The sequence below is a fragment of the Lissotriton vulgaris genome, unplaced genomic scaffold, assembly GCF_964263255.1.
Source record: "Lissotriton vulgaris unplaced genomic scaffold, aLisVul1.2 SCAFFOLD_1606, whole genome shotgun sequence".
Taxonomy (NCBI): Eukaryota; Metazoa; Chordata; class Amphibia; order Caudata; family Salamandridae; genus Lissotriton; species Lissotriton vulgaris.
Window position 1 is genome coordinate 22,560 of NW_028248567.1, and position 144,179 is coordinate 166,738.

The 144,179-nt window shown below is 42.8% G+C and overlaps 1 protein-coding gene across 1 annotated transcript; it reads left to right on the forward strand.

Moving 5' to 3' along the window:
• Positions 1–8,273: 8,273 nt before the first annotated feature.
• SCG2 (secretogranin II) lies at positions 8,274–71,508 on the forward strand. The gene is made up of 2 exons (XM_086950017.1): positions 8,274–8,396; positions 69,162–71,508. The coding sequence occupies exon 2, from the start codon at positions 69,176–69,178 to the stop codon at positions 71,018–71,020; it is 1,845 nt and encodes a 614-aa protein (XP_086806143.1). The 5' UTR covers positions 8,274–8,396; positions 69,162–69,175; the 3' UTR covers positions 71,021–71,508.
• Positions 71,509–144,179: the final 72,671 nt, after the last annotated feature.

The following is a 144,179-nucleotide window of genomic DNA, read 5'->3' on the forward strand; positions in this document are numbered from 1 at the left end:
TTTCTTGAGGCTTTTATAGTACATAAAATGGGAGTTTACTTACTTGTATTGTATTATAATGTGTTGTAGTAGTTTTTCTAGGTGAGTATTCTTTTCTCTTCAGCAAAGTAACCGTTTTTCTCCCAGTTTGGTCCTAAAATGGTAATTTTAGTTAAGTATGTAATTGTTTTTATGGTAGTCAGTTAAGTATTTCTGCATTTTGATTGGTTTGATGACATTTATTTTAAATCCATTGGTTGAGAAGTTTATTTTGAATTTGATATCCGTTATTGTTTAATGAGGCTGTTTTATTTGTTATTTAGTACTAGTATATAATTAAAGATGTTTTTTATGTGTTTTATATTTATTGTTTATAATTCTAAAAATGTTTATATATGTAAAGTGTTTATAAAAATATTAATAATTGAGTATATTTGAATTATTAAGTATGTGTATATTTATTAGTGTATTGATAAATAATTTATATATATTTCAAGCATATAGTATATTTATATATGTTAATTAAGCATTATTTAAAATGTAATAATAATTAAATAGTAATTTTGTTAAGAGCATTGTGTATTTAATGTTAAAGAAAAAAGTCGATATTTTTTGTATTTGTAAATAGGCAGTAAGTAAGTCGATAATTGTGGTATCGATATTTGTGGTGTGTTTAATATTATTTAAAGAATTTTTGATAATTTTGTAGTCGATATTTATGAAGTCGATATAATTTAAAACGATATTATTTTAGTCGATAATAAAATATCGATATTTGTGTAAATCCTTGTTTAAGTATATGGTGACGATATTTTTGTAGACAATGTTTTTGCAACGATATTTTTGTAGGTCGGTGTTTTTGTAATCGATATTTGATCAGGGATCCAATGCCACAGCCAAGGTATTGGGGAGGGCCATTTTAGCGCATCTTGAGACTTGGGCAGAAGCCTCTGGTTCATGTCCCAAACACAATAAGGCTTCAGAAGGGGTATGGGGAGGAAAGAACAGTGCCTCAGTTTATCATTGATCATGGGCAAGTACATGAGGGCGAGGAAGGGGTCAAGCCACCTCGCCTTCATGGACTTGTCCAGGTCCTTTGACACGGTTAATAGAGAGAAATTTTGGGATCAGATGGGGAAAATGGTATTTGAGGAACCCCTAATTACCCTTCTGTGTAGGCTGCACATGTCCACCACTGTTGCCATACGTTTTGGGCCTGGGGAGAGAAGACTGGGTCTATTGCCTCCACGGAGGGAGTTCGACAGGGGTGTATTTTGGCCCCTTTTCTTTTCCTTTTGTATACAAATGGCCTAGAGTCAGCCCTAATAGAACAAGCATTAGATTTCCTCAGAAACTGAGGCAACCCGGTTCTGCTGTTGGCCTACGCGGATGACACAATTTTAATGGCTCTAAATGCTAATAGTTTACAGAAATCTTCAAATATTTTTACTGATTTTATGTTATCATTAGATCTAAAAGTACATTTTAGTAAATCTTATATCATGGTGTGTCGTTCAAAACAAATTAAAACAAGAACATTTACCGTTAAGGTCAAGACCATCGATAAGGTGTCCAATTTTACTTACTTGGGGATTGTTTTTAATAACAAATTGAACTGGGACCACCTTGTAACAGCTAGGGTACAGCATATTAGTCATGCAGTAGAGGGTTTGTTCCGCTTTGATTGCACATTGGGCCACAAGCCGGTAGCGCAATTAATTACATTATACAAATCAAAATGTTTGTCTGTTGCAACCTATGGGGCAGGAGTGTGGGGTCATCATAAAAGTAGCCAACTGCAAGTCTTAGAAAATAAGTTCATGAAAAGACTGCTGATTACCCCCAAAAGTGCCCTGACAACATTCTGTCATTCTCAGGTAGGGTTGGATTTTATTGAGGACCGTATTAATATTGCCCCATTAGTCCTTTGGGCCAAAATCTGACTGTAAGAGGACCTAAAGTTTTCAAGGAAAATCATCAAGGCTTGTATGTTCCTCGATAATCCCATGACTATTCCATGGCTTCGATATGTTAAAGAAAAATGTCATGAAATAGGTCTGGAGCATTACTATGATAGTCCAGCCAGTATTAAAAAAAATATTAAATCAATCATCAAGGAGGCATATTTTGCAGTCCCAACCAATCATCACCGGCAGCGAGGATTGCAATACTATCCTGATTGGTCCCCTTTACGACAAGAATTTTACCTGTCTTTTACCATGAATGTACAGTTTTGATTTTATATGACCACGTTCCGACTTTGCACGTTGCACTTTCTTGTGGCCTTCCCTAAGCAGGCAGGGTAGTGTGAGAATCTTATTCCATGTCCCTGCAACAATTTAGCCCAACAAAGCACCATGCACTTTATGCTGTTTTGCGCACTTTATAAAGAGCTGAGGGCAAGATTCCTCATTCCAATTCTAAAAGAAATTCACCCTTGCACCTATCAAGAGGGTTTTAATTTCTTACGTTCTCTATCCACTGCTGCTATTTGTACTGCTTTTTAAATGTTATCAAAACTCCTTTTTTTAATAAGAAAACGGTATGAATTGAAAATGAAAATTGTGCCTTTTAAATTCAAGTACTCTTAAATTCAAGTACCTTTTAAAGTAATAATGTTTTATTTTTAAGTGTTGAGCTTGAGGGATAAGAGTTATATTATTGTATAAACTGGGCGCATGAATTTTAAGATTTATCTTGGTATATTATACTTTTATAGTCTAATCTGAACTGAATAAAGTTATTTTGACTTGACTGTTCTAATATGAAGGGGGGAGCACATGTCCTTGCCCAAGGGGCCACTCCCCCAAAATCCCTGGTGCCTAGTGTGTGTATCCCTGCTTGGGGATAGCTCTCCTATGGCGATCTCCAAGCAGGGATCCAGTGGGCGGATATATCATTGGAAAGGGGGGAGTCTATCCTTTTTAATGATACCTGTCCCACCCCAATCCATGCTAAGGCAGCTGAGATATGCCTCAAGCACTGTTGCAGTACAAGTAAAACAAGCCCATCTGCTCATTTTACTTTCAATTTAGTGTAACTACATCAATGCACCCTGCATGCTGATTGTCATTACACTAACCAAAAAAAGCTCGTCCAGAGCAGCCTGAGTTTAAAAAATGATAAAGGAATCCTTCTGCTGCCCTGCACCAGAGGGACCTTTATTTACTTCCCCAGTGTCAGCCAATGGCTGACGGCTGCACTGAGATGGTAGTGTAAGTTCCATGCATTCGCCAACACCCGCACAAAAAGTGTCAACACTTTTATTGATCACACACTGCGGAGCAATAACAGCTGTAATTAGCTCCCCCCATCATTGTGCACCCTCACTTTCATCTTAGGCCCATAATATCAGGTGGGCAAAAAAAAGCAGCTAGAATTCTCTTCAGAGTTCCACTGCCTTTTGGCTAGGTTTTCGCCAAGCAAAAACCCTATTGTAAGTCAGTAGTGCTCCCACCAACCCTGTGGTTTCCTTGATCTATTTAGGGCCTTGGAAAGTGATGTGTTTGCATATGCGGAGCTTTCCTTGGCTCCACTAGTGTGAACCTGTGAGCTTGTGGCCCATCCTCCAAGGGTCTACAATGTCCTCGTGTCGGACTTCATTCAGGTTGTATTGAATGTAGTACTACTATCACTCTTTTTCTCTGCCTGTGTTTGACATTCAATTGCTGAAAGACACAGGCAGGGATAATGTAGAATTGCCCCATGCACAGGGAGAAATCTCCCTAGATGCTGGAGACATTTCTTTATTGAGAAAACAAATTCCCACGTTAGTCATTTATTTTCACAATACAAAAAAGTTTGAAGATCCAGCACTTTCAACATGGCGTCCACCTGGAAACCCTTTATTGCTGTCAAGAAATTTGCTATTGCTGCAGCTCTCTTGACAGCCCAGAAATTCCCAAAAGAAAGATCGGAATTACTAAAAAGGGGGAATGATCCTATACCAGGGGGAGGCCCATAGCCTGCTCTCCCCTGGTGACTGGCTGACCATCTATCTAAGTGTACATCACACCTTACATTCTGTTATTGTTGTAGCTAGTACACAAGACCTACATTTGCTTTGTGCTAGTCTTCTAACATGCCTGCTCTCCCAGTTATTCTTTGGAATTGATTGAGTGCTACCTTTCTGGGTCCTCCTCTTTCCTTCCTCACTTGGTCATATGGCCCACCCCGATGTTTCTGTCACTTGTTCACAGTATAGGAAGTAGTATTCCAAACTACACTGCATTTGATTTTGAAGAGTACATAAAATACCTGTTTTGCTCAGTGCAGGACAATAAACGTCTTAAGATCCACAGATCTTACTGTGCCCCGCGGTTTTGCTCAAGACTGTAACAGCCATGTAAATTACCCAGCCATCATCAATTAGCACCATACAAAATAGATGATGAAATATATATATATTCCAGAAACTCTGGAAACTCAGCAGATGGGATTTCTCACATAACTCATTAGGGAGTGAGTTTCACAATTTAAAGGCAACACCTGAGAATGCTCTATTGCCTGTGGTGGAGAAAGTGCTGAGGGGTGACCAGAAGTGATAACTGGCAGACTCACAGGCCTTCACAAGTTTAAGGCCCTTTAATTTGATGACAGGAAAGGTTACTGGAAGCTCCTCTACCATACTATCCACATAGTGGAGAAAGTTCTGTCTGTGGATTCTATTATGAAATTACCCCCTTCCTCCAGATATCAAATTAGTTCTTTTTAACAGCCTGTTAAAATCAGGAACCTGCATGTTCAAGGAAATTGACAACAAATGTTTACTTTTTCATTGTGTTTCAGTGAGACAGAAATGTTTGCTGATCCTATTGAAAGTTGTGAAAGAGCATCAATAATATACCTCTTCCCGTTCACACTATTGTATTGGAAACAACATTTCTTGTTAGGTGTTTAACAGTTGTAGATGTGTAGCCAGCAAACCATATATAATGCTTAGTGTCACATAAAAGGATTAGCCTAACCAGACATTTAAAGAAGATGTAATAACCAAGCCTACTGCGTACCGTATGACTAATGCTTTCAAGAGACAATCAATGGTAATTTCATTTAAAGCGAAACAGTTCTGTTAATCACAAGGTAAACACAGTTCTAATGGCGGATGCAGGGAGATGCTCAACACTGTGACACAGAGGGCCGTTAACATCAGTTCTCATTCACTTGTAATGTTGAGTAAGGGACCCTCAGTAATATCCATTATTCCATTGTTTGTTATTGAGTGGTTCAGTGCCTTAATATTAACAAACATGCAGAGTGGTTGAAACAGGCACAGCACTTTTTAGTATTGTCCCAAAGTCTGTGATTTTATGTGAAGTTTATTTGATCTGGGTCAATGAGGTCAGGCAGAAAAGGCCCCAGATGTGTGGCTGGGTCAGCTGTGATCATTTCTGCAACTATGGCAAATAAAGAGGTAGGTCTGCATGAGCTACAGAGCTCTCATCTTTACCTAGGTTAGGGATGACAGCTATTTGTGCTTCTTTTATTGTCTCTGAAATGGTTTCGAATTTAGCAAAAGTGTTGAAGAGTGTTATTAACAATAAATCCAAGAGCCCTCAGAAGGTTCAATAAAATAAGGATGTAACTGTTGGCCTGCAGCCCTCCACTTTCTGAGCCATGCAATTGCACTCATCACTTCCCCTGTCTGTATAGAAATTATGCCTGCTCAGATGTCAAAGACCGTGTGAGTTTTCTAGGAAATCTCTCATGAAATCTAGCGGTGGATCTTCAGCCCAATAGAGCGCTGTATTAAATGAGCCAATGGCTCCCACTACATTTGGTCAACATGTCTCAGAAAGCCTTTATTTTCTCTAATGTCTGCTACTCAGCCCTCCATCACATTGCACAAGTTGATAGGAAAGCACAATGAAGCAGTAGTGGCTAGGCTAACAGTCTGCGCAAACATGTGCATTCCTACTCAATCCAATCAAAACGCATTTGCACGGTGCTCAAAGGAATTGAAATGGCCACCACATGCCAATACAAGGAAGCAGAGCCACTCACACAGAAGAAAAAGCTCCTTAATGATAGCATCAAGTCCAAATTATTTGAAGAGTGTCCTTACACAAATGTCAATTAGTTATATATAAAGGCAATGCGATCCACATTCAAGATGGATCGCATTCCAGTGTGTGCACAAGCCAGAATGCGATGCGTCGGAGTACTCTTCGTGACCTGGTATTTTGGTTCCTACTTGGATGCCATTAACATTGAAAATATTTCTGGTACAAGGATATAGTAGAGAATAGATGGTATTATCCATCTTGAATGTGGGTTGCATTGCCTTCATATATAGCGCTTTGAAATTTGTGTTAGCCCTGAGGAAGTCATTGGTTGATGAACCTGTATGACGAAACACGTGTTGGCTACAGAACCGATAAAGACTGCAGGATGTATATGAAGATGGCATAAAGAAACCTGAAAATAAGGACATGCTTGAAATAATTTTGACTTAATACTATCATTACGGAACTCAGAGTATTATTTTCTTTTATAGGAAAGCAGACACTCCACTTTATTTTCTCTGTCATAGTAACACCGTTTAATACTAGAATGAGTGTGTTCTGCCTTATTCATGTCCAGTGCCCTAGTTTGCGCCCTAATCTCCAATACTCTGAGCCATACTTCCACAACTCCCAATCCTTTGCCCTTTCAAACCATTCAGCTGCTTTTTCAACCACTGTAACTGCAGCTCCAGCCTTCTTTGATCTTCCAGAGTTAGATATCATAGTGCCCCTCTTGACCAACTTAACAGCATCCCACAATCAGTGGCGTCTCGCAGAGGTCACGCTGTGGGGCGGTGAGGCGCGGGCGGGGCGGGCTGGGTTGGGGCAGTGGAGTCCGACATACAACGGCAAAGGTGAATGTAAATAAATAAATAAATACATATCTGCCATCGTATGTCGAACTCCACTAACCCCCCTATCCAGCCCCGCCTCACCGCCCTACAGCGTTACCTCTGAGAGCCACCACTGCACACAATGACCCTTGATTAATATTGTCTTTGTAATTTTCAGCAATATAGTGTTTTAGGGCTGTCTTTACTTCTTCTCTCATGGTACTATCTCAACGTACTTTGTCATTTAATAGGGAAAGATCTAAGCAGTGACCTCTAAGATGTTTAAGATGCACTTAACCCTGGCACATTATTCAAGATTATACCCAAAATTCCGTTGGTATTCTTCTTTTGAAGCACAAAATAACAACACAACTCAGTAATTTTAAGATAACTGGTGAGTTGTGATGTTACAAATAGAGGATTGTAAAATGATGATCTACGAGAAATGACAATGTTTGCATGATTAATATAGTCATCTCACTGACCTTGGATCTACAGGTCTCTGGCCTGGCACCTAGCCCACTTATTTAGCTTAGAGTTCAAAAGCATAAAGCAGGTAAATGTATTTATGCCCTCCCTGATATTGTGATCATAAATGAAGTACATAATCCATATTGTTCTTTCAACAACCCAAATTGGACATCTGGGGAAAAACTAGAATTTTCCTGCCAAGTATATACTATTAGCTGAAAATCTTTAAAGTGATAACATATGCAAGTGCTAAGCTTGATGTAGTCTCTCCATGAGAGTGAGTTCATGAAAAAAGTCTGGGTACTACTGTACCTAGAAATAAAGCTATTATTCCTTTTTTAATTGGTATTTATGCCAATAAAATACATAAATTCTACATTCAGTAAGAAAACAGCACAAACAACGACTACAAATAGGACAACTTAATCTGTCAACACACCCTTTGCATTTAAATTGCAGCAAGCAGAGTTTACTCCATTTTTACATGTTATATAAAAAAAGTAATGCCCTCACTGTTTTTATGTTTCCCCTTCTATTGTCCCATTAAATCATGTGTTTTCGGGTGAATTCGAAAAGCGCAATGAAATAACTGGCTGTTGATGCCTTGCTCTTTCCCGGGCCAGAGAAATAAATCACCGCCTGTATACCGGGTTTCATCACGTAAACATTTAATAACACATCCAACAGGTACACGCTGCCAAACGTGTGCAAAGAGCTCCCTTGACTCCTTGGGCAACAAAACAACGTGCTTTCGAAAAACAGCCACTGCGTTCGGCAAAATTGTTCCCGGTTTTCAGCCAGGGATCTCGCAAGCCCAGATGAACGCATTAAACTGGCATGCGAAGTGAATCTGTACTTCGTCCGACAGGTGGCGCTCACGGGCAGTAGACGAGGATGAGACGCAAGGCCACTTCCGCCTCTCTTGCGATGTTGTGATTTTGAACGGCTTAGCCGGGGGTGAGCTGACGTCAGCGCGGTTGAGCTCGGTCACCTGACGCGCAGCGTATAAGCACAGGGAGCTGTCCCGGTGCTGAAAACACTGGATGAACTGTCAGCGGGCGAGCAAGGAAGACCATGCTTTGAATCCACCCTCGTGCTTAAACTATAGGTAAGCTTGCTTTCTTTTTTTGTTTCTGACATTTTTTTTAATTCTGGCATTTGCACCAGTATGCTGATACGTCGATAATACTACCTTGAAGTAGATAATGCATAAAACGTCTATTAAATACCAAGAGCTGTTAAACACAAATGGGGTTTGAAACGCTATATCAATTCTAACATATAGTACAGAATGTATAATTGGCAATTATTAATTCTTGTTTTTTGTGCTGCTTTGTAGAATAGTAAAGGTTTTTACATGTATTGTAGCCCATAAGAAGCGAGCCATGTTGATAATTACCACCTGATGCATGCGGTATTTTTATTTCGAAATTGCATCTACGGTAAAAATGCAACCACCGCTCGTGTGATTTTTTTTTCTGAAGTAATTCAGTTATAGAATGTGCAATGCTCCACGATCTCGTTTTGCTTACCGTGGCATGTGTTTTAATATAATTTGGCTGAATTGTTGCTTTCGTTAAGCTGTATTTTTACCTTCTTTACAGAGTGTATTGTGACACATAATTTTTTTAGCGTAGAGACTTAAACAAATGTAGGCTCGCGCCACTGGAATGGGCTGTTTTCACCTGTTGTATACCCGTTTGTGGCCAGCACAGACACTCGTGATCTCTGCAGCAACGCCATCCCAGTTTCACGCGCTCATTTACCATCGATGGAACCGAAAAGATACTGAATGTTCAGGAGAAGAGGTTAACAGGTTGCCTAGGATACCGGTACAGCCCAGTGAGCAATTAATCATTCGCCAGGCTATGTTGTCCCCTCGTTCATTATTCGGCTTCATGAAACTATAATTCAGTCAGTCGCCGAATCACCCTTTTATTGTGAGTAATTGTGTGTCTAAATCCCAATATGCCAGTGGTTTATATGAGCGAGGAAGTAAACGTCTTTATGAAGCAGAAGACTGCCTAAACATTCCATATGTAACTCAGAAACAAGTTTCCAGTGTAAGTATTCCAGGAGCTGTGGAGAAGGAATTAAAAACATCACCACAAATCTTGTCATTTGTGAAGACAGAGGAAGTGCTGGAACGCCTGCCACGAGGCTTCTGTGAAAAGGGCATGTCGATGATCAGAAATGGTTATGTTTGATGACTGACTGCAGACACCCGTCTGAGGAGACATGAACAGTCGTGACGCAGGGTGATTTGTGGATGGTCCATGCAATATAGGACTAATCGCTGAATCCACCTCTATATGGTGTATTTAAGTCCTGGAACCCATTTGATGGGCTTCCATCAAGAATTTATGTCATTCATTTAAAGACACATACCATTTTGTTTGCTCATCTAATCTGTTTTGACCAATTTCCTGTCGCAAACGATAACCTTCAAATAACATATCCCCTCTTTATTACTAATGACAATATCTTCTGTGGATAATTCCCAAAAGCAGTCTTGTTTTTCTTTTTTTGCGAAGAGAATTCTGGGTAACTCATTGCACTTGCCAACTGGTGTCTTTGCAAGTGAATCTGAAACTAGTACCATTTGTACATCATGCCCACCCTCATCACATATACGCCTGTCGCTCACAACTCACACGGATGCGCCAATCTTCAATGGGAAATAAATGTACATTTCCAGCTTCTGTTGAGCTTTAGGAGAAAGATGACAATCATGCTCTAATCATTTTAGACAACCTGGACCTTTGAAGGTGCCTTTATGTGACATGTTTCCACAACTGCCTAGCTTAGGGGTGACCAGTATTGCTCATGTGGTCTGGATCCATACCAGAGTTTCAAGTTATTTACAGGAGATGATTTTACATGCAGTGGATCTAAATACCAGCCATTAACATAGTGGTTAAAAGTCTGGCATCTCTCTGGCTTTTGAGACCCCAATTAGCCATACCTGCCCTAACACAATGACCCGCTAAAAGCTTACTACGTTTGTGTTATCTGTCTCAGAAAAGTTTATGATTTTAGGTGGAACCTTAACATATGCTTTCAAATGCCTTTAAATAAACTGTGCCTGGTGGTTGGCTGTCCTAAAACATCCACTCGAGGGATCTGTGTTTGACTCTAAGGTTGCAGGTTCGAGTCTTGGTAGGTGCACTCAGCCTTTATCCTGCTGCAGTTGCTAAAATGAGCACTATTGAGTTAGGTATCAATAAATATCTAATATCTGTCAACAGCACCATGAGACCTCTGTAGGGGGTGAATGCGCACTCTACAAATATGCCTGTTCTTCTTGCACCCATTCCTTAATCTTTTTTGGGGTTTCTTCATAGCCTTAAAACTGCACAGTGGTAAGCAAACCCTTGGGGTGCATGCCTATTTACGCATTCCTGCGGTGAACTCAGGATAGAGGGGACCTTCAGTCTTTTGTGGTATTTCCAGAATATTCTTTCATTGTCTGTTTAAGGATGTATATTGGGATATGATCCAGGTTGCTGTTGCTGGGCACAGGTAGAAGCGTCCCGTCCCCTCTTTAGGATTAGGAGAAGCAAGAGATTTGGAGAGCAAGTAGCAGGAGCACAGTTTGCTTTTAGATTCACCGAAAGATATCCTGTGTTTGAAGAATAGAAGTTCTGAGCCAAATAAGTTTTGACATTGCTTCGGATAGTAAATCCGTGCTCTGCTCAGCCTTTACGGCAACAAACCCCTTCCTATGTACATGCAGCTGTGATCACTTGACATTTGGAGATTATGATTTCTAACTGTAGATTCTGTGACCACACCCAGTGAATGTAAAGTACTGAAAGCTATTTTTTCTTACCTTAAGGTTCAAGATGAGATAAAGCCTTCATACAGCACTTAATTGGGGCCGGTATTTGTCGGTGGTGGGCACCGGCATTCATTTTTGGGGGGCCGGGACTTGTTTTTTTCATCAGAGTTAGATCCAAAGCTGGAAAGAAAGGCAGAAAAATAGAAAAGAAGAGGAGAACGATTGGAAAACAGTGCCAGAGGGAATAGGGCTGAAAGGGTCCCCACAAGAATTTGATAAATAGAAAGTGTAAGGTGGTGCAAGAGAGAGGCATGTGGTGGAATCAAGACTAGACTTTCGTCAATTTGGTATGAGATCCTAAGAAAAAACATTGGGCCAAGGTGCTTTGTTTATTACAAATTAATCACTGTCTTCATGTTTTACCATTCAGTAAGCTTAATGCGGACAGACATAGTCTTGTTTTAATGCCTTGGTTCTCTGCTGTGATGTGTTGTGTGGCTGTGCCGTACGCACATTTATGGTAAATGTTGAACGTCTAAGATTGATTGGGACACAGTGAAGGCTTCCAAGCTCTGGAGTGATGTGAGGTTGCTTCTTCCTTCGGGTGATGACTGGGGATGTGCAGTTTTGAATTCTTGAATTGTGTTATTTTATGGTCTCCAGAGAGCTGAGTACACATTTGCAGACATGGTTAGATCCAAATTCAAACCATGTTATGAACACTCAAGCGTTGATACCAAGCAAAGTATGAGTTTCATAGTTGTTCTTGTGGTCTTGATGTCACAAAAACAGCAACTGGTGACCCAGTACCTTGGAAGTCAGAGCTGTCCTCTTCATCACCCACTTCTGTGTATAACCCCCTTTTTCTTTCCACATCATTTGGGAACAGTATAGATTCTGACACCTATCCTTTGAGACTGCTGTGGGAATTGCAAAGGGTAAGGATCTGAAACAAAAACCTCCAGCGAGGATGTCATGTTTATTTGGCTAATGAAAAAGGCATGGTTTATTTTTCAGGATGGAGTAGGGGACAGGCCTTTTGTTGATTATATTCTGCTTCAGCCAGCTATAGAACTTGAATCTGGACACTAATGTACCGTAGACCAGAGGTTTTTAATGTAGGTCCTGTAGGGCTGAATCCATGCCAGGTCTTCATGATGCCTATTGTTTATGTAAATGGATTATATTTAGATCAAGAGGGTGTAAATTTACCTTCTGTGTAAATATGAAATAGATATAGCACTGCTGGCCCTAAAATGGACACCTGTGCTGTCATCATTCTGGCTAGCTTTTTGCCTTATCATTCTCACAGAGAGATTTGAGTACTTTGATTTCTTTCTGTTCCACTTTACCTTATGAATTGGTTAAAAAGGACATAAAGGCCAAGAGTTACGAAAAATTCACACAGTGCAGCGCATGGATCGTAAATCCTAGCACAATACTTTTTTGGGGTTTTGCATTTGGAAAGTAATGCAAACAAGCGCAAAGTGTTAGTAAATTCAAAGCCAAGGAAATGGGAAACTTGGTGCATGTGTTTGGGAAACAAAGTCAGATGATAAAAATGATATACCTAGGAAAAGCACACGTTATACTTCAAATCCACCAGATGCACATCAGGAATGCTAATCTCTCTTTGATCCATATGGAAGTCTACTCATGAATGGATTACTCTTTTCCAATAGATCTTGATGCATTATCATTGGTATCAGAAAACCCTTTGGGTCCTGACACCAGAGTGTAATGCCATCCCCTTGTTTATCTTCACCAGGTGTACTCTAACGGATGGCCTGATAATACATTTGTTAAGGGCCCTGAAACCCATTAGTGCTCCTGACAGCCTTCTCTTAAGGCAAAAATCTAATTTAAATTAAATGCAAAACTGCAGTTTTTCCAAAAATGATCTCACAGGTGTCGTAAAATCCTTGCAAGAAACACAAAATGTGTCTAATTATTTTAGGACTGTAGCGGCGCTTTGTTTTGCAGTACGAATAACAAAGTGGTAACAATTGTGTCCTAGGGAACTGGGAAAGGTACTGAGTGAGTGTCTTTTTAGAAACACATGAGAGATTAAATTTAATTTCATATGTACCCAGATTTTGGCTTATCTCTGCCCTCAGTTTTGGGCCTTAAAACATGTTTGGCACATGCATTTTGTCTTATCCGTTTTATGCTTTTGTTTCACCGAAATAACAATAATCCATCCTATAGCTATGCTTGTAAAATGGGTTTTGGCTAGCATAGAGCAAGAGTGTCCTGGACATACATTTGTATTGACTGTACACCATCAAATTGCCCTCAGGTGTATGTTGACCACATCCTCGGTCAGGCACTGGTTTGCTTTTAAGTAACTAAGGGCCAGATGTATCAAAAGATGTTGCCCATTCTGTGTTTATGGGAAAATGTATTAGTAATATGGACCTAAGAGACACATTTCAACATGTCCCTTCATTTAATCTAACCTGCCGTTGTGCTGGGACTGGCAGCACATAATATACCACGAAATAAAACCGACTCACCCCAATAGATGTTGGGTTACATTAGGTAAAAATCTAAAATAGCCTTATAGCCCGCCGTAGCGGGCTATACCGGCTATTAAAGGCCCGCTGAATCGTTAAAGGCCCGAGCCGAAGGCAAGGGACTTTAACGAGACAGCGGGACTTTAATTGCCGGTATAGCCCTGCTACAAAGGGCTATAAGGCTGTTAGAACATTCTGCAACTAGAGGGCAAAATGTTCTAACAAATTAAACAAAGGGTTCTCGAAGCTCGAGGGGATATAAATCCCCTCGAACTTCGAGAAGGCTTTGTAGAACATTGGAATGTTGCTCTGCGGGCCTTTACAGGCCCTAAGAAGCAGGGAGCACTCCATTGTCTGCAATGGAGCTCCCAACATTCCAATGTTCTAATACAATTTCATTTTAATGCCAGTTTGGTTGCAGCTTTGTTGTTTACAAGTTTTCTAAAGAAAGACATGTACATATAGGACATTTGATATCATTTTCCAACAGTTTACCCATGTTTAAACCACATTTCTTCAATATGAATTAACCATAATCAACATTTCTCTGACAAGGACAGCAGCGTGAACTACAACCTCTGCCCTTATGGCAAACTCAAGGAATAATCTGGACTCTGCTAATCAGAAAGAAATTCATGAATGTGTCCAGCGGGCATTTATCATTAGGGGACCCGCAAAAAAAAAACCTGGCATTAAGCACCATGAGAAACGTCACAGGAAATGAAGCTTGCAGCTATTTTAGAATTTTTAAGAAAAATATGTTACCCGCCCTAAACCAAATCCCTCGAGGCTTTGGGATGAGTACCATCTTGAACAGGGAATGGAAAATAATTTAGATAAAAATAACAGTGTCAAAAATCTTACAAAAATACAAAAATGTCCATAGCTCTCTAAACAAACCTTCTAGTAGATTTTGGAGAAGATTATTTCTTATTCTTTAACAAGCAGGGGAAAAACAGAGAATATATATTCTTACGTTTTCGATGTCCTCCCTAAACCAGAGAACCAGACTACCAGATATGAGCAGCACAACCTCCTGATTTACTCCAATTCAAGAGGAGGTTATCTCCTGGTCGGGTCTTGACTGCCTGCTTTTGAGACCCCAAAAATACAAAGAAGTCTCCAATGCTGGCTGATGATGAGTTCAAATGACTTAGAAGGACCATGGATGTACTGCCCGCATCATAGAGCTTTGCTGCGGAAAGCCTATGACTTGCGAAGCACAGAAGACTTGAACAACCGTGGCACAAACCCACTGGCCTTAGCCAACATCTTAAGCTAATATTTAGTCATAAAGTCACCAGTTTGAAGATTGTTTAAGTGGCGCCACACCCCTGAATTGCTAAATCTATTTTATTTATTGTGATCCATCATCTGTCAAAAAACAAAGTTTGTACTTCATCTTCATTTGACTTCACTGGGAACTCTGTCCCAATGCCATGGAAAATGAAAATGTATCATACGCTGAATTAATCTTATTCTGCTCAGAGATTTTTAACTCCTTCAAAATCTCTTCAATAATTGTTTTTTGTGAAAGACAACGGTAGAACATGTTAAAGTTATCACAGAAACAATGATTCCTACATATTGTGCACCAAAATCCAAGATATTTCCTGCCCCTTTATTTTACTGGGAACCCCAGTAACAGTGATTCCAGGCCAAACTTTGGCACCGGTAATGGAGGCCAAAGTAGAGTTATATATACCCTGGTTAATATTCCACAAGCTTAAAATTACCACAATAATGCTTTGCACTATAAAAGACTAGCAAAGTTGGACAACTTGGCCCAGAATCACAAGAAAATTCCTATGAGAATGTCCGTGTCATACTCTTGTAGACTACTACAAGAGTAAGACACCGACATTCTCATAGGAAAATTTGAGTCTTAGAATTAAGGCGTAAAATAGAAATATTAGAAGAGGCAGTCACAGCTAAACCTTTGCGAATCAGTCTCAATGGATGGGAGTTCATTTATGTACTCTATCAAATGTATTTTGACGTAACTAAAATATATTGGGTTCCGTGAGTCTAGCCATATGGTATTTGGTGCTGTATATTTTTATGAATTTAAAAGGGCACTCCGTCACAGAGGTGCTCCATCGAAGTGGTCTGTAGGATATGGATATAACTTGAGAGATCATGGTGTGCAGCTCCATTCTTGACTATCAGTGGAGGATCATTCCATGCTAAAGAATCCTCGGGCTTGTAGCGACATGGGGCATGCTAGAGTGTAAAATGTCCGATTTGACACCACACCATCAGAGGGAGGTTCAAGGTGAACAGTGTCATGTTTGCAATGCCAAGCATGGTCTGTGGTGTCTGGGCGGGTGGTGCCAGAGTGGGGCGTATTAGCAGGCAGTGTCACAGTGCGCAGGATCAGAGCCGGCAGTGTCAGCGAGTGGTGTTTCTTGTCTATAGTGTCAGCGACTGCATTGTCAGGATGGACAATGTTAAGGCAATCGATGTCAGTGGATAGTGATAGGGTCAGTGTGCAGCGTCAGTGTCCTCAGTTTTAGAGTGTTTGACTTCATGATGTAAATTATTAGGGTCTGCACTGTCAGAATATGGTGGCAGGATGTACAGTGATAGGCTGTGCGTTTCATAGTTTCTTCGATGGATACCTATAAGCCGTAACCTACAGAATGATGTTGCCAGCAGAACACACATTCAGTACTTGTAGGGTTAAAGTAATTGTTCAGTTAATTTTTCTTTTTTTCTCATGGAAAGTTCATTTACTTGTAAAGAAATGTCTTGTTACAGTCTCTACTCACTATCACTGCATATGTTGACATTTGATGTAGTTTTAGAAGGACAGCAAAATTCCTTTGCACATTTTTTAGAAATCCCACACAGTGCACTCTCCTGGAAACACTCATTTTCAAACTTTTACCTGACACCTGTGCAAAATGAACCAAATACTAACTGGTAATCTTCATTACTCTGAGTCCAAGGGATAGAAGGTGCTTGACAATGGTTTGCAGGTGGTTCAAACCCAAGGAACCACCACTAGGAAATCTGCCATCTTCTTTTGATCTGTCAGCCACTCCCTGCTTGATGCCTCATCCTTGAACAAGAGAAACTGGAAACAAGCCACTTATTTATCCTTTCGTGGCTGGGAAAAAACACCTGTTCCAGATCTGTTCACAAAGACACTCTTCTAAACTAGACATCCTACAATGTCTGGAGATGGGAATGTTTCATTTTGAGTAGCCATCTCAACAACTTTACCATCCAGGAAACCAATTGGACACCTTGGAGATCCTTTGTAAAAGAGGAAGAAGAGATTAGGCAGTCATCAAGATTAGCAACACAAAAAGATGATGGACGGAATGTTAAACATTGTCAAACATTCACCCCCAGTCACAGATCTGGGTTTAATCCATCGTTATTTTGCTCACCACACCACCCCAGTTCAAGATATGACATATGAAATTACACTGATACCTCTGGAATGCAATGCTTTACCACTGGGGATAAGATCTTGGTAAATACCCTTGGTGCCGAAGAAAGACCAAACATCAGGGCTGCAAAGTGGAAATAGATGCTCTTTACACAAAAAAGTGGAGCAATCTCTGGGAAACTGGATGCATTATAACATGCAAATAGGAGTCTTCTAAATCCAAGGATGCATGTTAAACCCCTGGATTGATCAATGGAAGAATATATTGTACAGCTGACATTCTGAAAGTCACATTGATGCCCTTTGTGTCCGGCACTGGCATCCATTCCCATGACTATTTCTGGGCTACAACAATGATCTAAAGCAACCCTTGCTAAGTTGCAACTTTGATACTGGAACAATAGATCCCTCCAGCAGTAACTCATTCACTCCTTTCAAAAAATCTCTGTGGCAGAGAGGGTAACAAGGAACCAGAGTTGTTCAGAAGCATTCTTCTGGCATCTGATTCTTGTAATCCTGGGAAATAGTGTATTGTTCCCACACATCAGAATTTGTTTATTCCAGGCAAAGACAATGTTCTTTAGATGGCCCTGTACTAGACCTTCTTCTGAAGGCTCCTGCTCTTGCTAGTCAGGTTTTTGTGGAGGGAGAGGGATTAGAGGTAGACTGTAATTCTGCAAGAGTGGAATCCTGGTCTTGACCCTTCCATTGAAAGGGATTTGGTTTGAGCTCTGGAAGATACAGGAAGACCAAATACCCTACTGGCTCCACTGTTGCTTCTGAAGAAATGCCTACTTGAGGTCTTGGGCTTCTGATCTTTCGCTAATCTCTTCCAACTGTGGGACAAATGGATTGTAACAGAAAAGGCTACATCCATAAGAAGTTATTTTTGTGAATTGTTTACCACCCATAAACAAATGTGTGGGAGCAGCCACATAATGTCCAAATGTAGTGGCTGCAGTGGACAGGGAATCAAATGTTATATCAGACAGAACATTCCCTTGTTGCTCCATTAAAAAAAGAGTAGACACACAGTCCATTCCTTGATGGATAGAGTTTGTAAAGACAGAAAATGTCAAGAAAGAATAAAAACAGGACATAGTTCTTAAAGAAGTTGTTTTTTTCCTGGCAGAGGAGGCAGTGTTAGGGGTTAAGGCTGTCAGGTAAATTATCATATTTTTGCCTGAGTGTAATATTTACAGGGAATTGTAAAATGCTATCTATTGCTGGGTGGGGTCTCATTGGGTAAGTACATGGATGAAGAAGATGGATGAGGACGCAATTATAAATACTTCAAATCCTAATCTTTTCTTTTCAAAGACTTTCATTGAATTGTCGGCAAAGCTTTTACTTCACATCCAGTAATGTTACAAAAATATATTGAAAATAAAGTCTAAGGTCCTGATTATGAGCATAGGTGCTATTTATCGCGCTTGATAAATAACAATAACACAGGGTACTTTCTTTATCGGGTGCGATATATAAGACCTATTACGAGTTGGTGGTGAATACCTAAACACCAAATACCACATGATATGGTAAATACTATATGATTTTCCATCCTTAAATTTCAGCAAGCTGGACTTGTGGAAATATAATGAAAGTTGAGGTACTTAACGCACCCCATAATTATCAGAAGAGTTAAATACCTACCAACTCATAATTCTGACCGGAACGAAATAACGACTTTGAGTACACATTGATTATTTGAAGCCATAGTTAAATCTGGGGGGCTGCTGCACTGTATTTGCATTTCTGGGAGCAGGCTTGTCTGTTTGCTGAGAGGATCACCGTGAGGGGCTTGCTAACCCCCTTCTTTCATTACTGTCATCCAGGGAAACATAGTGAGAGGAGCTGCTGTAGTCCGCAGACGCGGGCAGGGGGGTGGGGAAACCCCGCTTCACCAGCACCTGTAGTCAATCTAGCAATCTCTTGGTTCTTGCATCTGCAGACAGGTTTTTATCCTGTGGCTATTTTCTGACCTCTTTATTAGTATAACCAAACATCCCCCTGCCTTTGTGGTATGGTGAAAAGGAAATCCGCACCCGGACCTCAGGGTGCGACGTAACAACTACGATTGATTTTTTTTTTGGTTTGTTCAGCGAGTGTCCTTTTGAAGACAAGTACACTTACCGAAAGGAGTCTGTCTTTGGAGGAGGTAAGGTTAAAGAACTTGCTCAGAACAGTCCTAAGGACTTGACGACTCACGAGGGGCCAAATGAAGAAGTAGCGTAACTTTGGCTATTTCCTCATACAAGTAGCAGGGAGACTGCTTGCTTTATTGACATGGAGAATTTGTCTGTTTCAGAACCGTCTGTTAAAAAGAAGAAAGGGAGGGTCTAAGTGCAAGAAAAGGTAATTGACTGACAAGAGGCATACTATGAAGGAAGATACTGTTATTTTGTTATTGCCACCTTCTAATATTGACGAACCTTGATCCAAGGTAGAAGGCGTGTTTAAGATCATCTGGATGCAGTTGAAAAGAGTGTCTCCCAATTTTTATCCCCGGTTAAGGCCCATCATACTTCTAAGGCCCCTTTGATCCCCTTGCCTCTCCCCTGTGATACAACACATAAGGGCACCGAGAACGGTGGTAATGCATTGACACAAAACATAGGTCTCGCTGATACTGAGTTAAGTTCTGGGGGGTCCCGGTTGATGCAGTAAATACCTGTTCAGGCACACAGCCCTGCACTTACAATCCCTACTTGTCAGAAGTTGACACTTAGCAATGTGGCGGGTAACAGGGCTGGGGACTCTGTCACCAGACTGGGTAGTGATGCAAGGGGGACCCGTGGGGGTAATGTCATAGAGAAGGTCAAGCTTTTCCCCCAGAAGCATCCCCCTATGATTTAATCCTAGTAAACATTCCCAAATTGAAGCAGTCCATGGCTGAGAATACAGTTCAGTTAATCTCGAAAGTGTGTCACTGGCTAACTAAAGCCAGAGTCCATGATCCTCCTTTACTTAATCATATCTTGATGGCAAGGAGGGTTCACTGGGTGGGCCCTTCCCATAAAACAATTCCAGGTGACTGCTTGGTAGTCAATTTGGACGACCCACGGCTTGTTACAACTGTTCTACTGTAACTACCTTCACTTAACATCAGTGTCTCCCAAATATCAGTTGTTCCTTTAAGTTTTTTCTATATACCACCACACTATCCCCCTCCCCCTCGGAGTAGGCAGATTAATGCTAATAAATCACAATGTTCCAAATTGCCCATCTGGCCCACTGAGTTTGAAGCTCTGTAACAAATTCTCACCTCTGGAAAGGCTACACGGGTGTGATTGACTGAACCATATGTGTGAAGAAGAGGTTGCTGATAGTGAGGGAGATTGTCAGTTAAATATTATGTGTGATGAGTTGTCTTTGGGTGACAGAGGAGCTGATCAGCACATTAATTTATGTGAAGAGGAGAAGATGGGTAGCGGGAGGCTTGCCAATTATTGACTCCAGGAGTTGGCCCGGCAAGTGTCAATGAAGGTTTTGAGGTGAATGTATCTGTTGAACCTAGCATGCCAGTTAAGATCCTATCCAGGAATATAGCTGGCTTACGGAAAAAAACGGTGAATTTGGAATTGGGTTAACACAGTAATCCCATATCATGTGATATGCCTGCAAGAAACCTGGGAGATTGAGTCTAGCTCTCTGGATGGTTTTCACTCATACCACACTCCAGCCATACCTTCAAATACTGGCAGAGCCAGAGGTGGTCTGCCTGCGTTTATTGCAAATATTTATACTGGGGTAGTGATTACATTTTATAAAAATTCTCCTTTTTTCTGATTGGTGGGTGAAGTTGCCAGGGAGAGGGGCAAGCTAATTGGTAATTATTATAATAATTGTTTCAATGAAAACTCCTTGCAGGTAGTGGGAGCTATAGAATCAGTACTGTGAACCATAGATAATGACCACCCTAAGGCACTGAGAGGCATATTATCAAGGAACGGCGATACATTATCGCCGCTTTTATCGGCAGGAAACTGCCGATAAAGCGGCGATAATGGCCTTGATAATATGCTCTATGAATTCCAATCGAAGCCCATGTTAGATGTGAACACATCGAACATGGGCTTCGATTGGAATTCATAGAGCATGTTATCAAGGCCATTACCGCCGCTTTATCGGCAGTTTCCTGCGGATAAAAGCGGTGATAATGTATCGCCTGTCCTTGATAATATGCCCCAATAATTATTGTGGGTCGGTGACTTCAATGCTCATTACTGTCCAAAGATTGGGAAACTAGTATGTGGGCTATTGGATAATAAGGAGGAAACCTTACTACGTTTTGAGCATAGTGAGTTAGCTAATGCTCTTAATGGACCTTTGGTGACGTTCAATTTAATGATAATGAATCAGGTGATTAACACGCCTGTAAGTCTTGCTCCTACTTTTAGGGGACGTGATAGGTAATCTATTATTGATTTTATTACTGCATCAGAAGGATTGAGTGTTTGGTTGGGTGCTGTTGAGGTCTCATTTAGCGATCACAAAATGCTCACCCATTCTCTGATTTAAAGGGGGCCATAAAATCTATGGCCAAGGTGGGCATTAAGCCGGTCCTAGTGAAGAAAAATGGTTTTACAATCAGATGGGAGAAGATAGATAAAGCGAAATTTATCCCAGAGGTCCTTAATTGCACGCAGACTGAGGTTTAGGCCTGCTTGGATTTGGAGGCTATCCCGCTAAAGGTAAAAGGTAATCCTGGCTTTTTTGGATATGTTAGCCAACATAATGCACATTTTGACATGGGAAGGCTTCTCTAATAAATTGTGTGTTCGAGGCTGGTTTGATTCGGCCTGCACAAATGCCGTTGCCAAGCTGTCCTAAGCCCTAAATTCATTAGAAGAGCACATGTGACATATAAGGAGGACCAAAAAAACAAGATAAAGGAGCTGAAGGAGAGGGCCAGAGAGGACCTCTGGACAACTATTGTGGGATAGGACAATGCGGCATTCTGGAAGGTCTTAATTTCTTCCAACTTTGGGGACTCTACTGCCTCTTCCATGGAAGTGCACATTTCAGAATTAACATCGATTGAACATTTCTCAAGGATATACTCAAGTTCTGAAGAGCAGATGGTATGCGGGGACATTGGTGATATTTAGCAGAAGTACAGAAGTATTTGGGTGAGTGCAGCAGTGGTAAGGCTCCTGGCCCCGATGGAGTACCAGCTAATATTTATATGGACTGTTATGGGCTCCCTTGCTTACTAATGAGTGTAACGCTATTGCAAGGGTGGGCCCTTTGGCAACATGGAAAAATCCACTATTGTCCCAATCTATAAAAAAAGGTGACAAGCTACACCCAAAGAAATATAGACCAATCGCATTACTTGATTTCACTTGTAAGTTAATGGGGCATGTACTATTGCACAGGTTGGAGGACTAGACTGATGCCTATAACATCTTGGTAGATACCCAATACGGTTTTAAAAAGGGGATAGACACTGTTGATCAATGTTTAAACCTGAGTTTGCTTATAGGCAAATATACCGTTGCTTAGAAAGGCACCATGTTCGTGACCTTCTTTGACCTAATGGCTGCCTTTGATTACGTTTTTCACTCTAATCTTTGGACTCTCATGTCCGCAATGTGCATTAAGGAAGCAATCATTGTTTTCATTGGACAGATGTACCCAGAGGCAAGTGCCTGTGTGCGTTCTGGGCGTGAGGGGAAAGGCACTAAACAGTTTATGATTAAACGAGGGGTGAGGCAAGATTGTGTCCTCACCCCCTTCCTCTTCTCTGCACACTAACAGAGTAGAAGCTGCCCTTGAAGGGAGAACTAGGAATGTCCCATCCATAGGCACGCATCCCCTCCCAATAATGCTTTACACAGATGATGTTGTTCTTATGGCAAGGACAGGACGAGTATTGGAGGGTCTTATTTGGGACTATGGGCCACATGTATGAACACATTGTCCCATAGACACAGAATAGGTAAAAACCTTTGACACATCTGGGCCTATACCACGTTCATGAAGGACCTAGACCTACAAGTTAACGAGAGCAAAATGGTTTTTTTTACGTGTGCGAGTAGACCAAAAATCCCAGTTTTTTCGCTTCAACAACAGAAGGTTGATGACACTATGGGTTTTTCATATCTGAGTGTCCTCTTTGATGCGAAGTACGCATGGAAGTAGATGATCGCAAACAGGGCGAGACTACTAGAGAAAACTGTTTTGGCTTTGCACACCTTTCGTAGCAAACTAGGGATGAAACCTAGCCAGGAGCTGTTGTACATTTACGCTGTTAAATCTGTTGCAACAGGCATGTATGGGGCAGCGATCTGGGGCATGGAGAATGTCCAGGAGATACAGCGCATGGAGGTCGCTTTTATGAAAAATCTTTGAGCTGTCCCACGCAGCTGTTCTAGTGCCATGGCTCATGATGAGCTTGGTCTACCATACATTATTGATCAGATCAGGTTAGCCCGGTTGTTGCTCTGGCACTCAATCGGGACACTGAAAACTGCTCTACTAAATCGGTGTGTGTTGGAGGACTGCCTACAATTGCAATCTGCTCTAGATATGCCTTGAATTTCATATCTTAAACTAACTCTAGAGAATATAGGCTTTTCTAAACTCTTCCGCTCACACTTCTCATGTCATTCATGTAGCAAGACTAAGCTGAAGCAGAAATTCTTGACCAAGTATGCCCTAAACTGGTTGGAGTTTAATAAAAAAATAAATATGAAGTTATTCAACATGGTTTAATTACCTCCTGTGAAGGCTTGCAACCATATTCGTGTACAATTCAGAATCTGCAGTACTGTTTTGTGCTTACTAGATTCCGCCTTAATTAAGTTCCGTTAAAGTTGGAATACCCCCTAAATGTTATTCAAAGATGAAGCTAGGCCCCTGTCCATGTGACGGCAACTCCATTCAAACGATCTTGCATGTTATGTTTTTTTATGTGCTGTAGTAGACCCCAGTAGCGGCTGCTACCGGATTTTGGTGGGCGGGTGGTGGAAATGGGGGGTGGGGGGTGAAAAAAACTTTTACAAAAACACTTACCTGTGATGGCTGTCCACTTCTTTCTGCTCCGGTCCTGCAGCAGGATACAGGAAGCAGCAGGAAGCACCCGGCTCCCAATAGCCAATCACAACGCTGCAATGCAGCGTTGTGATTGATCTGAGTGCCATGGATCGGCGCTCAGCAAGGAAATGGGGGCCTGGGCATGTTCTCCATGCAGGCTGTACTGGAGCCTGCATGGAGAATATGGAAAGTGTGCATGACTGTTTTGGGCATCCTGAGAGGGCTGACCAAACAGTGATGTGCACTTAGGAGTGGGCAAACCACTCCTCCCCTGTCCTCAGAGCAGCCCCGCCCCACCCAGAAAGCTGCCGCAGCGGAAGAAAACTTAAAATGGTAATAACGCGCGTTATTATCATTTTACGTTTCCTGCTGCAGAGCAGTGGGGAGACGCTCCCCCGCCGAAGCAGAGGAGCCGCCACTGGGAGACACCAAGGAAAAATCTTATCTGCCTCTTTCGAGAAGATACAATTTTAGACAGTGTAGGCCTGCCCTCCGCTTCCTGCAACAATTTGACGGCCCTTGGTCTGTCACACTGTTGCACTCTTCTTATGGCAATGTGTAAATATAAGAAGAGCTGCCCGGCTATGAAGGGGTAACAGCAGGGATTGGAGCTCTTATTGCATTAAGCATGTTTTGCACTTTAAGGATATATGCACTTTATGATATCGCAGAGAACGGAACTGAAGACCGTAGTGTGTTGCAGGTCGTACAAGAAGTTTATGTCATTACTCGGCGTGAATATGTTTTATTTTTCAAACATCGTATTTTTATCTAGGTTTTTATAATGATATGATTTTAAATTGTGTTTTGATGCTTGTTCTTTTTATGTGTTTTTATGCTTCATAAATGTAGCGGATAAAGTCGATTGATTGAATCGGGAGCCCGCGTTCTGGAAACGGATGCTACTTCATGCATACGTGTCAATCAGCACCACGGCCTGTCAAAGTGATACCCAAAATACTTGTATGGTATTTTGTGCAAATCTTGTGCTAAGCCAAAGGCTCAGGAAATTGCAGTGAACTTGCAAACATCTGAGAAAACTCGAACATGCATGAATGGGCGCGTTTATGTTAAAATATGAGAATGACTTCTTCCTTCAGTATTAATTTGCACCACAGCCAGCAGACATACACTTGATGGTAACTGCTGTGTGTTAAACTGTGTCTTTGCTCTGCTGTCAGGTATCAGTGTGACTGCATGAGGTGGGCCATTTGATTGTTTTTGGAGTCACTAGGAAACTCTTGAAAACCCACCTCTTTCCTTAATCATTTTTACTACTTCTCTGTTATTCGCTCTGGTCCCTCTGTTCTGGTTTAGCGCTGGGATGCTTCCGGGTAACTATGCGCTCTATAAATCCTCATTCACTCATTCATTCATTCACTAGGTCTTCGGCGTGACATATTTCACTGAATTTAAGCAGTGATAAAAATGTGGCAGAAAGTAATAACATCCCTAGAGGAAAACAGCCCTGCCCTGGCATTCAGCAATGTGCTGTCAATCTAGCTTAACCTTCTCTGTGTAAATTCCCAAAAAACATTTTGGACTGAAAGATGTTTTCATGCAGCCAATCAATTTGAGCTCATATGTTCCCCATTATGCTTTGCTTTGTAATCCTTTGAACACGTTAGACGCACATTACGTAGAATAATGGCTGTCTTTTGTTCGCGTTTTCAATCAATTCAATAAAGGGGTTTCATTAGAAAAATAAAAATAACCTTGGGATTTTATTTGCATATTGCTACCCTAGCAACTGCGTTTCCAGGATGGTGGATGTAGGTAGAGAAACCATTATCCAGCAGATGCGTGTTTTACTTAAGAATTACATTATTCCGAATTGACCGCATGAGTCTCTGCACTGGTGTTGAAGAGGGGGGTGCTGGTGACTTCACACTCTTACGTTAGCTTCCAAACGTGTGCGTCTCAGGAATTCTGTTTCCTCCCACATTCATGTGGGGTTCTGGCAGCTATCTGCAGTCTGAATTCAATTAAATGTAACAGAGGCTCTTGTTTGATGTGACACTTTGTGTTCCTGTAGGTCTGCCCTGTCATTATTTTAGTACATTTTAGTACATCGACTTGTATATACGCAACTCTAACCACTACTGTCTGTAGTAGACTTTTGTACTTACTACCAATCTTATGTGAATTTAGAGTTTTTCTGTTTGTATCTTTTATGTAACTCAAGTACTCTGAAGTCCCTATGTAATGTAACTGGTCCTTTTGTAAAGCTCTCTGACACCTTTGGGTAAAGTTTGCTCTATGTAAAATCACAATAAATAAATAAATTTGGGGTGCAACATTCTGGCCTGTGGAGTTGGGACACAACCCCAGTCGAGAAATAGCTGTGACATCTCAACAATGCACTTGTTTGTGCATCCCTACACTTCTCAAGATCAATAGTGCCTAGTTGATGTGCGTAATTCATGTTGTGCTACCCGAAGGAATACGGTTGGGTAATTCATGCCAACTCCTCGCTGCCTATGCAGTTCTCTCCAATGCCTAGTAGCTGTTTTGAGGGACCCCCTCTAGGGTTTACTTTTAGGTCAGGGAGAAGAGGGGAAAGAACCAGCAAATACAATAATGAAAAGAGCTCCCTCGTGACCTTTGAACTATTCTCTCCGGGTACAACCTCTGACTTTCAGGGCAACAACACGTCACAATGTTTTTACTTTTTTTGCATTATTTTTTCTTTCAATAATTTATTCTTTAATTTGATTTCTTTTTTTCCTATTACAACATTATAAAAAAGAGTATTTTCTCATTTAAAAAAATCATTTGTTTTCATCTAAATACATATTCCTAAACACAATTCTACAATAACAACATATTAGCCCCTTCGCTGTGGGGGTTAATCCCCCGCTGTGCTGGGGGGGAGGGGGGCGCGCACAGCGCTCCCATGCTCATGACGAGCTGAGCTAGTCATGAGCTACGGCGCTCCTGTGCTCATGACGAGCTCAGCTCGTCACAGGTGTATTGCCTCCCGTGGAACGCTCAGCCCAGCGGGGGAATTCTCCCGCACCTGAGCGTTCCACAGGCCATGACGAGCTGAGCTCGTCATGAGCACCGGAGCGCCGTGGCTCATGACGAGCTCAGCTCGTCATGAGCTATCAAGGTGTTAATAACTCATATTCCAGGTAGAGAAAACCCTAATCATAACCATTCATTCACACCCATCCCCATACACAACTTAATTTACTCAAAATCACGAGACAGTCTAATTTCTTTCTTTATCTGTTGTCCGACATGAACCCCAGTGGGTAACGTTTTACAAGGATTTGGTTCTCTCCAATGCCTTTCTGGTGAGTGAGCGTGGTTGACTCGCTACATGTCCATTTGTTTGATAGAAAGGGCATGCAGTGTGCAGCATCGTCCAGGCTTCTTTCTCCAACACTATCCTATATGGCCGGCCATGGTTCTATGGTTTGTGTGCCGACAGTGCCAACCGACTGGATAGATGCTTCAACGACTAATTATTTGGAAAGGAGATACACCCACAGTGATGCTGCCCTCCATTGTCTTGGATTTGGTCCGTGAGCAGCCCCATCATTTGTAAGGTCTGCTAGCCACCCGTGGGAGAGCTGAGATGCATCCTAACAACACAAAGGACTTTCCATTTCTAGGATATCTTCGTGGACAAATAGAAGCCCTTCCATATGTTTCATACAATGATAGCTGGTCCCTATGAGTATCTTCCTGTGTCTAACACTTTTTAGACTCATTTTACTTAATATACACCACTCATGAGAATAGACTCTTTTAACCCCTTCACTGCGGCGGCTATTCCGCCGCAGTACTAAGGGGGCGGGGCGGAAATGCGGCGGGCGCATGCTGTTGACGAAACCGCTCTGTCACTAGCATCGGTTGCGCTGTGCTTATGACGGAGCGGTTCCGTCATGGCCCCGCCCGCTCAAAAGAACGCTCAGCGCAGGCGCGGAATTCGCGCCGCGCAGGAGCGTCGGGCGGGCCATGACGGAACCGCTCCGTCATCAGCACAGCGCCACCGCAGCTGATCACGGAGCGGTTCCGTCATCAGTGGGGGAGGGGTTAAAGCAACATTTTGCATCCATGGAGAGAGACCATAAATAATGTATTATGACCTTAAACAATACTCACTGCAACTTGTTTCCTGAAGCAACACTTCAAAATGACAGAAGCACTGTTATAGTGCTGGCTTGGTTAGACCCCATATGTTTATGGGTGATGTTTTAGTTCCAGGTAGTACTATGTTAACCTGTTTGCTCACATTACTGTTCACGCATTGACACAGCTACTGTGATTTTGTTATTGCTTCATAGGGTAAGAGTACACTGCTGAAAATTTGCATCACCCCCCCCCCACACACACCCCCCAAGTGCATTGTGGTACATTCAGATCACCGTAATTGTGGTTAATCAGCCCACAACAACTCCTTCTGGGGGAAGCCTGTAGCAGTTTCAATAGATGGTGGCATTCTGCTGGCATGTTAGCACCAGCTTTGCCAAGTGCAATAGGTATATAGTGTTCCCTGCAGGGTTTGCAACTTAGAATGTGCAAAACTGTGAAGGAACAGAGCACTTCACATTGCAGTAGGTTTATAGTGAGCAGTGCATTAGAAGGGAGAGGTAAATGTGAATACTCACTTAACAGGGATTTATTGTGGAGAGTGAAAGTGTCCTGTGTGAGCAAGGCTTATAGGGAGAGTTTGTCAGAGAGGGTGGTGGCACATGTGTGGTTGCGAGAGGAGTGGGTTGGAAAGGGTGCACGTGGAATTCTTCAGTGGATGTTAACTATCCCAGCAACAAGGTGTTGATTAAACAATTGGATTTCTAGCTGTGTGTGTAAGTAGTAGTAATGGAGCCTTGTGAATCGGGCCTGTGATGAAGTTCCAGATGCTAGGCATGCAGCAGAGCAGAACTGGATATGTCTGTCTTCTCCTTCCATAATTTCCCGGTTTCCATCTCTCAGTGGTACTGCTCTGTGTCAAGCAAGTTCCACCAGACATCTACATCTTGACCGCCAGATACAGTGAAGATTCAGAGTTGACCTTCTGACAGTCAGTGGAGCAAGTTTTGAATTTGATGTTGGCTTGCAGTGGAAGCCATTGGAGTTGTCTGAGGGTTAGTGGGATCCATTCTACTTGCAAACACATTAGTTGAGGCATGTTGCTGCATGGACAATGCACTTCAGGGGAGTCTGGTTGATGTTGGTGACGCTGACTAGTAGACTGTTGCCTTTATCGAGATGGGAAAAAACAGAACCTGGACAGCATATCTGAATTGCGTTATATGAGGCCTGAAGCTGAGATTGGTGTCCATGTAGAAGCCAAGTTTCTTGGCACTGTTGATGGGTCAAGATTTAATGCTGTATAGAATCCTGTCTTTGAGTCAGCCAAGTACCTGTTCCTGTTTTCAGAGAGCATTGGTGTTCATTTTGAGTTTGGCTTGGATCTAGTCAAGCAGTCTTTCAGGTATCTGATGACAAAACCAGATGAGACTATCAAACAGAGTTTTATATCATTCATGTATTGGTGGATTCAAGAGTCTTTCTCCTGACCTCCCATGGCTGATCTATTGATGACAAGTCTATGGCTTTACTGTGAAGCAGCGGGCGTTGCTCTCATCCACTGCTGTCGAACTGAAACCAATTCTTAAAATAGTCACAATTATCAGTCCTTTACAGCTTTTGTCTGGCATATTATGAGACAAAACTGTGAGACAAAGGGAAATGTATTAAAAAATGTTGTAGGTCTTATTTCATTGTTATTCACTGAACAATACAATTTGCAAATTGAGGCGCTGGTAGTTGCTTTACCCACTGTCCTTTAAACTTCATGCAAGACACTGTTAAGGTTCACACAATGTAATTAATAACAATGTTGTGTTTTTTGTGTGCTGTAGCAAGTAATCTTTATTCTCTTATTTTGTGGCAATTTAGTGCTGCTTACATTGCCCTACTCAGTACTTTCAATACATGCTGACTTTCAGTCTAAATTCCCAGATTGATGCTGGTGTGAAAGTGATCTGGGATGTGATCAGTATGTTTATGAGCTGTACCACAGGCGTATTTCCTTGTGAATTCTATACTTTCCAAATGAAGGAACTAGGCAGGAAATTAAAAGGAACTAGATTTCCATAAGGATTATGGTGTGATCCTTCCATGAAAGGCACTGGTCAAGTTAAAAGTCAAATTTACCATTTGGCTTGGGATTATGGTCCTATCTATTTGGATGTTTGAGTTCCTTTTGTATACATTATGCAACTGATTAAATAAATGCACAACAATTAGATTAAGTTATGTGGTGTGATATTTCTCAGAAAAATACACTCTTGTGATTAAGTACACAGCCACGTCAATGAACTCAACTATGAGGAGTGGAACGGCTTTTATGTGAAACATAAATAAATGATGAGGCCAAAGTGACATTCTAGCCCCACACAATTGGCTACTGTTACATCCTGTATTAGAATTAGGCCAAGAGAGCCAATTGCTTTTCTCTGCTGAAGTAGTCCCACCCGCTTTCAAATACAAAATGGGGCAGAATTTGAGATACAGCCAGTCAACGCACAGTGCCTCCATGCAGCCCGTCTATACCCAGCCATGTAAAAATTGGTTGGTGTTAACCATCGCATGATTTTAATATGGTCAAGTTGGGAGGAAGGATGAAACTGGGTGGCAGGTTTGAGCAAGCCGCCTCAGACCTAGCAGCAGCACCCCAGCACCCACTTTGCAGGTTTCAGGGACTCCTTCTGATCATGGGTTGAGGGGGTAATGCCCATTCAGTTCTGAGCCTCAGGGATGAACAGACAGCTCCCATCAACTATGAGCAACCACGGTGATCTTTTGTATTACCAGGGGACTCTGACAAAAGGGAACTCCTGAAAAGTCCCTCCCATGCACAGGCTGAGTGGCCCACACAGCAGTTCTGGCTCGTTGGTGCTTAGGCAAGTTAGACAAAAGTTCTATTAATGCATGTTTTGTGACAGTGCAATAAAACATGTATTCATCAGCTAAATTCAGTGCATTTCATTCATTTTAAATGAACGATGTGTATATTTTATTTTTGCAAAGACAAGCAGGTACACAATAGACAACAACTGGGGATTCTGATTTAGAGGCTTAATCACTGTAATTTAGTACTAAGTAATATGTATGTCAATACACCAGTAAATTATTATTTAACTTCCCTAATGGTAATGATATAGGAGCACATTTGACAACATTAAATGCTTCTGGATGACTGATCACACTGCCACCATCAAAGCTAACTATATTGTCTCCACACAGAATATTTATCTTGCTGAAGCATACTTTGGACATATTCTGAGCATATGCCAGGCTGACAGAAATGTCCTTGAAACAATACATTGCTTAAGCAGCATAGGCTACCTAACCAAGTCCCAATTTTCAGGAGAGGAATCTACTTCTAGAAGGGATCTTAATCAATAGCATGTCTTCGATTTAAGTAACTGCTCGCAACCGTTTTGATAGGACAAAAAGCTATGCATGCCTAGGACTCCATTTATCAATACCTGTGAGGGAATGGAGGTAGGTATGAGGTCTTTGAAGGTATATATTTTTGCAGGATTTTATGGAATTCATTAAGGGCCATATGTATCAACATTCCGTTTTGCGAATCCTAAATAGCGATTTTTAAGGAAACGCTATTTAGAAATCGCAAAATGGTGTGTATGTAGAAAATCGCTTCTTTTTAGCGATTCCTTAAAATTCCATAATTGCGATTAGCAAATTGCTAATCGCAATTAAGGAATAATTTCCCATTCATTTCTATGGGCCAGGAGGCCCATAGGAATGAAGGGGAAATTGCAAATCGCAATTTGCTAATCGCAAATTGTGAATATTTTCAAGGGTGCAGGGTTGTCTCAAGAACACCCTGCTGCACCCCTGAAAATGACATGTGTGCGCATATGGCGTACATACATGCCCTAAGGGCATGTATGAGCGTCACATGGCACCTTTGGATTTTTAAAATATTGCTTTTTTGAAAGAATTCGCAACTTACCACCAACTAGAAGTTGGTGGTAATTTGCGATTCCTTAATGGCATTTTGGAATGTTTTTTTCCTTGATACATTGCATTTAAGGAATCGCAAAATTTGCAATTCCTTAAATGCAATCGCAAAATAAGGAATGGCAAATTTAGCGATTCCTTATTTTGCAACAAAAATGTTTCATACATACCATTTAGCGAAAATGGGTTCGCAAACGCCGGAATTCTGCAAATTTCGGCGTTTGCGAACCCATTTTGCCTTGATACATATGGCCCTAAGTGAAATATTTGCATTTAAAGTAATGTGACCACTCCAAATGTATTATGGCAATTGAAACCATTCACCAGTAATATAAAGTCTCCACTCTGGATTTACCATTCTTCCTCTTCAAAAATGTATGTTGTGCTAACTTTTATTTGATATAGGACTCCTCCAGGTTTGAATTGAGGGACCAAGTCATCTCTTGAAAATTGATTCCTGTCCATTTAAAGACAAGTGTAGTAATGTTCTGATCTCAATGTGGGTTTCAACACATCCCACTGTTCAGGGTTCTGGATTCCTTGGATCCTACCTCTACGCTTCATGCACATTAAGGTATGTTGAGTGGTTGTGTGCCCAGTTATTGATTGTAGATTATTCACGGAATGCAGTGGATATTCAGTTTCTGTTGATTCCCTGGCCCTTTAGCCCAAGAATAAAACAGACGACTTTTAGAATGCCTTAAAGGCACTGGGAGCTAACAAAGTTATTTTAGGGCTAGTTTAATGTATTTGTGCACCTTCTAGCTACCCAGGCCATGATTAAGTGTTGTCCAGATTTAGGTGCATGGATTCCGTGCAACCTAGAATAAAGTTTCAGGTGAGAATCACCGCACCTAAATTTGACTACTACCAGTTATTTTGCCTAGAATGGAGGTTAGTGTGCGTACTCAATTTAACTGGATTAAAAACTCCAACCAGAACAATAGGCAATTCTTAGCTCCATTTTCCCACCTCATTAGAGCAGTAGCTAAATGAAAGCAGGGATTCACTGTGGTACTGGGACTGTGGGTGGAGGTGAGTAGGCCATCCGGGGCAGGGGAGGGTAGAGAAAGGCGTGAGGGAGTCATCCAGGCTCCCTCCGTGGTGTAGGAAGAGTTTGGGGTGGGACTGGGCTGCTCTTGTGCCTGAGCCTGCAGCCTCTGCCTGATCCTAGTAAGATCTTAACAGCTGGATTGTGCCGCTGTTAAATGAGCATCTGTGTCCTGCATCTTAAATTGTTGGTGTGGTAACACTGGACCTATTGCGATCAGGCGGGCGGTGCCTCCCCTAGAAATACCCATCCATATGATTAAGAAACTGGCCTCTAATAAGTTTTTCGGAAAACTGGTGAGTTTCTTTGTCAGCCCATTGTAAAAGATTTTGAAAAAAGTTCTCTAAGGGAGCAGATCAAGCAAGCCCGTGTTTGTTTAACCCAATATAGTAATATTCAGAATTGGGCCAACATACCCTTCCTTGGATTAACTTTGCTCAAACTTTGGCAAAAAAAAATCTTATAAATAGTATTCAGTTGTCTCACAAATATTAAGATTGGCTTAAATCACACATTTAAAAGACTTAATCAAGATGTCTAGTGAACAGCTTTACTTCTGGATACATTAAAAGCCTTTAATGTTATACAAATCTAACACACGTCATGCGCTCCCCTCCCCACACCAAAAAACGGACTAAGAGGAGACCAGACCATTAAACAACGCCCGGTATTTAGTATGATTTCACCAGTGTTGAGCTTCCCTGTTAATTCAGTCAGTTTGTCATTCATTGAATGATAAATCCAGGATACTATGGAATATTAATGGAATATTGATGAACAAGGTGTTAACTTATTTGGCAAAAGATATAAAAGAAAGAAAGAAAGAAAGAAAGCAATATTCATGCAGCTATATTTATTGGTACCGTTGAGTTCTAATATGTAACTACATGCATCAGGGGGAAATGTTCAATAAACATTTAAACAGTGATACAAAAGAGTGATACAAAGTTTATCACGTTCCACATGGTTAGAGAAGTTAAAGTTTAATTGCACTTTTTTCGCAAATAACATAATATTATAAGATACTTTCCCTAATTTGTTATAATGTCAATTGGCCCATGTTTATTTCCCAATATAAAAGCACGACCCATTGTTTTGCATATTATTTTGAGAATGATCTTTTCACTGCAGAGGAAAATAGGTAACTTTGATTACTTAACATTCCAGTTCTTTAAAAGTGGTCTACCCAATGCACAATGGTATTACTCCATTCTGAAGTTTGGAAGCTAGCCAGAGGGTCTTACCTTTGGCAGACAGAGCTAAGCTCTTTCATTAATGGAGAGTGGTGCTATTATATTTTCAAGTGCTCTTCAGTGACACAATGGATCCCAATGAATCTCTGAGCAGTGATGTCCTTAATGTCTGTGCTATGAATTGCCCTTATTGGAATGAAAAGCAAGGTAGTACACAGCAAATTCAATAGCTCACCTAACATGCCACAAAGGAATGTACACTATTATAATTCACAATACGTGGAATATTTAGTAAGAGCGCCCGCATGGGGTTCTGCAATTGTGCACTGTGCCTGCAGGCTTTTTTACAATGGTAAGCAAATCCATGTAATACTTTGCAGTACTTGGTGCGGCTGTGCGCCTCACGCAAAAGCTTAGTAAATAACCAGCCTAGTAAGGCTCACTGCACAACAGGTCACCCACTAGCTCCTTATGTTCTCATTTATTTGTTTTTTGAAAAATGTTCTGCTCCACACAACCACTTTACGGTGTTCATAAATACAAAAAGACAAGGAAAATTGCTGGGCTTTTTCTATTCACTGTATCTGAGCCAAATTCTTCTGTAAATTTAGTGTCACTTTAGTTCTGTCTTGAAAAGTCTCCTAAATCATACTAAGCTTGGTCCTGCCCATAGGCATTAGTCAAAGACGTTCCAGAGTTTGATGCCCTGAGCTAACAATGATTGACTGCCATGCTTTTGTTAATAGGAGGCTTAATGGCGGATCAAGTAAGAAGAGACTGCTAAGAGAATTGACAACAGACTTACACGAGTACCTCTTGTAATATATAGTCTGATTGTAGCTGCAGGAAGCATGATCACATTTTAGGTGTGCCCATTTCTGATCAATTTCAGATAACTTTGACACTATTAGTAGGGGTTCGAATTTCTAGGCTACCATGTTGTAAGTTTATCACTGAGCAAATATCTCTTTTAAAACCCAGTGTCAGGCATTCACTTTTATTGTTACATTCATAAACCTGAATTTGTTATATTTCCTCCATGTAAAATTTTAGGAGAGGTTACTGAGCAAAGATTATGACCAGTGACTGCCTTTTGAGAAATATAATTGTGCATTTTGATTACCTATGATATACCAATTAATGCCACACATGGTCACCTTAGGAGATGCCACAATCTTTCCTAGGTGTCAACAACTTCAATTGTTTTAAACTGTTCTCCAATCTGACGTTTTTCCAGCCACGCTGGGGTAAAGAAAAGTGAAAAATACAGCTTGAGTACCACCCATGTTGAAGATTACTCCAGATAATTTCAAAGGGGAAACTGCTTGCTGTAACTCTCCCCTTGAGTGTTTCTTGCCTGCTTTGTTTTGGCCTTGTCATTGATTTTCCATTCAAGTATGCATTGAATTCCTCCCCCTCAGAAAACTGATGTTGTAAAGACTGACCTGTCGGATATTGTGGGTCCTGCAAAACTTTTGGATGTTCCTTGCTGTCAGTTTGGCCGTCCAGCTCCTTCTTTGAGGAACCCAAAGCAACCAATTCCTCACTTAGATTTGTGAACAGGTGTAAAAGTGTTGGTTGTCTACCATTTAGATCATGCTAATTCTATTTTATGTAGCCTGCCAAAATCAACTGGAGCTTCCTCACTTCAGTGCATCATACAGTTTCTTGAAATTGTTGATGGAGAGAAGAAATAGGAACACATAATACCGCTATTTAGAGACCGCCACTGGCTACCCTTGAAGGTTCAAATATATTTCATGATACCATATATCATTCAAATGTCCCTTTCTCTTTGCCTCACTAGCTATTAGCACACAAGCTACACCTCACAGAAGATCTAATAAACACTAGAATTAAATGTTGCTTACTCCTGGAAATTCAGAAAAAAAACAATGAAACAGTCCGTCTCATGCCAAGCTGAGAGATTGTGAATCATCTCCTAGATGATCTAAGACTCAACCCTGATTTGCTTTTTTTGGAAAGACTTAAAAATCCATCTAATATCTAACACCTCCCTCCCCTCGTCTTACACACCTTTTTAATTTGCTCTCTTTATGTACGGTTTCAGTGTTCTGTGATGCTTTCTTTTGCCCTTATGGCATGGTTACTATAGTAATTCCATAAATTAATGTATAAACACCTGGAAGCATGCGTTATGGAGGGTCAACCCAGCTCACATCTTTCTGAAATCAGTAGTCTAAGAATAACGCAGATTCTTAGCCATAAAACACAATTCCTTACAAGTGCACTATTATAGTGTAGTAAACATATTAAAGCTGGCCTGCACCATCCATCGGTTATTCTATTGGAGGGCACTTTACTTTGTATAATACCAGGTTTTAACCCTCATGATTCCTTCAAGTAGGCAAATGACCTCTGCTGTAAACCCCTCCTTCTACAAGAAACGTTAAATAGGTTCTGCCTTTTTACTAACTAAAACTCCCCTTTGGAGCTGTCATCCGATGAGAACCATGAAATCAGAAAAGCAATGAACAGACCACTATCAATCTTATAATGATGTAATGTATGTAATATATGCAAGTTAAATCGATATTGTACGCTGTACCCACAATTTACATGTCCTGTCTTGAGGAGAAGCCATTGTCACCTGCAAATATCTGACAATCTTAGAATCAATGTCTTCTCTGTACCGTCATTGTGTAGATGCAGTACATTCTCTACCTTATTTTTAGTCAGGAGAGAACAATGAGGAGCATCTCTAAAACTCTTTAGCTTTGTGCATTTGCCCCCCTTCCTCACACTTTTTGTGCCTCTTGCTCTCTTTTAAATTTGTCATACTTTAGTGCCTTCCAAACTATTTGTCAATTCCTTGTGCTTTCAGCTCTGTTTTTCGTTTTTCACCTCTCTCTTCTCGCCTCCCAAGTGCCTTTTGGTATTCTGGTCTTTTCTTTTCCTCCCTCCTGCCTCTACTCTTGTGCCTCTCTTTGGCCCATTTTTCCCCTTATGTGTGTTTCTTTCATGTTCTGCTGTTAGCCTCCTATTCTCTCACCTCACTTGCCCCTTCAAGCCCCTCAGCCCCCACCCACCTACCCCGCTCCGCAGCAGCATCCTGCGTTACCTTGCTTCTTCCAATGTCGTCTTCTTCCCACCCATTCTAGCCCCACCCACTGCCCCATTCACTCATCCCAGGACCTACTTAATGGTGGTCATTGCGCAACTGCACAGCAGGGATACCACTTGAGCGCTGATGGCGCGTAAAAGGAATGGCCATTGGCGCCCGTCCACACCTGGACTGCACCCAGCACCAAACCCCTTGATCTGATCAGCCCTTATCCCGACACAGCAGCTAAGCTCTATTAACTTGACCCAGGATGCCAAACCACCCGCTACTGCCTCCCTGCACCACACAGCAAGAAATGATCTTTATCCTGCTCACATTGCTGCTTTATTTGCAATAACACACCTGCATATGCCCCCCACACTCCCACACCCGCACCACCCACCCAGACTATCACCACACAACATGCTGTACCAGTATATCAGCAAACTTTCCCGTGCATGCTCCCAACACCCTTTCGCTCAGCAAACACATCATTGAAATTGGGGATTTCCTCAGCAGCAGCATGGTAGACCTCTGGAAACCTGGTGAAACCCGATGTTGACTCCTGGCATCGTGTGGCCATCCTGGCAGTCTACAAAATAGCACACCAAGACCATCTTCACAAACCAGGAGGAAGACTCACAAGTATCTACAAAGACACCATCAAATGCACCACAAATATGGACTCAGACATCACTTTCATGGAACACATGCACTTCAGCCTACAAACAATCAAGAACGTCACCCTGAAAGAAACCATAGCATACTGACCACCTGGACCACAAACTAACTTCATCAACTACTCACAAACTTCATCCCTCCGCCCAAAATCAATTCCAAGGTCTTTATACTATTCAGCAACCTAAATTTTCACCTGGAGGACCCCACCTATCCCTGCTCTACAGAATTCCTAGAGCGCTTGAACAATATTGGACTCTCCCAGCTTGTTACAACCCAACACACATTGCAGGACACACTTTAAATTCAATACCGGGAACAAAATTTGATACATCTCCGCCTCACTGCTCACATGGACCTACCAGTCCATCATGTACTTCAAAATCTCTACACTGCAAGTCGAAGACTCCACCAGCATCATCCTTGCCAGCAGGAAATGGAACAAAAAAAGAAGCTAACTAGCACAACACCCTTGAAATGGGCCATCTCAACACCTCCGAAAACGTAGACAAGGAAATCACCAACTTAAGCCAATGGATCAAGACTTGTGTAGACTCACTCACACCCATCAAACTTTAGAAACAATGCAGAACCAACAAACAGGCTAACTGGTAAATAGACCACCTCCAGGAATCTAAATGACACTGCAAACAGCTGAAAATAAAATAAATGGAGAGCTAATCATGAATCCGTCACTAGAACTACCTACAAGGTTGCAGTCAGGCACTACAACCATCTCCTGAGACACTCCAAGAGAAGAGCCCTAACCAAATTTATTGAAGCAAGCTTCAATAGCTGTAAAGAGATGTTCGCTATCTTTATGGAGTTAGCCAACCCAGAGGCCATAGTCAACTCCATCACAGGAACTCTGCGGCAACCTATCCGACTTTTTTTACAGCAAAATCGAAAAGTTCTACAGCAACTTCAACCACCTACCAAACGCTAAGGATATCATTTCTAAACTGCCCAACACCAACCAAGTAACTCAACAAACCAACTCGAAAACAATGACTGAGGATGGCACCACAGGTATCCTGAAAACAGCCCACTCAGGTACCCCAACAGACCCTTGACCCCATCACATCTACAACATCATAAACTCCCCCATCAAATCAACCACTTTCCATGAAGACTGAAAACATGCAACAGTCAAGTCCCTCTTCAAAAAAAAACATTGGCTGACCCCAGCGAGCGGAGCAGCTTCTGACCCATCTCCCTGCTCCTGTAACCAGACAAAGTGGTATAGAAGGCAGTCAACAAACAACTCTTTAACCTCCTCGAACTGTACAACAAACTTGACCACACCAAATCAGGTTTTCGGAGCAACCACAGCACAGAAAAAGTACTCATCTTGGCCATGGATGAAATCTGCATTATAGTGCACGAGGAGAAACTACTGCCCTCATCGCACTTGACCTATCCTTGGCTTACGTTATAGTAACACACTTCACTTTCATCAGAAGACTGCATGACAAAGACAGCTGGATATGCTCTTTCTCACAGGAAGAACACAGAGTATCAGACTACTTTGGAACTCTAGAACCTGATGTGAGGAGTAATCCAAGGTTCATCACTGAGCCCAACCCTGTTCAACATTTACATGACTGAGCTCGCCAACATCATCAGAGCACAGGTAATCACCATCATTTCCTATGCTGATGACTCCCAGCCCATCCTATCAATGTCCAACAAGTCCACCAAAACCAAAACTAACTTTGCTGACTGCATAATCAACGTAGCAGAGTGGAAGAAAGCCAATTGCCTGAAACTCAACTCTGACAAGACAGAAGTTTTGAACTTTGGGAACAGGAACTTCCCCTGGGACCCCACTTGGTGGCCTACAAAGCTCAGACCCACGTCAACCAACCACGCAAGAAACCTGGGAATCATCCTTGATGACAAACTCAAAATAACAGCACAGGTCAACACAGTCACCTCCTCCTGCTTCCATATACTCTGCATGCTTCACCAGATCTTCAAATTGATACCCTAGAAAAACAGTTGTACTGTCACACCAGCCCTCATCACACACAGACTAGACTATGGAAATGCACTCTATTCCAGAATCTCCAACCACTTCCTTCACGGGTTCCATACCATCCAGAACATTGTAGCATGACTCATCCTTGACCTCCCATCACACACCCACATTACACCACATCTCAGAGAGCTCCACTGGCTCGCGATATATAAATGATGCCAATTCAAACTCCTCATGTTATAAAAGACAAGGGAAACCCAAATACAAGTGGTCAGGGACCTTGGTAATCAATTATTTCTAAAGACAGTGGTCCCTAGATAAGGGTTAATGTGAGTAAACAATAAATACAGACCCAATCAGTACTATATTTTATAGCTGTCCAGCCAGACAGGGTTTTTTAAGATGTAGTTGCTTAAATATATTCAAAATAAAGCAAGAAACAATTAAAGTGGGACACAAGCCTTTATCCAACTTAGTGGGAAGGACGTACAACATGAAAACACAAAGGCTCAGGCAGAGTAAATTGTTTGGGGCACATTTTGATATGACAAACAAATTATAGTGGAGACACCATTACACAAAATGAGTATTAAATAAAGAAGTGTGTATGACACACAACAAGTCAACGGCGTTTCGATCCTTACAAAAGATTTATGATCATCATCTGAGCATTATCAATGGTATGCCTGTGTACATTTTGCCTGTAATAACTAGGTCCAGGTCAGAGTGACTTGGAGGAGGTTTGTTCCAAGCGAAGACCGATTAGAAGTCCGGACCGAGTAAGAAAGATCCAGAATCTTAAAAGGTGGATGTATATAGGGAAGTATATATTTTGTTTTCTTAACTCCACATCTATGTACCTTGAAGACCTATGTGCCGCGTAGGTTCATATTTATGGAGTTAGGCTTAGAAATTCTAGACTTACTCTCCTGTCCATATTTTATTTGCGATATTCTGTCCTCGATATTATGTCCCATCGATTTTTGTTGAGTTGATATTCAGGTGGGACATCACTGATCTCACACTGCTGAAATTTCTCCTATTCTTGTTTCATCTTCTTCCTCTGGATCGACCTGTGCTCTGTATGCGAACTTAGGATCAACAGCTACACCTTCTCTTAGCTGTGCTCACTAGCATCCAGCCAGTTTGACATAGGCAGAAAGAGCAGTGGCTTGTTTACAAAGCTAGTGGTCCATATATCTATTGTCTATATGCATATCTGTATAATTGTATGGTTGTAGTACAATATATGTAAACAATTATTTACTCCCCCATGTAGGGATGTACCTTTGGAAACGTTTGTTGCTCTGCTGCTCTTTTCTACCATGTACCATGTAAAGGTCGGTTTGTGCCATACACTTTGAAAAGTGCATAGCTACCCTCCAGACTGTTCATGTTATAAAAAATAACCCAACAGATTATAAAATATGAAATGCTGTAGCATAGTTCCTTATAATTTTGTGAATTTAGTTTTGGGGAAAAAAAACTCTGAAAGATCAATTATTCTCAAACACCAGCCAGAAACATTTTGATTACATTTTCTGAAAACAAGAGCAAGCAACCAAAATATGGTCTTTTAAAAAAAACATAAGCAAAATCTGGGACACATTTTCATAAACATTGATTAGAAGTTCATGGTTAAAAATGAGGTGATGACCATGGATGGCTTGTGAAATATCCATTGGTAGTTGCATTTCCTTTTGGTGATGAGTTTAAGGCCGAGTGCTCTTCTTGAATATACTGATGGGTTGATATTTCCAAGAACAAGTTTACGGATTATATACGTTTATTAAAGATGAATTGTTCAGCCTTGCCTGCTTGGTTTGGGCCAGTGGCGTAGCGAGTAAGTCATGGAACCCAGTGCAAGGAAGAAAATGCCCCCCATGGCTGCTAATTATACTGTTAAATACAGCAATAATCTGGGATCAGTGGGCCCCTCAGAGCCCAGGAGCTGCTGCAACTGCTGTACCCATTGACGCTACACCCCTTGTTACAGCCTCCTATAAGCTCTGAAGCTTTCTCAAGGCGAAAACTTGTCGTTTTTGAAATGTCAAAAGGCTTACAGGTGTAACAAGATATCATTTTGAAGGGGTTATTGAAGCAAATGAAATGCTGTGATTGGAAGGGAGTAACTGTACCTTGTATAGTTTGTCAAAACCACAAAAAGATCTAATTTTAGCCATCCTTTTCTGGTGATCTCAGACATCAAAGTCCCAAAGAGAAATTTGGAGAATGGGTGCATCCATCTCTCCTTTGACTCATCACAAACCTCATTTTTCTACTCTGATTCTCTTTCTCCCTAACCCCTTTCTACAGGCTCTTCACTCATCCAACTCTCCTTTACCCATTCCAGACCTCAACTCACTATTATGATCTCCCAAGTAACAGTTCTAGTTTTCTTCCCTCTTCTATCTTTCCATCACTCTATTCAATCCAACTAACAACCTCACATGTCCTCCGCTCAAATTAACTTGCATCTCCCTATACTAATACTATTCCCATATTTCCCTATACTAATCCACCACTAATCCTTTTGGGTTCCAGAATAAGTTGCTACTCACAAAGAAGAATTTCAACGCCTCATCAGGGGTATTAGGCACTATATGAATACAGTTACAGTTCCAATTCCAGTTACAGTCCAAGGGCTTTGAGTGGGTCAGACCTAACTAGTGCTTAACACCGGCAGTAACTGACAATAGGTATTTGATGATTCTTGGAATCGAATAAAGATTTTTGACTGACTGACTGACTAACAATAGATATTGAAATAGGTCCATATTAGGTCCAATATTCATTTACTTAAAGAAAAACACCCCTCTTTCTCGACAATGTGTACAAGAACCACAATGTAATTCAATAAAGTGATACAATCCCTCTTAGATTTCAGTCTCTTTTTCTCCATGTTTCATGGAAGCTATGTCCATATTTCCTAAGACTAGTTTCTTTTTCCCTACGTGTTTTTGTGGTTTTGATGTTCAATCATCATAAGAGTCTTGTCAAGTGCATAGTGCAAACCAAGTTGCATCTAGGAGTCTGGGTGAGTTCATAATGTCAATAGGTGTTTATGAGTGTTTTTTTTTAAACCTCTTGAACTGAGGGTGAATGTGGTATGAGTTTATTTGTCTCTAAGTCCCTCAGGGTTTCTGAAGATATACATTCTAGAGCACAGAGTGATGCTCAAGTATGTGCCATCTGTACTTACAATTCTATAGAGAAGGGGGCGAAAGAGGTACACAGTCATCAAAATTTAGATGGGGCCCAAGCAAAAGAAAATGCAGTATGTGTGAGAGGGGATGGTGAAGTGGAAAAAACAAAAGGAAGTTCAGGTAGAAGAAGAGAGTGAAAAGAGTGATGAAGGAAAGAGATGAAGCGCGAGACATGCAAATGGAAGAATTTCAAAGAGAGATGTAGGGAGAAAAAAACGTGAGTGACTAAGGGTCTGATTTAGAGTTTGACGGACATGATACTCCATAAAAACGGGATGGATATCCCCTCGACCTTATTACAAATGTGGTAGTGTACAACATACTTGTAATAGGGCGCATGGGATATCCATCATGTTTGTGACAGAGTACTAAACTTCCAAACTCTATATCAAGCACAGAGTTTTACGTTCACATTGACAACAGAATTTACTTGTATATATTTTTATCTATTTTATGCACAATGTATGTATGTATTGCTGCTTCTTTTATGATTTTAATTAATCGAAATAAAGAGTTTTGACTGACTGACTGACTGACAACAGAATGTACGCAGATGACACCCAGATGTATATCACATTAAAAGAAGATATGGGGACCCTAAAGCAGAAAGGAGTAGAGGAAAGTGATGCGAAAGGAAGAATGTGAGTTGAGTTATTGCCTGATATTGATTAAAATCAGTGATAACAGCAGTGGTAAAGTCAATAGGTCTGACTTGTAGATGCATATGTTCATTGTTGTGTGATGTATTTGAATCAATGAATACACCCACAGAAACTATGAACAGTGGCACTCAAATACTGGGCAAGTGGCATGCTGTGTCAAGCACAGGCCATGCCCCTTATTACGTAGGCTGCAACTCCTGTAAACGAATCTATTCCGAAGCTCTCCCAGACTGAAGTTTGTCAATTTCTGAACGAACTGACTGCAGTGCTCATTTTTATAGTTTTATTCGATATATATTTCACGAACATTGTATGAAAATTTGAGTTCAATTCTAGGTATGTTCTACTATTTATTTAAACTAAAGCCATTAAATATCGATTTTAGGATAAATGTCAAAGTATTGTTTTCGTAAATGTATGTTCCATCCCAAGCCAACCAAACACTTAAGACAGGTGCAGGAGATGCAGGAACATTTGGCTGCTCTCAGCCTGGCTTACTTTTAACGTTGATCAGCACTTGCTAGAGTCTTTTGCCTACTTACATGTTTAGGGTGTACTTTTAATATGAGCTATTTCTCCGGGTATACAGCCGAATTTGTGTCTGGCCCCTACTGAGGCATACTTATCTTTACTCATATAAAGCATGTGAGGGTTGAGGCAAAGATACAGGTGTCATTCCCCAACAGTAGGACGAGCTATGAGGCTAAAGACCAAATGAAAAATCGAGTCAGGTGAACTGTAAGCAGAATCAATGTCTCACCTACTTTGTAAATAGGAAACACAATTGCCCTGTGGGACTCATTTAAACCAATACCTCCTTCAGCAATTTTGAGGTTCTCGCAAATGTTGTGCTTTATAGCAGATCACATACATATCACACATTTCAGAAAACAAACTAAATCCAATCATGACACTTTCTCTTGGATCCACCTTTAGTATGTCAACTGATAGGGGTTGATACCCCGCTACAGGTCCCAGTAGGCTTGTTTCTGGTCCAGGGGGGACCTGGATTGGCAGTTCGGGCTGGACTGTTCCCATGAGGAGAAGGGCCAAGGCTGATTTACATATGGCTGGGAGGTGGAATGGTAAGCAAACATGATGGATTTAACCCAGATCTGTGACTTGGGGTGAATGTATGCATTATACAGCATTCCTTCAATCATCTATTCTTTTCTTAACTAACTGTCGAAAACAAGGAACAATATGTAGAGTGAACAGTAGAGCCAAAGCCGCAGTGCTACATAAAAAAGGACCATATATGTAAAACAAAATGTGTAAATAGACACTGTACAGACTCCCCAGGGTAATAACAGTATTTGACGAAATTTCTTTAGGGGATATGTGTCAATACGTATGCACTTAATCCCTGCGATTTAAGTTAGGCAATAAGCAGGGGACAGGGCGTCGAAGCATTGACCCAAAATTAGTTGTCTGGTCTCATCAGAATGCATACAGTAAACTAACAATCCATCTATCGAAAGAGGAACAAGTGTGACCCATCACCACTACATCCAGTAAAGACCTGCAATACAGATCACACGCTTCACACATGTTGCTCTCTCAATAGATTGATTCTTGGTTTACTGTATACGGCGGATCACTGAAACAGAGATTGGCGTCTGGGATAAAGTATCTAACATGAAGGATTACATACTTTGGTGTCCTGCTTCTTCGCAAAGATTGTTGGTGCATGAGATAGACGGCAGAGGTCCTGATGAGACTGGACAATTTATTTCATGTGGAAGCGGTCTCCTGGTTAATACTTTAATTAAATTGCGGAGATTAAGTTAAGAGTTTACATATTGAAGCATATCCACTTTAGACATTTGGTCAAGTACTGTATTACCATGGAGGGTCTGGTGTCTATTTACACACTTTTCTATGTATGGTCACGTTTTATATAGCATTGTGTTTTTTACACTAGTGTTCACTGTATATACTGCAACTTCATTTCAACAGCTCACTTACTAAATGTGGATCCAATAGAAAAGTGTTATGAATTACTTTTATTGGAATACTGGAATGCATGATATGGACCTAATATGTTATAACGCACAATTGATTTGAGTAGCTTGAAATGGCTTTCAGAGGTATTGGTTTAAATAAGTCCCATGGGACAATTGTGTTTGTTATATGTGAATACCGTGGTTTTCCTAAGAATATAAAGGTGTCCTTGTTTTCTCAGCAATCGTCTACTTTGTAAGCCTTTGACTTTGGAACGGTAGGTTGTTTTTCTGCCTTGGAGGAATGTATATCACAGGTCAGAAAATGAGCAGTGCTGCACCACTGCCTTCACTAAACGAATTACTTTTTTTAAATCTCTCTGTTGCTCCCTAACCCTTTCGGTAGGAAACAGATTTTACTACAGGGAGAATCTTGAACTGACTTGGAAAGTGTCCTTCTGTAGAGATGACATAGACATTCCCAAGACATTAGGGCTGGCCTGGAAATGGAAATACCAAAGAAAAGGGGATACATTGGTATTCTATTCAAGAGCCACAACACTCTCACATTTAAATCATAAGGGATAACTGCTCTTATTAGCCTACATATCTGGCTTAAATGCACCACTATTTCTTCCCATGTACCCTTGAGAAGATATATCCCACGGTTTATATCCCTTTAACACATTTGTGTATACGATTGAGCATATGCCACATATCCCATCTAGAAACTAGTCTCCACTGCAAGCAGAGACTTACTTTCTCATATGAACAGCTCTGCAGTGGGTGTTCAGGAGTGCATGGTTAGCTATGATTATATAGTTCGAATTTACTTTTTAATTTTAGGCATGGAAAACATCCATTCTCACTATTCTATTGAGTGTGATGCACAGAAGAATTTCTTGTAGGGACTTAAACTAATACCCGCCACCCAAGCCATTCTTAAAGCTTTGGCACCTTGAACGGTCTGAATTGTCACACTAGTAGTAGTGTGATGGTTAGTAGATGAGTAAGTACAGTGGCAATGTGTGGTGCAAACTGGTGGCCGCCAGATGAGTACCTCAGCACTTATTTTTTGTTTACAAATTAAGCACTGGAAAGACCACTTTAGGCTTTGCAAGCACAGTGACTGAAAAAGAACCAGGGCTAGTGGCAGCCAGAATGAATCTGAACTAACAAGTCAGATTCCAGTGGCATGTTACAAACAACGCTTCTAGGATACCTTTCATCTTTTCTGTATCTTTGTTTGCTCCTTTTGCCTTTTTCTATTCTTAGTCCCTTTCTCTTTTCCTTTTTCTCTCCCATACTGTATTCTCCTATTCTCCCTCTTTCCCTGTGGCTTTATATTTGGAGCTCATTCTACCTGTCTTGAGCTGCACTGTAAAGTTTTAATAGTGAGAATAGGAAGAGAGCCGCTGACGGCCTTCCGAATGGTGATGCCGGCACTTAGTACACTTAGGCATTTCATTCATTGGGAGATGTGTTTTCAGCCCACCCTAAGGGCCACATGTGCAAAGCCCTTTTGCATTTGCAGGCCCTGAAATTGGCAAGATCACAGTGTTTTGCAACTTTACCAGTTAGTATAGTCTTTTCAAATCATTAGGTGGTTTTTGCACCCCTTTCCGAACCGAATTGTAAATAGGAAGGGGCAGGAAGGGGTTAAGTCTTCTACTATTTGTGACTGGGAAAGGGATGAACCAATGCTTTCTAACCATAGTTGCACTCCCAATCCATTAATCATTACCGACCTCCGAGTTGGGATGCTGCATGAGGCTCAAAGGGGTTGCTGTCCCTTTGGGACAGTAGAGCTTTTTTAAAAAAAAAAGCATCAACTGTACCTTTATTGGACATAGGCAGCTATAAATTCAGGGACAGTGATCTTGAAGGCCTCCATTCATGCGTTTGCAACCAATCTCAGAAGTTCACCAATAGTGACCTGACTAATTAATATTTATTAGGCATGTTGTTTTGAAACCCCCTGCAAATGTACAATTTGGGATGCGACCTATTAGTGCATGAGTAGCATCGCAAATTGCCTATCCCATTCCAGTAGCGGCTGGTGGCCGATAAAATTTGCGGGGCAGTAACAAACAAAAAAAGAAATAAAAAGACTTACATGATGCTCGCTGCTTTTCTCCCTGCCACTCTACGGCTCCTTTGGGCACATGCTCCCAGACTCCCCTGCAGCCAATCTCAATGCTGTTCTCACCATGAGTGCAAAAAGAACAGTTGATGGACAGAGTGCAGAACAATGTCATAAATTCACCCTAGTACAGATATCTGGGCCTAAATCCATCGTTTTTTGCTCCCCATGCCATTCTAGTTTGAACCCAGCCATATGCAAATCAGTCTTGACCCTGCGCCCAATGGGAACAGTCGAGCCTAAACTGCCAGGCTAGGTCCTCCCTGGAGTAGTAGTGCTCGTTGTCTGCTTTGCGCTGGGAAATTTAAGTTTAAGAGTTTTAGCTTCTGACTTGGAATAATTTCTGCAGTAAACTGTGTTCAGTCCCACTGCTTTGAAATAAGATACACTTAACTGAAAAAGCGAGCCTTTGGGCAGCATGAGCTCAGTGCAAGGTCGTTGGATGGCTTTTGAATCTCCCTGGGTTCATTCTCCTTGTGTTTGGTTCCTTGATTGCTTGCAGGCTCAGAAGGTGCAGTCAATAAGCAGTTTCCAAATCAGATTTTTTTATGTTGCTCTGTCGATCCCCAAACTTGAGCTGGAAAAGATTTGCAATGATCACAAATCTCCATGTGGGACAAGGCGCTTGCTCTTTGCTCTTATTTATTATTATTTCTATTATTAGGTCAAATATTATGTCTGGTAATATTACTCTTGTTAATATTATTATAGTCACCAAGTGTTGGCTGAATCCAGGCTTCACGCTCCGTCAATTCTCCACGGATTTACTTGAAGGCCCTTTTTCCAACAACAGGCATGTCGGGGTGCTACCCCTCAGTCATGTTCTTTCCATTTGTTGGCAGTCAAATTGTTAACACAAGGACAGTAGTCTGCCGTTACTTCCTCCGGGGGTCATAATCGATGGTTGCTCTATGCCTTTTGTAATCCTAGGCTGGGAAGGCCTTAACTTAAAAACCCTGAAGAAGGTTCTGGAATTTGTGGTAGTCATCGTCATCATCGTCATTACGATACCATTGATCTTCTGGGCAGGGTCCCTACGATTGAATACTGCCCTGTTTCTGGTCCACTAGTTCTGTTGTAGCCTGCTCTGTTGGATTGGCTCTAAACCCCACTCAACCAATCAGTGTTGCTGTCACTGTAAGAAATTCTACATCTGAGCTGGTTTCATATAATATTAATGAGAATAACAATAATAATAATAATTCTTATTATTAGTATTTGTCTTTTCAGTGATGCATCCTCTGTTTCTAAGGGCTGTGAAAGACAGGTGTTACCCATGTCAATTTTTCAGTCCTTTTTTCTCCTTAATGGCCATAATCATGTTGTCACTGAGACACTGAGTGGAGAAGTGTGGCTCAGGGGTTAGAGGCGGCAGACCCTGAAGCTGAGATCGGCCCTGGACCAGGGTTCAATTCCCTGCCTCGGCGGGTCTTGGGCTCTAAAATTCCATAGACTCGATAATTCTTGCTCTGGTGCCTTCTCGACTCACGGGTTCACACTCTGCGACTCTGGGCAATAGCTTGCTTAATCTCCACAACAGCCCCTCGCGGCGGGATGCCTGGCTTTCACCTTGTGGATACCCTGCCGGGGTTATCTCAGAGGGGAATACCAGGACGGGTTCCCTAAGCAAGCGCCGGGAAACCCTTTGTGGGTATCTGTGCGCTATATAAGCTCATTTACATTTACATACATTTACATTTACATACATTTACATTTACTTTGGAGCGAGTCAGATGGTCTGTTTCCCTGTGCAACTGGATGGCCAGCAGCAGGCCAATCACAGCTTGTGGTACATAGGATGATGTGACCTGTTTAATGAGATGACTTCACAGACTGCTAGCTGATTTGATGGAGAGGTCTTCCTGCCTACTAGTCACCTTTTTTCCTCAATTTCTTTAGAATTCCTTGGTTTGGCTAGAGTTGAATACTGAGTACCGAAGGATCCGCATTCAATACCAGACCGCCAACGGATACAATGGACACTGATTGACAAAGTTATTTGAATTTTTTCTGTCAGAGCATACTGTCAGTCAGGTTCATTACAACCCATCTGTCTCTCTGATATATCTCAGTGAGGCTGGATTGCAGATTAGTACACAAGACCTTAACCCTTCTCTTAAATCGCTCCTAAAGCATGGAATGACTACGGCTTCACTTCTTGAATCTTGCAAGAAGCCGCATGAAGCTGAAGACCTGGCTTGCCGAGTTGTCTCACTAGGCCCTTGGTGTGCCTAGAGTCACAGCTACCCAGCACCAGGATACTCTCCCAGGTGATAGTGCACTGTACAAATCTGCATAACAAAATATAACCCAGCCACCCTACCCCCAGCATTCTGATAAAACACGGTGATGTATTAATGTTCTATAGCATTTGAGATTGCTGCCAATAGTATGATGCTCAATGTGCCATCCAGCTTAGATTGCTTTTTAAGATCATCAGTGCGGTGTTTAATATGGCGGCTTGTCAGTTTTCATATCCCAGTACTATATTGACCCAATTTGGCCCATAATTTCATGGTAGTATTACAATACCCTAGATTACATTTTCTCCAGATAGGTACACTATATTTTGGGTGCCAAAAATGGCAATAGCATAACATAACCTGGGACCCCAAGTGTATTACAAATTGCTTGAAAACGGACAAGTTCACAAATGTATTTATTTTTATGAAACATTTCTAGTGTAAGAGTATTCATATAGACAATAATATTTGCAGTGAAAGAAGAGCAGGGCACATGCAAGGCCCATCCATGAGCTGTATTGCACACCAACAGATTGACAATAGCTATAAAATTTATTTTTATTGCACATAAATTTACCAGGAAACATTGATTTCAAAGTTGTGATAAACATGCAACACGTACAGGTGTTGAATGAAGAGGCAATGAAATTAACGTGTTCTACCTAGAAACTGTCTCTTGCACAAGTTGACATATGCTTTCCGGGTGTATATTGGTTTTCAACAAATAGTTAAGGAGGTCTCTTTTCATAGTTTCTTCCAATTTTTTGGGCAGGATCACGCTACACTCCTTGAGTCAGGCATTCTACTGAATGCTCTTTCCTTGTCTTATTCTCAGTGCATAATGCAATCAAAGCCTTTACCGTACAAAGCCTTAGTCGGGATCCTGGTATTTCTCCGGCTCATGGAGAGAGAGAGAAAACCCAGCAGTCACAAATCCATACTGTTCCCTGGCTCTCCCTCACCATCATTATTAGACTCTCCCAAAACCAAGAGAAGCCAGAACCTGGCAGCAGAGAGAGAACAGCCACCAGTGATGATTCCACCCTGCTTCCTGCATCTCTGTCTCAAGCTGAATAGAAGAGAAGAATTATATAGGGTTGGTGGGTGGGTGTTCTCCCTTTCTTGCAGATTAATACAAAGATGTTTCAGGAGAGGACATAATGTCTAGCTGTTTGTTTATTTCCTGTTGGGTGCTTGCCAACTCTTTCTCTACTTTAAGGTAAGCCATTCCTTTCCGTGGGGATCGTGGTGTCATGGCGGCCCTGTTGGTGTCTATTATAAAAGAGGTAGGATCTGTTCCTTATTCAGTTTGTTTCAATTCTGTATTGAACCTGTGAGTAGAGTGGTCAGCTCCCTTCCCTTCCTAGGCTAGTTGCTGCCACTCCCTTGGGAGCCAGCACCAACTGTAATGTTTCTTTAATCCTATAACATAGAAAACTTCAGATGGTGGCCCACTGTTCTTTCTACTTGCAACAGGCATTTTCCCATAGTTATTGCAGCCAGCCACTTGGGTCCCTGTGGCTGAAACACCATTTTCTGTTAAGGGAGTCCCGTTGACCCCTTCACAATCTCCATCAGATTTGCAATGTAAAGTCAACCACTTGGATGTTCATTTTGACTTATTTGAAGTGGAAAACAAAGCGTAGCCCACCTGATGTGTTTTCTACTGTGATGTTTGTGAAGCAAAGTCTAGAGTGCTATTTTGGACTTGGAACTGGATCCCTTGCTTTGCTGAGCAACATTTCTCAAATGCTATGCAGTGAAAATTCTCTCAGCACTTTTTCTGGTCTGTGCGTTCACTAAGTATGATCAATTTTAGCCAGAATAATATCAAAATGAGACTCTTCTAAATGTGACTCACTTCTGAATATTTCTAACTGGTTACTCCCTCCCTACCAGTCTTCCGGTGCAGTATTGTTTAGGCTGTACTGGTTGTGGAGTTTCTGTCTATGCAACCCTCCTGCTCCACCCATTTTCTGGTATGTATTTCCTTGTGCATTGAGTTATTAAGGTATCCTGAGTTACCTATTATTTTATTGACATTGATAATCGTACATTCATCAAAAAATTAACAAATCCAATTCGGTCCTCTTTAACAAATGTATTGTATTTTTTAGCTTACATTATTCATTATCAGCTTGAATTAATGGTCCTTTCATAACCTTTGCATTGGTTTCCCTGCCATTATTTATTTTTTAGACCTTCTGTTCCTTTCTCTTACTCTCGATGTATCTCCAGATACATTTCTGACTTAAGCATGGCCCTTCATCAGGGCGCTTGTCAACGTCTAAGGTGCTTAATGCCTTTATTGTTTATTACATTTGCGTGTTTTGATCAGTGTTAGAGTGCAGCTAGTTTTCTGACTTTTCTGACTCATCTCCCTCTTCTGCTGTTTGGCACAGAATCCATTTTAGTACCTTCTGACCTTTGTTTTTTATTTTCACAGTCAGTGACGTAACATTAGCCCCTGCAGTGCAGTTCGGGGGGTCTGGAGGTCCAAGGCCCCTCTCATGCACTATGCACGGGTGGCGGGGCCCATGACCTGAAAGCCCCTGACTCGGTCCAGCGGGAGGCGAGGGGGCAGGCGTTGATTTCCTTCAAATTACTTTGCAGGGGAACCCCCTCAAGTTTCCGTACACCACTGTTCTAAGTGGTTGGGGCATTACGAGGATTATGACCTCCCTTGATTTAATGTGTCAGCTAATTTTCAGGTTTTGATCCTGGTCATCTCTCAAAGGCACCTGGTAATTACACAACTGGCAATGAAGAGCCTCCACGGAGATTGTCCAATCAGTTTTGAAGTACACTCAAGATTACTCTTTCTAATTCATTTGTAGTGAAATGAGTCGCAGCAATCAATGCAAAGAAACACCAAATGGAAAAATATTAAGAAACTGCAGTGCATTAATTGCACAAAATAGTAATATGCCAGCATCAAGACACTTTTATCCCATATGCATGCAGGTATGAACTATGTGGGTATGAAGAAAAAATTAAATAAACCTATTTGACCATTGACCAAGTTTTTAGATTTGTTTTATTATATTGGCGTGTAGTGTTACTAGGGGGGGGGTATGCTTTTTGCAGTTTTCGTTGATCTTAAATCAGCGTTTGATTTGGTGCCTCGCACTAAGTTGTGGGTAGCCTTACAAGAGCAGGGCATCCCACTTGATATTTTGTCACTACTTATCAGACTGCACGAAAATAATTATGCCCAAGTCCGCTGGAATCAGCAGGGAAGTGTAACTGACAAATTCCCTATTGCCAGGGGGGTTCGTCAAGGGTGTGTACTTGCCCCTACACTCTTCTCATTATACATCAACAGGGTGATCGGCTATTTTGAACAGCAACCAACTGATGCCCCTAAGCTGGATGGCAAGCCGATCCCCCTGTTGATGTTTGCTGATGATACGCTTTTAATTTTGAAGACACAACAGGGCCTCCAAAAGGCTGTTGGAGTCTTTGAAGTTTTCTGCAAAGACCATGGTCTTGTCATTAATACATCAAAGTCAAAGTTCATGGTCCTACATAAAAATAAACTCGTCAGAGGGAAGATAGTTATGGATGGGTTCAATTGGAACAGACCCAAGTATTCAACTATCTGGGCATAACTTTGACATCCAAATTAGATTGGAAACAGCACACCAACCAGCTGGCCACGAAACAAGCACAATTGGCAGGAGCACTCACTAAGGAATTTTATTTATCTCACACTAGGCCAATTACCTCGGTTCTAAAGATTTATGACGCTAAAGTTGGAGCAGCAGTTCTCTATGGGGCGGAACTGTGGGTGCTCAGTAATTTGAAAAGGTTGACGGGTGCGAAAAACAAATTTTTGCGTAACATCACAGTCTTACCGGTCTCCACTCCATTGATCCCCCTCCATTACGACCTAGGGTCCCATAGCCTTGAGGATATGGCCAGATATAGATCAGTTGCCTACTGGAGGAGATTATGGGTTACTCCAGAACTCTCCCAGTATGCGCGGGCCTTCCTCGAGGTGAGAGACCTCGATAAGGCTCACAAAATAGTATGGTTGAGGGAGGTAAAGGCTATTTACAAGGCTATGGGATTATCTTCATTGCGGGATGACCCAGTAGGGAATCCATTTCCACCTAGAAAAGTATTTCGAGACCTGTACTGGAACATGCTTGAGGCAAAGAGATTTGGCCGCAGTATTGAACCATCTCTTACGGCTGATTTTCTAGATCTAAAGCATTCTCCGGCCTTATGGGCATATTGGGATTGGATTACCATCCCAGGGGACAGGAAGAAATATCATCAGCTCAGGGTGGGGACACTACCACTAAACGCTTTTACCGCAAAATGGCGAGGGGGACAAGGATTGGCTTGTCCCTTCTGTCCTGACCAGCGAGAAGTTATAGGGCATATTCTTTTTGCCTGTCCCGAATACAAGACGCCCAGGAGATCCTGGTTAAAACCTATTTGTGTCCAGTTAGGTCTCAAAACGGGCTGTGAGGCAGTCAGGATTCTACGCACTGACAACTCCCAAGCCGTAGTTATAGCCTTAGCTAAATTTCTCCACTGGATGTGGATAATTCGGGCCCGTAAAATGAGCCTACAGTAATTTATGGCCTAATGATACTGGAAGCTGTAAAATGTATATAGTGAGTAATGCTCCTTGTGATGAATTTTTGAAAATTTAAAAAAATATTTATGTCTTTTTTTTTAATCTAACCTATTTGATTGTAACCCATGGATTTTACAACTAGTGGTCGGCCAATATCAATAATAATAATTGTAAATTGAGAGACGAAGTGATAAATTGTGGATTATACTAGCTGCCAAGGATTATACTAGTTGTTAAGGAAGGGTAATTAAAAAAAAACTTTTTTCTCTTCTTCTTTTAAATTGTGAAAATGTTTTTTTTTTTAATGTTTAAGGTTGTAAATGTCTTTTATGATTGAAAAAAATCGAAATAAAGACTTTTTGATTTGAAATAAACCTATAAGGTCTCCACTTTTATTTAGCTAATTTTATTTAACACAATATTGTCAATCGGATTGAAGATCATTTTTTTCCAGAAACATAAATGTTTAAGGGAAGTATGTTAGAGAAACAGCATGAATCAACCAAAATAACCAGACATTCAGTATCTGAATAGGAAGGACCTGGCTGAATAATTAGAAGAGAGCATACTAATTTGCAGCAAAAGCTGCCCTCGGGGACTGTCCAATGTACATCGTAGACTGAATATATGAGAGAAAGGCTATGCTTCTGTGGCTATATATTCAGATTATAGGGTTGAGAATCATCAATGATTTGTGATTGAATTCAAAATGGTGACCCATTGATCAATGCCCAAAAGGGGTATGTTACAGATTGACCAAGTGGAAGCTGTCCCTGTGTGGAATTTGTAAATGCGCCCATGCTTACTAGTTAAAGGCATCCATAGACACAATCTATCAGCTCTTATTCTGCATGAGGTATTATCCTCTTCAATATCCCATACTTTTTCTATGATAAATATTTCCTGCTCTGAGCATTTCTGAATATGGTCTGGTCAATTTCACTATGGATTTTTACATGGAAATCATATCTTTTTGGTTAAGATTGCATTCTATGTATTTAAAAAAGTGTGCTTTCTTGTAAACATCTTCTGGGCGTGAAAGGGCAGCAGCAACACATTGCTGAACTTAAAGGGATATATTCCTTGATGTCCATGACCTTGGCTACTATGCTATCTTTTGATCTAACATTATTTGCATTGAATCTTCACATTGTGGCATTGGTTGACTTTATCAAACTCGCTTTAGCATAATCTTTTATCAAACTTGCTTTAGCATAATCTTTAGATGCTTGCATTTTTATATACCCACAATAGAACAACTTGAATTGTTGACTATAATCTGCATCTTTTGGCTCCAGTGTGTGGGTGTTACTGTTGGATATGTTTTCATATTTTCAATTCAAAGTTACAAACCTATATTCTAGCTCTATTCAAACATCACTGGTATTGCATGCCTGCTGTGTTCATGGTATTCTTTCTCATTCCAGCATTTCCTCTTCCTGACATTTCGTTTACCACACTTGAGTAATCAGTCACAGCGTGCACCAATGCTGATGTGATCTCTTCTTGCTGCTCGGACCTTAAATCTAATCTTAAATAATTTTCAATAACTTTACTATTTCTACCACGTCCCCAATCACAAGTTGTGCAGAATAGGGTGGAGTAACTAACAACTCATGGTAAATGCCATTACCGTGAGGGACGAAGTGTGGTAAATATCCCACGTTCTGAGTTCTCAACTTAAAACTGACATGCAGATTTGGCATTAACACACTGAATTAAACATATTCAGACTTTTTTTAGTAGCCTTTCCCCATTTACATCAGCAGGTTTGACCTGTCAGAATCTATAAGGAGAAAATTCGTAATATTGATCCCAGTGCAATTCCTATTTAAAAACCGATCGGAATTTAGCCCTGAACTTGTAATCAAGGTGTAAGTGCCCAATAGCTTTTACTTATCTGTGATTGACTGACTTTACTAGCTGACATAGGTGATCAATTTCCTGTATTTATAACTGATGGGCCCAAAATAATGGTGTGAGTAGAATCCCTGGACAGTAATTTGTCCAATCAAATAGATCTTTGCCTATTTTCTGTAGCAGTTAAGCCCACAAATGGCCATAGGCAATTCAATGTTTAGAGGGGATACTGCAATACAAATTCAGTGGGTTTTCAAACAGTAGGAAATTTAGTCACTTTTCTACTTCTTTTTACAACTTTTCTACTTCTTTCTTTTTGCTGTTTGAAGTGTACTCACAAAATTAAGTGTTTCCACAAGGGTGCATGGTCCACTATTGGAATTTACCATCCAGGGCTGTATGATTTACATGGCAGACCCAGACTGGGAAAATACCAGCTGGCAGGGATGGCATTGGAGATCCTACCCTAAATAATAATGGTACTCCCAAATTAATTCTCGCTGGTTTTGAGTCCACTTAGATAACTTTCCAGCCAGCAGCATTAGTGATGAGCCCTTCTTTCCATTTATGTTTCCTGCTGCACCCCCTCTGTTACGCTTGGAGGAATTTGCATACTGTGTTTCAGACGCTGATGTGAACTTCACTAGAAAGTCAATTTCAGAGCATGATTGAAAAAGGTCTTTTTGTAGGACATGAGGATACTCATGTGGCATCCGCCCAGCTGTGAGTCAACATTCGTCACTGGAGTAAAAAGTTATAAGATGAGTGACAATTATACACCTAGGTAGTAAAAGTAAATCAATACTAATGATACTCAGTAACAAATGTCGAGAACGCAAAATGTACAACTTAAGCACACTACATAGAACACAAATGGGATGTCAGTGATATAAGACAGTGGATGGGGAATAAGATTGTTTTATGGCAGCTGTGGCATTCCATTAGAGAGGTAAACATCGTTTAGTCAAGTCAAGTCAAGTCATAAAATTTGTATAGCGCACTACATACCCAGAGGGTTTCAAGGCGCTTAGGAAGGGGAGGAGGATTATTTGTCAAATATCCACGTTTTAAGCTGCTTTCTGAACGCTAGGTGGTTCTGGGTGAGGCGAAGGTAAGCGGGGAGTGAGTTCCATGTTTTAGCAGCCAGGTATGAAAAGGATCTGCCTCCCATGGTGGTCTTGTTGATGCGAGGTACAGTGGCGAGGGCTTGGCTGGAAGAACGTAGTTGGCGGGAGGGGGTGTAGAAGGACAGTCGAGAGTTGAGGCAATCTGGTCCGATGTCGTAGAGTGATTTGTGTGCGTGGGTAAGCAGTCGGAAGGTGATCCTCTTATTGACGGGTAGCCAGTGGAGGTCTTTAAGGTGACCAGAGATGTGTTCGTTGCGTGGGATGTCTAGTATGATCCTGGCTGAGGCGTTCTGGATTCGTTGGAGTTTCTTCTGGAGTTTGGCGGTGGTACCTGCGTAGAGGGTGTTTCCGTAGTCCAGTCGGCTCGTGACCAGAGCGTGGGTGACTGTTTTCCTTGTTTCGGAGGGTATCCAGCGAAATGTTTTTCTGAGCATGCGGAGAATGTTGAAGCAGGAAGAGGATACGGCGTTGACTTGTCTGTTCATTGAGAGTGAAGAATCCAGGATAACGCCTAGGTTCCGTGCGTGGTCTGTCGGGATGGGTGCTTTTCCGAGGGCTTCCGGCCACCAGGAGTCGTCCCAAGCAGAGGGGGATGTACCTAAGATGAGGACTTCTGTTTTGTCTGAGTTCAGTTTCAGACGGCTTTGTTTCATCCATTCGGCAACTTCTTTCATTCCTTCGTGTAGGTTAGTTTTGGCGGTGTTGGGGTCTTTGGTGAGTGATAGGATCAGTTGGGTGTCATCCGCGTAGGAGATGATGTTGAGGTTGTGTTGGCGTGCGATGGCCGCGAGGGGGCTCATGTATACGTTGAAGAGGGTGGGACTGAGTGAGGATCCTTGTGGTACGCCACAGATGACTTCAGTGGCCTCGGACTTGAATGGTGGGAGGCGGACTCTTTGTGTTCTTCCGGAGAGGAAGGAGGTGATCCAATCAAGTGCTTTTCCTTGTATTCCGATGTTTCTGAGGCGCTGAAGAAGGGTGCTGTGGCAGACTGTATCGAATGCAGCAGATAGGTCGAGGAGGATGAGGGCGACTGTGTCTCCATTGTCCAGTAGAGTTCGAATGTCGTCAGTTGCTGCAATGAGGGCGGTCTCAGTGCTGTGTTTTGCTCTGAATCCCGATTGTGAGGGGTCGAGGGATTTGTTGGCTTCGAGGAAAGCGGCGAGCTGGTTGTTGACGGCTTTCTCGATGACTTTGGCCGGGAATGGAAGAAGCGAGATGGGGCGGTAATTTTTGAGTTCGGTGGGGTCCGCTGTTGGTTTTTTCAGAAGGGCGGTGAGTTCAGCGTGTTTCCAGTTTTCTGGGAAGGTAGCGGAGTTGAAGGAGCAGTTGATGACGTCTCGGAGGTGCGGTGCTATGACGGAGTCTGCTTTGTTGAAGATGTGGTGAGGGCATGGGTCTGTGGGGGATCCTGAGTGGATGGAGTTCATCAGGCGGATGGTGTCCTCAGTGGAAATTGGATCCCAGGCCTGAAGGGTGTTCACGGGGGGAAGATGGTCAGCAGATGGTAGCGTGGGTTGGTTTCCGGGTAGGTTGTCAAAGCTGTTGTGGATGTCTGCAATCTTGTTGTGGAAAAAAGAGGCTAGGGAGTCACAGAGGGTTTGGGAGGGGGTGATGTCGTTGGAGTTGGCCGAGGGATTGGAGAATTCCTTGACGATGTTGAAAAGTTCCTTGCTGTTGTGGGCGTTGTTGTCAAGTCGATCCTTGAATGCTGTTTTCTTGGCTTTTCGGATCAGTTGGTGGTGAGTGCGGGTGGCGCTTTTGAAGGCGTCCTTGGTGCTGGTGGTTGGGTCTTTTTTCCAGGCCTTTTCTAGGGAGCGGCAGAGTTTCTTGGACTTCTTGAGATCATCGTTGAACCATGAGGCTTTCTTGCTGCCAGGTTTTCTTTGACGTTTTTTCAGTGGTGCTAAGGTGTCGGCGGTGTTGGATAACCATAGGGTGAGGTTGGTGGCGGCTTCGTTGGCGTTAGAAGAGAGGGCTGGGGAGTTTCGAAGGAGCGATGCGGAGATTTGGTCCGTGGTGATTTTGTTCCAGTTTCTTTGCAGGGTAGGTTGGGGGTGGTTGATGGGTTTCGGCTTGTTGTAGGTGAAGTGAACGCAGCTGTGGTCGGTCCAGAGGAGGTCCGTAGTGTGGCTGAAGGAGACATGGTTGCTGGATGTGAAGATGGGGTCGAGTGTGTGACCTGCGATGTGGGTGGGGGAAGTGACTAGTTGTTTAAGTCCGAGGTTGGCGAGGTTGTCCACGAGGGTGGCGGTGTTGTGGTCGTTGATCTTTTCGAGGTGAAAGTTGAGGTCTCCCAGAAGGATGTAGTCTTTGGAGGGGAGCGCATGAGGAGTGATGAAGTCCGTGATGTCTTCACTGAATTTTGCGCGGGGTCCTGGTGGTCTGTAGAGGAGGGTGCCTCTGAGTGTGGTCTTGGGGTCGATGTGGATCTGGAAGTGAAGGTGTTCGGAGTTGGCGAGGTTGGCGTCAGAGCTGGTAGAGATTCGGATGGAATTCTTATGGACGATAGCGATTCCTCCTCCTGTGTGGCCGGTACGATCCTTGCGAGTGATCTTATAGTCTTCCGGGATGGCAATGGTGATGTCTGGGGCGGAGGAAGTGTTCATCCATGTTTCTGTTAGGAAGGCGACGTCTGGGAAGATGGTGTCTAGTAGATTCCATAGGTCAATGGCGTGCCTGTGGACTGATCGGGTGTTGAGAAGGATGCATTGTAGGTGGTTGGGGTCGGGAATCTGTGGTGTGGTCGTGGCGGAGATGTTGTCGGTGCCGCTGAATTTGCAGGAGAAGCAGGAGAAAGGTCCATGGGTTTGGCCAGGGGTGGCTAGGACGCAGTTGGGAGCGCGACCGGGGTTAAGGGCTAGGAGGGTGGCGGCATCGTAGGTAATGCGGGGGGGCTGGGAGGGACGGGGGACAGGGGGTCTGGCACAATGACCGCGTTGTTACAGTGCATACCATTACAACCCAAGTCGTTACAACAACTTGCTGTAGGGGGCAGAAGGTGTTGGATTACAAATCCAACACCTTCCCTACTGTTGCACAGGCTGGTGTTGGAATAGTAAATTATACAATCCAAACTCCAGCGCCCCCCCTACCCCAAGTCTTTGTAACAACTTGTGTTGTAATGGTATGCGATGTAACAACGCGGTCGTTGTAATGACTGCGTTGCAATGGCATGCATTGTAAACGTGTGCGTTGTAATATGGCCTTTTCCATTGGAGATACTAAAGAGCTGTTTACAGTAAAATAAACACACGAAACTAAAAGTATGTCTTACGAAAACCATAATACCTTTTGTATCACTCTTCCAAACCATGATGCCACAGACATACATGATGCAAACTCTGGAAAATGATTTGAGTTCTGGAAATGGTGAATTTACTGGAAATGGCGAGATTTTAACACACAACGGCATTTTACACTCAGGTGGTTTACGTCACTTTTTGCTGTGGATTTCCTGTTTTGCATTCTGTAAGATAATATTTATGCCTTCTCTGTATCCACGTCTTTGCTTTGAATCCTCCCTAATACCAGGGAACAGCTACAGTTACTTTTCATTGTGACGTAGTAGAGAATAAGGATCATGGAGGTAAAAATGATGGGCACATGCAAACCATGTTTTCACTTAACATACACATCTGTCTCTACATTTCCTGGTAACTTCAAAGAATACCTATACGACACAGTCAGTATGCAACCAAACAGATTACTCTTTTCAGTAAATAAATAGCTAAAAGGAGGGAACTCTTGCTGTGTCAATTGGGGCCCAGTTGAAATACCAAAAGGTCTTCTGTTTGCATGATCACTAGCCACTTTAAGAAAAGGGTTGGGGAACATTTGACATGCTAATGAATAAGTTACTTTAACATGGCCTCCTTTTGGCCTGGGCAGAATTTAATTGATTGAATAGAACAAATGTAATTGTGTTACATATTGGTAAATCTTATTGTGTTGTATTATTATTGTGTTTGTGCATTATGTTGCTGTGTTGTGTTCTGTAGCTCCCTTTACAAACTTCAAGAGATCCTGTTATGTTTCCGGCCAAATGCAGTCCATTCTTTTACACATATCACTGACTGTGCCTTCATATAGCACTTTCCCAAGCTCACTTTATGTGCTCAACCCCATTAGCTGGATAATTTGGGTGTGAAATGAATATGGCAGAAAGCAGGACTGCAGAGTAGGGCAAAAGATCATCTAACTACCATGTGCGTGTTGGTTATGGCACTGGTCAAATAGAAGCTCCTTTAATTTGGAGAAGTGACATGCTGTGAAAGACTTGAAGAGATAGCAAGCAAAGTAGGGACAAGTATACTAAAGGTAAAATTCAGAGATACTCAAAAGTGTGTAAATTTAAGTTTCAATGTGCAATAATTGCATTTATCACTTTTTCGATTTAACTTAATGCTATGGGAACCAAATGTGGTAACACAATTACCAGTTCACTGTATTACCACAAATGTATCCATAAACCCAAAATGAGGGCACAACTAGGAAAACTGTTCCAGTGCATAATGTGCACAAGGTATTGTTTAACATTGTTACCATCCCACAATAGTTTACATGTATGTATATGTAATAGGAACGCATGTATGTTTTTATCAGCCAAATATACATACATTTTACCCAAAGGATTACTTTTTTAGATCACTTTCCATTTACTGCTCCAAAGTTGAATTAGCTGGAAAATAATTGATAAGAACATATAAAGTAAATTAATTTTAAAAATAGAAAATAGAAATGTAGACATATTTGTAACATATATAGTTGACATTTGTGTATAAATACAAGAGCATGGTTCATTACTTATGCATGTAATAGGAAAAAGACATAGAAGGAAAAAAAGGAACCTTTAGGTATTGGTATTTTAAATATAGGGAGCAGTTTAGTTTGCAACAGTAATGACATATAGCTACAACTGACACCAGATAAGAGCAGGATTTAGAGAATCTTTTTCAACAATACATCTTCGTAAATTTCTAGAAATACTGACTGGAAAGCGAGAGGAAATCAGCATTCTATTCTATAGGTAGAACCTGCATCTGGGTAAAGGTCAAATACAATTCTAATGGATACTGTATAATTATCTGTTATCCAGCTGATATATGTTTAAACAATGCCTATGACATATATCATTAATGTAGGTGGAAGTCTCTGTCGTACATATACCAAGAGGAAAATGGGTAGAAAAAGCTTCTCATCGATGCCAACTTAAACATTTTTATAAAAGGCTTCACCTACAAAAACAAAAGTTGTCTATTTACAGCAAGGATGTGCAAAAAACATTATGGCCCTCAACTGTGGCAAAGCGGGCTTATTTATACATTTAATTATATGGGGGTGAGGCATATTAAGGGAGCTTGGGCCCTAACACAAATAAATTGCCTCTTTTTGGTAGTGATACAGCCATCACTGGAGTGCAGTGGGTGCTTCACACCACTGGGCTTCAGTGCTACTGCTGCACTGTTGATTACTATGTCCTTGAACAGAGGCAATATTCCAGGCCCTGGCCAAGTACAATAGTTATTTATCTAAAATCTTCCTTTAAATACAATCATACACAGAAGGTTTATTATGGTCTACCATACATTTGATTTTAATTTTCGGTAGTGCACAATTACCCATGCAGAGGGAATCCGTCAGACTGTCTAATGGCAGATATTGTTACAGGAAGTCATCTGTTAGCTGAACACATTTTGTAGTTTATAAAATATCGTTGATAACAAGAATGTAATTTCTGTGCACATATTTTAAAGTGAAATCTGGAGCTGTATCATGAAAATATACATTTGGTGCTTAATTTGAGCCAGTGGTTACCAATGGGGGGCACCGACTCTTATTTTTGGGGACCAACACTCATTTTTCCCCTATTAGGTATTTACCAAGTGCAAGAGAGGAAACAACACACAGACCCAAAAGATAGAGGAAGAAAAGGAGGGCAAACCATCACAAACAGAAAGCAGGAACCTACAAGTGTGAGAAAAAGGGTCAGGGAGTATCTGGGAGTGGATTAAAGATTAACAGCTTTGGTATTCGGCGCATCGATGTTTAATTGCACCGGCCAACGGCTTCTGAGTGGATATTCAGACAATGACACTGTTTCTTTCACAAACTAAGAAATGCGTATAGCCATATACTGCAAGGCACTCTGGTGCTCAACAGGACTATGCACAATCTAAACAGTGAAATTGAGATGACAAAAGGAGCACATGTGCTTCAGACTGCATTCACAGAGAAAAAGGAGTAGGTCACCCACCACTCCTTATGTCTGTGCAGATTGTATTTGCTGTTCAGGTCTATTAAAAAATGAATGGAGATATGTCAGAACTTAAATGTGTGATTTGTCAGGGCATGCCCCACACGATCATTGAGTCTATGTGTGGCTATTTCACCTCTGCCTTACCCTGAGAATGAAATGGTAATGTAAGCCAAGAGCTTCACAGTAGTATCAAATTGACGGAGGCTCAGCATACTGAATTAGGACTAATTTGAATCATATTTCTTCCCCTTATCAGTATGAAGATATTGTTATTTAAAGGCTTGGCCGCAGACTAGATCCCAGTTACCCAGGTGCCAACTGCTTCAATGTGTACAGACAAGGTCCCAATTGAAATCTTCAAATATTGGGTTCATCCTCACAAAGGTGTGTCTGCTCAGGAATGTAACAAATCCTGAGGGGGGCCCCATGCAAAATATGTGGAGAAACTACCCCTCACATGAAGACAGACGTTCATGGCAAATATGGCTTCCTCCCCTCTAACCACGTGTCTACCAATTCCTCAGGTCAACTTAGAAAATAGAATAAAGGGAAAACTTATCTGACTATTTCTGGTACCTTTTTTCTATTTTCTTGCTCTGTAAAAAAAAACTAGGCAATCTGGAGTCCAGATGTGTCTGAAAACAGTCAAGAAGTCACAAATCTGACTACTTTGGATAACAATGTCCATAGGCTCGCATTTTATTTGCAATATTGAACTCTATCTCAAGCGGTAAGTGTTGCTAGAACCTTGTGGACTATTTTTCTGCTATTGATTTTAAATTCTTACATCTTCTATTTTAAAATATAGGCCTATTTATCTTTAAGGGATGTAGCTTTTATGAACATTAATTTTGTGTACATTCTGTGTTAAAGTATATCTTATTTGCATACCTACTACAGCCTCCTGGACTGCGCTTTAAAAAGAGGTCCCTGGAGAGTTGATTAGATAAAGAGAATAACATGGTTATCTTATTAGCTACATTAATATGTGAGGCTCTGGGATACTAATTATAAATGAGGGGGCCAACCAAGGATACTGCCTGGTAACCAGTAGCTGCACAGTGGTCAGTGGAAAGGACTCTCAGACTGCAAGGATAAACTGATCTCTTCCTGATAAAATGCATGCAGCCCATTCCCATAAAAACCTACCAAACCAATGCTCATAGAAAGAATGACAAAGACTAGCTCATTGTCTGCCATGTCAAAGTAGGCTGACAAATGCAAAATGGGAAGCTGGCTGTTACCATCACCATCCAGCAAAGGGTGTAGGGTAGCCATTCCTCTGCTATAATCTCTTGACTTGCTTTTTTGTATGCTTTTTATTGAGTGTCACCTGAGTTGTACACTGCATCAGTTTCTGGTGCTTTGAGACATATACAACATCAGGATCAATCTAAGACATCACATAAATAAATTATCCCTAACTCTCCCCTCCTCCCTAGCTGCTCATATTGTAGTTCAATAAACATACTTACTACTTTTTGTCAACATAGTTGAAAGTGTGTGGTGGAGACTTCGTTCCGGGCCCTAGAATTCCGCAGATGTATTTTTACTTCCCTTATCTTCTGTCTCGGGGCCTCCTGCACTGTAAGAGCATTATACTTCTGCACCCATACGACTTTGACTACCACCTTTATACACACAGCATGTTTTCCTTTTTTTCCCCTTGGTTTATATCTTCTTGCCAGTGTTGGCCTCGGCAGCTATGTCACTCTATAGATCCTCAAATATCTGCGCCCATGCTGCCAAGTTATTCTCCAAGCGCTCATCACGCCTCACATGCTTTGTTCTAACTTCTTCTGCTACTGCCCATTCGGACATATCTCACAACCACTCAGCATATTTGGGAGGTTGTGTACCCATCCATTTGATAGCAATCCATTTTTTGCTAGCACTAAACCCAGCATTAGGAACTCATGGCTATGTTTCTTTTTCGTCGGAGTAAGGATCAGACCTAGTAATATCTCCCGGGGGTAACACAGGTCCTCCCATTCAGCTGCTTTATTTAAATTCTGTGTGTATTCCCCCCAGTAAGATGCTATCCAGTAGCAACTCCACACCATATGTGCAAAGTCCGCATCAGGAGTTCCATGTTGTGGACATCGGCCTAACCATGTGGGGTATATGTTGTGGAGGGTTTAGAGTGAGAGGTACGCTTGGTGCGTGAAGCTATATTGTATCAGCTTAAAATGTGCATTGGACCTCACAGTACACACCCCCATATGCACCTTTTCCCAGTCCCTGTATAATATCTTGACTTTTTGTTAAAAAGGAAAAGGACCAGTGCTTTGCTACTGTGTGCTACTATGAGAGTAATGTTCAGCTATGAAGAAAGGATGTTTTTGACTAAAATGCTGGAATTGCACTATGAACATAAAATATTAGCTTGCATGTTTGAAACATTAATTAAAAATGATGATTTATTTAACTCCTGGAAAGATATATAAACAGCAATAGGGTGATAATACCTCTGCATATTTTTAAACACTGATATTCTTATCTTCACTTTTCTGCATTATGGTAAGTAATTATGGTGTCAATCAGCAAATACGAAAACAAAATATGAATATTTATCTGAGAACGTATCAAAGAATAATCCGTCAAATCAGGCATTATTGAATATTTAACAAGATGGAAATCTACTACTACAAGGTACTAATTCTGCTACTATGGGATAACGATAAATAATTGTCTCCAATAACTCTCAAGTGACCTATTTACCTTCTGTCTTTGATAGCAGTTAGTACCCTGGATGGAATGTTGGGAGCTTGTAGCCAATCAGAATGCTTCTTTTATAGGCTTTAGCTACTTCTACAGCCTCACAAGAGATCATTTTGTGCTGCCATTTCCCAATGTCCCTCTGGTTTGCCCCTTCCAGCACACGCACAAGTGCTTGTCAAAATATGGAGTACTGTAGAGAAGGCTTCCTAAGATATCCAGTGCAGAAGCTACCCATTTCAGCTGTCTAGTGCCAACTCTGTACCTCCTTCTTAAACCCCTTTCCAAATGTCAAAGATAATAAATCAGTTTTTCTCTGTGAGTGGCTTGCGAGAATAAAATTCCATCTCACCACCCATCAACACAATATCTTCCTATGTTGCTTTTAAAGAGGATTACAAGGACATAACATTGTTGCCACTTCACATTACATCCCAATGAACATGAACCCTTACTGTTCTGGATAGTTTGGGATTCAATAATTTGAGACTAATATATGCCCTGTTAATGACCCTGACCAATTGGGGAGCCTATATTTATCTTCCTCAAAATATATTCATAATTGAGATTTTGGCAACCACTCATTACTATATGGCTGAATGATAATGTATTTGTCTTCTAACACCCATTTCTTGTGTGTGGACAGTTGTAGCTTCCTACATCTATTTAATACACAATGCACCTCTCTTCAGGCCCAGTATGTATCTTAGAATCTAATGGTTCGTGTCTTGGATTTACAACTCGTTTTTAGTAACCCTGTGCCATGTCCAAAGGGCTCTGTAATCCTTAAGCCTTGCTAGGCTATTTAAAACTGTTAAATAAATAAATAGAGAAACATGATTTTATATTTTGTAATATATTGATTATAGTATGCTATCCAGTTTTCTAGAACATACATGTATTTTATCTTAAATGTTCTTGTAATATATGCAGTCTCACTTATCTCCCTGATTTGTAATGTGGCCTTCTTTGAAGTGCTCTGTTACCCTATGAGTCTAGTCGATGTTACATAAAAATGCTGTTAAATAAATAGTGTACAATCAGAACATTGAATTTTAAATATTGTGCCATAACATTATTGTATTCAGAACATGAAGTACCATAATATAATATATCATGATATAATATCCTAGAAGTGAAGTTAAGAATAATACATCTATACTTACCTCCATATTCTCACCTTACAATGTTTGTGTTGTCATTAGTCTGACTTGCAACCAAATAAATATATTTTCGAAATACAGTCACAGTAGCCATATAATATTATCAGATCATGGTCATACAAGAACTGATAAATAATACTGGTTTTATGACTTGTACCAAATCATGGATTCAAGTAAGCTCGTTATCTTTCATAAATGAACTACACAGCTATATGTATTCACCCAAGCATATCACCTTACGTACAGTACATTTGGACCACTACACCCTCACTTTCTTCCAGAAATTATATTGCTCTTCAATAAATACAAATGCAAAATAATGTTTAGCTTCTACAGTATTAGGCTATACAAATTGCTTGGTTTACAAATATGCACTTACCTCACCTCTATAAAAGGGGCTGGTTAATTTACAGAAACTCCCATTGCCCTAACTTAGGGGCTCATTAGGATCGCGGACGGACTTGAGTCCGTCTGCGACCCCAGAGTAGGAGGGAACGTCTGCATGGGCAGCGGCGTTCCCTCCGTGCAGATCAGGATTTGACCGTCAGGGTGGCGGTCACATCCTCTATCTTTAACATCGCGGCGGGTTCAGCTTCAAGCTGCACCCGCCGCAATGTTAAAAATGCATACATTGCATTTGTATGCAGAAAGCGGCAGGCCCCGCGGGGTGCCTGCTGATTTCTGCATACAAATGCAGGGGGGTATCATGGGTACCCCCCATGAGCACCCCCCACCCCCCCTTCACCCAGGGGGCCCGCAACGGGCCCCCGAAGTCAAATTCCGTATGCTTTTCCACGGGGGAAAAGCCGCCGTGGAAAAGCATCTCTTTTACTCTATCCTAATATGGCTGGCGGTGTCTGATAGACACCGCCAGCCATGTTACAGCTTTTCTGCCGCGGTTGTAAGTCAACCGCGGCGGAAAAGCGGTGGACTGAAACCAGGACCCACCAGCCATCCTAATGTGGCGTTGGGTCTTTGGTGGGTCCGCAGAGGATTTTCCGCATCCTCCGGGCCGGCGGTGGCTTCCGCCGGCCCGGAGGATGCGGAAAATCCTCTATCCTAATCAGCCCCTAAATTTTTTAATGTGCACTTTCCTAGCAATGGTATTCATTCGATATGCTTTTAACAGTATCTTGTTTATCATATTGTCTTTAACCCCAGTATAAACAGTCTATTAAATAAGCAAAATGTTGCTAACTGTTAAGTGTCCAATTATGTAAACATTTTCTTCTCCTTTTTCCCACAGAAAACATTGGAGCTATGGGGTCCATTAAACTAAACTGGTTTGTAACTATTCTGTTGATGACACCTATTTTTCTTCTAATCTGTTGTGCTAATGCTGCATCATTTCAATACTACCAGCTTCCGCAGAAAGACTCAGACCATAGACTGAAAAATATTCAGAAGATGCCCAATCCAGAGATGATCAAAGCATTGGAATATTTAGAGAACCTCAGACAACAAGCTAATCAAGGAGATGGCAACCCAGACTATAACCTTTACCAAGGGGCTCCATTTCTTCAGCAGCAGAAAGAAAATAATGATCAAGTTCAATTAGCAGATAATGGAAGGGATTCTACAAATGAAGAAGACCCGCAATGGGTCAGAATAATGCTGGAAGCTTTGATGCAAGCAGAAAAAGAGGGAAAAACAGTGTCAAAGGTAAACAGTAAACCGTATTCCATAAGTTCAGATAAGAGTTTTCCTATGGAATTGAGTGATGATTATGAAACAAACATGTGGCCTGAGAGAAGGCACAAAACACTAAAAATGCCATATAGATATTTTGAAGACACCTCTAAAGACAACCCCTTCAAACGTACCAATGAAATAGTGGAAGAGCAGTATACACCCCAAAGTCTTGCTACACTGGAGTCTGTTTTTAAGGAACTGGGGAAGTTATCTGGGCCAAATAACAATAAACGAGAACGGCTGGAAGATGACCAGAAATTATATAAAGATGATGAAGATGATCTGTACAAAGCTAACAATATTGCTTATGAAGATGTTGTTGGAGGGGAAGACTGGAATCCAGTTGAAGAGAAAGTAGAAAGCCAAACTCAAGAGGAGATCAAAGACAGCAAGGAAGAAATTGAAAAAAATGAAGAAATTGATGATGCAGTAAAACGGTCTGGGCAATTTGGCTTTCCAGAAGAAGACCCAAGAAATATTAACAAAGATCAAGCTTCAGAAAACCTTTCAAGGTTGACAAATTACTACATGAAGATGTTGATGCTAATGAATAGGATTGATAATGGCCAAACAAAAACTGTAGCACAGAATGAAGAGAAAAGAGGTGGAAAGTATTCTGAAAAGAACTTGGACCCACAAGCAATTTTGCAGTTGATAGAAATGTCTCGGAAATTACAGATCCCTCCTGAGGATTTACTTGACATGCTGAAATCTGGAGATAAGAAACAAGGGGAAAAAGAGGTGTCTGATCAGGAACCAGAAGTCCCAGAAGACCTTGATGAAGTTTCTGACCCTACCTTAGACCAAACGGATGGCTTTAGAAACACAATTAACTCAAAGAATAGTTACATTAAGCAACCAGCAACCCTGGCTGAGGAGCTCACCTTTGGAGACATTGCAAATTTGCTAGGGGCAGCAAGCAATGTGCCTAACCAGAAACCCAGATACTTTTTAAATCAAATGAATCAAGACAATGGTTTGCCAAGGTCATCCTACCTACCTAGGAGACAAAAAGGGCATAAATCAACATGGATGAATGATTTGGAAAGACGGAATCTGGATTATGAGCAACTGAATGATAAAGATGATGAACTAACAGACTACATGGCTAAGGTGCTAACAAAATATCCAGAGGTTATGAACACAAACCAAATGAAAAGAGTTCCGTCTGATGATGACCAGGAGGAAGAGGATCAGTATGAGCAGGCCATGAAAGAATATTTCAACCCTGGAGGCTCCCAAGAGATAGTCCCAGTGAACAAAAGGCTCTCAAAGCTCAGAGAGAATGATGACACACACAATAGGCAGTACCTGGATGAAGACATGTTAATGAAGGTTCTAGAATACCTGAACCAAGAAAAAACGGAACAGGGCAGGGAGCACAATGTCAAACGAGCAGTTGAAAATATGTAAATGGCTTGATTGTACTACAGATATTCTGTACAGTGTTTCCTTTCAAAGTGGATGTCAGAGTCAAGTTCTTCTTTGTTTTCTGTGGGTCATATGCTCAATTATTTTGTACGATGTAAAACATGGTGGATACATTTCTGTGCTGGAGAAGTTTTAGAATGTAGATGAAACAACCTAATTCACAATGTACCATTAAAACTAGGTGTTTGTTTCATTTAAAACTTTTCTTCTGCCTGTTGAAAATATCAATACATGTGATTCTGTGACTAATGTTAATGTTTGCTTTACTTGATGTACATTTCAGTGTTTCAAGAGAAAATGCCCATTTGTGTTTTTTTCAGTGGGGGCTTCATGTAGCTAAGATTAATATATTTGCACTTGGCATACCAAAGTGGCAAATTGGGATTCTATTACTCTGGTTGCTATGTGCTTATTTGTTAAGTAGATACTAGGGCCACATGTTTGTTTATGTTTGTAAAAGTTGTCTGAACTATAAACACAGGTAATGAAAAGAGACATAAGGCAGTCAATATATCTTCCAGATATGCTTGGCAGTAAATCAATAAAACTGGATTAACTTAGTGGGGTAGAAAAGTTACAGAATTCATTTTTCATTTTACCTAAACCACAGATTATTCGATAAAAAGATAATAATGTGTATGAAAAATAGACAATAGCTTCTTCTTAGATCAGGTGTTTTACAATATATCTGTAGCTTGTAAGCAATTACTCTTTTTATTTGACTCTCACAACTTAAGTTAATGTAATACTATAATCAAATTCAAAACACTAAAGGTTTCTTTCTGAGATTTTTTGTATGTTATTTTTTATGTTATGATGTTATGTCATGGTAGTTTATGTTATATTATGCTAACTGTTTTAGCTGTGTTTAAAAGCTGATTGTCTGTTTTGGGGGGTGTGTGGTCTTGAAAGGCTGTGTGCTTGACTGCCATTGGTCAAATGCATCCATGTCCCACATAGAATGCATTTCACACCAACTAGTCACTTCAAATAATGAACCCAAAACAACATTAAACTGACATTGCTTTGTTAATGTGAAGTGATAGAAGTGCCTAATTTCAGCAAATTGTGAACATTTAGAAAGATTGTCCTTGCAATTATTGTCTTTGTTGTGAAGTTTTACCATGTTGGAGAAGACAGTTTTTGATGGAAGTTCAGTCTCAGATCCTGAGTTTTTTGTTTACAAAAATTGTATACATTTTGTAATAGTCCTCAAATATTGAGCATTGGGCTTTTTTCAATCAAACATTGAAATTGGGCCACTTTATACATTTTTCTGCAAAAGATAACATCCGGATTCTGCTTGTGCTGAATAGCGGATGCATATACACACAGTTGTTCAATGTAGATCAGAACATAGTCAAATAAAAGGTCAGCAGTATTTGCAAAGAGTAAAAAATATTGAATTCTAAATTAGCAGAAGGATGCTTGGGAATGTGAATTCTAAATTAGTAGAAGGATGCTTGGGAATTTGTGCACTCATTATTTTGGAGGCATTTACAAACCACTCAGTGTTTGTCCTGGTGGTTTAAGATGTCACCTGAAGCAATTTTGGACCCATAAGGTATTCCGTTTCTCTATATATATATGTCTGCCTCTCTCTCTCTTCATATATATCTACATATATATATATATATATATATATATATATATATATATATATATATATATATATATATATATTATATACACACACACACATATATATGTATATATATATAAACTTTTAGCTACTTTTTTCCATAAAATAATGATTATAAATATCCATATTTGAAGGACGTTACCCCTTTGCTGTGAAAGATGTATTTCAACCGATAGGAAGCATATTAGCAGCTTATTTTCTTTCTTGAATGGCAGTGACTTTAGATAATGACAGCTGGAAACCATTGTTTATTAGCATTTTTTCGCGGAAAGTAAACAAACCCTTAACATTCAAATTGCAATGAGGGCGCATTGGGAGCTAAATCTCAGAGGGACCATCCTAAAACGACTCTGACCTCCACTGACAACTTATTAACAAAAGACATGTTTTTTTCTAAAATCCTTTCTTCTCAATTACAAATCCAAATATTTTTCTTCTTTTTACTACATACAACCAAACAGTATAGTCCAGCATTTCACTTTCTGTTATGCAGAAGTATTTCAAGATGGACTTTTTTTCATGATAACTGAAACGAAACTAATATGTACTATCAAGAATACACAACTGACAACATGTGATATAGTCCTTCATTGCCATCACAGAGTTCTGGTGATGACCTAGTGGTTGTCATGCCACTGTAACGGTTTGACACCGATATTGAACCATATTACAATGTTGTTCATTGTTATCATATAATCCTTCAAAATGATGGTCTAATTGTATTCTAATAGTGGGATTTTTTATTTGCCATAGGTATGTATGTTATATTAAGGTACGCTTTAGTTAATTGTATTAAGGAATAAGACTCTGGTATTCACTGTACCAAACTTTGATTTGTGAGTATGTTAAAAACATGAACTACTGTTTACAAGTAGACAGTTTGATTTACCTTTTTATAGTTATGTTGTTTATGAATATGTATGTATATGTTATCAATTCTTTGTAATGTAGCAAACAATTTCAATTGCTTTAAGAAACTAGTTTATTGAAATTAAGTAATGTTATGTTAAAATGTGCAATTTCCATTGCGTTTTTTGGCAAAAAAAAACACAATAAAAAATAACCAAAATGTGCATGTTCAAGAACTTTCTCACAGAGTTTTTTACATTAATTAAATTATTTTGTTATAACGTGTAGCGTTTTGTGAGGTAATGAAGGATACGTACATACATATTACTATATGTATGTATAATTATATATTGATTTATATATACTATGTTTTTGATTGTGTCTTATTGTTCCTTAATAAATAACATTTGCGAAATATAGACTTTTTTTCTTTGTGGTATATATCAAAACGGTAAAAACCACAAAAACTTGCCGCTTTTAGAAATTATCATTGGCCCTGATTTAGAGTTGGGGTGGTAACAACTCTTCGTATTTGTGGTGAAAGTGCTATATGGTGCAGAACCAACCAACAGAACATTTTCAGTTCTAGGTATTTATGTTAATATAATCCCAATAGTAAATTCTTCAAGAGGTGTAACACATTTTCCTCAAATTAAAAGAGTTTTCCTTATCACCGTGCTCTAAATCATGTTCAAGGTTTAGGCTGGGCTACCCATTACATTCTAATATGCATCTAAATCTACATCTTTTTATGCATCGACAAATTGTTGAATATTTCAGATTATGTGGACCCACCTTTAATTAAGTACTGAAAATATCTAAAAGGTAATTTTACTAACTGTATTAACAGGTCAGGGCAAACCACTGTAACACAGTAGATATTTTTCTGCAAATATCAGAGGATTCATTGTAGCATATAATGAGTTGGTGTGTTAGCAGTAATATTGCATGTTTTATTTTATTGCACTTTATCTTGAAAGTGTTCTAGCACAGCAATAGCAGTTATCATTATGCAGCTCAGTGGTACACAAACTTGGAAGCATGAGAGGCTGCATAGACCCTTTAAGAATTGAATGACCCTGAAATTACACACAACGTTCTGCAATGGATGCATTAGTGTACTTACTTATCTTAAAGCTCGAAATCCCATTTCTGCCCAAGCTCATGGGAGACAATTCCAATTGAGGCACGTGAAATACGTTTTTTTTCTTGTACAAATAATACAAACTATACCTATATTAAAATTTGGAATGCTTCAAAAGGTGTCCAGTTGACTGCTATAAATGAAGAAAGGGGCTTGTTCTAATCTGCACACAAAATAGAAGTGAGAGACATATATGAACTTCATGTCAAGTCAAGTCAAGTCTGGAAACATACATTTCTGGGCGTCCAAGTTTAAAAAACATCTCTTGAATATAGGCTAGCCATACAGTCTCTTAAAATAATATGATTTAATGTAATCTCACTGTTCATCCACCTTTTTGCCCAGCAAATCAATGGGGCCACTTTCAATTGGTCAATAATGTACCCCAGCCCTAGTTCAGAATGCAGGGAAAATGTGGTAGTAGATTGGGGAACCACCAATAAAGATCTTAAAAATGTATTTTCTACTATCTGTAGTTTTTCTTGGGGTAGACAGTCCCACAGTGAGGCACCATAGGAGGCTATGGTCAGGCATTAAGACTTATAAACTTTTAAAAGAGCTTCAATGAGTCGTGACCCCAGCCGCTTTGCAAAGCCTAATAATGCAGATGTTGACCTTGCTAGAGAGTTGCATTTAGCTTTCTGTTGAGGACCCCAAGTGCCCTTATCGTAAAAAATGACGCCTAAGTAAGTAAAAACCGGTACCCTAGATACCTCCGCCCCATTACAAGTGAAGCGTTTTATTTTTAGGGCCTTAGAGCATCTGCCCACAACCATGACGTGCGACTTTTTGTTATTCACCTGCAGGTCTAACGAACCCATAAAACCCCTGAAGGCATCCAGCAGATTCTGCAATCCCCGGCCAATACATGCCAATAGCACTACATCATCCGCGTAAATTAGGACTGGGATTGCATAATCTCCTACACGCTGGACGTCAAGGGATGCCCCCTCCAAAGACTTATCCAGAGCATTTATATACAAAGTAAACAGGAGGGGAGCCAGGATGCAACCCTGCCTGACACCCCGCTTGGACTTAAAATAACTAGTGCAGCCCCCCTCCTTATTAACCCTGATTGATGCTGAAAGACCCTTGTGAAGGTCAGCTAAAAAATGTACTAAAGATGGATCTATCCCTAAGTTAAAAAAAATTGCCCATAACTTGGCCCGATTGACCAGGTCAAAGGCCGATGAGAGGTCCATAAAACCCATATAGAGCATTCCATCCTTAGCCTGGGTATATTTGCTTATTAACAGGTGCAAATTTAGACATTGATCAAGGGTACCTCTTTTAGCCCTGAACCCGTATTGAAGGTTTGAGAGGACCCCTCTCTCCTCCAGACAGTCATGGGAGTGTACAGAAAGACTCTGCCCAAGATTTTAACGGCAGAGTCAATCGGAGAAATAGGTCTGTAGCAGGAGGGGTCACTCCTCAGGCCCTTTTTAAAAACTGGGATTATTATAGAGGTCGTCCAGGATAACGGTAACCCATTAGTACTTGAGGCATTAAAAACATTTGTTAGGATCTTTGCCCAGAACTTAGGAAGAGACCCATATAGGTCCGTGGGGACGCCATCCGGGCCTGGAGCCTTGCTATATGTGGTATGCTATATGAACTTAAATATATGCAAGAAAGTACCTTACCTTTATGATGTTGAGCTTGCATGCTTTAATTAAGAAACACATTTAGCTTTGATCATAAAGAATTTTGTTAACATTACACCTCAAAAGTCACATCCCTTTGATTTAGCTGAAGAATATTGATATTATGAACTGCACATTTGGGAATATTTCTTCCATAATCCTATTGAAGTACAAATGTACTATTAGCATATATATATAGTCATTGAATGTGTCAGCTTAATATTAAATACATTCTCCAAATGTAATAACGACTTTACTGAAAGTTTCCTAACCCCAACATTCACTGTTAGTGTTGACTGAATTTGCCATGAAAAGGTGTGAAATTTGCATTACAGTAACACAACTAGTTACCTTGAGATTGAGATCAATCTGTACTTTATATACTAATACACAGCATATTCCCCCCAAGAAAGAATCAGAATAAGCAGACGTCTCTTAAAGATGGGCACCAAACAAGAACGCTAACTCACTCCAGTTATTCATTGTCATCGTCTTTTAATGTTTTATTTCAATTTAATTGAGTATATTTATTCAGATAATAGTCCATACAATTAAAATACCGTAGCAATAACCACAATAAATGTAACATATGAAAAAATATAAAGGTAAAAAATATAAAAGAGAGCTAGAAAGAATACTAAAAACACACAGATTTTTAAAACCACTAACAATCAATATAGCCTCTCAAAAGAACGGTAAACTATCTAGCGCTTTTTCCATTTAAAAAGGATTTAAATTCCTCAATGGAAGAGAAACAAAACCCCTAATGACCTCATATTGAAGAGCTTTTTTGCAAGACACAGAGAACTATTTGTCTCAACCAAAGTCTATTACCATAACAACATCATCAATGATGTTGCCGACAGAAGCAGAACTTCTTCAAGAAAAGCACTGCATCAACCCTCATATCCTACATGAAGTGAAGTTCCATCAAACGGAAGATCTGACAGTACATTAACAACATTAAGACTGATTCTCCTCTTCACCCACCCATTTTCATTACATCCCATATTTGTCCTCTTTCAAGGCACTGTCTCTTGCCATCTTCGCCAAAATGCGGATCTCCCCCAGACCCACTGCCTATGAAGATAATGTCTTAACCTCATCCTTCATCAAAGTAATCTCTTGAGAAGCTCTCTCATCCTACATATGATTGTCCACATCTTCGAATGGTACCAGCTCTCTCTATTGAAGAAAGTGAAATTGTTAGTCTCAGAATACAAATTTGAAACAGCTTTTCTGATTAATACGTCTTCCTTCAGATTCCTCATCTTATGAATGTCCTCCAGGCACTAGATTGGATTTGATAAATATTTCCTCAGAATTGGCACTCCAGAAGCACTCAGTGGGTCATATCATTTCAGCTGCAGTTTCAACCACCTTGGTTGCAACATGATTATCGTACATATATTAACATGTTATGTGTATTTGTAAAGCGCACTATCACCCATCAGGGTATCCTGGCACAGAGCAGGTGTGTGTGCCTAGCCCTACCTATGGTAGCTTAGTAAACGAAAAGTTAGGTCTTCAAGTTCTTATGGGATTTAAAAAGAGACAAGGAAACTCTGATGTGAAGTGGGAGGCCGCTCCATGCTTTAGGAGCGATGTAATAGAGCGCCCTTCCTCCTGATCTGGCGCAGACTAGCGGCCTGCCATCAGTTCAGGATTTCTGCACCTCATTGGCATGGATCAGGAGTTCTTGGTGTCCCAATGGCAAATTTCTTCGGTATGTTGACCCTGGATAGGTCAAAAGTCATGTCCTCTGGTACCGGATTTAAACCTTATCAATGTTATAACAAGAATCTATCTATATCAAATCCACACACCATCTGTATGTAGTGTCTTGGATCCAACCACAACCTTTTGGCCTATGACTATTGCTTTTTCAATGTACTCTAAAACCATGAACCAGCAGGAAGCTAAATTGTTTTGGCAAAGGTACAGATGAACACCTAAAGTATTCCCCTCCCTCTCTGTCAAGTAAATTGTCTGACTGGCATCAGTCCCCTAAAGGATTGTATTGAAAAAAACACAGAATAGTCATAGAAAAAGAAGTCACCTTCTTTCATGAGGAAACACTCCCACTTCAAGAACAGTTTTTCAGAGCTCATACCATTTCTTGTGAATATAAAGCTGCAGCCCCCCCTTTCTGCCTATTCTCCACATGTTGAATCCTTCCAATTGGTCACACTAGAGATTTTTGGAACAGACATTTAACCCTCTGGCCAACTACCAACGGGGGGGTCAATATTGTGTGCTTGGTAATTCAAGTGGCTCCACCCTGACACCATTTGTTGCCTCAGCTATGTAGAATGCAGCCTTGTTGCAGCTTCCAAAAAGGCATTGGACAATTAAGTTGCAACCCCATGTGCCTTTGTCATTGCTTACAATACCAACACCTGCACTGCTCACGCAAGCTTTGAAGTTGGCTGACATCATCTTTGTGGCAAATGAGAAAGTGTAGACATATGTTCATGATGAATCTTTAACTAAACTCTTCTCTAGGTTCCTGAGAAGTGGTTGCATGGAGGAACTCTTTGCATAAGTTTCAGCTAGCCAATGACTATTGATGCCAAGAGGAAGACTATTCAGGTGCTGAAAACTGCCTTTCTTCTTATAATACAGATGTTGGCACATATAGACTAACAAAATGCTGGTGGTCTCGAAATATCACCAGAAGGTAACATCCCTTACACTTTTGGATCACCTTAAAAAGAACAGAGTTAATTTAAATCTGTCACACGAAAAACAACAGAAGCACTGGATTTGCCCATGTCAACTGTGGACCTAAAGTGCAGCATTCTAACCAAAATACTAAAATTGGCCTCCAGTTAAGAACACTTGCTCCCATTCAATGTGGAGCACTTGGAGTCAGTTATAGCTGTCTGTGAGAAGCACGTTTTAGTTCTGAGCACTCCACAGACAAATCATGTGGCATCATAGAACAGGGCTCTCCGTCCAGAAAATCTTGTCCTTGCACCTTTCACTGGAGAGTGTACTGGTGAAAGCCTGGTGCCCAATTATAATCTAAGCAACTTTCCTATGGCTCCTCCTGACTGAGAGTCAAAAATTCTTGACTCGATGGGCAAACAATGATTTGCTTCTGGCAGTAGAACCTCTGCAATACCAATGCCATTGCTTGCTTAGCTGATACCATTTATGATAATTGGTCATAATGGTTGTAATCAGGTTTCCTGAATTTCTGAACACGCTTTTTTCAGATCTTTTCAGTGATGGGCTTGATGCCTCTAAAAGCATAGAGGCATTTCCCTTATGCCACCATCTTCTGTAAGCGGGAGGTCTCCCACATTGCCACCAGCTCGGAGACAATTAGAAATGATCAATATGTTCTCACACTTATCTGTGCTGGAGCTGGGATTCTTGTACCTTAATCATCTAGTATAATTACTTCTAAAAAATCGCAATTGGTCCTAAGGACCTTTGTTAGTCGACAAGGAGAGATGGTATGAAGCAATCATTTATATAACCATGAACAGTGAATTCCAATAGGGGCTTCACAAGAATCAACAAAGAGATTTATTGTGAGACGGAGTGGGGCAAGATGGCCGCTGCAGCGTTGTGCTGAGAGGTCGCATTTAATCCCTCTCCCGCACTAACGCTATGATGAATGAGAAGGATGCTGTGCTGCCCAAAATCTATCCTTAATGGAGCTGGAGCGTTGGTGGTTCAGCCGGACCTTAGATTATAAGTACCTCCAAAAACAAATATATCGGATTGGAGTGACCTGGACCTGGGCTAAGGGTAGAGTTGCGAAATTATTTGTCAGGAGGAGTATGGCGCCGAAGGTACCCCCTCGGACCGCAAACCAGGAGAAGGGGAGCGAGAAAAGTAAGAAGGCGCTAGATCCTACAGCAGTAAAAACAGGATCGACTGCAAACGCGAAATCGGATACCCCGCTGGGAAGAGCACCGGGGCGATAAGGAAGACACTCCCCCCTCCTACGATCGAGAAAGGTGGAAAAAAAGGAGAGATGCAGGGGAAGTCAAGCACAGTGGTAAAAAGTTTGAGTGGGCAATCAGCGGAGGAGCATAACCTAACCAGGACTAACCCCGCGAAAGGGGAGAGCAATAGCAAGAACCGGGATGCGGCTTTGAGACAACCTACCCTGGTAGAGGTACTTGCGGTGAAAATCCCAGAGCAGCCCGTTCCTCCAAAGGAGACAAACGAACCAGCGGCCCTGACTCCCTGTAGCATCATCGAGGACGCAATAGACGTTGGAAGCGCTGGAGACGCTGAGAGGCTGGTTGCTAAGCAACGACCAGCTCCAGCATGGAACATCGATCGAAACACCACTCCGGAGGCTCAAGCAGCTGGTGGAGCACACGACCGAGGTGATGTACTGAACGGGGCCAAGGAGGAAAGCAAAAGGGGTCCCGGGAGGTCCCCAATCATAGACACAGCAAGGGGAGATACGACAGCTGACATGCTCGGGGCCCTACTGGTTGTTGAGGAAGAAATGAATGCCTCAAGGCAGCGGGACGGTACTTGGGGTAGCAGGGCCAGCCTAGCTGATAAAGATAATCTTGAAGCAAGTACAAGCAGGCAAACTATGGGTGGAGGAGACTGCGCCTCTGTGGAAGCAGAATTCTACTCAGTAAACGAGGACTCTGAATCAGCATTATCTACTGACGCTAGCTCAGAGGAGGAAGGTGAGGGTGTAACTGGATCAGATTACAGCACCTCAGGAAAAGAATCTACGACGAAGAAAAGACGCGGGAAGTCACGGAGTCAGACATCTGGATTTCCCGAACACACGGAGAAGCGACTGCTATGGGACTATTCTGCGACATCGCAGGTATATCATGAGGATGATAATGCTAGCGCAGCATTGGGTGCTGAGGGAGCCACAGGTGGACCTCCACCTCCCAAGCGAGATCCTTTTGAAACTTTATTCAGCACCCTCAAACAGATGCAAGGGGAGGCCAGGGCAGAAAGTCGAAGAGCAAGACAGGCCACAAAGAAAATTCAGAACACTTTGAGGAAAGTCAATAAGCTTTATGATGGGATAGTGGGCAGAGTAACAGAGGTGGAGGAGCGCACTGGAAGACTGGAGGACGACGTTGGAAGCTGGCAAACATTTAATATCACAGCAGGAGAAACTAGCAGTGGATATGTGCTGGAAAATGGAGGATTTTGAAAACAGGCAGAGGAGGAATAATGTCAGGCTACTGGGTGTGGCAGAAGGGTCAGAAGGGCAGGACGTCGGGCAATTCGTGATCAACCTATTGAAGGGGCTTTCCCAGAATCTCAGTGGCAGTGGGATAGGGAGATACAGAGAGCACATAGGTTCCCATTTATAATGAAGAAAGCCCATGGCTTGGGGGGTGCAGGGAGTGATGGACAGGGGAACCACCCAAGGGCTATCTTAGTAAATATAGGAAACTTTCTGCTCAGAGAAGAGATCATTAGCAAGGCAAGGCCAGATAATAGGAGGTCATTCGAAGGCGTAACCTTCTTTGCCAGGCCTGATTTTTGTCATGCCACCATAGAGAGGAGATGGAAGTTAAGGCAGATGATCTCTCCTTTCCAGGCCCTATGTATGGAGGCATATCTCTTATTCCCTGCCAGGCTTAAGGTGGTCGTGAGGGGGAAACCCTGGATGTTCTCTTCCGAAATTAAAGAGACCCATATAGAAGGGAGTAAGGTTTATCTTTTGGAGCAATTAGGATTCTCTGTTCTTGCAAGTACTAAACAGGGTACCAGGACTAGAGGGGTAGCAATTTTGGGAAAAGGTAGGGACGTGATTATCGGTAGAAAGAAGGAAGATAAATGGGGTAGATGGGTGATCTTGGAAATAAGATTTAGGGGTCAGACAATAACTATTGTCTCAGTCTATGGATCCACAGAAGATGACCCAGATGTGTTTCAATTCTTAGATATGGAGTTAGCTCAGTGGCCCCAGCCTATACTGTGCTGTGGGGGCTTTAATATACACGACCCAGAGAGTTCATTTATACAGCCTGGGGGGTCATATCGGGGAAGGAAGAAGAGGTGTATAATGCATTAGCTGCTATGGTTTCTCATAATGCCTTGGTTGATCCATGGATAAAGATACACCCATACTTGGATGGGAGTACTTTCTACTCAGCACCGCAAAAAGTAATGGTTAGACTGGATTATTTCTTAACGTCTACTACCTTACTTCCTGGCTTACATATAGAAAAACTCCCACTGGTTATTTCGGACCATAGCCCGTTGATTTGCACGTTTAAAATTACTCAAACACAAAGAACACCCTCGCAATGGTCTTTCGAGAGAGCTTTGTTAAAAGATGCTGCATATAGGGAGCATATGATTCCATGGATACAATACTTCTGGGATATCAACAGAGGGACAGCATCCCCAGGGGTGATCTGGGACACCTTTAAGGCTGGAGTAAGAGGAGAAACTATGAGTTTTGTTCTGGCAAGGCAGAAAAGGGAAAGGGATAAGAGAGAACAGAGTTATTAAGAGAGGAAGATAATTTGAGTAGGGCAATTGTACGGAAGCTACCACTAGAAGAACATTTATTTAAAATTATAGCATTGAAAGACAATGCTGTTGAAGGATTGGCCAGGAAAGCAGCAGATAATTATTTAACGAAAAAGGAAAGAAGATACAAATATAGTGAGAGAATAGGGCAAGTATTAGCAATAAGAACTAGGCAGAGAATAGCTGCAGTGGCAATAAAAGAGATAAGGGATGGACAGGGGAATATGGTTATAGATCCTAATGTAATAAGGGAAGTCTTTAGAAGGTTTTATTCAGATTTATACACCCCGGAGGATAAAGCAAGCCCGGTAAATATTGAAAACTATTTTATGACTATTTTACCACCGATATTGCCTGAAGAACATCGTGAGATAATGGAGGGTCCTTTTCAGTTGGAAGAACTAAAGTCTGCTCTTGGAAGTCTACCAGCAGGGAAAGCAGCAGGACCAGACCAAATACCAATCGAATTCTACCAAATATTTAGGGATGTGCTACTTGCAGATATGTTTTACACATTGTTGCAAGGACAACTAGGGGAATCTACTCCGGAATCCTGGGGCGGAGCTGATATTATCGTTATTTTAAAAAAAGTTAAACCACCTGAAGCACCAGCGTCCTATAGACCCATAACACTGATGAACTCAGATGTAAAAATATACTCTAAAATTCTGGCAAAAAGATTGGCAAAAATTATTGAGCAACTGGTAACCCCCACCCAGCACAGGTTTATACCCGCTAAAGGGACAACCCAACATGTTAGGACTGTAGTTACCATCTTTGATTCTGTAGATGTCTTAGGAGATCCTGCTGCAGCGCTTTTTCTCGACGCTGAGAAGGCGTTCGACAGGGTCTCCTGGAACTATCTGTGGTATGTTATGAAGTGGTACGGGATAGGGGAAAAGTTTACAAAAGCTATACAGGCCTTATATATCACCCCTACTGCCAGAATTAGAGTTAATGGAGGGCTCTCAGCTGCAGTAAAAATTGCTAGGGGGACCAGGCAGGGGTGTCCTTCCTCGCTTCTTCTTTTCGCGCTATATCTTGAGCCGTTATTGCGGCGTTTTGAAACTAATGTGGACATACCACCAATAAGAGTAAATAATTGTATAGTGAAAACCCTAACATACGCAGACGACGTAGCAATCTTAACATCGAACCCTACTCTAGCTATAAAAGAGGTAGAAGCAGAGGCCCTGATGTTTGGTCAGATATCTGGGTATAGTTTGAACAGAGCCAAAACGCAGATTATAAAGAACACACACGCTAGGTGCGATGACAACAGAGTGGTCAGCTCGGCAGTATATTTGGGGGTCTCATTATCGGCGGCCCTGGGAGCAGTAGTCAAGAAGAATATGACTCCATTAATTTTGAAGGTAAAGAGCGATTTAGAGAGGATGAACAATCTCCATCTTTCCCTGATGGGAATCACTAACGTGATAAAAATGTTGATTCTGCCCAAATTTCTTTATTTTTTTAGAACTATTCCCTTGCTTTTTGAAGTTAAATGGTTTAATTTGTTGGAGAATGTATTGAACAGATTTATTTGGGCACATGGGAAGACCCGGCGTGCATATCGCTATATGTCTCTTCAGAGAGAGAGAGGGGGTGGGGGGCCCCTGATTTTAGAATGTACCAAATGGCAGCAGCATTACAGTATATGCAGGGACTAATTGGGGGTGGGGGACTCGTGCAAAGAGTAACGACCATGTCCACGGAAGTGTATTCAGCAGTGTTGGGGGTCGAGACAGAAAACTGTTTATTAAATCGAGTAGAGTTTGGGTACTACAAAAGGACTAGATTCAAGACTGTAGAAGCAGCAGTTAAGATATGGAATGCTTTTTTAAAAAAGGCGAACCTAGGAAGATATAATAGGTATATCAGGCTCTATAAGAACAAATCCTTCCCGGCGGAAGTCTTTGCTGATTTAACAATGGCTGGGTGGGCACAAAAAGGGATAATACAGATTGGGGACTTAATGGATGAAGAGGGGATTGTCCAATTTGAAGATCTTACCCGTAAATATGGTATTGGAACTAGGGTTTTTTTTAAATTTCTGCAGATAAGGAGCTTTCTTAGCAATAAGCGGGGTGGAGCAGCGGGCTTCGGCCGTAATTAAATACTTGAGAAAATAATATTAGGAGGGGATTGCACGATAAGATCTTTTTATGCAAGTCTTGCAAAAGGGAAGGTAGATGACATGAATAAATTTAGTAACAAATGGGTTGAAAAATTGGGGGGGAACCTGAAAGCTTCACGGAATCACTTGACCTGGGTCGTACCATCTTATGCTCGGGTCCCCTCCAATCTCAGCATTACAAGACTCTGTTTTCGCTGTACCACACTCCGGCCAGAATAGCTAAATGGGGAGGTTCGCCTGGTACCACCCCAGAATAGCTAAATGGGGAGGTTCGACTGGTACCACCTGTCCTCACTGTAATGCAGTAGATGCAGATATTGTTCATATGTTTGCTACCTGCCCCCAGCTACACACTATGATCAAAAATGTAGAAGATTTTATGGGTAGCACTTTAAGATTCCGAGTACAATTGACACCGCTGTTAATTTTGTTGGGGAGGGATATGGGGGAAGATCACACCTATAAAGAATTTACATTTATTGCCACCGCAGTATTAAGGCTGACAATAGCAAGAGCATGGTTGGATAAGACCCCCCCAGTAATGCAAACTTGGCTTTCAAATTTATTAGGCATGTATAACCTGGAGAAGGCAATATATTCACGTAAGGGGAAAAGGGGAAGAAAATTTGGGAGCCAATTGCGAAATGGAAAGAGACTATGGCAATATAGGAACCTATTTGTTTTTGAAATGTTATAGGAAATAAACCATAAGCCTAGGTGGTTATTGTGTAAATGTATTTTTCCCTTTTTTTTTCTTTTTTATGGCCATGTATAGTAAGAGTAGTCTCATCAAACCAGATATGGTCAATTATAAATTCAAAATTATTTGGCAAATGTATAATATATGTAATACAATGTGTGTAATGTAAGGAAAAAATAAAAATATTTTTTTTTAAAAAGAGAAAAAAAAAAGAGATTTATTGTGCGTTTAATGGGGTTATTAACGAGTTAATTCAAAATCAAGTATTAATTCAGTAAGTATTAACATTTAGTCATCATTATTACGGATTTAAATAATTCCTAAGTCCTTATTTCAAGACGAGATAAAATACTACATTCGTAAGAAATACAAATAAGATAGAGAAAATGCAAAATGTGTGTTCCAGAAAGGAACATTCCTAATTCTAATGAATACAAATTGGGTATAAAAGGTACTTAATTTACGCAAACAAGGTAAGGTTTCAGTTCGGAAAAACCAAATGAATGGTTCTGATGAGAGAAGAAGATTGCTTAAACATGAAGTTTAATCTCAAGCAGTGGAAATTAGTGAAGACTGGAAATTTATTCTCAGTCTAAAGTCAGCAGACATCTCTAAGATCTGCTTACTCAGTTCTACAGCAAGCTCTGCAGAACTAGTCTGGCGAGAAAAGGACTCTGAGAAATAAGAGTCTCTCTCTTGGAAAGGCTCTCTCACAACTACTCCAAGGAACATACACTAATATAATTCAGTCAAGACATTATTTCCATTACCATCTCCCATGAACCAATCATTCTTCAGCAAACTCTGGAGCAGGTAAACTCCTCAATCACTCACAACTTCACAATAAACTATGCAACTATGCCCTTGGTTTGTTACTTTGAACAGATCTTGTGGTTCAGACAGTTCTTCCCATGAGGCACAATTTCATACCATCTGCTCACCTTCCTGTGAGAATTTCTCTCTTGGTTGTCTAATACATAATAAATGCCTATTCGTTAGCTAAGAGAAGGCTTCTATAAAAGTGCAGAATCTGCATTGGAAAGAAAAAAAACATCTTGTGCAAACAGTTTAAAAACGGAAACAGACCCATGAGCCCCAACGTGTGAAGTCAACATTTTATTTGGCATCAGTAGTTCGGCTAACATAAGTCAGTAAAGTAGGTTACTTCATGTGCGTGCTTATAATGCCTAAATATGATTACCTATTGCGGAATTTGTGTTTATTATGCATGTGTTATTCAGCATTAAAAAGAGCACTTTTCAGTTAAATGTGTTTATTACAAAATGAGGAAGTTCGCACTAGCAATTCCCCCGTCTGATGGCTAGAATAGCCATCATATTTTAACACAAATTAATCTGCGAGGTACACCTCCTTTTTTTGTTGAGTCATCTGTCTTTCCCTTCAAACTTTGTATCTCATTCAACTCCCGGTAAACCGTACTCTTTCTTTCTTACAGTTCTAATTCCTCTCTCCTTTGTCTTTTCCTTATTTCCTTTCTCTTTCTCACTAAATAACACCTCATTCCATCACATAAAGCAAATACGCATATTGAGCAAATGCCATTAATCAATATAAGCGGTAATACAACACCCAGAAATCTATTACCATATTTCAAAAGCCAGCTACTTATATCAGAAGCTTCTTTACCTAAGGTTCCTAACACACTAGTTGCTTCTAAGTTTTCGAGTTCAGGGTTTAAGTCAGAAATATTCTTTGCAAATTCTTCTATTGTCTTAATTTTGTCTGGTATGTATGTACAGCGATGTTGTGCCATCAACATCAAACAGCTTTTTTCTGCCAACAAAATGTCCAAAGCTAATCAGTCTTGTAAAACCATTCATCTAATAGCTACTAATTCTGTGTTTACTGCTACCAAAGCACCAGAGGAACTAGTGGCTAATTTACCTACTACTGTCGAAAACTTTCTGATTTTCTTGTCATTTACGACTATTTCTACTGGGGGAATAATTGCACCAAAATATCTCCAACTAATTGAGTACAACCACTAACACCTTGTCCATGTCTGTGAGATGGATTCATTGTTAAAACTTAGCATGATACATTTTAGGAAACAATAAAGCTAAATATCAAACACCTTCCCAGTCAGTAGACAATTGGAAAAATGCATCTTGTCCACATATAAAATGTACTCCAGGGATAATCTCGTTCTTGCTCAGCTAATAGTTGAACTGGCCCTCCAAGAACCACACATGTATGTTGTACAAAAGGGGGTGGTGATGGACGGAGCGTCTGAACCAATGAAACACTCACACCCAGTCAACAGATCTGGGTTTAATCTATCACCGTTCTTTAGCCCACTCTGCCACCCCAGTTCAGACATGGCCATATGCAAATCAGTCTGACCCTGTGCCTCATGGGAACAGTCCATGAGGCACAGGGTCAGACTGATTTGCATATGGCCATGTCTGAAATGGGGTCGCGGAGTGGGCTAAAGAACCGTGATGGATTAAACCCAGATCTGTTGACTGGGTGTGAGTGTTTGATTGGTTCAGATGCTCCATCCATCACCACCCCCCCTTTTGTACCACAAATGTATGTTCACAGCTACTTATCCCCATCGTCTATTTTTTATGTGATTTCTTCTTTTTTTAAAACATAGGGCCTGATTTATATATTGGTGAGGAGCGTACTCCGTTGCAACAGTGACAGAGTTCCCTCCCCACCAATATAGTGGTCCTCCCACTGCATTTACAAGGAGATGGAACTTATGGTTAATAACAGCGGGGACTACTCTGTCTCCACTGTGACTAATCACCTCCAATGGCCCTAGGGAGTCAGGGCCGTCTGAGAAATTTGCTACAAGTCTGCCCACCCAATTTAGATGAGCAGACATGTAGTATGTTTTTACTATTCCTTACCACCAGTTAAAACCTGGTGATAAGGCACTGTAAAATATTATAGTGCTCCCCCCACATGCAAGAACCCTCTCATGGCAAGGGGAACATTACAATTTTTTCTTTTTGAAAATAAAATCTGATTTTGGGATTCAGTTTTTGAAAAGAAGAAAAGAATACTGTTTGCTACAGGGCTGCACCTTAATGAAACTGATACCTTTCCCTAAAAAATCCCATTCTTCAGGGTTCACAGTATATCATAAATTGGGAGGTAAGTCCTCTACCATTCTCACAGGGAAGAATCCAACAGCTGTTCCTTGTCTGGCCATTTTAAAGTCAAAATCTTCATCAGATGTTTGGAACTCAACACCATCCCATTTACAATAAATTGTGTAGTTTAATTTTCACAAAAGATCCCTTCCTTACAGTTTTACAGGACTTGAGTCACACACAAATAAATTGTGATGATCTTGTTCAAATGAGCCTATTTTTACAGGGACCTTCTTTGAAACAGGTTTAGTTGTTTTCTTTTTTGTGACACATACAACTTGGATTTTGTTTCCCAAGAGGGGTAGATCAGAGACTTTCACAATTCCACCTTTCATCATTCGACGTCCATTCTGGTAATTGACACCTTGCCCTTTACCATCATTCCCTACATATTGCTTGATTTAGAAACATGTTCTGTGCCAGCTTCGTTTTCCTCAGGCATGAACTTCTCTGTAAGCGTTTTCTGCTTCTTCTCCTGTTTATTGCTACAGTACTTAGCATACCTAAGGATCTCATCTAGGGGTTTAGTCTGCCAATGAATCAAATTTTGTTGTATGAGCACACTGATCTCTGGGTGTATTCCAAGAATGAACTGCGCCACAAAGCTTCCCATATTTCTCATTTCATTGTTGTCTTGTCCACTGTGCTGTTTAAACATCAGTAACATCCGTTCATAATAGGCATACACTGACTCTTTAGCTTCCTGAGTCATTCTATTGATTTTTAACCCATCAATATCCCCTGCTGGAACCTTTCCCTTCAGGAATGTAATAACCTCATTATACTTTATTATCACCGTAGGTGCATGGGTATGTGAAACCCTTGGGGGTTCTTGACATGGCCATTGTACAGCTACCTTACATTCACTTCAAGAATCACTCGGTACCACAATATCAAAAAAGGTATTCAAATCTGTGCACAAAATCTTTGATATGTTCGCAAACCTGTCAACCTAAGTTTACCATTGAGCAGGATTATCTCTCTGTTTACAGAAGTTGTTTGTTAATGTCGCAAGATCATCCCGACTTCATGACACATCAACATACCCTCTAGTTGGTATCTCTCTTGTAGTAAATGTCAAAGCCTCATCTTCATCTGGGGTACTGGAGGCAGTTTACCATTTACCTCTACAGTTTCTGGTTCTTTCTTTATCTTTCCCTGCTTTTTCACCCATTTGCTCTCTTATCTGTCAAAATTGCTGCATTCCCAATTGCATTTGACCAGTTCTGCAATGTGCAGTGTCATTCCTGAAGATTGTGTGGTGACCATCACTTCATCATGTAATAGTGTCCTAAAACTTTTATTAAAGGGAATACTCTTAAAGAGATCCATATCATACGTGTCTAATAATTGTGTTTGTTTTTCATGCGCAGTAGCTGCATGCCTTGTAATTTCCTTACTCAGGTATATCACTTTATTTATTTACGAAGTTTTGTATAGCGCTAGCCTGACCGGAGGGTATCGGAGTCCTTCACAACAATTAGATAGCAAAACACACGAGAGCACAACATATTACAGTAAAGCGAGCAAAAGAGAGCAGAACAAATAGCAAAACAGTGAGACAGTCCGGATGGGAGTCGTAGTAAAGAAGATGTTGAGTTGGTCCATTACAAGGACTTGTTATCCCACATCCAGGAGAGGTAAAGTGTCATTTTCAGCACTCCGATGGAGATTGATCGAGGAAAAGGATTTTGAGCTGACTTTTGAAATTAGCGAAGGAGAGAAAAGTTCTGATGTGGGGAGGGATAGAGTTCCATATTTTGGGTGCTTTGCCGGCGAAGGATCTGGCCGCGGTTTTTTCTTTTTGTGGTTTTAGCGGGATAAGAAGTAAGGTATTGGAGCTTCTAAGGTTCCTGTTCTGACCTGTTTTTTGAGTTTGGACACCAGATATTGGGGATTGCCTGTGTGGAGGGCTTTGTGGGTGAGACAGACCGTTCTAAAGTTTGCCCGCATTTCTATGGGTAGCCACTTGAGTATCAGTTAATTTTCCTGATATAAATAAAACTGTGAGATGTCTAAAGTAACCCCGGGCAGAGATCGCAGAGTTGCACTACGTGGAACTCTACGAAGTGCAAAAAAAACTCTGCAGCACTACGCGGAGCTCCGCAAGCGACGGAGTATGATAGAAAAATGTTGTTAGCGGTGATTGCCCAGTGCTGGATGCTTGTCAGTACTGTGCAATCATCGCGAACGGCACCATGCACAGCGCAAGCAGTCCCTGCTTTCCTTTTCTGCTGCTCGAGTAGATTTGTACTCGAGCAACAGCTTTCTCAACGCAAACGGGATGTTTCTCAATGCGTGTGGTAATGAGCATGGGCGACCACGCGCAATGAGAAACCTGACTCCCCAGCATTGAGAAATCTTGCCAGAAAGTTGTTTTTCCAGACTCGCACTCCCCAACTTGGTGTTGGCGATCGCAAATTAGGAAAAATCTCAATGGGAGGTTGATTTTCCTCACTCGCGGTCACCAAATTGACGTTGACGAACGCGAGTGTGGTAAAAAACTGTGCTCTACGAGTTTTCGGAACTCCGCGAGCTCTGCGTAACGTGTTGTGCTGAAAACTCTTGCAACTCCGTGAGCAAAGTGGAGTTCACTGCCCAGGGTTAGTCTAAACATCCCCATATGGTTTCTTTCAGTTCCACCTTCAATGTTGGTGCATCTAGGGGTCTAGCCTACCCTTGACTTGTGGATGCTGTATCTGTATCTCTCGTTCCCCTACTGTCAGGGGCTTCTTCAAACAATGGGGGCAAAATTTCATTATTGAATGGTCACATTTTGCCTTGAGAAATTGGAGTTGTAGAAATAATTTGTCTTTGAGTTTTCTGACATTGGGATGAACCCTGCCCTGGTTACTCCCCCTACAGCTCCTGAAACAAAAGGATTCAAGGTAATGTTTACTGGTGTGGGTACAACAGGAATTACTCACGTCTGAGCTGATATGACTTGTGACATCGGAGCAGGAGCCATTATAATTGAAGGTAAACCACCTGGAGCAATTGAGAGTAGTGGCTGTCTCAGCAGGTGCAGCTACAATCAACCTGATTAAAAAGGTGAAAAAGTAAAAAGGGAAGAAGGGGGAGGCGACTATTTTGTTCTAATATGACAAAAATTACGCTCTACCCCTCGGTGGTTGTGACCTCTCCAGAATGAAAATAATTACAGAGGAGACCTTGAATATTGCTGTTACCTGCATTTGGGACCCTTTTTTGCGCCAGGACCAAGACGCTGCTCCCAGTTCTGCGCTGTGAGCGCACGTTACCTGTAGTTGTTGTTCCCCCCCGCCGCCACTAACAGCCATCAAGCGGCCGCAGAGCGGGCGGACTACAACCCCCAGAATCCTCGGCTGGATTCACCGCCCACCCGCGCCCACTTCCGCGCCCAGAGGCGCTAAAACACTGCGGCTCCCTCGGTGGTGCGGGAGACCTTGAATATCGCTGTTACCTGCATTTGGGTCCCTTTTCGCCACCAGGACCAAGACGCTGCTCTCCAATTCCGCGCTGTGAGCGCATGTTACCTGTGGTTGTTGTTCCCCCTGCCGCCGCTAACAGCCATCAAGCGGCCGCAGACTGGGGAGACTACAACCCCCAGAATCCTCTGCGGGATTCACCACCCACCCACCCACGCCCACTTCCGCACCCGGAGGCGCTAAAACACCGTGGCTCCCTCGTGGTGCGGGAGACCTTGAATATTGCTGTTACCTGCATTTGGGACCCTTCTCGCCACCAGGACCAAGACGCTGCTCCCAGTTCCGCGCTGTGAGTGCACGTTACCTGTGGTTGTTGTTCCCCCCCCCCGCCGCCGCTGACAGCCATCAAGCGGCCGCAGAGCGGGGGGACTACAACCCCCAGAATCCTCGGCGGGATTCAACGCCCACTTCCGCGCCCGGAGGCGCTAAAACACCGCGGCTCCCTCGGTGGTGCAGGAGACCTTGAATATCGCTGTTACCTGCATTTGGGACCCTTTTCGCGGCCAGGACCAAGACGCTGCTCCCAGTTCCGCGCTGTGAGCGCACGTTACCTGTGGTTGTTGTTCTCCCCTCCGCCGCTAACAGCCATCAAGTGGCCGCAGAGCGGGGGGCTACAACCCCCAGAATCCTCGGCGGGAAACACTGTGGCTCCCACGGTGGTGCGGGAGACCTTGAATATCGCTGTTACCTGCATTTGGGACCCTTTTTGCCGCCAGGACCAAGACGCTGCTCCCAGTTCAGCGCCTGTGAGCGCACGTTACCTGTGGTTGTTGTTCCCCCCCCACCGCTGCTAACAGCCATCAAGCAGCCGCAGAGCGGGGGGACTACAACCCCCATAATTCTCAGCAGGATTCACAGCCCACCCACGCCCACTTCCGCGCCCGGAGGCGCTAAAACACGCAGCTTCCTCCGCGTCGCTGGACGCGCACGGGCGACGCCGGGCTAAGCCCGGGCAAAGGGCGGGCCATCTGTGGCCGTCCGGGGCTGGCCAAGGCTGGGCTGGGCCACCCATCTTTCACTTTTCTGTTTTCAATTTATCGTCACTATATCGCATCCCTGAGCAAGCTTGTGTACCCACCAGTGTGCTGTATGGTTAGAAAGTAGGACTTTGTATTTTGCGATATATTATTAGTTGTAGTTAAATCATCTAATATGGACACCTGGAAGAATATCCATGGCAGGAGGGTCAGTGAGTGGGACATCAGACCATATCATCAGTAGGGCCGCCTCAGTTTTAGAACACGAAATTGAGTTCACTGAGCGACATCTGGGCCATATACAGTTAGTAACTACTCCATCGAATCATGCCCTTGGAACAAATTGCATAAGTAATATTGGTAATCCCCCACAGCTACAAGATCTTACAGAGTCACAAGCTCAAAGTAGGGAAACGAACCATATAAATATCACCACAAAATCTCAAACTGATACCTCTACGGAGGAACAAATATTACACCTAGTAAGTCCCTTAAAAAGAAGCCCATGGTAAAAATATCTGTCCCCGTCCCCCCTACTAAAAGGAAACGTGGCAGAAACAAGCAAAAAAGTACCCGAGCAAAAACTCCCAAATTAACTAGAAGTTCTAATGAAAATATCGGCCCCATAAGGAGTGCAACTGATAAAGACAACTCATCAGTAAATATACATCATGATCTTATGTCCAATATGGAGCAATTGATCAAATCCCTATTGCTACCACTCATAGAGAGGGTAAGAAGAATGGCAGAGCAATTGGGGTCCATTCAAGAAATTGGTATTACCAATACAAACCTAATTAAGGAACTATCAGTAAAAAGGCCTGACATTACCCCACCCGACCCACTAAAAGTACCGAAGTTAACCAAATCTGCAAATCACGCAGAAATATTGCCCTCTGCACTTGGTAGCATCCCTGTAAAAGAGGCTACGAAGGCAGCACCTGAACCGACAAAACATAGGGAAGGGATAGATAAATCACAAGGTAGTAATAATCACAGGCATGAACAAGGGCCAGAAATAGGAAGATCACACCAGGATTTAAATTCAAAGGGATAACCATACTGCATAGACTTCCCACCGGAAGCAGTACCATATGTCATTATCCTGACTGGGGTTCCCGAGTTAACTGAGGGGAGATTTGAAGCCTATCAGAATCTTAAGAACAAGGTAGTGCATTGGTTACAAGTAAATAGGCCATTACCTCGTAACATAAATGGCGAAATTCTTCATGTTAGAAGATGTGGCTGGGTGGGACCAAGACATAAGGATCTACATGGAGACATCATTATTATTATCTTCAAGGATTACAGGGCGACAAACTATATAAGAGATTGGTACCCAGATGGCTACAAGGGTGGAATATCCACCCGAGACCTCAGCTATTTTTACCCAAGGTCCATAGTAGAAAAGCCTCTAAGACCAAGATACTCAAACGCTAGGAATGCAGCGGCCCCCAGGTTAAACATTGTAACCTCAAATCGCTTTGCCCCTCTTTCTGTTTTAGAGGGGGTCGATTGACTCATAAACTCAACTGAAGAGCACGGGAAGGAGCATGATACACCATTAGGCCCTGTCAATGACATAACAGACAGGGGAAAAGGTGACTCTAAGAACTGTGCAAGGGGGGGTCAGATAGATGATATTGCTAGGAACCCCGAGAAGGGCCAGCTGATCATTTCCTGGAATATAGCAGGTCTTAAAGATAAGGTGGATCACTCAGATTGGTTTGTGATTGTAAATAATCACAATATTTTGTGTTTCCAGGAAACCTGGACGGCCCATGATATTCATTTACTTGGATACCAAACCTATAATACCCCTGCCAATATTAGTACCCATGGTAGAAATAAAGGGGGCCTATGCACCTATATTTCAATTGCATCAGGGATTAAAACGACTAAGTTTATTTCGGCAGAATGCTACCAGATTGTGATAGTCAGATGGATGGGTGTAAAGAACATTGCTATTATACATTTTTATAACAACGCCCATGTGTCGCAATGGGAAGAGCTTACATCGAGCCTCAGAAGACGTTTACAGGACCTAGAAAAGAATGGTGACGGGGATTTGGCCCTTTTATGGGTTGGTGATTTCAACTGTTGTCGCTGTACCAGTTATGTTACAGGCACTTGTCATCTGGCCGAGGAGAGGGAAGATATACCAACCCATTTTAGTCATTCTAGGTTAGGGGATTTGTTGACACACGAGTTTGATTTGGGCTACATTAATGAAAATTGTTTGCCACTGGCACCTTTTAAACCAACATTTAATGGGAGAGGGGTCAACTCTCTAATTGACTCCACCCTTCTATCCTCTAGACATCGGCCCCTAGTGCTGTCATGGGAAACACTAGATGCTGCCCACAGCGATCACTACCCTATCTCTTTTTGTGTGGCAAAAAAGGGAGGAGAGCCGACCCTGGATGTAATTTATAACACCTCAATAAATCTGGTTAGTACTAACGGTTATCGTATTAATTGGGCAAAAGTAAATACAAAAACCTTTTTGCACAAACTGGTTATTAAAACCTATGACCAGCTTAAAATTTGCCTCTCACTGTCCATAAGTAATGAGCAAGTCCTTAATGCCTTCGGGGAAATAACATCTGAAATTAACAAAATGCTGACCAGAGACTTCAAAACTTGTACCGACAAAGCAAAGAGTTGGTTTGACAAAAATTGTACAAAGGCGCACCAGAATTTGAAAAGGGCTTTACACGAAATCCCCAGAACAATGTCACTGGTAAGACAGACTCAGAAATTGTATAGGGCTGCAATAGCGGGAAGGAAAAAAGAGTTAAAAACTGAAATCTGGCAGAATCTCCATGATGCTTGTTTAAAAAAAGATAATATAGCTTTCTGGAGAGCTGTAAACGCCCCTTTTCTGTCAGAAAGGGAAACAGACATTATTGATATAGCTATACCTGGGGATTTCTGGGTTGCCCATTTCACTAATCTATATAAAAACAATTTGACTGCCCCTGAGACCAAGAATGCCCTGGATATCCAGGAGTCATTAAATCCCTTCCCGCTGGGGGTCGTCTTTGAGCATGCGGAGGTCACTAAGGCTATTCCAGATAGTGCCTCTGGCAAGCACCGGGCCCGGACGACGTCCCGATTGACTTGTATAAAGCTGAACTATCTTTATGGTTGCCCCTATTACCTAATGTTCTAAATTGTGCAAACGCGGCGGGCTTTATCTCTACCTGGCCAGACGCGGTGGTTGTACCCATTTTCAAAAAGGGGGATAGGAACAATCCGGTCTGCTATCGACCTATATCCCTTTTGGATGCCTTGATGAAGGTAGCGGGTAGAATCATTCTGAATAGACTCCAAGTCTGGGTAGAGGATAATAATATTATTACAAATCTCCAATATGGTTTCCGCAGTGTAAAGGGCACAATAGAACAGGGTCTAAACTTGGCGTTGCTGACCGCCAAATACACTCAAGCCAAGAAGGAAAGTCTATTCATCACATTTGTAGACCTCAGCTCTGCGTTTGACTGCGTGGATCATTCCACACTATGGAAGACGCTTAGAGATATGGGTGTAGACCATCAGCTTCTTTCAATTATTAGAGAATTACATAGGGAAATGGGGAATACATGAAGGCCCGTGGGTTACTGATCAATGTCTCAAAAACCTATTCTATGACTTGTAGTAATTCCAGAAAACACAGCAAGGCAATCCATTTGGGGAGAGATAAAATTAAAAATACGGATCGTTTTTGCTATTTAGGAGTCACTTTTGACAGTAGGGGGAGTTGGAAAGAGACAGTCTTTGCTAGAAAACTGGCTATTAGCAGGGTGAACGGTGCCTTGATAAACTTCTCGAGGAAATTGGGTGGGCGTCCAGTGAAGGAATTAATCCAAATTTATAAAGCGAAATGTATCCCTACCGGTATCTATGGTGCTGGGATTTGGGGGATTGTTAATGCTGATCAGATCCAACGAGCCGAAAATGATTTTATTCATTATTTACTGGCTGCCCCCAAATCCATGTCTACCTTTTTTATTCACAGCGAATTGGGGATACCATTTGTAGAGGACACAATTAAATCATCACCTCTGCTTTTATGGCACAAAATCTGGGTTACCCCAGAAACGTCCCTAAACAGAGACATTGTTTTGGATTGTTTGACGCTAGATGGGGCTGCTAACATTAAGTGGTTAAAATTTATTAAAACCATCGCCTCTGAGATAGGGCATAAAGAATATTATAACAATACGTGTCCAGAAAAAGTATCAAAACGCACACTTAAAAAATTGATTCTGGAGTTTTTTACCACAAAAGGTGGTTGGTAGAAACGGATAAACATACATTCCTGGAAAACCAGAATCTAAATCAATGCGTAGGCATACAATCATACCTTCTGTTGGAAGCTAGCCCTTACACGAGAATGCTGCTGACTAGGTTCCGGGCAGATACATTCTATCGCTTGATAACCTTTCCTAATTGTAATGATTGGTCAAAACTGTTAGGGAAGTGTTCATGTGATGACACATCCGTCCAATCTAACATTCACTCTATCCTTTTTTGTAAACACTATGTGACCCCTAGGAAGAGGTTTCTGAAGCCGATCCTTAATTAGCGGGAAGGAAAGCGTCCGCGGGTTCAGCTGGCTGGTTCCGTGTAGCGGGAAGGAAAGCGTCCGCGGGTTCAGCTGGTGGGGTCCAATTAGCGGGAAGGAAAGCGTCCGCGGGTTCAGCTGGCTGGTTCCGTGTAGCGGGAAAGAAAGCGTCCGCGGGTTCAGCTGGTTGGGTCCTCGAGGAAGTATGAGGTCGGGTTCAGGCTCGGAATCCAGTAAGGTTGACAAGCACCTCGCACTTCCTGGGAGGCTCTTATATACCACTCCCCCCTTCGCCGGTTCATGACTGCTAGCGCCCAGGGCGTTCTGCGCGTTGTGGTTTTGTAGCATTTTTTACACCCCGCCGTATGCCAGCTGCTCAGAATCGCTACACTTGGGGTCCGTGGAGACAGTAGGTCCACAAACCTGTGTGATTGTATCCATGATACCCTCCCAGTAGCCCATAATTTTGGGACTATCCCACAGGGTGTGATAGAAAGTACCCAGAGTCCCACAGCCCCTCAGACACAATGGGGTGTCGGCTCTACCCATTTTGTATAGTGTCGTTCTCGTATAATATGTTAGGTGCAGTATTTTGAGTACTAGTTTAAATTTAGAGGGTATTGCCACTTCACATGGGGACGCTAGCGCCTCTTGCCAGTCCGTGTTGTCTAGCTCCCCAAGCTCCGCCTGCCATTTCTCACGAAGGGCGGCCATGGGATCCCCTTGGTTATTTACAATTTTACAATACGTCAGGGACATGGCTTTTTTGGGCATGTAGTCTGTCAACAGTCAAGGACACAGGCAGATCAGTGCCCCGTGGAATAACTTTTAAGAGCGCATGTTTTATCTGTAGATATCGGTATAGTTCCGTCAATGCCATCTCATATGTCTCTTGAAGTTGGGAAAATGAAACAACCCCACCCTTTCGCCACAGGTCCCCTATCTTTGATATACCAATGAGGTCCCATTGGGTGAAGCCTTTGCTATTTCTGACCCTACCTATACGTCGGGTGTCCCGAAGTGGTGTATGTTGTGTTAAGACCCCTTCCCAACCAAGCGCTCAGAGAGCAGTGAACCAAATGAGTACAGTATGTACCGTCGGCCCCAATAGTATACTTTTACAGGATATTTTGTATAGTACACCCAGAATGCCTCCAGCCCCAAGTGTATGTCTGCCCATGCAAAGGGCTGGTTCATCTTGCGGGGCATGTATCCACTGGTTCACCACAATGAGCTGCGAGGCCCAATAGTATGTTTTGATATTGGGTAGGGCAATTTCGCAATCATACCAACCACTTACCAATTTATGCATGGCGATTTGAGCAGGCCTACCGTCCATGAGAAGGTGGCTTACTGCTGCGCGAATGAGTGAGGAACCGGAAAGGGAGTATTCTGCAGGGCATATAGACACCTGGGGAGTGCCATCATTTTGAACAGGGCTGCGCAACCCAGGAGCGTCAGTGGCAGGGAGTGCCAGTGTTTCAAGTTGTGGTGGAGTCTTTTCAGGGGCTCTAAAAGGTTACTCTCAATGAAGTGTGTGGGTTGGGAAGTAATATATATTCCAGGATATCTAAACCCCCCCGGCCGCGACCTGTATCAGGAAACCCGGAGGTAGCCGCGGAGGCAGTCCTCTAAGCACGTAAAGAACCAACTTGGCCCAGTTAATAGAATAGCCCGAAACACTACCATAGGATGCAAAGATATCTAGTAGTCCAATTATTTATCATCTGGGGGATGCCATATAAAGTAAGATGTCATCAGCGTATAAGGAGATGCGATCCTCCCATCCCTCCATCCACTTGAGCCCCCATATCAAAGGGTCCCTCCTTATCAAGATCGCCAGCGAATCCAGTACCAAAGCAAACAGAAGGGGAGACAATAGACAACCCTGTCTTGTCCCGCGACCTAGATGAAAGTCGGCAGAGACTCGTCCATTGACTACCACATGCGCCAAAGGTTGTGTGTAAAGGAGTTTGATAGAGGCACAAAAGTTGGGTCCGAAAGCCAAAGTGCCATAGAACTGTGAAAAGAAAGGGCCATTCAACAAGAGCGAAAGACATATGTGCATCCAGGGAGAGTATGACCGCCTCTTCCTGAATAGTTATGCGGGCCAGTACACTGTGATGTTGTCTGAGATTAAGTGCCTGTTCCGACCTGGCATGAAGCCTGATTGCTCGGCGTGTACTGGAATGGTAAGGTATGTTTAGAGCCTAGCTGCCAGTGCCAGTATTTTGGCTTCTGCATTTAGCAGCGAGATCAGCCGGTAAGAGGAGCACTCCTGTGGGGGTTTACCAGGTTTCGGAATTACTACGATTGTTGCATTTTGAGCAAGTGTGGCGTGAGCTTGCACGCTTCCTTTTTGTAGATTTTGATGGGGATGCTATTGGGACCTAAAGCTTTCCCCGACTGATGCCCATTAATGGCTAGTGTTAGTTTGTCAGGTGTTAAGTCTGACTCTAAGACTTGAACCTCATGGGGTGCAAGTCTGGGCATCTGTAAGTCTTTAAAAAATGCCAGATTTTCCTCTAGCATGGTTGCAGCCTTGGGAGTATATACTGTCTCGTAATGAAGTACAAATGCATTCACTTATATCTTGCGGGTCCGTAATTGCCCACCATTGTCAGAGTTCAGTTGTGCCACCCAGCACGTTCCCTTTTGTCTAGCAAAGCCAGAAGTTTGCCAGCTTTATCGCTGACTTCATAAATAGTGTGCTGTATTTTGGTTACTCTGGCTTCGGCCTCCTCCCACATGTAATCCCTGTATTCCTGCTTTGCAATGCTCAGCTTATGAGTAGAGTTGTCACTGGGGTCGGAGGAGTGCACGACTTCGGCCCAACTTACCACCTGCTGAAGGGACCGCACCTATTGTGCTATGTCACATTTATGAGAGGTAATCAAGGATATTGATTGGCCACGCAGGACTGTCTTATAGGCCTCCCACAAGGTTGTTGGGGAGGTCACTGAATGTTCATTTTTGGTGAAGTATTGCCCCGTAGTTTTGTGTAGGCCTTTTTTAAAATTGTGGGGTCCCTCAGAAAGCCAGGGTATATGGGATATATGCGATGCCTCCCCAGAAGCAAGAGGTATATTTTAGCATAATAGGGGAATGGTCGAGATATCTCTGGGGAGGTGCTAGATCTCCGACACTTCCTCCAAGCCGGTTGACAAAGCAAGGATGTATTCTATCCTGGACAGGCTATTGTGCGCACCGAGTGGAAGGTATATTGTCGTTCCTGAGGGAAGGGTGAACGCCATACGTCTATCAGGCCAAAGGCATCAAGGAATTCAACCAGACGATGGTGGGTCCTCCATTTTTCCCTAGGAGGTTGTCGGTCAAGCGTGGCATTGAGCACGGTGTTAAAGTCACCCCCTATGATCAGTTCACCCTGTGGGAGTGTATGCAGGAATTTACCAAGGGCCGGGAGGGCTAGGTTCTGCAGAGAGGGCGGGAGATATACAGAAACTAAAGTGTACGCACGCCCTTTCCACTGACATGTGATAGCTGCGAATTGCCCCTGATCATCCATCCAGAATCCATTTACAACAAGTGGGAAGTTCTTGTGAACCAAGATTCCCACACAGAGTGTGTCACCATTTTAAATCCCTATCTATCCGAAGTCCTACAGGCCGATCCCATCAAGTGTGTTTCGTGGATGAGGGCCACTGCTGGAGCATGTCGTTTGAAGTACTGCAGCACCAACCCCCTCTTTATCTTGTCGCCATTTACATTGCATGATATAATGGAGAAAGGGGGGCCCAGTCCATTAAGGATCTCGGATTGAGCTTGCATGAGGTTGGTCCAGTTGTCTCTTCTTGTCAGTGAGTGTGAAGTTAACTATGTGCCTGGAGAGCAATGCGATATGGAAGGTGTGCACAAACTGTGTATAGACGTAATCAGCTTATGGTGTACCTGTGCAAACAAAATAATCATAAACTTAAACTGGTCCCCGCGCCAACCCCCCTCCCTGCCTCCCTGCAAGACGAACATACAGCCATTCGCACCCCAACTTCGCAGAGTGCTTATTACCCATACTTGTACTTGCATAAGGGGGGGGAGTAGACTGGCGATCACCCTGAGCCATCCCCACGTCAACAACATATCTGTTCAATTAGGTCCAACCCGACGTAGAAAGTAATGCGTCAGTGCTAAGACACCCATGGGGGCAGACAATCAAGAAGAACCTGGTCAAAAACAATAGTCCAGTACTTCCGTTTCAACAATGTTGTAACTCTGCATGTTCCCTGTGGTGCTTTCCGTCCTCGCCGCAGATCTGGAGTATTATGTCCTCATTGTCTGGTCTTCGCCTGCGTTAAGTCCTTTGTGGAGCATGTGTCTCTCGAGTCCTGCGATGCCGCGCTCAACAGGCATTGGTGTTGAGTCTTGCTTGTTCTTCTCGGCCCTTGGGCCTTTCGCTATCCCTCCAGCCAGTCATGGGCCTCCTCAGGCATCTCAAAGAACCATGTTTTATCATCCGCTACAACGCACAGCTTTGCCGGGAAGAGCATGGAGTAGTTAAGTTCTCGGCTTCTGAGTTCTTTTTTAACCTCCAGAAAGCTCCGTCTTTGTTTAATGTGTAGTATAGCGTCACAGTCACGAAAGTTAAATATGCGGGCAAAGATTGGTTGGGGCCAGGCCACCGGTCATGGTTTGCCGCCGGAATGCGAAGGGCCCTCTCCACCGAGAAAAATACTGGACAGTCCTGGAGGTTGGAGCTGGGTCTTGATGAGATCTTCGACAAATAAATCCATTGCTGGGCCCCCTTTAGTCAAAGTCAAAGTGACAGAAACGTATTGAGCGCACAAATCACCGTAAAGTCTCTTGGCACTTGCGAACTCCAATGGGAGGATGGTCTAAGACTAAGCCTTGTTAATTTTAGTTAAAAAGCCATGTTTTTAATTCCTTCCAGAAGCGCTTCTGTTCAGTTATGAAGATAAGATGGAACAAAAGCTTGTTCCAGAGGTAGGGGGTGAGAAAGGAAAAGGAATGTCCTCAACTTCGTATGGTTCGGATACGGAGTGGGGTTAGGAGAGATTTAGTGCTGGATCTTAACAATCTACCTGGCTGGTACCTGCTGAGCTTTTTCCTTAAGTAACTGGGTCTGGTGCCATGTATGGTCTTGTGAGTGAGACATAAGATTTTAAAATGGCCTCTTTTTTTTACCGGAAGCCAGTGAAGGGACCTGATGCTAGTGAGCTTCCGGTATGCCAATATTTCGAACGTTATTGCGTCTAGAGCGACCTTCCTGATCATCAAGCTTAGCCGCCATTAGCCTGTGTTCCGCTTCGAGTTGGCACACTTGTCGTTGCAGGACCGTCCTGTCAGTGGAAAGGGCGGTTGTAATAGTTTCGACTTCTGTCACTCTCGCAACCATTTTCTGGAAGTCGGCCCGCAGGAGCGAGACGTCTGTGGAAATTGACCCCACTGTAGCTTGCACTTTATTAAGGGCGGACATGATATCCTGCAGCGTGACCTCTACCTAAACCTCAGGCGCTGGATTCTTTTCTTCTGTGGTGGTCCGTTCCGCCTGGTCCAGTTGGTCCTTGGCGTAGGCATATTTATCTTATTTGAGTTGATGTGCAGTGCGTTGGCCCCAGACCCCCCCAAAATGGCTAGTCCGTAGGGGTGCCCCAAGGTGTGGGTCGGGTGCGTGGCAGTAATTGCTGCTGCCTGCCTTGTGGCTATGAGCCACCTGCGGCCTTCGGGTTTCCGGCCACGGAGTTGCAGTTGCAATAAGGAGGGGCTCCCCTGCAGAGTCCGAACCCATGTAAAGCACCACTGTGTTGGGCCCTTCGACAGATTACAAGCAAATTCACTAGGCGGGCCAGGCCCTCTGGGACTTCCACAGATTAATTACAGTGGATTCGCCCACATCAGTAGCGTATACAGTTCTCCTTTGCTCACCTCCAGTGTGGCTGGCAGTCTTCGGGATGGTAACACCGGCTGCGCTTGCACAAAGGTCTTTCACTTCCCCCAGGGCCGTGGAGTGCAACGCCGTGATTGTTTTTGGGCCCTGCCCATTGTCCTCAGTGCAGCTGATGAGTAGCTAGCTGCACAGTCAGCAGTGGATTGAGGTAGGCGGAGGCACTTCACGCCCAGCAGCAGCAAGGTCAGCACCGCACCCCCTGTACCGCTGTTACCGCACACCTCCTCACTGTCTCCTCGTAGCAAGTCTTCCTGCGGTGGTGCTGTCTTTGGCACTGGGGCGAGACCAGATGCGACGTGAGCACAATGCTGTGCCCCAGCGCAGGTCCCCCTCAGAGCCCGCAATTCTCGCGGCCAGTTGCCGTACAGTGCTCCACAGTTATGCGCCTTACTCGCCAGTCCAGCTCCTCAAATGTTTGCGGCAATCAGCGCGTTGGCGTCCCGACACCGTCCCGTGGGCGCCGGTGGTACACTGCCTTCCCAGCTGGGTCCAGGTGCCACTCAAGGCCCTGGCTGCAGTTGCCGATGTAGGCCGCATCCCAAAGACACGACGCAGGATCTGCTCGCACCCCTTCTTGGATATCGTAGAGTGATCAATAGGCGCCCCAATGCTTCCGACGCCTAGAGCATGACAGTTTGTTTCAGTTCGGAGATGGATTGTGTTTCGGATCGCTGGGGATGTCTCTCTGATCCCAGAGACTCTCTAGGCAGCGGCCATTTTATTCGGCTGCTAGCCACGCCACCAATGAATCCCTAAGCTTGATGTCATATAGAGACCTGGCGTTCCTTGCGGATGAGCCTTCTTGCCCTCCCGAGCAGGGACTTGCATATCATCTCTCAATAAATCTCTACGGGCTCTGAAATATTTCATGATTTCAACAGTTCAACAATAAAATGAGCAATTTCAATAAAAATGGTCAATGTCTTGTCCAAATCACAATTCAATACAGGTCGAATTTTTCACCCAATTTACAGTCCTTTACTTCTGGGACCTTTCATAACGCAACACCTGATGACTCACCAACCAATCTCAGGGTGTCATGTTCACCTTAGTTGACCTATCCCGGTATTGTACTCTCTGATGCAGCTGTTACTCCTCTCAGTGGTTCACCGTCCTTTACAATTTTCTCATACACAAAATTTCACAACTTTAAGCAGGCACAATAAACAAATAACCCTTTTCTGCTCCACTAAAGAATGCAAAGCAATTCCCTCACATAAATGTTGGTCAGAAAGAATTCTTTCCAACTTCCACACACAAATGAAATCTCAACCAGTGGAAATCACCCTGACTGAAGTAGTTTCCCCTTTGCATAACAGGATCTACTAACACCAATCACTATTAGCACAAGCACCATAATCTGTTATTGGTCCCTATCTCAGTTGTGCAGTAGATGGTATCCCACAGACTAACACCACAAAATCGTTAGCAAAAAAGTCATGCCACAATATCTCTTATCATCCAGGGATTTTGGACTGCGCCTAGTCTAATAACAACTTCAACTCCTCAGTATCAACCATGTGTGGAATTATTTGTTTATGTTCAAATCTGTTCATTGAATATAAATTGAACAGAGAGAAAATAAAGCAATATACATCACAGTAGCACATTACACTGGTGGGGACTTGCGAAAATTATACTTTACAGCAAAACCAGGGAAGGATGGGGTTATGACAAAAATATATTGATATACTTCACAATTAACTTAATATACTGGTAAGGACTTGCTAATAATATACTTTGCACCAAAAACCAGGAAGGGATAAGGATACAAATAAATGTGAAGGTCTAATAAACATCTTTATTAGAAGAAGCTCACCACAGGTGAGGGACCAAATGTTTGGGGATCTTGAATAGGCAGACCTGGATCATGCATTATGTAAAAAAAAATTGCATGCCAGTGTGGTAAGTTAAATATGTGTTAGGAATTGTGAGATGTCCCTAATGGGAGTTGAGGTTGATAAACGCTCAACCCGACCAGATATAAGGGGGAGGAGAAAAACCTGGGTAGGGGGGTGAGGGAGAAGAAGATGCGCTCAGAGTGTCAATGGGGGTATTGTTGAAACATATTAGGAGAGAAAGGAGACCCCATCAGGATCCTATGGTGAAGGAGAGTGTTGGTGTGTTCCTCTTGAATAAGGTAAGAGGGCGTCCTTAAAGAGATGCAGAGCTCAAAGGTGCAGGGGAGCAAAGGGAGCGTTCTCTATCTGAGCTAGGCGTTGAATAAGTGGCTGCAATGTGTGGGTAAAGTTGGTGTCTGTATGATTGAAGGGGTGGAAAGTAACTCCAGGGCCAGGACATGCCATAGGCAAAGAAACCATGTCGCGATAGGTGGTGGCACATGTTTTTTTCCAGAAGAGGGCTATGGACTGGCATGCTGCCCCTAGCATCTGTTCAATTATACGCTAATCTGAGTGAGTCATGGCTGCTAATTGTGAGGGTCTAATGCCTAGCAGGGTCACTATTGGAGATTATTGGTATGAGGAATCCCCCATATCCTTAATATGGCTAAGGACCTCCTTTCAGAAGAGCATCAGGTTGGGGCAGGACCACCAGCTATGGATGAAGTCACCCACTCCTCCCTGACATCTCCAACATGTTGAGGGGAAGCCCGGTACCATTTTCTGGCTACAAGCGGGATTGAAGTACCACTGCGTCATGAGTTTGTAGGCCGACTCACGTAGGGCAATGCTTTGATAGATTTTAGATATATCTCGCCAAAGCTAGTCCCAGTTCTCCGGGAGAAGCTCCCTGCCAGAATCTATATTCCATTGATTTTGGTATGTGTGGGGTTGAAGCTGCTATGAGTGTTGTAGCACTTTGTATGTGTGAGAGATCAAACCCCCGAACCCTCAAAAGCCCGGACCAGGGACTCAAAGGGGGTAAGCGACCTGGTCGCTCCCTGTGTGTATGCCAGGAGAGCAGCCAGTGCCGAAGTTGATAGTATTGTATCTTTGAGGTGTGTGTGACACGAAATGACTTTTTGCACTGTTCAAAAGTGATGAATGTGCCCCCATGAAATAAGTATTGGATTGTGCGACAGTCACACTTTATCCAGGGCGTGAACGCATGAGGCTGCAGTGCAGGTGGAAAAATGGGATTACGTCCTATAGGGGTATTGAGGATGGGAATGAAATCAGGCCAGAGATATTGCAAGCTTGTCCCATATGTCCAGGATCGTTTTTGTGGGGGTGACTATGCATGCACTACGGGGTGGGGGAACTCAGGGAAGCCAAGATAAGTCCCATAAGGGCCTACATGGGACTGCACGGTCCAAGTGGAACCAGTATTATTCTCTTTCATGGCCCACCCATTCCAAGATGTAGCCGAGATGACAGTATTCAAGAAGATAAGGGCACGCTAATCCCTCACGGTCGCGAGGCAGCATCAGGACTTTATTTGAAAAGCGGGTGGCCCTTACCCCATATGAAGGTGGTTACGTTTTGTTGGAGAAATTGAATATCTACTTGTGGGATTGGAGTAGGAAGGGTTTGAAATAGATATAACACTTTTGGGAGGAGAGACATCCTTACTGTGTTAATTTATCCTAGCCAGGAGAAAGGGAGATTTCTACGAATATCCTCCTGTATGGCGCATCTGTAATTTGACCAGTTGGTATGGGTGCAGAAAGATAGGGAGGGAGTCCGGTCAAGTCCTAAATATCTTATTGAATTCTCAGACCATCTCAAAGGGATCAGATTCTGTAATTCTTGAGTCTCTGAGTGCGGGAGGGTAAGATTCAGGGCCTGGGTTTGGCTAAGTTGATTTTAAAACCAGAGGTTTCTTCGAAAGAGTGCAGAAGTGAAGCTAATGCTGAAAGAGATGAGATCGGGTGATGAGAGAAAAAAGAAGGTTGTCTGCCAATAGGGATATGTATGCTCGTACCCCCCAAAAGGAATACCCGAGATGGTGAGGGATTGGCGTACTGAAATCCCTAGAGGTTTCACCAGCAAAGAGAATAGGAGCGGGGATAGCGGACACCCTTGCCTAGTGCTCCTGTATATAGGAATGGGGGGGTGAGACGGCCATTGACATGGATACGTGTTGTTGGTCGCATGTAAGAGGCCATCAATCTGGAGATGATAGGTGGGCCTAAGCCTATTAAATGTAAGACCTCCCAGAGAAAGAGCCAATCCACCCTATCAAATGCCTTCTCTGGGTCTAGTGACACCAGGCAGGCAGGTATATCTCTATGCTGTACTATTTCAATCAGATGGGCTATGCGGCGTATATTGTCTGCACCCTTGATGGTGGTGAATAAATTGACTTGGTCCGGGTCGATAATACCGGGTAAATAAGGTTCCAGATGGTTTGCAAGGGTCTTTGTACAAATCTTCGCAACGATGTTTAAGACGGAAATGGGCTGATAAAGTGTGCAGAAAGAGGGGTCTTACTCTGGCTTTGGGACTAACACTACTCCTGCTTCTGACATGGTGGGGATGAGGCCTGTAATGTCAGCAAACTTTTTAAAAAGATGTAGGAGGTGGTTTTGAAGCTTAGGAAAAAAGGTACAATAGAAGACAACAGGAAGTCCATCCGGCCCGGGAGTTTTCCCGATTGGGAGTTGTTTTAAAGCTTTTGCTAACTCTTCCGGCAATATTGGCTCATCTAAAAGGCTTGCTTGATGGGAACTGATATATTCCCAGGGGCAGGAAATAAGGAAGGAGGTGATGTTCTCTGGGGCATAGGGTACATCCACGTAGAGACCTTTATAGAAGTTTGAGAGAGTTAGGCACTTGTTGAGGTCCGATGTGGTCCAGGAGCCATTCGCCCGATTAAGCTTAGAAATGTGAGCTCATGTAGCTTGGGCCCGCAGGCGCAGTGCAAGGCACCTGCCCACCTTATTCCCTCCTGTGTAAAATTTTTGTTTAAGAGCTAGCAGAGAAGTTCTGCTTTGTTGGTGAGGTGTAGGCGCGACTGAACCCGCAGCACAGCAAGATTCTTTTTGTTTTGTAGTGAGGATTGTTGGTTATCTTTATGTTCTAGTGCTTTAATGGCAGCAGAAAGAGTCGATTCCTGGGAGCGGGCTATAGCAATAGAGGAGATAACTCCCCGGATAGTTGACTTGAAGGCATCCCATCTAATAAATTCTGAGGTTTTGGAGGTATCATTTGCAATGAAGAAGGCCTCAATCTCCCTATGGATATCTGCCAGATCAACTGTGTCATGCAGGACATGGGGAGTGAGTCGCCATCGAGGGTGGGCACTATGCTGTAGGTTGGGAGGCTGAAGAGAAATCGATGGGAATGATCAGAGATTGAGATGTCAGACATCTCAGCAGCTGTTAAAAGTTGGATCGGGGGAGGGAGAGAAAGCAGTAATCAATTTGTGAGTATGAACATGAACAAATGGACATGGGAGAAGAAGGAGTAATCCCTGATGTCAGGGTTAGGTATCTCCATGCATCCAATAGATCTAAGTTAATGATGACACTCTTGAGGGCCGCCGACATGGCGCCAGTGCCCTGATATGCTCGCATGCCATGGTTCCATCCTGGTTCCCAAATCAAATTAAAGACACCCAGAGGACAGTTGCTTCTTCCGAAGGGTTTAAAAGATTGTTTAGGTGGGACATGTCCTGGGCTTGATTGGGTGCGTAAAGATTTAAGAGAGTCAAAGGCTGTGTTCCCCAATATATTTGGAGTTTAAGATAGCGACCCTCGGTGTCCGAACCACCATGGGGGGTTTACCACCCAGTCCAGCCTACAGTAATATGGCCACTCCAGCAGTTTCAGAAGAGCCCATTATTGCATTGGATATTTAGGGTGTGGCATAAGGCGAGTGTCTGCAAAGATAAGGTTAGTTTCCTGGATGAATATATGTCAGGGTCCTGTAGAAGTACGTAGCGCCAAATCTGGCGTCTCTTGTGAGGGGAGTTAACTTCTTTAACATTAAGCAAAAGAAACTTAAAGGGAGATATTGTTGTCATCCTGGTGGAGGTATCTATGAGGCAAGTTTGTTGAGGTCGCATATGTAAATACTAGGGCGTATTTGGTGTCTGCATGATGTGGGGAAATGTGTAAGAGTGTATTTTATGCAGCTTAAACAACGGGGGTTCCTCAAGTTACATACTAGGGGGGTCATTAGGATTGCGGTTTTTCTGCATCCTCCGGGCCGGCGGACACCTCCGCCGGCCCGGAGGATGCAGAAAAACCGCTGCGGAGCCTTCAAAGACCCCCCGCCAGATTAGGATGGCTGGGGGGTCAGGAAGACCGCCCGCCGCTTCTCCGCCGTGGTCGCCTTATGACTGTGGCAAATATGGCTCTAATATGGAGGCGGTGTCTAACAGACAGCGCCAGCGATATTAGGATGGGGGTAAACAGATGCCTTTCCGGGGCGGCTTCTCCGCCGTGGAAAGGCATACAGTGATTTCTTTGGGGGCCCGTTGCGGGCCCCCAGGGTGACGGGGGGTGGGGGATGCACATGGGGGGTACCTATGGTACCCCCCTGCATTTGCATGCACAAAGCGGCAGGCACCGCGCGGTGCCTGCCGCTTTGTGCATGCAAATGCGAAGCATGCATTTTTAACATTGCGGCAGGTGCTGCTTCAAGCAGCACCTGCCGCAATGTTAAACATACAGGATGTGACCGCCAGGGTGGCGGTCACATCCTAATTTGCACGGAGGGACCGCCGCTGCCCCTGCGCACGGTCCCTCCTCCTCTGGGGTGGCGGACGGACGCAGGTCCGTCCGCCATCCTAATAGGGCCCTAGGTTAGAGAAATCAAGCGGTGTCCCCCACTCTAAAGAAGCATCTAGAAAATAGTGAGGGGGAATAAAGGGAGAGGTAAGGATAATATTATCAACAGCAAATGGCCAATAGGGCCAACAAAGTTCAATATCTACGTGGAATAGCCCATAGTTCACAGAACAGACCATTCTGAAGAAGTCACTCTTCTTTAAGACACTGTAGTTGTTGGAGAAGTGGCAGGTGAAAGCATTTATCCAAGTCTCCACTTTCGACAGCCCACGATAGAACGCAGCAGGAGACACCAGCCACTGGTACATCTCAGCAGAACATAGAGGCAGGTGTTGAAGTAGTCGAGAGTGAGTCTGTGATACCATTTCACAAATATATTTATCGATGCTTCCGCAGAAGTGAAGGCATAAACAGACAGTGCAACAGGGTATCTGGTTATGTTGCGTATATTTAGACCCCTTTTGACAGATCTAAAAATAGATCACTGGGTTGAACCTCTAGAGTTTAGGAATATGTATATTCCCTTTAGGTCATTCCATTTATACAGGAGAGCAAGACTGGGGGGAGAGTCCTTCAGGGTCTGGATGTGATTAATGATGTCTTGTTTGGCCTGAGAAGAATCCTGGTCTTTGGGGTGCTTCCTGTGTATGGGCGGCGGAACAGTAGACTATTCCATGACGGGGAGGAACTCTAGGACAGCCACGCAGCGAAGGGGGGCCCCCTCCCCAGAGTCCAGCGGAAGATGAAGGAGCTGCTTTGCTCTCTTAGCGAGTAAGGGACTCCACGCTTGCCCTCCCAGGAGAAAATCAACTTAAAGGGGTGGCCCCACTGGTACCTAATTTTAAGTTCTCAGAGCTTGTCCGTAACTGGTTTGAAGTATTTGCGTATGCGGAGGGTAACAGGGGCTATTGAAAGATTTGAATTGAGTCTCCATTGAAGAACAGGGCTGTAGCTCCCTGGGTCTTCCGCAAAATGGATTCCTTTTCAACAAAGAAGTGGACACGTGTGAATATGTCGGGGATTAAGTCTGGGCATCCTCTGGGGCCGGGGACTCAGTGGGCTCTGGCGAGGGTAGGCGGGATTCATTGTCATCCTTCCGGATCGCCTGCAGGAGTTCATCTGTGAAGGTAAAGATGTCTTTGCCTTCTGCCCCGCGAGGGACCCCTTTAATGCGTAGATTGTTCCGCCGACTTTCGAAGTCTTACTGTTTGAGTTATAGGTTAATATATTGATGTTCGAACTCTGCCATTCTTTGCCAGAAACTCTCGTGATCATCCGTCCTTGCATCCATCGTGCGCTCAAGATCATCAACCCAACCTCCGATTTCTGTGACATCCTTCCGAGTGTCCTGCAGGCAAGTCTTGAAATCTTGTTTAAGCGATCCAAATTCTGCCTTGATTTCCTGGCGAAAGGAATTCATAAAGGCTTGCTTTGATCCGGATCCCGGGCAGGCCCCAATCTGTCTCAGGTCCCAGTGTCTGGGGAGTGGGTTTCATCAATAGAGAGGTTACAGGGTTGTCTCTAGGCGAATTGGGATCTGGGTCTTTCTTTGCTTTAGATCTAGGCATGGTTAGTGAATGTTTTTAACAGCGCTCTGTCAACCCCGGGGTGAGTGCAGCACTAGTACAGAGCTGTGCTGCGAGGTATATATCTTATTCAATTGTGCCCAAATCTACTCCGTTTCATGCTATGAGAGGGCTGTAGGTTGTGGGAGGGAGGCTGAGAGCATGCCCAAGGTCCGGTAGCAGGTTAATATGCCTCCCCTATATAACCCATGGAGAGGGGGAGACCCAGGTGTCGTAGTTGGCTTAGGTTGAGCTCCAGTAAAGCAACAGGATTCCAGGTAGGTTTCATACAGGCGCGCAACACCCATTGGACTCACCGGGCTTCAGCCCCCCCCCCCCCCCCCCGTCGTGTTTGGCAGCCCGGGATGAGACAGATCCTGGGCACACACAGAGCCGCACCCGAACGTTTCACAGGTCTTTAAAAGACCATTTGAATGTTAATTAGGCCTTGCAGTTGTTTCACCCCTTCTAAGAGCCCCTGCAGCTCCACTCTGCCTACTGATTAAAGGTTCAGCCCCCCCGAAATTTTTTCTTAGCACCCCCGAAATTTGGCTCTAGTTGCGCCTCTGCTTGTTAGTATCTTTATTTTTAAAGATACTTCATCTCCTATTACTCCGCTCCCAAAGCATAGAACGACCTCCCAGTCCGTCAGAACGCCTTCTCTCTCCTTGAATTTCACAAGAAGCTGAAGACCTGGCATTTCAATTGAACCAGTCTACCCTAGGCAAGGCTGCCCACACACACCTGTTTAGCTTAGTGCGCTTTACAAATACATATAACATAACACAACACAACATAACATATTACTGACTTGTCCTGCACTAGAAGGTCCTGGGAATCACAGGCTTAAACTTAAACTTTGGGACGCAGTTTGCCTGCAAAACTACATGTACAGAAGTACACCACAAGCACTCTGCATTTAGGACAGAGTTGAATACTCAGCTCTTTAGAGACCACTACATCACAACCCAATAACAGTCAACCTCCATTCTCAGAACAAAGTTACCTCTTCAATGCCCGAACCTCTGTGGGGCAGCTTTTTGCATCTTTGCTGGCTACAGGAGGGGCTGTGATCTTTGCAGTGTATTCTGCACTTTCCCGCCCCCACCGTGAGTGCTAGCACCTGGACACTCACTCTGGTGGGACTTCCAGTCCCAGAGTGCAACGCGAGTCTCCTGCCTCCCGCCCACAGCCAGCTGCGAGGGAGGATGCACCAGAGCCTATTTCCACACTGGTGAGATCCCGTGGCGCGGGACCCCCGAACCTCTGTGGGACAGCTTTTTGCATCTTTGCTAGCTCCAGGAGGGGCCATGATCTTTGCAGTGTATCTTCTCTATTGGAAACATCAGGGGAACACCAGAGCCTATATCCGCGCTGGTGAGATCCCGAGGTGTGGGACGTGCGTGGGCCGCGCCTGGGCAAATCCCGGGCCCAGGGCAGACTCGTCGGCACCCGTCCGCGCCAGGACGCAGCAGGGCAATGCCACCCCGTGCCTGTATGACCGAATTCGACGGTAAGGAGCCTATTGTTTGCTTTGTTTGACCACTGCCACTACTACTCAATATGGGCAAAAGGAAACTACCTATGCCTGGAAGAAAATTACCCCCTAAAACTGCTCCGATAACCAATTATTTAAAAAATGCAGTGGGCATTATAGATAGTGAAATTTTACAAGTTGAGGAACAACTGGCTGCTACCAAAACTGCACTCAATGCCGCGTTAAGGGAAAATGTAACAGAAGCTGAGGTTGGATCACGAACATGCGTGCAAGAGAAGGGTGTAAATACCAAGGAGAAAGGACTTAGGAAAAGTGCTGAATCATCTTTGAACACTCTAATGGTCCACTAATTAGATACTCTAATCCTTGAGTGTTTACCTCGCCACTAGAGATTACATTGTTGTCTAATGTTACTTCGCCAATATCCCCCCCGACAAAAAAGAAAAAGAATCAATCGGAAATTGTTATTATCCCCCGGATGGAATAAACGGTTGAGGGGCAGGCAACTAAGTCTATATTTACCCCTATAATAAAACTTAAACCAAAGAACAAAAGGGGGCTTACTAAATCTGTTCCTAAAGGGGATGTTTGTAAAATGGATAGCCAGGTGGAACATGACTATGAAAAGTTATTTAAAAAACTTCACGGTAAATTAGATAACATTGAAAGACGTCTTATGTCTGAGATTAAATCTTTACAGAAAGACGTGGCTTTCCTAACAGTTTGGCTCTTAATAATCAATTGCCAAATACAAAAAATATTATTTCTGGTGCCACAGGAGCATACCAAAATCTACCCGGGAGAGTTATAGAGGATAGGGACTGTGTAACTACTATAGATGAGGTGGTATATAGAGTTACAGAAGACAAATTGGTCAACTATGGATAAAGAATCTAAAGCACAACTGGTCGTAGGTCAGAGAATAGATAAAGAAGTAATTCCCAAGACAATCTTCATTCTGGTAGGGAACCTAACACTTTGCCTCTATCTAGTAGAGTGCTTCCTGGTGAGGACGACCGCAACCGTAAAGTAGAAGTTAATCTTCTGCCCCAGGCTACACCATATGTTATTGTTTTAAAAAATGTCCCAAGCTAAATACAAACCAAAGAGAAACATATGACACGTTAAAAAATCAAGGAGTCCACTGGTTTGCTACAAATAGTGCTGTTGGGGCGCATATCCTCTATCAAGATATAATCATGCTAAAGAGAGTTGATTGCGTGGGCGACACCAAAAAATCATGTGAAGGAGAGTGTATTGTGGTTAACTTCTGAAACCGCAGGCTGGTGGGCAATTTGCTAAATCACTTTGTGGATAATTATAATGGAGTTTGTCTAACTTCAAAAGATTGTATTATGGCAGTCCCACTTGGCTTCTTTTACAAACCCATTGCAAATAAACAACCTATAAAACAGAGATATCAACCAATGTAAAATTTTCCTTTGTGTAATAGATACTCTCCACTCCGCAGATGTAGTGAAGTGGACTGACTCAGACGGACAAGGGGTGAGCTAAGGAGACCGAACCTGGGTGATAATGCTAAGTTTTGGTTGCCCAATATACATATGATTATACAACCAAAGGGAACAGGCGAAGTGGACCATGTGTGTGCCAGCAAACATACCCCTAATGTAATAAATCCAATCATTAATAACGAACAAGAAAATCAAGTGGCCCTGGAATTACAAGAGGATATGGCTAAAACGTACACTAATGTCATTAGACACCAACAAAACGGCAAACAGGAGAGCGGTAGGATCTTGTTACCCACTGGCGAAATATTTTATATTTATGACCTGGAATATAGCGGGCATTAAAAATAAACTCAAGGACGAGGATTGGCTAAAAATGTTAGATAGATATACGATCATCTTAATCCAAGAAACATGAAGTACTGAGTCTTTGTATATAGATGGTTTTCAAACGATTAATACCAGTGCTAGGCCGTCAATCATGGGAGGAGCAAAAGGTGGTCTCACTCCCCTGATGCGGTCACTTCACCACTAGCCTTAAGTAAAATCTTTGACTCATCCGAATATTACCAATTCTTGGAACTTCGATCAATAGAAAGCCAGGCATTTGTTATTATAAATTTTTATAACAATGTTTTTAATAAAACTAAATCTAAAGTACTTACATCGATGGAGAACGATTTGGATAACTTTTTGAAGGGTGTCAAAGGGGAATTTAATCTTATTTGGGCAGGCGATTTTAATTGTGCAAAGTGTGCTTATGATGGGCGTAAACCCTGTGGGTGTTATGATGTTTCAGGTTACAGGATCCCGCACTTTGTGCACGATGGGTATGGTGAGTCAATTAATTATATGATGCACAAGTATGATTTATCTGTTCTAGAACCAGTTGGTTCTGATGGAAAACATCTGGTACCCTTGTTTGTAGGAAGCAGCTCGTCCTCAAATATATATCATTTCATTGTATCTTTTATTTGATGTAACCGGGTAATTTTCTCTTATAATGAAAATGGCCTCTCTAGTGATCATAATCCATTAACTATCATAATCAGGCTAGATCTCTCGACAAGAACAAGAAGTAAACAACTGGATGAAGAAATCGCCACCCAGGGGAATAATGGAGTTTCCATAAAATGGACAGGAGTGAATCCAGTAACTTTTATGGAACATTTTTTGGGGAAATCACAAGGTGACATCGATATTTGCCTCAAAGTCTCTTCTACTGCCCAGGCAACTGTAAATGCTTTTTGTAATATTACTACCTCAATTGCAGGGGATCGTACAACCAAAAGGAAAAATCAAACGTGCAACACTAACCCCAGATGGTGTAACCACCTATGCTCCAAACTAAATAGAGATCTGAAATTGGCGTTAAAACATAAACCAAGAGATAATATTAGGATTTACACGGTGAGCAAAGATTATCATCATGCTTTAATAGAAAGGGAAATAGAGATACGGGAGGGGGCGTGGGAAAAATTAACCCAAGCTGCAGCTACAAACAACCAAGTGCTATTTTGGAAAACTGTAAATTACCTTTTTTTCAATGAAAACAGTGTAGCAAAAATTGATACTGTTATAGCCCCGGAAGTCTGGGTATCTCACTTTGAGCATATCTTTAACCCAGGCGCTAGAATAAGCACTAACGCCATCACAGATACATTTATAATGATAGAATCAGTCGAAATGGCTCTAATAACTCCAGATGAGATAAGAACCACCCTGGAAAAAAGCGCGAATGGGAAAGCGTCTGGTGCAGATGGTGTGCCAATTGACGTATTTAAGTTTAACATGGCTCTCTGGATACCCATCATATTGAATGTTTTTAATGCTACACTGAAAGGCGTGTTACCTGCAACTTGGGTAGAGAGCATTACCATACCCATTTTTTAAAAAGGAGACAGGGGAATGTCTTCTTGCTACCGTCCAATATCTCTTCTTGATTCCTCCTTTAAAGTGATGGGCCATATTCTGTTAGAAAGGCTTGGCAACTGGGCAATCAAAGGTAACATCTTATCAGATGCCCAGTATGGGTTCAGAAGAGGTATTTGAACGGTGGAACAATGCCTGAATTTAGATCTATTAATAGGGACATATATCCTAGTAAGAGAAGGGGCGCTACATTTATGCTTTGTAGATTTAACTAGTGCCTTTGACCTAGTTAATCATCAGACATTATGGCAAACACTAAAAGGGCAAGGCGCACCCTTAGAAATTATCAACTATGTGTCCCAGATTTACAATTTTTTTACTTCTATGGTACATTATGGAAAAAGGGGAGAATGTACTTCAGCCTTTCAAGTTACATGTGGCATACGACAGGGTTGTGTACTAGGGCCCTTTTTATTTTCTCTCTATATCAATAGTGTAGACTCTTTTTTACAAACACTACCCACCAACGCCCCAAAAGTTGGTATGCGCTCTTTGCCTGTCCTTTTATATGCGGACAACGCTGTTCTAATTTCTAGGACAGCTAACGGGCTGCAACTTTTAATCGACAACTTTGTGTTTTTTATGACTGATAAAAGTCTACAGCTAAATTAAAAAAAACCTTTGTGATGACTTGTGGGCAAAACAGACCCAAGATTAGACAACATCATGTTAATGGGGTTGTCATAAATAGAGTTTCTACCTTCGCATACTTAGAAATGCTTTTTAGCAAAACTGGAAGATGGAACTCCCACATTGAACTGAACAGCATGAAACTTTTAAGAGTGGCGGAAAGTATTTTTAGATTTGCCACCAAAATAGGAAATAAGCCCATACAAGAGATTTTAGCCCTCTATCGGAGCAAGTGTATCACTGGGGTTTGCTATGGGGCCGCGATCTGGGGGAGAACACCTGTTGTTACTTTACAAACACAAGAAAATAAATTCCTTAAAAGATTATTACCGGTCCCCCAAGCTACAGCAAACTGCATAGTACATAAGGAACTAATGGCTCCATATCTAACTGATGCAATACATTTAGCTGGCTTGCTCCTGTGGAAAGGGATACGGTCCAAGGACGAAACGTAATTCTCGAAAGAAATTATAATAGGCTGTTTTTCACTCGAATCTTACATGAAAATCCCACGGCTGGAGCACATCTTCAAATTACTAACATATTGTAAAATCGATTTTGATAAAAAGAATCCCTCAACCATTCAAGAGATTAGTAAAAGGGATTTGGGGCCAGTTATCTCAAACTTGCGGTAAACGATAGAGATAGAGATGCAAAATTAAAAGAAAGTGTTGTCTCCTACAAAGAACGGGTGGCCATGGCTGACTTACCCCTATACCTTGTATTAGTGAGAAACATCCAGTATAGATTCTTCCTAACAAGGCTGCGGATGGACACATTACATTTTATAATAGCCTTCCCAAAAATGGAAAAATGGAGCCACAAACGACCTAACTGTCTCTGTGATGGAAGATCTGCACAATCAACTATGCACTTTATCCTATTGTGTAAATTTTATGTAAATATGCAGAAATCGTTTTTAAAGCCTTTATTTTTATCTAACAGACTTTTAAATTACAAACATGCTTTTAGTTTTATCTGTAACTTAGGAAATGCAAAAATTATTAATTCCCTTATCAGATATGTACAATGTGTAATTAGGAAAAGGAAATAACTTATCTTTTTGGAAGCCTTATTATATGAGAATGTGGAAGATATAATTTAGCTGTGTAAATATAATCTTTTATAATTGAAAGTTCAACACATAAAGAGAATCCTAAGCCTAAATATTATACATAACCCATCCTATAAAACAAGTACTTGTATTTTATGTATTAATGAAATATTGTATACATTATTTGTTATATTGCATGAACTATGATTTATTAATGATATCGATGTTGTATGAATTTTGTGCTTTTATGGTGATCTTCTGCACACTGAATAAAGCTGAATTTAATTGAATTGAATACCTCTTCAATCACTCACAGGCTGTATTTTTGCTTTTCACCCCGCACAGAGCTCCTTACCCTTTTACTAGGTTTTTGCTACTCAAATACTACTACATGTAAGCTATAATTCTATCCATGCAGCCTTTATTTACTGGAATTACAGGATTCAACAAAGTAGTATTCCAAGAAGAATATCATATATTAAACCTCTGTATCAATGTGATAAGGATTTAAAGTTGCATGGTATGGGAGTAGAAAAGTGTCAATTACTGTATTAATACTATAGGAATGTTTAACAGGTGTAGTATAAGTAACTACCTATTCAAGGACAGACACAAAAGCTCAAATAGCTTCTCCTGCAGAAATAACATCAGAATCCAAATCTATTATCATTAAATCCTACATTCAGAAAAAATGAATCTCCATAACCTGGCCAAAGCAGTATTGGCCAGCCCTAACCACTCCTTTGGTTCTTGGATCAGCACAAAATCAAAACCTTACACTTGCCCTCGTTAATCTGTAAGCCCTGAGATCACAATATTCTCAAAAGTCTTGGAATGGTGAAACCAACAAATATACGACCATCAACCTTCCGTGTGTTCCAAAAAGGTCATTTAAATCATTCATGTGAAAATAACATTATTTTGGACACTGTATAGAGCCCTGGTGGCAACACTTCCTAAAGGCGATAATTTCAGTCAAATCTCCATTGGTATCAATCTTTACTTTTTCATTTTTGTTCTCGTACAACAAGGACTTGATTAAGTCCCAGCTAGGTCAAAATACACATAAACATACAACAATCAAAGTCACCAATCGAAGATTTAAAATTGATTCCTGGTATTTTATATAAAAATGACATAAAGACTTAAAATCAATTGTGGCCTAACCATGCAAAAATCCAGTATTGGGAGAAATATTATGTTCGTCAAGCCAATCATGGAACACTAAATTGGACAGGTTTTGGAATGAGCTTAAGGGTTCACTCTAGAAGGGATCCAGATCTCTAAATTGCAGTGTCTGTTCTAAACATCTACTTTATGGTACAGAATGATATACATTCACATGCATGACTCAGCAACCCTACCAACCTACATAGTGGCATTAAAGATCTTACTAAGGAAAAGCACTTGGGTGTAAGTTTACACATTTAAGCTTTTCAACATTTCTGAGTGTAAATGTACACCTACTTGCATCCTTACTTTATTTACTTCATTTCAGGAGGTGGAGACATCTAAAACAAAATTTACCATTGTAATGTTACTATTAGTAACTTTTATTTGTAGGTAAGACCTTCATCACTGTGGCTAAAAGCTCCCTGTGGGAAAGTATATGGAGAAATAACAGTATATATTTAAATGTAAAACAAAAATATAAAATTATGATTATTATTAAACTAGAACTAATACAAATATCTCATCTAAGTCAAATTAAATGTTTTTAAATAATGTATGTATAATAGCTTAATTTATAAATATTTTTAATCATCATTTTAAAAAACACTATCACTTGAATTTTAATATTTCATTAATATTTAGTAAATGTACTTAAAAGTCATGTGTTTCTTTACTAATTTTAAATATTTTCACAGTATTGAAAATGTTAACTTTTTTTAAGTTAAATATTATTTTTTAACATTATAAAAAAAATTGGAATTCTTAATTTCATCTTAGTTTTTACTACTAAAAACATTCATATATTCTTATGCATACATATAGATAGTCAATGAAAAAATTTGAAAGGTTGAACTGACAATTACAGTAAGGTATGGTAATTCGATTTAAGTTTCATCTAAAAAAACTTGGAAATTCACTGAAAAAGTACAACGTTTAAAGAATTGTTATAGTTAGGTAAGGAAATAGGATTTTAGCTTATGTTTGAAAAAACCCTAGTGATTCACTGCAAAAACTAAGGTTAAAGTGACATTATAGTTAGGTGCTTTATTATTATAAAAACAAATGTGTAAAAACAAAAAATACACTGAATTTCACCAGTTCTAGTTTACTAAATGAATTACTGCTTATGAGCTGACAAATTACATCACTTATGACATATTAAATTACATCATAGATTTTTTTAGAATACTATTTCATTGATTTCCATATTTATAAATACAGTAACAAACATTATATGCAACTCTGCATCCCCGCCCATGTTTGCAAATAACAGTATAGTGTACTATCAGTGAATTACTCAGAAGCTGTCGGTCGTGCCAAAATTCGCAAGCTCTCGGTTGGGTGGATGCTTGTACGAGGTGACCGCCACTAAGCTGTGGAATTGCCTGACGCCTCCTTTAAGACAGGAACAAGTTCTCCTCAGCTTTAGAAGAAAATAAAAAACCTGGTTGTTTCAGTGAGAGTAGAACTCTTGTAGTCGCTTCCAACTGCTCTGTCTATAGGGTTAAGTCAGCGCCGGCACACTTGCAGGAGTAGCTGTGCACTTTACAAATACCCCTATAACATAACATATAACATATTGAGGAGAAAGGTCAGACGCCCATCAAAAAGAGAATCTAGAGCAGGGTGATGGGCTTTCTAATTCAGCCGCACTATGATGGGGGTATTGTTAAAAGGGGACCAATAGGTGGTGTAAGAAATCAATGTGCATCCACTGAAGGTAAAGCATAAATAAAAAATCTAAATGACCTGCTGGAGTGAATGAAATATCAGAAGGGAGAAATGTTGGGATTAAGTTGGTGATTGAGAGTCCTGAACGAAGGGTGTTCCTAGCAATGTGATATGCAGCATTATGTGGGGAATGTGGTGGGTCGGTTTGGTGGCCTTGTCCTGCAAAAAAGGGGAGAGATTTAGTCTGATTCAGTCTGCACACTCTCAGGGGCATTTGGAGTCTGCCAGAGTCGTTTATCTGGGAGCAGTCATGTAGGATGATGACCCACTCTTGTGTGTGTTCCGGGGGCAGGATACCCATCAGGTATTTCTACCTGAATGCCACCAACCAGTGTAGAAGGTTTGGTCCCTGAGGGGTTTTCCAGGAGAGCGTCAACTGGCAGCACGCAAGGACTAATGCCAGATCCATGAATCTAGATTGATTACTCTTGTCTGAGGACTCAGGTAGGGACCCAATAGACAGTAGATTAGGGCTTTGAAGCATGCTCTCCAAGTGGTCCTTGCTATATATTGTGTGAACATGTCCTGTGAGAGCACATAACAGCTCTACACCATACAATACCAATCTACTCCCTCTGTGTCCCACCTGAGGCAAGTTACATGTGCCACAATGAACATAGCAGTAATCCACTTGGAGATAACGTATACAGGATGCATGATGTAACATTGTATTAGTTTAAATCTAGTGTTTCGCCACATTTGAGAAGTGCACTCCAGAATGGAATCCCAATCTTTATCAGTGAATGGGATGGCAATAAACCCTGCCCAATGGTCAAGCAGTTCATGTAGGCAAATTGTATCCTGTTGGAGCTATGAAGTGTAAAATACTGAGATCACCCGGGTCTTCCCGGCAGTCATGCTGATGGCTTGGAGGCCCTCGTGGTTCAGCGATTTGCTTGTGCCAGCCTTCCAGGTTGTGCGCATTATGGCCTCAAAAGCACAGTAAAGTAAGAAGTCAGGGGAAGGAGTCCAAACTCATCCACAAGCCCCTGTAAATCTCTAACTGTATCAATTTCAAAAAGTCACCCTAGGGAGCTCCCACACACACACAGGCAAATCAAATTGATGCAAGGGTCTAGGACAGGGGTCTTCAAACTGTGGGGCGCGACCCCCAGGGGGGCCGTGGAGCGATGCAAAGGGGGTCGCGCCTTCACAGTAACACTTCTGCCAAGGCCCAAGGGCCTCTTCCCCCGTCCCTTGTCTAAGCCCGGGCTGCTGCACTACCAGAGGTGTAACACAGGCTCCCCGCAGCTCCCGGTGAATGCACGGTCATCAGAAACCCAAGGCTGCATTCTCATGCTAATGCCTGGCGCCTCGGGTGGGGGCTAATGATTGAGTAACGGCGAGGTGCAAGTCTGCATATTCTGCTTCTCCACCCTGACAAACAAATGCGGCACTTGACCCCCTCCCTCGACCTCCTCAGGCTGAACAGGACACCGCACTGTCCCTAAAGCTGTATTCGATGCAACAAGTCAAATCCCGATTCTTTTATTACTCAACGCCCCTACCAGTATTACAAAGAGGAACATGCAGTAACCGAAACAAAAAATAAATACCAGTGACTTTGCATTTAATCATTTGGGAAGAGAATGAGCCATTGGACTGTGTCTGGGAGGACAAAGTAAATGATAAAACCAGGAAACAGGAATTACAGAATATTGATTCTTATCAAGCTAAGTACAGAAAATTGAGGTTGGTGCATAGCAGTGAGTTTCTTAACAACTGATGAAGATGGCATGCGTATGTAAAACGTGATGTTTGTAAAAACAACGGTTTGCAGGGAAATACAGATTTTTGGGAGTTTCAACAGCCAGCAAACAAAATGCACATATAATTCTTTTTTGAAACTTTTTTATAACAACTAATGTAGCCAGGGGCTGACACAGATGTTTTTCCAGCAAAAGGGCAGTTTATTTGCGAAAAAGTCATAAATTATGTTCTTTAAATTAACGAGAATTAGTGCTTATGCTTTTTAGTGAAAAGGTGGTGTTTTGGGGAGTAGCAGAAGAAATAACAAAAGGTTCATCACTTAAAAAGACATACAATTCCTGTTCAAGAAGAAAATATCACCTATTTTGAAATTGGGGCTACAGGAATGGCATTGTTACAGGACTCTTAATACACCTTCTACCAACTCAATATTAATTTCACACATTCTTGTGAGTGTTTCTGATGCATGGCTTTGCCCAGCTTATCACTTGACCTGTTTACATTCCAATAGCATTGTACAAGCATCTAAAATGGTGACCCAAACATCACCAATGCCCTTATTACAAGTTAGCAGGTTTTAGTTGTGAGTATGCGGAGTGTGTGGAATCTTGTTTTCAGCTGGCATTCCAGCAACTAAATGTGTTTGTTCCTGGCATGGGGAGTAACTATGCGGACCAATGAGTCCCAGATAAAAAACCTGTATGTTTTTCCTGATTTGGGGGACTGCTACACTGAAATTTCCACCTGCTCTCAGTAGTTGAAAAATGTCAAGAGAGGGGTGGAGCAAAAAGCCAGTAGCCTGGCTCGGACAGTATTGTTTAACCATACTTTGGCTCTCATTGCAAGATGGCAGAGCAACACCACAGGGACTACACAGGGTTGCAATTATGATAAATACAAACAGTGTTACGATTGCTACCCCTAAGCCCATACATGAGCATCTGAAATTAAAAAATATGGCACTTGACCCCCGACCTCCTCAGGCTGAACAGGACACCCCACCGTACCACCGTCCCTAAAGCTGTTGAAAATATATAACAATATTTAAGAGATTCGGACTGAGATGAGGCATATTAATTATTATATCCATACACATTTTAACAGTGCAAAAAAGTTGGGGGACGGGGTGAGGGGGGGAGGGTTTGGTTAAGAAACCTGGGTTTTTTACATAGTGGCCAAATTGCGATCCAAAACAGGCCAAGGGGTGGGGGAAGGCATTGAAAATTCCAAGGGTACTGACTTGGCTATGAGAAATAAAAGGGTTTGCGTTGTTGCTTTATTTGGTGAAGGGGTTATTTCTCCAGCAGCATGATAAACAGAAATACGGATAGCTTCCGTCTCACTTGACTTGTGGCATTGCATCATGTTCGGTTGGAGATCAGGTCGGTAAAATAGCTATAAATATACTCTCACAGAAATGCCCCAGTGAGATGAAGGGCCTGCACCGGAGAATACTAAGAAGTGCAGGTAAGCCTTATTAACCTTCACTTCCGGGTGAGTGGAGGGAGAGCAGGAAACTACTTCTCTAAATAAAGTGTAGATGAGTTTTTTACACATACGGCGGAGCAGGTGAGCCAAGGCCAGGGAAGTGAGCCAAGAGTGTTAGCACTGGAAATAAAACAACAGCCCAGGGAGGGCACTGACCAGCCTTGGCTGGTAATCCGCACCTACCATGATACACCAGTGCAGAGGACTCACTACGCGTACTAGGGTCATGCACCCGTTCATTGGTGGATTGTTACTGTGTGTAACAAATGTCAAAATAATGAAGCAATGCTATCCTAAAATATGTGGCATCACATAACATCTTTTACATTTTCTTCCCACACCATTTAGTCAAGTCTGTTGCATAATTTAGTCCTCACCGCCTCATAATTCCAGCTGCCCTGCCCAAAGGTTTAGAAATTTTTGGCAGGAGGGGGTCCTTAGGCCTCAAAATGTTGACAGGGGGGTCCCGGCATCCAAAAGTTTGAAGACCTCTGGTCTAGGATGTCCAAGGCCCAGAGTGGTAGGTTGTTCTAGGGTGTATGGAGTGATGGTGTGGGTCCCCTGAAGTGTTCTAGCCCAAACATATTTGAGTGTGGAGACTAGGATACAACAGCAGAGTCTTGTGTTTTCTGCGAGAGACATGGAATCGGTTGACCTGAGAAGGAACCACCAAAACTCCCGCCCGATAGCCCCCCATCGCGACTCCCTCCATCACGCCACCCATAGTAGTTGTGTGGCCAAGTAGTTTAGCCTGTAGTCTGGGGCCCTTAGTCCGCCCTCTGCAGCAAAATGCCACAATTTAGCCAGGGAATTCAGAGGGCGAAGTGATGTTATAGTCAGGTGAACATTTCAGTGCCAAAATAACTTTTAAACTGAAAAATTCACCAGTTATAGTTATGTCTAGTAATTATAACTTGTGCTGTAAGGAAACCTTAACTTGTGCACTCGACTGGTACTACTAATTACCTCATAAAATACACCACTTCTGATATGTAGAATTACATCATTGTTAACATCACGGCAACATCTGAGATCCCATCTTTGATGAAAAGACTGTACACAGTGGGGGCTCGAGTTATAGTTACCTGAGGGCATGAGTTATTGTTACTAGAGATAACTATAACTGGTGAATTTCAGTGTTTAGAAGTTATGTTGGCACTGAAGTTTTTATTAGACAAAATTGTCACTTTAATGTTTGTTTTTTTCACTAAATATATACTGGCCACTGGGTAGTTATAGTAGTTATAGTTAGGATTGTGTTTCCATAGGAAATGCATCTTATGTGTTGGTAATAACTTTGATGCCTTGTGACGAATCTCCACGAAACCTTTTGCTTTAAGTGCTCTATTTTGCTTGAGTTTTGCAAATGGAAAGTTTTGGGGTGATCCGTCAATTGGGTGTTGAGTAAAAGGTGGATCCTAAAACACGCTTTCCCAATTCATTTTCCCATTGGAAATTTAGACACAGCTACAGCCTAAACGGCAGAATGGATATACACCAAATTCAGCAAAAAGCTAGCGCAAGGTCCAGAAAGAGGGATTTTTATGTTATGATGTACATTTGTTCAGTAGTTTTTTGAGTAATTAATGTAAAACAAAGTTTTGTACATATAGGGACGCAGAGGCTCTGCGGATATCGACAGATCTCAAAGTGAGATATGCTGGCTAAGGGTGGGCGTAAAATCCGTTTCGCGGACGAATTTGCGGATTTTCCGTGATTTCGCGATCCGCAAATCTTGCGAAATCGCGGTAAAATCCGCGAATCAGCGGGGACGAATTTTCAGCCAAGCAAGGGTTACAGCAGCAGGTGCAAAAGTTGAACCTAATTACTTTGTAACCTTTTACAAAAGGGTTACAAACAAATTAACTTCAACTTGGACACCTGCTGCTAATTGCTTCCTGGCGCCTCGTTGCCTACTTGCAACTATTCTCTGACCCTGCTCTGACCCTTGAAGCAGGGTCAGAGAATAGTTACAAGTAGGCAACGAGGCACCTGTCCAAGGAATTAAACCTCATCAGGAAGCACTTACAGATATAAAAAACAGGAAGAAGAGAGAGGATGGTAAATACACCCATTTTGAGTTGTCAGGAGGGGTTAAACTAAAAGAGACCTTTACAGCACAATTTTCATATGCATTTTGCTAAAAATAAAAAGCTGTATGTTCTGTAGGGGTAACTCAGGAATCTGGCCCTTCAGAGATCTGGCCTCTCTTTCTTTCTCTCGTTCTCTCTCTCTCCCTCTCTCTTTCTCTCTCTTTCTTTCTCTCTCTATCTATCTATCTATCTATCTATCTATCTATCTATCTATCTATCTATCTATCTATCTATCTATCTATCTCTCTCTCCCTCTCCCATAAACGACTGCATGGGTAACTTCGCTATGCAAGCGGCTCGCGAAGACGCAAAAATCCCCGCGAACACGCAAAAAAACCCGCGAAAACGCAAAGAACCCCGCGAACACCCAAAAAAACAAAAATTCGCAAATCCGCAAATTCCCGGATCGCGAATTCGCAAAATTCACCCATGCCTAATGTTGGCTGCTACAACCTCAAGGGGAGTAACTGTTCCTATAAGTAAGAGATAGGGGAGAACTACCTAGATTCTTGACAAGACATAAAGATCAGTCACCAGGACTGTCTCTTGTTGCCCTCACACACTTCTAGGGATGTCATGCTTAATCACTGGGTGGGTGCTCCTCGAAGCGGCGGCCAACATAAACAAAGGGTGGTGGGCGGGTGGAGGGAAATGCAGGTGTGGGGGGTGTTAGTAATAATAATACAAATTTTTAAAAACTAACCATAAGGTGCCGGCCACCTCCCACGTTGCGTCGCGTCGCGTCTCCTCTGCTCTTCCTAGTCCGAGCAGGCCCTGAGACAGACTCCTTGTGCAATCCCTGTACTTCTCTCATAGGCACGGAAATTGGCCTGAGTGTGCTGAAAAGATGCTCTGCCAACCCAGGAAGTCTCTGGGGTTTCCCCAGTCTGGATGCTCAATACAGCAGGGCTGGAGAAACCTAAGTGTGCATGTGTGTTTTAGTCGGACTGAGACGGCTGGCCAAACACATATGCGCACTAAGGAAGTGTACATAGCACTCTTACTCCCATGCCCCGCCCCTCCCTGCACAAACTGGATCAGAATTAGCAAATGAAAAATAAAACGATGCTACAACATTGTTTAATTTTTATTTTGCTGTCTCTAAGCCAGGCAGTGCGGTGACATACCTCCACCATTGCGGAGGAGCCGCTGCTGCTCCTCATAGGGCCAGCGCTGCAATGCCCTATAGGCCCCCAAAGGGTCACTTTAGCGGAGACATATTACAATCATCATGACATCTTCTTTGAGATCATTGATAATTCATTTGATAATATCAATGTACAAAGCAAAGGCTTGAGTTATAGTTACTTTAGGGCATGAGTAATAGTTACTTGATATAACTGTAGATCGAAAACTTGTGAATTACCATGGTTTTAGAGATCAAAACTGAACATTTCAAATAACTATAATGTTACTTTTAGCTTTGGTTTTTACAGTGAAAATATACATGTGGATGATGTAATCAGGGATGTCACTGACAATGTCATGAGTGAGCAAGCAGGGCATTGCGGGGGCGTTAAGTTATAGTTATCTCAGGTAACTATAACTGCTGAATTTCAATGGTTTTATCCGAGTGAAATCTGAGCCTAACTATAATGTCCCTGTAACCTTTGTTTTGTTCAGTGAATTTCTATAATTTTCTAAAATCTATTTCCTCACTCTAACGTCCCTGTAACCTTTGTAACTAGTAGTCGCGTTCGCAGAGTGGTGGAGAAAGGGTGCCGGACCTCTGACCAGTTCTCAGGAATCCTGCTGTGTCAGACTTACTAGAGGTAACAGGAGGACTTCTGGGCCCCCAAGAAGTCTAAGCAGCCAGGGGGACTTCATCCCCCAGACAGCAGTGCGCCAGGAGGCACTTTTGCAGAGTAATGGCGAAAGTGGGTGGGCCTTGGATGAGCTCTCAGCAATCCCGCTGAGTGCGACTTACTGGAGGTAACAGGAGCGGCTGTTGGCCCCCAAAAACCCTCAGCAGCCAAGGGACTTCATCCCCCAACCATTAGTGTGCCAGGAGGCATGTTTGCAAAGTGGTGGAGAAAGGGGTGGGGCCTCCCAAAAGTTCTCAGCAATTCAGCCTTGTGGGAGTTACTGGAGGTAACAGGAGGGGTTGTTGGCCCCCAAAGACCCTCAGCAGCCAAGGGGACTCCAACCCCCAACCGGTAGTGCACCAGGAGGTGTGTTTGCATGTGTGGTCCCCTTCCCTGGGATGATTTTGGCCCCGGAGACCCTATTTTCCAGGGCCAAGCCTTTTTGAAATGTGGGAAGGGGCTACACTGCCCCATTCCAGGCTGATTTCAGCCCCGAGGACCCCATCCCCCTGTACCCGGCCTACCACTAAGGGAAGGTGGCTGCACAGCTGTCCCCCCTGGCCAATTTCGGCCCTGGAAATCCCATCCCCTGGTGCCATCCTTTAAAAAAAAATCTTTTAGGAGAGGGGGAACCACGCAGCCCCTTCCCCAGGCCAATTTTGGCCCGGTGACCCCATCCCCCGGGGCCCCCCCATTTGTGCTGTGTGCCCCCAGGGCACCCAGTCTCCACTGGAACTGTGAGATGAGCCTTTAAGACCCCTGTAGTCCCTGCCGGGTCCCTGCCTCCTGCAGGAGCCTGCATTGCTTTTAGACATCGGGGGCTGCTAAAAATGCAGCTCCCTCTGTCTAAAAACAATATTGCTCCCCTTCCAGCAAGCGAGAGCATTTTTAATGCTCTAGCTTGCTGGAAGCGGAGCATTTGTTATGGCTTGGCGGGAGTAGTTAAACTTCCGCCAAGCCACAGCAAACAGCTGTGTCCCAGGGGTGGGACCCTGAGGCCCCCCAATACATATTCATAATGGCCCCGAGGAAGTGGTGGTCCCTGGGGCCGAGGGGGGTCTCAGAGGCCCCCCACAATAATACATAAGCCCCGGGGAGGTGTTGGTCTGTGGGAAACAGAGAAGTTCAAGAGGCCGCACCCATTTCTTTTTTGGAATATGGCCCCTGGGAAGTGATGGAGCCCGGGGCCGGGGGGGTCAAAGAGACCCCAATTTTAAAATGAATAAGCCCCAAGGAGGTGGTGGTCCCTGGGGCATTAATAAGTCCCGGGAAGGGGAGCCTGTGCATCCCTCCTCCTTTATCAGCAACATGCCCCTGGGACCTGGCCCACCCAGCATAGGAGCCCGCACTTTGTTTTTTTAAACCTTTTCTGTGAGATCAGTGGATTCATTGCAGCTCCTGTTGAAAACGTTTTTTTTAATGCTTTTTTGGCCCTGTGGCCCTATGGGACACCCCCCGAGAGGCCTGGGGGTTACGGTATTTCACCCCTGCCCCCTTTTATTTTTTTTTATGTTTTTACAGGGACTCAGCTCAAGCCGAGTCCCATGATTACTGGTAACACTTCCTAATTTGAAGTGTTGGAAGCCAATCAAATCTCAGCACGAGATCCGGAGGGGTTGTGGAGTCTTCATGTCTCTATATATAAACAAATTTGGATTTGGTTAATATTTCTAAAACTACTGAACGGATTTACACCAAATCACAAAGAGACACTTCCCTGAACCAACAGCTACCTTCCTGACAAATTTGGAGTAATTCCATTCAGCAGTCGGCTGTAGCTGTGTCGAAAGGTCCTATGGGAATTAATATGTTGAAAACTTGCTTTTAAGCATCCCTTGGTTCTCTGTCCCCACTTGACAGATCACCCCAACACTTTAAAGATAGCAGCTGAAGTGAGCGTCGTATTAGTTTTTAGAATGTAGTGAAGATTCGTCAAACGACGCCAGAGTTACTTGGCAAACAAAAAATGCTTTTCCTATGGAAACTGGGTTCTAACTATAACTACCTACTGGTGATGTATACATATACATATACATATCATAGCACCTCCCACTCCAAACAGAAAGAGAGCACGCATACAAGGCTGCAGGATTTAAAGCTCCTTTATTTCATCTGGCCTGCCTCGACCCAGGAAGCCAAGAGAGACGCGTTTCACCTGCCGTAACAGCCTTTGTCAATCTGTTTGGCACCATTTTTTAAAATAACTTATATTCTTGTCCACAATCATAGACATAGAAGAATTACAATGTAGGTTAAAAATACAGCATGTGTACTAGGTCACACAGATGGATTACAATTACATTGGAAAGTTGTGAGTCACAGCAATAGGATGGACTACCTATTATTTCCACATAAATTGTTATAGCATGCATGATTCTCTAAACCATCAAATTAGTGAAATCAGGTTAGCCCAGATAAATGTGTTTATGATTGCGCGCATAATTGTAAAATATCTTGTTGCATATTTTCAAACCATGCAATTACCGAGTTTAATAAATGAGAACAATTGTAATACAAGCTGTTAGACCTGGCTGTTAGACATGCTCTGATGTGTGTGGCATGTCCTAATAGTGATTAACTGCCAAATTCGTTTTTCACTATTGTAAGGCTACCTGTTCTCTTAGGCCATATGAGCTGCTGGAATTATTACACCCTATAATCCCAGCAGGCTCAGGGAACATGGTAGAGAGTCATGTTTAGTATGCCTGAACTCAGAATAATAAAATACATCTTTTAGCAAAGTTTATTTTAATATCCTGTGTTTGCAAATGCTACTTTTAGAAAGCTAGCATTTGCTTGCCTAACCATTTCAGCCCGCCTCTGCTGGGATGTGTATACTATCTGACTGTCTGGGTTGTGTGAGTGACAGGGCTGGGGATGACAGGTGGTGAATGCAAGGATTACACCTTAGTGGGAGGTAGGAGTGCCCCTGGACTCTAGATGGGTCTGTGCTCTGCCACCACAATGCTGGCTCCGCCCCCTGGGGAGCGACTGATGACTCAGCCCCCTGGGGAGCCTCTGGCCCAGGAAGGGCGAAGCACTGTCAACAAGGTACTCCTGGCTGCCCCTGTCCACACAATGCTGGCTCCACCTCCTGTGGAGCGTCTGATGTGCCTGCCCCTCACACTGAAAGCAGAAGCCAGATTACACCCCACAAAGTGCTCAGAGACTGAAAGAAGGTATGCAAAGGCCCCCCTGGCCTGAAAAGACAAAAGAAATGCTGTATAAAAGTAGGAGCCCTGCTCCTTGAGAATCAGAATCCTGTTTCCCACAACGAACCTCTGCCTGACTAGAAGGAGAAGAAGACGCTGGAAGGACTGGCCTGCTGATTGCCTTGCTGAGGAAGGAGAGGAAACGACTTTGAAAAGACTTTGCAGACTTGTGCTTTGAAACATTCTCCAAGGGCTTGATTGAGCTTGCCCCCTGAACTGAACCCCAGGACCAGTGGGTTCTCCTGTGCTTGGCTCGTCTTCTGCCTGAGGCCGAGTATTTCCTCCCACCGGAGGTGAAGTCTGCCCCCTCTCGCCCCCTCCTAGGGCTGTGGTACCCGGGAGCCAGCCTGCCCTCTTGCCCTTGAGGGCCTCGCTCCGTTCGGAGTCGCTCTCTGCCCCAGGGCTAAGGCCAGCCGCTCCTCTACCCCCGCCTGCTTGAAAGAGCGCTTGAGCCCGACTTCAGCCCCTCCCGCCGGAATTCCGGGGACGCGAGCAGCCTGCCGCCTGGACGACCGCCCGTGCATCTGATTGCACCCGCCCGCCCGCTTTGAGCTGTTCCCTCCGAGAGGCCGCGCCGCACTGCAAAGGGAGCCCCCGCTCGGTACCATCTATACTGAGGGCTCCCGTGCTGCGCCTTGCCTCCCTGAGATCCTCCTCTTCAGCACGAGATCCCAAGGCACTAACCGGACCGAGTCGCGCTGCTCGTGCACGACTCAACCAAAGATCCAAGAGAAGCATTCCTGAAGTCAACATTGGGCTCGTGGCCCGCAACTTGTGAATTCCCCCCTTCACCGGAGCTGTCTGTGTTGGAGAACCACCAGAGGAAGTCTACGTGCCCTCGGAGTCCCCACGGGTGAGTGGGGGCCAAGCGCACACTTCCGCACTCCCCGTCCGGGACCCCTAGCCACCTGACTGGCGCCCTACCTGACCGCACGGCCGACCGCACTGCCGAGCCCGGCTCGCGTCTAGCTCTGTCCCCGAACCACTGGGAAGAGCCGTACGCGGCATAGGCGTACTCACGCCCGATGCGTGAGCCGCGGTAGGGTCCGGGTCGATTTCCTCCGAGAGAGCGAGGGAAGCGCTGCGAAGCGCGCCGAAGGGCAAGGGCTGGTCTTAGATCCCCCGAACTGGTAAAAAGGAACCTTTGGAAAGCAACTGAACCTAAGAAAACTGTCAAGAAGTGAATTTACAAGAAAATCCACATTTGAACTTGAAACTGAAGAAAAGCTTGCCTATTTACAATCTGTGGCCCAACCAAAAACGTTATTAGTCTTGTGATAAGTCTGACTGCTCAAATCTATATATATTTTACATAAAGGATCGTATTTTTTTACAATACCTGCCTGGTGTCCATTTGTGGGGGGATTGGCATATGTTACTGTGTGTGTTATTACAAATGCTTAACTAATTAACGCCTAAAGAATAGCCTTGGCTGCTCACGCTACGCACCTAGAGGGTGAGCAAGGGTAATTCTAAGGGGTCATCCATCGCCCTGACTTGGAGGAGAGGGTCCCTGCTTGTCACAAGTGAAAACTTGTGCCAACCAGAGACCCCCAATTCAAACACAAGCGCTATAATTGTGACGTGTAAATGAGAGCATTTCGAAATACTGCATTGTTTAAAAGCAGTATCAGCTACATATTTACAATGTGCCTAAACAATACGGCTTTTGGTAGTCACTCCACCAACATAGATTCGATCCGATACTCATGCACAAAACATTCTGAAGCTTAAATAGATGAAATTTGGGCACCCATCAGTGGGTAGTATTCCTCGCATTTGAAATACTAAAGCCCCAATGGGCATTGTCTCCTGTGCACACAGTCTTCAGATAGCACTATGGTAAATAGGTGGTTGGATGTGGGTAATCAACAGAGCCCTTTCCACAAAAAAGCACAATGTCTCATTATGTTTAAGATAATCAGCAGCTCCTAAACTGGCAACTATGGGGCACAACACAGGCTCCCGCAGCTCCAGCGGGGAAGACCCGTGGGGCCCCCTCACTCAGTCCCAGCCGCGGAGACATCAAGTAAGCCTCAAGTATGTGCGCGCACGCGCTCCATTTAATTCCTGATTCAAGTTCAATCATGAATTAAATGGTGATGTGCACACCTGCCCCCCCCTCTTCCTATTATTCCCTCTCTTTCTGCCTTGCTCCTCGCTTACTGAAAACCGTGACTTGAAGAAACGTTCACAACCTCTCTTTCCCTCTTTCATTTAGTTGCTGCCCTGTGAAATGGATCCAAAAAAGAAAAACACTCTTGTGGGTAATGCCCTTTTTCTGACATTTTTCTCTGTTCCAAAGTGCAGCCTCCGGATGGAGAGAAATAAAATAATTTAAATATGAAAAATAAATTAATTACTACACAAAGCAAGACAGAATAGTTGCAAAGTGGCCAGATTGTTTTTATTCACATCCAAACACATCAGCCTCACTTTACAGACTTTGCAGTGAAGGGCTACTTTTGTTTTCTCGTCTTTCTTTGAACAGCATTGTTGTCCCCAGGTGGGAAAGTGTACCATTCCTGGATGTATTGCAATACCTGGTTGATGGGTGGATTGGAAAAAAGAAACGTGTACCATGGCTCTGTGTTTATGGATGTGGTCTTTTTAAACCAGACTGATTATGTTTTTTAAGTATATAAGCAATGGACATTGAAACGGTTCCCTTCAGGGCCCTGTAGTCATGTCTTTAACTTTTCAGGTAAAGCCACTCGCTGATTTCTGATTAGTGAGTGAGTGATCGTTAAGGAACCATGTTGTTCCTGCTTACATTACACATGCCTTACTAAATCTTGCATTCCCTATGAGTGTTTGCTCTTACTTTTTTTTTTCAGGCAGCATATTACTCTTATCAAGTGCATAATTTGAATTGAGCCACATCCAAGTGTTTATAGCGGGCACAGTTAGGTTGTAGCTGAAGGCAGTGCAAGTTTCTCTCAGTGGGGCAGTATGGTGTTCAGTGAGGGAGAAGATGTGGTACTATGGCCAGGGCAGTCGAATTTGGAACTGGGAAACCAGGTTCAGCCTTCATGACCAGTCCACCAGACCACTCTACTGAGGGAGCATATTCCCATGCCAGGCCTTAGAAGACCCCACTAGACTTTAGAAGGCCTGATGTCTTAGCACAAGCAGGTGTACCCTTGTGGTGTCAATTGTGGGTTAACCTTGAAGGCCTGTCCACCACAAACCATACTGAAGCTCATCTCCAGTCTTGCGGGCAGGCCTACGAAGAAGCACACCCTAGAGCAGCAGTGATCCAGTCACTGTGACTCTGTCACTGAAGTCACATGAACCTTGAGCAAGTTAGGGCGGTGCGAACCGTGTGACTGCACTGGGTACCTATTTTGGGTGGGTGCGTACTGTTTGCAAGTATATTATCGTTTAAAAACAACTTGCTCCCTTCTTCCTGGCCTCCAGCAATTTTCAGCAACAATAAAAATGTCATGATAACTTCGGTGATTAATGTTCTTCCTAGAGAGAGATCGGAGTTTTTTCTAGTGGAAGGGTTGACGCCTGGAAAGGTAGCACAGAGGGTTAATGTGCCTGCTGCATAGAACATGTACCATGCAGATCACAAACTGCACATAATGTTAACTAGGTTAGTAGGTTACTGCTTTTGTCAGAGAGATCCTTTTGTTACTTGCAGTTTATAAGTTAAAATCCTAACATAGAACAGTGAGCTATTAAACTATACTGCCTACTAGAATGGTTGTCATGTGGCTTTTACAGCTTGTAGTACTTTTTCTTATGCAACATTTCCTATACAGTGATTTACACACATATAAATGATTGCCTCTGTGTAGTGTGTGTGATGTAAAGTGCTCTGACAACATATACTGGTATGAGTAGCGCTGTAAATCAAATTAAATGCATCTGAGAAAGAGTGTGGTAATGGAGACTTGAGGGGGACTGTTAAAGAGTGGTAGTGAAGGAGTCCGAGGCGTAGGTGATCAGTGGGGGCACCAACAAACTTTGTTGCACAGGGCGCCACCAGCACTAAAGCTGGCCCTGTCATCGAGGCCAGTCCGCCTCACCCATTGGTACCTCCATTGGCCTTGTTTCAGTAGTAGTAGCTGCAACTCACCAAGGATTGGCAATGCAGGATTTGCACGCACACCAAACTGAGTTTGTAAACTTCACAGTCTCTCTGCTTCATGCCCAAGCACTTTTAACATGTGCTACCTGCTCTGGAGCCACTGGAATTATGCAGCAATGGGGGACAAAATTATGCTGCAGTGTTGACTAAATTATGCAACAAAAAGAGGCTGCAACGTAATGCAATATATTTTTTTATACTTTATTATTTTGACATTTTTATACATGCTCTGCAAAGATTCTGCCTCAATAGTATCAGTAGAACATACAAATGCAACAGTGAGAAAGGTGATCAGTCAACCTTTGCAAAGGGCCGTCTACTTTGCAGCAACTCAAGTCACAATTTTTTGTACCTTTTTATCCGTTTGAGCTACAAAAATGATCATTAAAACTGTAAGATTATGCAGTGGATGATGTATGATGTGCCAAATATGGCAGAGCCATAATTATATAGAAAATATTTGCAAACTAGGATATTTTGCCAGACATGTTTGAACTGCTCTTGTGGAAGAAGGGAGCAGAAGTGCTAATGGGAGAAACTGCATGGCTTGGAGACAAATGGCTTGTGATTCCACTTTTAAGCGTATTTGGGACAATGTGTGATTGGAAATATATCCCACTTTGTGAATGCATTTAAATGCCAATAACTCCTATTAAACCTTAAATAATCAAGGGTATCCATTGGTTGAATTAAATAACACAATAAGCTGTACTGGTCAGTAAAATTCCAAATACAAAAAATTGGGTTGTTTGGCACCTTCTGGCCACATCTCTGACTACACCCACTGAACCAATCCTTGGTTTATCCCCGCCCTCGGAGTCTCCGCCCACAGTTCCTCTACTTTTTTTCCCCCACTTCGGCCACTGCCAATATCACAACACTCGACACGATGTAGCCCAAATATGACGTTTCTGACAATACCTAATAAGAAAACAGCATAAGGACCATGAGGTACTCACTGACAAAGGAAACATAAACAAGAACCATAGAATGCAGGTTCTACCAAAAATGTTCTTGACTCCGATTCAAGGCACCAAACACCACCATCCATCCGAATGCAGGTATACATTATCACCAATATGATGACATCTGGCATAAAGTGTCATCAATTTCATGTCGCATAAACTACTGCAACCATGGGTTTAGCAGCCACAGAATACCACTATAATATTACGGAGATTCAGAAAGTGCCATTGCCATTAATATATGCTTTGCAGAACCAGCTTATCATCTGAGAAGCATGTTTGATAAAGATAGAAAAAGAGCGCCCACTTCTCGTTTTTAGTGGGTGTTTGGAAGTTGCTACCCTCCCCTTGCGCATTCATACAGGATTTGTCATGTATGTCATCTGTGTAGCGCTTTATGCCATTCTTTAAGCGCTTTCTTGCGATTGGACGAAGATAGAAAAAAGTAGCAAGGGAGAATGCAGGTAAAGTATATAAATATCACTTTAAACTACTCAGGTGAGACTTTGCAATTGTTCTAAAATTAAAGAGTTCCCAACCTACTCACTCCATGTGTGTGTGATAACCACACATGACGACATATGTTAGTGTTAAGTTTGATAGAATCACCTTACAATGACCTGCAACTACATTAAGGGGACTGTCATATTTAAATAGGTACATATGTGCTGCTATTATATTATAGTGGAGTTTTCAATAGACAGCGTTTCATAAGTATTCCACAACCCCGTTTTAAATATATACTGCCGCGAATCATTCAGTGAGATTAGTTATTGGTTAACAGTTTTTTTTAATAATTATTTTTATTAACAATAGGAATCAACATCACAAGGCACATCAAACATCGATCTATCATAACATAGATCTTTTCCAAGTATAAGTGCACAATATCGTAACAGTAGGTAACTAGGATCACATTTACAAATATTCATCTTGAGCTGGTACCAATGGCGGGACACAGATGTTCCCTCTATATTCATTCCAGTTGTTCAATATGCGCGGGACCATTTTTTGGGACACCCCCTAGCCACATATACATACTTATCACGGAACACGCACCAATCCATATCCCTCTTCCAGATGGAGACTCTAGATGCCTGTGCTACCCCCCATTTCTGAGCAATATTGCGTTTCGCTATCATCAATATCAGTGTAACCAAGGTGATGCGTGTGTTGTTCAGGTCGGTGGGCTCCCACGCGTTCAGGAGACATCTTGGTTAACAGTTTTATATCCAATTTTCAAATGTGAAAAATACTTACAGAGCCCCACGGAAACTGGCGTCAGGCCCTGCTGTCCCCATCGCAGTGGCAGGGCTGAGGGCAGAGCGAGGGTGGGGAGCCACCGGGCCCAGCCGGGTTGACCACTGCCACCAGGGCCCAGGTGGACAGCCACTGCAGCAGCCAGCGACGTGACTCCGGCATGTGAGCAGCCGGAAAGTGCAGTCCAAGCCCCCCAGCGAGCAGCACAGGGTCAAGGAGTGTGTTTTTCCCCTCTGATGCAACAAAGTTCTGCCTGCAAGAGTAGGGCAGTATCCTGTGGGTTGTCCTTTCCCTCCAGATGCAATACAGTTCACCAGTGGGGCCCTAGACCTGTGCGGCGCTTTGTGGATTGTGTGTCTGGCACACACCTTTACTACAATTCAGTCCAACAGTAGTTCTGTAACCCCAGCACTGGGACAGCGCTTGGGGTCTTGTACAAGGCGGTCTTTCAACAGTAAACTGCCAGTGCACCTATCCTCTTCAGGCAGACCAGTACCAGTACCAGGGCACTGGAACTCTTTTTGACTCTAGAAAAGAAAGAGGGGTGGTACTTCTTGCACCCTCCTCTCTTCTCACACAGAACAGTACCAGTGTACTTGTCTACACCCTCCTCTAGAAAACCAAAGCAGTCACTGTGAGAGGTAAAGTCCTTCCCCGGATTTTTTCTTCTAAAGTCCCTTCCCTAGGGGATGAGGCTGGTCACACCTGCGAGATTCTTTCCGGAGGCACAGATTACTTCCTCCCCATAGAGGTGGGAGGGATGTACGTTGTTACCACGCGATGTATAACATCGCGGTACTTTACAACGTGTCTTTTACAACGCAAGTCGTTACCACGACTTGCGCTGTAGGGGTGCTGGACTTAGGAATAGTTACATTTACTATTCCAACACCAGCCTACGTACAGTAAGGAAGGTGTTGGAATAGTAAATCTACTATTCCTTAGCCTAGAGCGCCCTCCAGCGCAAGTCGTGGTTACGACTTGCGTTGTAAAAGACGCGTCGTAAGTGCACTGAGGGGTAACATTCGCGTTGTAAAGGATGTTCCCCGGTGGGAGCAGTGGTTCTTGTACAATCCTTTCAAACAAGGGGATCACAGTCCATTCACCTCAGAATCAGCACAGGAACCTGGTTTCTTCTACTCCTCTGAATACACATGCACAAGAACACAGTACCTTTAGTAAGTACGCCCCGTTGAATTTAACACAGCAATGGGAGACAGTGAAAACTGTCTGCAGTCCGTGTGGCTCACGGACACTTTAGGCAGCAGGCTGCAGCAGCACAGAGTTGTAAGATTCTAAGGCACACAGGTAAGCTAAATAATGTGCAGCTGATAATGTTCCTGCTGACAGGGCCAAGTTTTCTTCTCTACTGGCAGTTTTGAATCACCAGCATGACAAGTAGCGCTGATGTTAATTTTTCCTTGTGTGCCCAGATGTTTTCAGGAAACAGTTAAAATGTCAATATAACACAAGCAAATAATGTTCCTTCTGGAGGGAGATCAGCGTTTTGTCTAGTGGCAGGTCTCACTGAACATGAAGTAGTGCAGAGGGTTAATGTGCCTGCTGCAAAGAACTTGTACCATGCAGTTCACTAAACTGCATTTTATGAAGCTATCTCTGTGAGTTGCTGCATTTTGTCACAGAGCTCCTTTGAATCTGTACTCCTGAGGCACAGCCGGGAGCTCTGTTTGAAATCGTGTCATTTTTAAAAATATTGTGTGTGAATTGATTTTAAAAATTTACGCTTCTTTCCCTCACCTGCCAGGCTGGTTGGGGCACTCATCCTGTTGCTAATTACCCGTGCAGCCGATCTGAACGCTGCCACGGGGTAGGAAATTGCAAGCACCGCCATCAGCGAGCGAGCCTGCTCACAGGCCACGCCCACTTCTCCAGGCCACGCCCCCTTTGATTATATAAAGTGAGCCTGCCCACAGGCCACACCCACTTCTCCAGGCCACGCCCCCTTTTATTATATAAAGCGAGCCTGCCCACAGGCCACGCCCACTTCTCCAGGCCACGCCCCCTTTGATTATATAAAGCGCCGACGCCCAGCCCTTCCCAGAATCTGTACTCCTGAGGCACAGCCGGGAGCTCTGTTTGAAATTGTGTCATTTTAAAAAATATTGTGTGTGAATTGATTTTAAAAATTTTGCTTCTTTCCCTCACCTGCCAGGCTGGTTGGGGCACTCATCCTGTTACTAATTACCCGTGCAGCCGATCTGAACGCTGCCACGGGGTAGGAAATTGCAAGCACCGCCATCAGCGAGCGAGCCTGCTCACAGGCCACGCCCACTTCTCCAGGCCACACCTCCCTACGTCCTATTCTCTGGATAAAACTATGTGTAACACCCGGACGCGCAGCGGACGGGCGCAGCGGGCGCGCCGTCAGCGCGCCGAAGGCGCGCCAAAGGCAAGCCCGTCTGGGCCCGTCCGGGCCCAGCCGGCCCCAGGCCCAGGAACTCTGCCGGACCCGCTGCAGAAACGTGTGGTGTATACAAGTGACATGCTTCGAGCCCTTCGCAAGGAAAAAAAGCAGGACTGTCACTACGTCCACGCTGAAGGTAAACCCTTCGCCAACTGTGTACGATGTAACCCAGCCGAACAAGGCTTGGGAAAGCCGGGGCTACAGATTGGCCTCCTTAACTGCCGCTCCCTCCCTAAGCATGCGCACGAAATCAACTTGTTGATACAGGATCATGGCCTGGACGCGCTGTTTCTCACAGAAACTTGGCTCTCTGCTAGCACGGACTCGGATATTGTCATTGCCCTTCCCCCAGGCTACCTCATTCAAACTTTACATAGACCTAAAGGGAGAGGAGGGGACTGGCAATTATCCACAGAGAACATCTCGCCTGTAGGACTAGCAACGCTAACATTGCAGACTGCGAAAGCTGCCATTTCGCCCTTCAAATCTCCCCAACACACTCCATCTCAGGACTGTTGATTTATCGCCCTCCGGGGACAACAGGGAATTTCCTCAACGCCCTCATTGACATGGTATCACAATCAGCCTCCTCTGCCTCGAACTTCCTCCTCGTGGGCGATCTCAACCTTCACCTTAACGACCCCACCGATCCCTTAGCTTTGGATCTCCTGCAGGACCTTAGGTCATTTAACATCCGACTTGTCAACAACGAACCCACCCACGACAAAGGACACCTTCTGGACCCCGTCCTGACCAATATTGGGGATATCACCTCAGATCCCCCCATCCCCCTTCCGTGTTCAGACCACTTTCTTGTTCCCTTCTCCTGGGACCTTGCCACAGCACTCCCCCAACCTCCCAAAATCCGAGTGACGGACCGACGTTGGCACAAGCTTGAACCGGCAGAGTGGGCCAGCTTACTCTCAGATTCGACACCTGCCCTCTCCATGGATCTGGTCACGGCCGACGAACAATTCAATTCCTGGCTCACATCTTCACTAGACCAACTCCTCCCGAAAACCACCACTCTTAAACACATAAAAAGAGTGGCTCCCGCTCCCTGGTATACTCCGGCGCTCAAATCTCTGAGACAGGAATGCAAGAGATCAGAACGCTTTTGGAGGAAGGACAAATCTAACAAAAATAAGGAAGCCTATCACACCGCCTCACAAATTTACAAAACCGCCCTCCGCAAAACCAAAAGTCTATTCTTCTAAGAGAGAATAGAACACCCCGCTAGCTCCAGTAAAGAATCTTTTACCATTTTAAAAGAACTCCTCAAAGTCCCTGACTCGGGACCGAGAGACCCACCAGACCCCAAAGCTGATGAGGAAAAGTGCCACAAGCTGGCTAATTTCTTCAAGAAGAAAATCCAAAAAATCCTCGACTCTATTCCACCTACTAGTTCGAGCGAGGAGAGAGAAGACAGCAACTCTCCTACCCTTCCATGCATCACTTCCTGGGGACAAGTGACAGTAGAAGAAGTCGAAGATACGCTGCAAGTGATTAAAAGCGGATCTCCCAGGGACCCTGCCCCTTTACGTATTCTCAAAAAGGTAGTACCCTCGATCGCCCCTTCTCTCACCCACCTCATCAACGCCTCCCTTCAACAAGGAGTCGTCCCCCCTAGCTGGAAGGCGGCAGTCGTCAAGGCACTTCTAAAAAAACCCTCCCTTGACCCTGTCGACCTGGCAAACTATAGACCAATCTCCCTCCTCCCGGGAACCAGCAAGATCGCGGAAAAAATGGTGAACAGAAAGCTGTCACAATTTTTGGAGAACAACAACCGTCTAAAAAACTCGCAGACGGGTTTCCGCCCTGGGCAGGGCACCGACATTGCCCTTCTCATGGCGGTGGAGGAGGCCAGAGCACTCTTAGACGAAGGAGGATCAGTGGCAGTGATCCTCCTCGACCTCAGTGCGGCCTTCGACACCGTCAACCATCAGCTCCTCATCCAACGACTCATGAGCGTCGGTGTGGAAGGAACTGCTCTGTCCTGGATATCGTCCTTTTTGAGTCAACGCTCCTTTCAAATCTGGGAGAACAACACCTGCTCCTCCGACACTCCCCTCCAATGTGGCGTGCCTCACGGCTCCTCCCTGAGCCCCACATTATTTAACATCTACATGTCCCCATTGGAGGAGGTTGTTATCCCGTTCGGAGTGAGCATCGTCAGCTATGCCGACGACACTCAGTTAGTGGTGTCCCTTTCTCATCCGAAACAACAACCTGGGGACCTTTACAACTGTCTGATGCAGATACAAGGATGGATGAATAGATCGTCTCTGAAACTTAACGGCTCAAAGACTGACATTCTCCTCCTTGGCCAGAAGGGACCCACTTCACTTCATAACATCTGGCCACCCTGTTTAGGCCCGATCCCAGATCCGAAACCAGAGGTAAAAAGCCTGGGTGTCTGGCTCGATAAGGAATTATCTTTTGCAACACAGGCAAAAAAGGTAGCCGGTACGTGTTTTGGACTGCTCAGGTCAATTCAAAAGATCCTGCCCCTACTCCCCCACAACTCTCAAAAACTGCTGATCCAAGGACTGATTCTTTCTAGGCTCGACTTTAGTAATTACATCTACTTAGGGGCCCCAGAGGCAACCCTGAATAAACTACAAAGGGTCCAAAATGCAGCTGCCCGGATCCTTACTAACACCCCGGCCAGAGCCTCAGCCAAACCAGCGCTGAAGTGTCTCCATTGGCTTCCGGTTAGAGAACGTGTGATGTTCAAGGCCCTCTGCCTAGCACACAGACTGCTCCAAAACAATGGTCCCCCTAGCCTAAAAAAATTTATCAAACCATACAAAGCCCCTAGATCCCTCCGCTCCGACCAGGAACACCTCATTGTCACCCCCAGAATTAAGAAGGCCCGAACAGGAGGAAGACGTTTCTCGGTTCACGCCGCACGTCTCTGGAACGCCTTACCGCACTACCTGAGAACCGAATCCAACTACCTACGGTTCAGGAAGCAATTGAAAACCCACCTCTTCCCTTAAACTGTCTCTCCCCTTCCCTTGCTGACTCCTAGTTGATTTTAGCGCTGGGATACTTACGGGTGACTACGCGCTCTATAAAATTAAATAATAATAATAATAATAATTACTTGCAGTTCATAATGTATGCATGAGATAGAACTCTGCAATGAAGCATGCCATAGAGATAGAACTCTGAAATGAAGCATGCATTATATTCCTCCTCACACACCTCCTGCTGAGGGGGAAGTGCACTTCTTGACGCTGCAGATATGAACTAATTCAGACTTCCTCTGTAGCAAGAAGTCTGAAGATGACGGGGTGTGGAAGGCATTAAAGGGTGATCCCAGACTCCGGCAGTGCTGCGCTGCATTATACAACATGTCATTTTACTACTGTTGCCAGATATCCTGGAAGGGATTCCTGGAGGGTGTAAATATATTTAGTACTGCAGATTTCCTGGGACCACCCATAAACATCTATACTTGTAGCATTTCTAAACTCTTCTCAGATATTTTTCCATACTAGAAACAGTCACAGATTTACCCCAGCCAAGGGCTGCTGTATCTCTCCATCCAAGATAGGAGGAGGAAGCGATGAGCACCAAACTTCGTGGGGGTGCAGGGTCAGGGGTTTCTCCACATGACCAAGTTTTCCTCCACAGCCCAAAAAAAGTAACGTGTAC

Coding starts and splice junctions, on each gene's coding strand:
- SCG2 (XM_086950017.1), top strand. CDS start 69,176: ATGGGGTCCATTAAACTAAACTGGTTTGTAACTATTCTGTTGATGACA.